Source organism: Lemur catta, chromosome 9 (genome assembly GCF_020740605.2).
Source record: "Lemur catta isolate mLemCat1 chromosome 9, mLemCat1.pri, whole genome shotgun sequence".
NCBI lineage: Eukaryota > Metazoa > Chordata > Mammalia > Primates > Lemuridae > Lemur > Lemur catta.
Window position 1 is genome coordinate 34,808,957 of NC_059136.1, and position 144,179 is coordinate 34,953,135.

Sequence of the window (144,179 nt, forward strand, 5' to 3'; positions counted from 1 at the left end):
TACTGAATATCTCTTCCATACTAAAAGCTGTATTGTGTGTCATATGTATTTGAGTATTTGTGTGTATATTTTTCTCTTTTGTTTGTGTTGCTAATGTCAAAAGGAGCCATCTAACATTGATATTCACTGAAGTCTGAATTTAGGCCATGCCAAAATATATTTGTATGCGTATCTGTGTATATATATTCTTGTGTGTAAATGTGCATGTAAAAATAGCAAGCTATTAATAAACATCCAAAATTTTAGAAAGAATGTCACACTAAACATTAAAAAAGTCATTTTAGTCTCATTTGTTCTTCGAGGGAGGGACAAACCTTACCAGACTTTGGGATTCTCCAAATGTCTTGAGCTATTTTTTCAAATGCTTTGGGTTTGGCAGGTCTCAAAGCCAATGTTTGCCAAGTCGTTTTTCCCTTAATTTTTAAACCCACATGTATTTCAAGGGAATTTTATGCATATGTATTTTATTCATTTACTCTTAACTCATCAAAAAATTTTAAGGACATTTGAAGTACAAGAAACCTTCAGAATCTCTGTTATTAAAATCCTGGAAATTATAATTAAATCTTAGATACTTAAGATTGGCATTTATTCCAAAATCAGGACTTCCAATCTTATTATACATGTACCTAACCAAATGCCTTTTCCTTTAATGAACAACTGGAATCATATTTTCATGTTCAATTCTCCATGTGGGAAGCTGATGCTACCATACTATCAATATTGCAACTGTTTCTAAGCAGTTGTGGGTTTTCATTGGACGATTGAACTGCTTCTTGGTTCTCTCTATTACCAAAGAAATACCTGTGTGAAATAGACAGAACAATTTTAACTAATAAGTTAAAACATGGGTATTCGAACCCAGGATCTTCATCTTATTACCATGGTAACTACCTTACTCAGTGGTAGAACTGTGGGTTGCGGAGTACCCTCAAGTGGACACTACATTAAATTCCTGATACCAAGAGCTGAACTTACGCGGGCAGAACATCAGCCAATGCTATACATTTGAATTTCTGACATCTGGCTGTTTTCCTCATGTGAGGATTCTTCCTCCATTGGCAACATTGAAAGAAGTGGATTTTTTTTTATTTCTCTGTTTCAGTTTTGATTAAAGGATAGAATGAATCTAGGGGTCTAGATTTCATTTTTGGATTAAAAAAAAAGTCAAATTTCTTACAGTTTTCACAACTATAAAATGAGTTGGTTCTCACTTTAGTGTTATTTGAGTCAAAATGTTCTATGTATTAATAGTTAGTAAGGTGGATGATCCATGAATCATGTGTCAATATTTCACAGAATATAAAAAAAAATGATTGTTGTTACTGCTCTAAAAAAATATTGACATTGTTGTGCATGTTTTAAATAATATAAAAGAAAAGTAATATAGTAGCTTTTAATAAGTGAAGATAGCTCATCAGAGTTTATTATTTTTTAAAGTGAAATATATATTATAAGGTAAATAAAGCTACTCATTGGTGGCAACAAATCAGAAACCATTAAGAACTGGTGACTTTTCAGAGACAAAACAGAGATTTTTCCAGTTGTAATGCTTTTGTTTTTTTTTAGAGGATCAGTAAAATTTTACTTAATAAAATCATGAATTTTCAAGTAGAAAGAGAGGCTAGATATATTGAAGCTCTAGATATAGGCTCATAATGGTTATTGACCTACCTACTCTATGGTATTTGCATGTTTACAAGTCACTTTCACATTCATTGTCTGTTTTTCTCCAGCTATAGAAAATGCATCACACAGAAGGTAAAGTGACTAGTCCAGATTCACAGAGCAAGATGAGGTTTGAGCTGGAACCGAACTCTCCAAGTTGGCATACTCCTTCCACTAAATTTTTTGATACCTCTCAAACACTAAACATAAATAATTATCTTGAATACTATCCCACCCCACCCCTCAAAGCACTCTGTTTTAGCTCTGTCATATTTTAGCAATTATGTTTCAAATTCTGTAGCCTTTATAGTTTGTTACACATATGCATTTGAATACCTACATATAAATACACTTATTTAATTTATTTATTTTACATACATATTCTTTACATAATTATTTACTTCTATTTGCCCATCTTCAACAATTTCATCAATTCATTGAGAGTGATACTTAAGCTTTCTCTATTTTTTGCAACCTATAAAGTGCTGGGGAGGTGAGCACATTGAGGCATTGCCACCTGTCTCCCCATGAATCACCAAAATTAATTCAGTTACTCTAGTGGCTAGGTGTGTCTCCCTTCTCCTCACTGCTCTATGCTGCATGGTCTGTTAAAGATAATTATTTTCTCATATATGAGGGGAGCTTTATTCAGACAAAGCTATGCAAGACTAGCGTATATTCTTGCTAGAGCTTTCTAAATTATAATCCCTGATACCAGACACAGAGTAGTTGATTAATAAATTTTCCTCTGCACTCTGGGTCAGCAAATCCCAATTCACCTGACGCTAAGACACCTGATTTCTTCCTAGCAAGGCCCTGGCTTCCTTCCATAATCTTGTTAACTATAATTCTAGATATAGTCAACCATCAAAAATATCAAAAATTTATTGCTGAGCAAGGGACCAACTAAGATTCAGGATTTAGTCCTGGGTCTAGAAGCAGAACTGCATAAATCAGGGTGCAGGATTCTTAGTGGGTGGATGCAAGGATGAAGCAAGTTCAAAAATTTGAGCCTCAAGGACCAAATCCAGGTAGAAGCCTAAGAAAGAAGCAGCAGAAAGCATTGGGAAATACCATATTCCAAAGCTCACATGCTGAAACAGGCTAAGACTGAAGAAAGAAGTTGACCCTAAGACAAAGGAGTCTTTCTGAGGAACTTAAACACCTAGTGGGTTTGTTTTTTCAAGAATAAAAATTTTTAACATCTACTATGCATTATCTTCCAGGTACCACTATAAGGCTCTTAAGTGTTTTATTTTAATATTCAGTATATACTTTTAAATACAAAGTTTCCATGTAGCAAACATTTCTTGAGGATCTTCCTAATTCATGTTTCCCTCTTCTCTGGAAGCTGCCCCTAATATACTGAAGTGGTTCATCCAGTAGTGGTGTCTGTTCTACAGAAATCCGCCCCTGCCCCCCGCCCCAACTCCTAGCCATAGCTGAGAGGTCCCTGTATTATCACCTGACCCCAGCTACATCAACTATATTCTCTCTTCAAATTGTGAACCAATAGAAACAGATATTAGGTGTTGTGAGAAGTATGAGTTACTGATAATACTCAGAGAGAATATTCTTAAATAGCCACTATTGAAGTCCTTCAAAATTCTCTTGAGTTCCCTCCTCACCAAGAGTGTTTTCTATTGCTGCATAATATATCACCACAAACTTAGTGACTTAAAACAGTGGAAATTTATTATCTCAAGTTTCCGTGTGTCAGGAGTCTGAGCATAGGTTAGTACCAAGTTCCCTGCTCCAAATCTCATACAGCTAAAATCAGCCTGTCAGCTGGAGATGCAGCGTCATCTGGGACTTGGGGTCCTCTTCCAAGATCACACAGGCTGTTGGCAGAATTTAGTTCTTTATGGTTGCAGGACTGTGGTTCCATTTTTCTTGCTGGCTATTGGCCAGAGGTTACTCTCCACCCTAGCAGCCTCACTGGGGTCCTAGCCATGTGACCCCAACAACTTACTTCTTTGAAGCCAGCCAGAGAGTTTCCCTTCAATCTGCTATGGCAGAGTCTTACGTAATGTAACGTCATCATGGAGTGGCTAGCCATCATATTCAAAGGACTGACCCACACTCAGTGGGAAGAAATTATACGGAGCATGACAGAAGTGGGTGGGAATCTTGGAAGCCATCTTAGAACCTGACTTTCACATTGAAGTCTGGTAGTTTAAGTCTTATTTAGATTTCTTGAAAAAGACTGAGCTGCTTTGAAAAAAAATTGTGTGTGTGTATGTCCTTACGTAGGTTTGGTTTGGTGTGGTTTGATTTTCCCACTTACAGCCAGTAGACTATTAATTGATATAGTATGTTTTGTTCTCCACATCAAACCCAAGATTCTTAGGGGATACCTAAACTACAGGGCTTATATTTTTACTGTGGAATCATATAAATTAATATAATTTGAAGACACATCAATAATTTGGTAACTGATGTATAAAGATGGTAAATTGAATTTCTTCTCCATGCCACCAAATTATTGCCCTTGTAAAATATTTAATAGTTCATTTAAGGAGGAGTGGTGTGTGGGACTGTTTCTAGTTGGCTTTCCTCAGCCAGGCAACATGTCTTCTTGATGTTTATTCTGTGAAAAACACGGAGTTTAGCTCTTTTAGAATACATAAAATCATCTACATTGGAAGTTCGTTCTTTTATCCAACTTCCACACAAGTGATTTAACAAATTAGTCAATGCTCTCCATTTTCTCTATAAATTACTGACTGATGCCATTGGCATCTCAACATCCATAGTAATAGGCTGCTCTCTGTTGCACATTAGCATGTTGCTTCCCCCAGTTGAGTTATATACTAATGAAGATTCACTTGTGTTTTTATCCAAACCTGGTTATGCAAGCTGTACTTGTAATTTTAATTATGTATTTTAGTTAAATATTATATAAAATGATAAAATATGAAAATAGACAAAGGATTATCCTTGGTATAATGCTAAGAAAACTAAGTAGAATGCTTTGGAAAGGATCAATAGGTACAATTTGCTATTTACAAACAACTGCATAATGTAATTAAATTAGGATTGAGTGAAATGATTTTAAAAAATTGAGAAGCCATAATGAAAGATCTGTGTCCAACTTATTTTCCAAGAATCATCAAGTTTGACTTTCACTTTAAATAAAGTAAAATACTAGATCATACATAATATTTCTATAAGAAATACAGGATAACACTCCAATTAATATATCCAACTTGAATAATAAAGAGTTGGGGTTAAATCAAGTTACTAATCAATAAGTATATCTTACTAACATTACATTAAAATGGATTAAGATATATAGGCATCATGTTTTATCATTTTTTTTTCATTTTTGCTAACTTGGTTATCCAGCCAACCATGATCTGCTAGTGTAGGACAAGAGAATTTCTACTGTAGTAGTTTTTATCCCCTTTTCCATGAGCCTGACTCATTATTAACCATTAAATTTATAAGAATGGCCCTCTCCTACCTTCCTTTGGATGTGCTTCTGGGTTTCTCCCTTTCCTTTTACAATAAGGCAGGTAGGTCATTTCCAGGCTCCTGGAGATATCTTTTCTTTTCCTAAGACACCCTCTAGTCTATTATTATCTTGTGTATTTTCTATTTCACTGTATCAGTATTTCTGCATCCTACTGGTTTATGATTGGAAAAGACTGCTATCAATCTTTAGTGAATCAAGAGTTAGAAACATAGGAATAGAAATGGTCCAATGAATGACCATTGTAAAATCAAATTAATAGTAAAGCATGATGCTAAAAGCAAAGCAAGAAAAATAATGGACCTAGATTCAGATCTGGTAATGCAACTGACTAGCTTTGTGGCCTTGCATGAATCATTTGCAATTCATGAGTCTATGTTTCTTTATTTCCAAATGGATTTAACATGTGGCTATAAACCCTCAAGAACCTCTCCAGAAAACAAACAAACAAAACATCTGTAGGGGTTTCCTTAACCATAATTCACCAGGATTTGTTCTATAGGAACCGTGTAACCTTGGCCACGGCAGACTAGACTTGAGATTAGGGTTCTCGTAGCTAGAACATCAGCTAGCCTAGACTATTAAATGTTCTATATGGAAACCTGAAAGGAAAACTCTATCCAATAGGGATACTTTTTCTTGGATAGTGACAAAGAGCTCAGTTAGATCCTCTTTCTTGGGAAGGATTAAACAAGAGGCTGCAGCAGAAGTGAGGAGCAACTGAGCCATAAGAACAGAAGATCAAAGGGTTTGATCTGGGGCTACTAGATCAATGATGATGTTCCTAATGTTTTCTTATGGCCCTGAGGATACCTGATTCTTCAACTGTTAGGATAACTTGGGTGCCTTCTTGTGTCTTCATGTGTCCTCACAATAAACCGCTATCACCTAGGGAAATCCAAATGTGCCTTTGTTCCTTGATCTGAAATCACTGTCTGCAAAGTACTAAATTGAGAATATGATCATGTGCATGGAAGACCTGGAGACAACTTGGAAAATTCTGGGAAAATGAAAGATAATTTTCACCAGGTATCCACCACAATTTAGGGCACAGGTGATGAACATGAGTTGCTATTGTTAGTACAATTCTTTTTCTGTATTAATAATACTTACAACACCTGTGGGAAATTGGAAAGTATTGATAAATTTTAGCTTCTTTAGGAGATAAAAGCAATTTCTAAATTTATCATAAAAGACTTCTCTTATGGAAGAAGCTTAAATCATCCCCCAGAGTCACCAGAAACTTCTTCCAGAAAAGAAACATATCCATTCAGTTCTCACCCCGTTCTCCCATTATCACGATCATTGCTAGTGCAGGAATAATTAGACTGTCCTACTCTATACTAAAAAAAGCTTGACTCATTTTCAGCCCAAGACACATCCTTAATAAACATAAAAATTAACCTGGCAAAGAAGTTGACTTCCCTGGGAGTCTCTGTTGGAAGAAGTCACCTTCTCCCTGGCCCCAGCATAAGGAGAGATATAAGGGAAGGAGCTGGTAGAACATGCAGACAGCTCAGTGGGAGAGCAGAATGCAAGCCACAGCTGAGAGCTCAAGTCACTTTCGAAGGACATCTTTTTCCAAATTGAGAACAGCCTCCCTGAGTACTGGTTCTGATTCCTCTGGCTGATTGGCACAATTTGTCCCTAGTAATAGGGATGCCAAGCTTGAAACTTATTGTTATGATAGGAAATTGAGGGTCGGTTTTTATTGCATTTGTAGTTTCCAAGAAATAAATCCTTTTCTGGAAACTAAAGAACAGTGCTTCAACCAGAGTCTGGCTGCGGGATATTTGGAAGGCACACTGCTTTGCTGGTTTATAATTTCATGCATATATTCTCTCTGACTGTCCACTCCTTCCATTTGCATCATCTTCTACATAGATACATAAACTTTGTTACACCCTAGACAAATTTACAATTTCTCTCTCACACACACATACACACAGATACACACACACACACCAAGATTATAGAGGTGCATTTCTGATATCAATGCATAAATACCCAGAGACAGATGTACCAAATTTGTCCCTTATGCTCAGCCCCAACAGTTGTGATATGAGGCAACGTGCTCTTTCTTTGGAATCCAGAAGATTCCTCTAAGAGCCAAACAAAGTCGTCATCTCTGCAGCACGTTTGCCAAGGATGGCATGCCAGTACAGGCAGCACAGAGCGCAGAGTGCGAGAGCTTGACTTACCTTGGCTCCAGGCCAACTCTCATCTCAGTGCTGACTTGACAAAATGGGACTGGGTCAAAAATCACCCAGTTGACTTGCCACTGATATCCTCCGCCTTCTTGACTTTTCTTAGAGCCTATTGTTTTTCTTAGGATGCACAAGCAGAAAGGATCTTTTTCCTCCTGATTCAAATTGGGCATAACGGCAGAGCAGATGGTGCTGGTGAGTTAAGTAATAACAGAACATAGAGTACAACTTGTTTTCAAAAACAAATGGCTCTTCTTGGAAGGTACAATCTAATAGGCCTGACAAATCAAAGTCAAATTCAGAGAAATTGTTTTTTAAGCAATCAGCAAGCTAGCCATTTCCCTAAACTATACTACATAGAATTTAGAGGCACTGTCCTATTAATATTTCTTCTGGTACTGAAGTTGATATGCCTCACAGGAGGGAGGACGTAGTAAATAACAATAATCAATCCCAACCTGTCCATATCACGTCTCACTATTTTTATATTTCCCATACCTGATCTCACAGAATCCTCTCAATCAAGCAACAGAGAAGCTGGAGAATTTGTTTTAATTTTTCTTTTGAAAAGAGTATGGTTTCAAGATTTTCAGTGATTTTTCCAAGGTCAAAGAAATAGTAAGCAGTATAGTCAAGACTCAGTCCTACTTATATGTATATACTTCATTTGCACATTGTGATCTATGCCTGGAGACCCTATGAGGACCAAGACCATCAGAATCCCTGCTTTTGCCAGGCTTATGATTTAGCAGATGGATACAGGCAATTAAATAGACAATGACAATAAAATACAAAAAAAGGGATACTCTACAAAAGTGATATGAGAACATCTAGGACCATGTAATCTAGTCTGGAAGTGAAGAAGAGGATGGATTTGAAAAAAGAACAGATCCTTAGATGTCATGACATTGAAGCACTATCAGAAAAATCAGTGGGAATTATGGTGGTAGAAAGTTGGGGGTTGGGGAGAGAAAACAGAGAAAGAGGAAAAGTATTCCAGGCAGGGAAGAAGGGAAGAGCAAGTATGTGAAGACCAGGAATTAAGTCTGATTATGGCAGATGTGAGGACTGGAAAGAAGCTTGGGATGGCTGGAACTAAGTGTGGGAAGGGGTGAGTGGTTGGAGGTGGTGGACACTGGTAAGCAGAGGCCGAAGTGCAGCACCTCGTGAGGCCCTTCAGTAGAAGAGTTTGGATTACACCCTAAGGATGATGGGGAACCACAGAAGGCTTTTCTGGAGTGCAATGGTTGGAAAATTACTTGGAAAGGATTAAAACTAGAGGCTACAGGTCCAGTTAGAATGTGGTAAAGTAGTCTAAGTGGGAAATAAACTAGATTTGGATTTAGGTAGTGGGGATTTGTGAGAACCAGGTGGATTCCAATGACATCTAGAAGTCAGATCTAACAGGATTGGTCGAGTGATGAATTAAATGGATTGGAGTAAACGAGATGGAACCAAGATGATTCTCATATATTTGTGGGGCTGTGTAGGTAATGGAGTGATGGCCTCAATATTTTCTCCACCCATTCAGTTTCTGTGGGCTATCACAGCCTCTCTCTGTGGTCACAATCCCCACCCCAGAGGCTCTCATGGCAAGAAACATCATACTAACTGAAAAGTGGCATCTAGGACATCATTCTAGGCAACCTTAAATTGCTTGGGGATTTAATTGAAGGGCAGATCACACAAAAGAAATATACTTCCCCTTGGAATAGTCTTTTGGTATATACTGAGGAGATTTTGGTCTCTATGTAAAAGAGTTAAGGTCCTTCTCCTTGTTGGTGTAATCACACCTCAGTCAACTCCCAAATCCAGGAAATTGAAAGGCCACTCTAAATACTTGATCTTGTTCAGAGCTAAGGAGGATCCTAAACTCATCTGATCCCATCTACTCATGCAAACAGAGAGTGACACCTAGAGAGATGAAACGAATTTCTCAGTGTCATTGGGGAGTAAATGAGAGAATCATCACTAAAACTGTTTTCTAACTTCTAGACCATTGTTGTTTCAGTCAACATCATAGCATATTTATTGTGTCCATTGTGCACTAAGTATATATTCAATGTTTAATGTAATTTCTCTCTAAAAGATAAGTACTGCTTTTTCCAATCATATTACAAAAGAGTAAAACGGAGGCTTGGAAAATCTAAGTGACTTGACAGGTGACAGCACAAAATGGCCCCAACCTTCAGCGGGACTCACATAACTCCAAATTCCATGTTCTTTCCGCTGTATCATGCTGCCTCTCACAAGCTTCATAATTAAGGAAAAGTCTCTAAGGAAGATGGTTGCAGATTAAAATACCGTCCGTGGCACAAGGATCATGTGACATCCGGGAGAAACATTAACCCTTTCTTCTCAGCCCTTCATAGAAATCTGACCACCCCTCAGCTGCTGCTGGTGACCTGGGTATTTATGACAAATGTAAAACACCAAACTTCTCACCAAGAGCTTTTTGCCCTGCCTAGTGGCCAGAGTGAGGTGAAGACGCAGCATGAATGTAAGTTGCCGTATCTTTATTTTTTTATGTGAACAAGTGGCAATTTATTTTGATCTTTTGTTAAGAGGAAAGATTATTGAAACAGGCTTCTCAGTTTGAGTGAACAGAGTCCAGCCTACCACAGTTTCCAGTCTGAGTGGCTTGAAGATTCATCCAAAAACTTCAGTAGCACTGTTGGCAGTCCAGCCCCATGAGGCCCCAAGAAGGATACAGCCATTTGGCACTGCCAAACTCTGTGACGTATTAGGGCTCCCTCTCAATGGCCATTATATTAGGAAAAAATTTACAGCTCATGATCAACAGCTGTTCTTCTAAATAAAACAATATAGTTCATTCTTTTCCTTTGAGCATGCCAAAGTCCTGTGCTGTGTGAGACCAAGACTTGCAGTTGACATTCAGTGGAAATTATTTAGCTCTTGAAAACACATGAGAAACCCAGTCATTCGTTCACTTGTTCATTTGTGTGTGTTCACCTGCCCCTCATCCTACTTATCCTTGCATTCATTCATTCGCTCATTTGTTTCTTCCTTGCTTTTTCTTTTTTCTTGTGATATTATTTATGTATATATAACATAAAATCCGCCATTTTAACCATTTTTAAATGTACAATTAAGTGGCATTAATTATGTTCACGCTGGTGTGCAAACATCACCAGTGTCTGCTTCCAACACTTTTCCATCAGCCCAAACAGAAACTCTGTAAACATTATCTTTGTTTTGTCTTTATTCTTTTATTCAGCAAATATTTATTAGGAAGCTACTATGGCCAAAGTGCTATGAGAGGAGCTGTGGGAGGATATAAACCTCACAGCTGACCTGATGTGAAGGAACTGAAACTCCGATTGGGATATATGTGCCCATCACGTAGTGCAGAAGCTGTACCTTTATGACCTTTTCAGGCCAGCTACCCTCAGCCAGTGCCTTGGACATCAGGTAACATACAAGAGGACATAGGACAACTTAAAAACTGATGAGGCTGGTTTGGTTCTCATGATTTGACCTTAACTCCTTTCCTAGTCCCAGCTCCCACCACTGCATTTTTTTGTTTTTTTTTTGCTTTGTAATTCAGTAAATACGAGAAGTGGGCAATTATTAATAATTGATCAAAAACAGAATCATCATCAACAACAATGACAACAACAAAAGCAACAATGAAGCCACTAACTATACCAGGCTACTGACCTTAATCTAGTAAATCCTCAGATTGTACCATTTTTATCTATTCACATTTCTACCCAGCTGTCCATTCTTCATCAAATCTAAGCATAAAAATGGACAATTTTCCCTGTATCTTTGGGTCTTCATTCTGAAGGCTCTAATGTCACATGAAACTATGATTAAATCAATCTGTGCTGCTTTTCTCTTATTAACCTTTCTTTTGCTATGGGGGTGTTGGGCACAACCTTTATGATAGGGAGGAAAGGGATCACTCCCTTTTCACCTTTGCACATCTATTAGAAAAATATCATGAAAACATCTAGCCAGGGATTGAGCAGATATTCTCTTTAGAAGGGAAGGTAGCCAGTGCTAAGAAAGTCATATACATAGGGACCACAGCATTGGTTGCTTGGTGACATATTAGATTGACAAAATGGTGAATATGGTACCTAATTGCCTGAAGTTTGGGAAACACTGATCCAGTGTAGCCTACCTAAATCTCAGTTATGTGTCTTCCCTCATGAGGCAGCGAGTGGCAGAGCTAGAAATGGAGACAGAAGAGACTTCCAGCTCCCAAGCTGATGTCCTTGAGACATCCTGTGTGTTTTAAATACTTCGTTTAGTTCCTGAGGAAATTGAAGATGAGAACAGGGAAATAAAAGCTACCTGAGAATGTTAACACAGGGAGGCTCAAAGAGACTGTAGGTCTGCATTAGTTTTCATGTTCAGAAAACTGTCTTTAAACAGATAAACACAGTATCCCCCACTGTAACAGAATCAAAAAGGTTACTAGTAACAGATTCATTAAATTCATGTCTAAATGCCTAAATCTTTCATATTTATTGGGACTGAGAAGTGTAAGCATTAAGAGTGTTTAATGACATTTTTGAATCCCACTGTGGTTTATTCTAATCATTTTGTTTAGCTCATTTTATTAATGTATTATTTCTTAGTAGAGTTATTTAAATTCAAGTGCCTTGAAGTCAGGGACCTTATCCTTAATCTCATCTTTATGTATTCTATGGTTTGGGGTGGATCTTGAACCCATGTGTGTTCAACCTATATGTTGAATCTTACCTGAATGTTTGTAAATCCTCCATTGTTCACAGATTATGTAATTCTTTCATTCATTCAACAAATATTTATTCTAGTCCACTTATATGTCAGATGTAGTCTAGCCTGTGTCTAGTTTGGCAGTGATTTTAAATCAATGCAATCCAAATAAATGACATCTCATCATGAAAGGATAAATGTGAAGGATAGAAAGTTATACCTACTCCAGAGACTAAGGAATAATTTTTAAAAAATTGATAATATAGGGATGCCTTATTTTGTTCTTTTTGCTTCTTTTCTCCCTAAGTTTTCCACAACAAATATGTATTACTTTCATCATGAATAAAACTAGATTGTATTGAAAACACATTTTCTGGTTTAATTGTAAAACGATTTGGTATTAATTTTACAAATTCAATATCTTTCCCCTCTGCCTTTCTTTGATGCTTTTCTCTTGGCAAAAATACTTCAAGTTCATAGATGTAATTTTATCATTTTTATTTCTGATGCTCATGTTCATCTGAGACTGGAAAAATTTCCTTTTTAAAACAATGTTTTTTTCATATAAGAGGTAGCATACTGCTAGAGGAAGGGCTGTTAAGTCAGAAAGACCAGAGCCCAAAGTATGCCTCTGTCTTCACTAACAATAACTTGGAGAAGTTATAAAGTCTTTCCCAGTCCTAGTTTCCTGATGAGTAAATATAGGGACAATAATACCTTTATGATAGATTACACAGGGGGTTAAATAAAATAAAACATAATAAAATGCCTATCACATATTAGGAATACTCTAGAAAATAGTTCCATTCCCACTCTACCTCCATGTTAGTGTTGGAAACTGAGGCCCAAACAAATTAAGATGTTTTGCCAAGGTCAGTGATTGAGCCAGGCTTGAACCTTTGCCTTCTAATACCAGCTCACTCCTCTGTAATCTATAGCACTTTGTAATGAAGGTCAGGTATGAGAAGCATCACAAATGACATTTCCACTTACTCTATGTTTCATAGCTCATATTTCTAGGCAGTTTAAATAGCACCAAGCAATTGAAACACTTATTTCCTGACATTCAATGACAATTCATTGTGGCAATAGCCTACAACCAAATGGCCTTTGAGCTGGCAAAGTTATTGCTTTATCTGCCTTTCCATTTTCCAAAGATCAGGTAACTGTTCTCGAGTGTTGAAAGAAGACAGCCCATAAATCACAGGGACAAGAGCTAACTCTGATCTAAGTTAAGCCACCTTGTAGAACAAAAGTGCTGGAGATCACGTAGCTCAGGGCCACTTAATTCTTGGGCTGCTCTTACGTCTTCTAGGACTAGTCATTTCCAGCACTACCTCTCTTTGAATAAGACTTAGAATTCAATAGTGACGCTATGTTAGGACATAAAGAAGCATGCAATACTGAGGCATGTTTCAAGCAGGAAGCCAACACCAACATACTTCCTTAGAATAAGTAGAAGTAATAAATAATTTTCCACAGATGTGTTTATCAGGAAGCACTATGGGCCCAAACTAAAAATAATAGGTTTATTTGAAATGACCATTAATTCTTTCAAAGTGCAAACACTTGGAAATTGTTATCAAATTAAGTTAGATTTCTATTATAGACCATTAATAAATGCTTAGCGCTAGAAGGGATCTCAAAAATTTCTTACCTGACCTTTCTATATTATTGGGAGGAAAATTTACAAGGGGAAACTGAGGCCGAAACAAATTAAGATGTTTCTCCTAGAATGGTGGTTGAGCGAGGTTTGAACTTGAGTCTTCTAACACTAGTTCAGCCCTCGATATCTGTATCACACTGATTTTCCTGATGCAAGCCAGGTATTAGAAGCATTTCAAATGGCATCTCTACATCCTGTGTGTCTCCTATCTCATATTTCTGGGCAGTTTAAATAGCATCAAACTATTAAAATACTCATTCCTTGACATTCATTTCTTCAACAAATGATCAATGATCTCTTATTATGTCATATACACTCAGCATGGAGACCCAGATTTAACTGTCGAATCAGACACCTTCCCATTGAGGAACTCATAGGATTTCTTAGCATATATTGTAGATTATGGACTTAGTCTTCATCTGTGCCTGAGCAAAAGAGCATTTTTAATCATGATTCAATAATAACAAAAAAAATGTCCCTGGCTCTGTCTACAAGAGAGTCTGTAAGTATTTTCAGGAAGTTAGTCATAGCACTTGACTACAGGTAAGAGGATCTTAAAAAAGACAACTTCCTTCCTAGATTTTTGTGTTTGTTTCAACATTCCAGAACCTTCTCAAACAAAAGTTTTGCTTTCCTTTGACTCAGCTTCCTGACTAGATAAAAGGAGAAACCCAATCACTTATCACATGGGAGTTATCTTAAATGGTCTAAGCAATGACTGCAGGGAATGAAAATGCATTTGAGAAACAGCAATGACCAGATAGAATTATATATAAACACTTAAGTGGGTGGAGGTAAAGGTAGATAACTTTCTAACTATTTGGAAGACTTGTCTTGTGTTACTTAATATTCTGCCTATGCTCTAGACAGATGAAAAGAGGCAAATCATAAAATATTATAGATTTGATAATCCAGACCACCAGGATCTACTTATAACCACCATCAAATTTCTGCTATTTATGATAGTCAAAATTCAACTTTTTCTTCTTCATCCAGAGCAGTATTTTATTTGGAATAATGGCATATTGTTTTGAAATGAGCAGGAGACTTACTTCCTTTCCACATACTTTCAATTTGGCCAATGCACTTTGTGTCTCTGGACCTCGGTTTTCTCTCCCTCTCTCTGTTTTTTTTTTTTTTTTTTTTTTCCAGTGAAATGAAAACAGAGATTTTATTGAGATAGTTGTGGGGGTGTGGTTCTCAGTAATCACCAAGCCACAGTAGGGGCAGGAGTGCAGCTGGACTTGAGCAACTGGCACTGGGTAGCCCTCAGTTTTTTCAGCTTTCAGATGGGAAAATGCTGAACTGCACCATCTTACAAAGCATAGAGATGTTGTGAGGATCAACTAAGCAAAGCAGGCTAGTAAATAAAATCTGAGCCTGTATAGACAATAGCTATTGCTATTATTACAGTCTTTAATCACTCTGCTAAATCATTTGCCATACAATGCTTTGTAGTGGAATTCATTATGTAAGTCTCAGACTTTCCGCTAGAATTTAAGCTCCTTGAAGTTATTCACCTTTAAATCCCACAACATCTAACAGGGTTCATGTAAATTTCTTTTATTTCCCTTCCACATGCACATCCTATTTAAGAGAATTTCTCTCTTCTTCCCTGCTTGGTAAAGGATGCTCCTCCATGATGGCTGAATGGGTTTTAGAAAAGGCTTGAGCTCATTCTTCACTGGGACTCTGCAATTTAATTTTAGCCACAAGTGCTGATGGAAGAGGTCACAGAGTTCAGGCCACTCTTCAGTGGAAATGAAACTGGAGAAGGGCACCAGGCCAAAAATAAGGCCCTTTCTAAGTAGTGTTTGGGGACATGGACTTCAGCACTTCAAGTGCCCACGAATCCTTCCCTTGCTACAGGCCCTTCCCAGCCCCTGCTCAAGCCCTTGCAGGGGCATGAGGGTCCTGCTATAGGAAAGCAGGTCTGCCTTTTCCTGACACCAAGCTCAGCAGAAAGGAATGCACCTCAAATAGCCCTTGTTCCCTCAGTGAATCGCTTGTAGGCCTCTTATTTCTTAGGGCCCTCCTCTCTTTGCAATTGACACACTGCAGAAAGCCAGCTGTTGATAGCAAAGGGACAATGATTTTGTTTGGAGGAAGGACTTATATAAAATGCTATTAATTGGACCCTCTCTGGAATGTCTCCTTGTCCCTATGAAGAAGGAGTACTCGGGTAGGAGGGGGGAGAAGAAATTATGTTTCGAGGGCAAGGATGTACATGCTAATGTATTCTGTATGGGGGAGATATTATAGTTCCTGAAATACTTTTTGGAATCTGTTTGTTAAAATCCTTAAGAACAAAGATAGTCATGACTGTCCTATTTGTAACAGTATACTTATTGCTAATAAAAATTGGTAGCCCATTATAGCTTGCAGCTTAAACATCCACATTTATGATTGACATATAATTCATGTTGCTACAAATCATTTTTTTCTGGTCTTTTTATGTCTGTGAGTATCCAAGAATCAGAACCTTCACTTTGAATTTTTCAAGTAACCTTGAAATGCTTGCATGAATTGGCAGTTCAATTTAAAATCCATGACTCCAAAAACTATGCAATTTGGTGATATGCTATTTTTCACTTCTATTTTTTTTTACATAGTACTGTGAATTTATGCACTTGTTCATTGTAATAATTGTAGTATGACAGTTGTATGTCATTAACCTCCACCAATGACCTGACCATACTGTGGTACACACTATTGTAGTAGGTGCTCAATAAGGATGTGGGAGAAGACTGAATAAAGTCCAAGCTTCCTAACATGATGAGACAGTGCCCTCTATATTCTGACTCCACCTAGGTCCCCAGCATTATCTTTTCCATTTTCCATGACTCCCACTACTTCATTAATGGTAACATTTTGCTTTCAATTGTATCCACACTTTGAGTTATTCCCTTTATTTGGGATGACCTTTCTTCATTTCTACACCTGACCCATTCCAGCTTATCTTCAGAATTCAGCTGACACATCATCATGGAAAGTCTGCCTAACAATCCCCTCAAGGATATCTACGTAAACACTCTTCTTATATTATTTTATACCAACCTGACCAAATCTCTAACATAGTATATTTTGCATAATGTTGCAATTATCTTCCCCCGCCCCCTGTGCCTGTGTCTCCCACTGTGAATTCCTAAAGGAGAGGGAGGTTGTTGTAGATTGAATTGTCCCAAACAACAACAACAAAAAAGTTGAAGTTCTAACCCCTGGTCTTTTTGGAAATAAAGTTTTTGAAGTGTAATTAAGATATAAATTAAGATAAAGTCATGCTTGAGTAGGATGGCCCTTAATCCAGTATGACTGGCATCCTTATAAGAAGAGGAGAGACACAGAAACAGACAGCTAGAGGAGAAAACCATGTGACAACAGAGGCAGAGATTGGAGTGATGCAGCTGCCGGCCAGGGAATGCCGAGGGTGGCCAAAACCTATCAGCAACCAGGAAGAGGCAAAGAAGGGTTCTCCCCTAGAGCCTTCAGAGAGAATGTGGCCTGCTGACATCTTAATTCCAGGCTTCTAGCCTATGGAATTACAAGAGAATAAATTGCTGTTGTTTTTACCCAGTGAGTTGGTGGTACTTTGTAAGAGTAGTCTCAGAAACTAACACAGAGCTTGCCTTATTTAATGTCAAATTTGAAGTGTCAAAATAATTATTGATACTTAGTAGACAAATGATTAATTGTTATTTAAACTAATCCGAAAACACCTATAATGTTCCACTGCTTTCCCTCCCCCATTCACCAGCCATCTAAATCCCACACAACCACATTAGCCCATACAACTGGGTCTCATCCTTGGGAAACATTCTGTAATCAATCCAGTTCTTTCTCCTTTGGATTCTGGAACCATTTTATTGTTTATTATAATTTTAATCCAAGATATTTCAGTGCACCATAATGCACACCTTGCCTTTTCCAAAGATTTTGCACATGTTGAGGTCTACAGAAAATTCTCGTAGTTATCTAGCATCACTTATGCATCATATTACATTCAGTGTATAATGTAACCAAAGCCACTGCTTGCATTGTCCACATTTTCAAATGGTGCTGAGAAAATCAGTCTCAGGTTGATAAAATCACTTGCCCAAGACATCAAGACAAGTGGCAGAATGAGGATTCCAACTTAGGCTTGTCTGTTTCCAGATTGTCCTCTTTCCATTTCTGCCTTTCAGTAAGACTTCAGAGTGGTAACCACTGGCCAAAGTCCTCAATTGCCCTTGCTGTCACTGAAGAAGAAATCTGAGACTTTTGACCAGCAACAACAGCTGAACATACAGATATGTGGGACATGTAGACCTGCCAACCCAGAGAGCTGGAAGCCAGAGCCAGCAGCAAACACGCAGAAAGCCCTCTTGTAGTCTCTTGTAATGAGATCCAGCATTTATCAGCTTCCCATAGGATGGTTCACTCTGATTCCATTGCCCAAAATAGCAATGCAACTTTTTGTAAGTGCAGGTTGGATTCCATCAGTAAAGGGTAGCAGAAAAGAACGACACTGGGGACGTTACCAATATGCGATCTTCTTCCTTATTTAGTTGTTATCCTTGGATTTCTTCTTTCCAGCATCTGCCTAACTGACTGGAGTGAGAGATTTTCTTTATGAAAACCTAGCATTCCTAAGCTATAAGGAAAATGTACAAACACTATCAATTCTACCCTTCCAAAGTAGGTCCATGTGCCAGAAAGCAGGTTTAAACTTCAAAGAATTACATCACAAGCTATTGTCATTGCTTTAAAAAATATGTACATGGCATTTCTTGATGATTTTTATAGAACCAAGAGTGGTTTTTTCCCATTATCTTAATCTAATTATTTTAAATCTATTTTTATTATGTCAATATTAATTTTGCTAAAATAGTGTCTTAGTCAGCTAGGGCTGCTATCACTAAATACCACAGATTGGATGGTTTAAACAACAGACATTTGTTTGTCACAGTTCTGCAGGCTTAAAGTCTAAGATCAAAGTGCCAGCAAATTCAGTTTCTGGTGAGGGCACTCTCCTTCTGGCTTGCAGACCACCACCTTCTCACTGTGACCTCACATAGCAAAGAGAGAAAGAGCGCTCTGATCTCTTTCTCTTGTTATAAGGACAATAATCTCATCTTGGGACTGCCACACTTATGACTTCATCTAAACCTAATTACCTCCCAAAGACCTTACCTCCAGATACCATCACATTGGGGGCTAGACCTTCAACATGGGGTGGGGGGAGGCATAAACATTCAGTCCAAAACAAGTAGTATGTGATTTGAGGCAATAGCTTTTGCTCATTTAACATAGTCCTAACTATTCTATAAATTAAAGATCAGATAATGCAGAATGGTTAACTCTGAATATTCACAGAAGCAGAAAACCTTTATTTTATTATTCTAAAAAGCCTATGTATTTTAGAAATCAGTGTGGTAAGAATCCTAGGTTTTATTCCTGGCCTCAGCACCTATTTACCGTGCACCTTTGGATAGATTTCCTTACCTCTTTGAAGGGTCTCATACCACTGAAATCTGGGATAATTTGCACATCAATATAAATGATGATATTAAAGATTATATTTCATTGAATAAAATAAGAGTTTGTGTGTCTTCAATAATATAAATGAATAAATAGATGAGAAGACAAGGCTCTATGTAAGAATAACATAAACAGGGATGAAATGATAAAGTTAAAAAATCATTTGACAACCATCATAGAAAGAATTAATTTGGGTAAGAAACATCAATGGATACAAGAAGACGAAAATGGGATATGCAACAGAACTTTGCCTAGTGTCAAAGAATCTTCTCATAAAATATCTGTTCATCATAAAGGGGAAAAAAGTAATTTTAGAATAGAAAAAACCTGGCTGATATCAAGTGATCAAAATTATTACCACCTATGACAGGGCAAGTCTGCATTGTGTGCCACCACAATAGGAAGCAATGAGAACATAGCATTACTGATGTGATATATTAGCCAAAAAGGCATAACCTGGATCTAATCATGGCTAAACATTGGCCACATCCAAATGGAGAGACATTCTTCAAAATAACTGGTCTATAATCTTCAAAAATATCAAAGCCATGAAAATTTAGGAGAGGCTGAGTAACCAGTCCAAGTTAAAGGAGATCAAGAAGACATGACATCTTGGAGCAACGTGTGGTACAGGATTGAATCCTTTTGTCATAAAGAATATTACTGGGATAATTGGTGAAACTTGAGTAGAGTCTTTGAGTAAGTGGTGATACAACAATTCTCTGTACTGATCTTATAACTTTGTTTTGACTTTCAAATAAAATGTAAAAAATTAAGAAAAGACAAAAAAACTATAATTTTGGAAACCATTTCATATCGTGACAAGGGAGAAACTAAGTGTGTAAAGAAGTTTGAACTAAAAATTGGATTTTATATGAATTTGGTGAAAATTTAGTTACCAAATTATTTTTCAGAATAATGAAAGATATTTCTGTTCTTGATAGATAAATGCAAGTGCTTTAAAAAAAAAACCTCAAAACTCAAAATGGCCTGTTGCTTTGATCTTTTAAATTCTGATGTTATTTGGAGAAAGCTGGAAAGTAAATGAAATTTTATTCAATCATGTATATGGTACATTTAATTGTAGGCATTATTTAGGGGGATACATGAAAGCATTCTAGTGATATCTTTTGTGTTTTATCCATGATAAGAACAATGGAATTGTTTTATATACGGAAGAGTGGATATATTTTTCCAGGGGATAATGTAATTTAGAGGCTTTTTGTGTTTTAAGTGTTTCTCAGGGCTGATTAAAGCCATGCACTTGGATTAGAAAGCTAATGCTCCTTTGTCTAATGAATGTTCTTTCATTGCATGAACTTAAGTAGAAGTTAGAGTCCTGACAGGATTACACAAAGACAGGTGGAACCCTGAGAAGGATTGGGGAAAAGTTAATAGGAAAGGCCTTGGCATTTAGACTTGTGGGACATTTCCAGAGTTATTGGAAATTAGATTTTCTTATGCCTTAATCTATGAAATTAAATATTTCTTTTTTGAAATGTATATATTTTACTCACCATTTTATCCCAGTTACCTAGAGTAGCATTATACATAATGGTAAAAGAATGAATGAATTGAAAACGTAATAAATAAATAACAAGGAATGATTGAAATGAATTATTGTCTCCTCTTAGTGCTTATTAATTCCAACCTCTCTTCTTACATTTCCAACTTTCTAGAGCAGAGGTCAGTAAACTAGGACTCATGGGCCAAGTCTAGCTTGCTGTCTGTTTTTGTAAATAAAGTCTTATTGGAACACATCCATGCCCACTTTTTTATGTATGGTCTATGGCTGCTGTCATGATATGGTAGCAGAGTTGAGTACTTCCAACAGAGATGGTATAACCCATCAAGTGTACAATCTTTACCACCTTTTGTACAGAAAATATTTGCTGATTCCTATTCTAGAGTATGATCAAATGCTTAGAATTTAAATGATGTTAAAGCCCAAAAGAAAGAAGCTGACTTGGGGGGTAGTGGAGACAGTAATATATTAACCTAAACTTCTGAGTCAGAAAGTTTAGGTTATATGACTCAGAAATTGTTCTCCTAGATATTTATATGAGAGAAATGAAAATATATGTCCACAAAAATATAGGAATATTCATAACATGCTTATTCGTAATGGTCCAAAACTTGAAATAACCTGTACATCTATGAACAGAAGAATGGATAAAAATTTTGGTATTTTCCTATAAACATACATAAAGACTCAAACACACACATGCATTCTGTATAATTCCATTTATATGAAGCCCAAGAACAGCAAAATATGACCTACTATGACAGAAATCAAAAAGTAGCTATCTCTGAGCAAAAACGAAAGATTAGTAAGGGGGCACTAGGAAATTTTCTCAGGTGACAGGATTTTGTCACATTTTATTGTTGTGGTGATGGCCAGGTGTGTTCAATTGAGTTAAATGGGTAAAAATCTTGTCAAACTCAACACCTAGGATTTGCACATTTTATATTATATAAATTATATACACTATAGTAAAAAAAAATCAGAAATAAGGTGATACAACAGTGGTATTTAAAAACAAATGTAAGAACCTGAAATAAGCCTGGGGAGACTTACAGACGTGGCTTCTATAACCCCATAAGAGATTATAACCAGATAAGCCTTGGCAGAGCCCCTTCATATGTCCCTGACGTAGGTACAAGAGGACCACATTTTGGGAAATACTAGTCCTCATGTTGCTGCCAAGATATATTTTTAGCACTATTTTTAGGGGGCTTCCCTTTGATTGCCAATTTTCTACTTCCATAATGTTGGGTAACTTTTTTCCACATCTCAGCATTGTTGTTAGTCTAAAGCAATCCTGTCCTGTAGTCTGAATATCTGCTTTGGTTTCTCTAGCCCACTAATTAGGTTTGATTATGTGAACTCTCATAAAATACTGAAAACCCTTAATTAAAACACTGGTTGGAATCAGCCTTCTCTTTGGTGGCAGATTTTTGCTTTAGGTCAGAAACCTACGTACCTGTCCTGCATAGCATATATTGTTTTTGTCATGGTTTCGCTTTCCAACTGGAAAACATGAATGAGAAAAAAATGCCTTGTAAGCACAAGACCTGCCAGAGAATGTTGCTCATAATAGATGTTTCACAAATAGAGTTAGCTTAAATCAGAGAGGATAGTTCAGAAAAAAGAAATAAATAAAACAGTACTTTGAGAGCATGAGCCTGGGAAGAGCTTCTTCATTTCAAATAAATGAAGACACAAGAGTTATTTTGAAGACACTTGAGACTTACTTTTTATACCATGTATCACGTGTCTGGCACAGTGCAGCTACTTTGTTTTCTCATCAAATCCCAATATTTACTTTATAAAGTAGATACATATTACCCCCATTTTACAGATGAGGAGACTTAGGCTTGAAGTGGTTAAGTGGCTAAGATCAAATAAATATTGCATTAGTCTGTTTTGTTTTTCAAGTTTTTGAGGCAGAATAAACAACCAAAGCTATTTCAGAAGCTTTTAACAACGCACATTTATTTTTTGTGGTCAGCCTTGGTTCTGTTTCATATATCGCATGTTGCAGAATGCAGGCTGAAAGAGGATGCTCTATCTAGGACATACTATCCTCATAGGGGAGGCCACTATCCAACCATGCAATGATGCTTAAGTCTCTGTTAGAACATCCCATTAGCTCTTCTCCCATTGGCGATGGATGACAACGTCTAATCCCTTTACAGGGAATGGTAGAGTGAACACTTAGGGAAAATAAAATATTAATGCAATCTACTGAAAAATGGTAACTGGCAAAGCCAAAAATTTATTTTTATTTTTTTATTTCAGCATATTATGGGGGTACAAATGTTTATGTTACCTATATTGCCTTTGCCCAGCCTGAGTCAGAGCTTCAAGGGTGTCCATCCCCCAGACGGTGCGCACTATATGTATTAGGTGCATATACACCCATCCCATCCTCCCCCCTCCTACCTGCCTGACACCTGATGAATGTTACTACTATATGTGCACATAAGTGCTGATCAGTTAATACCAATTTGATGGTGAGTACTTGTGGTGCTTGTTTTTCCATTCTTGTGATATTTCACTTAGTAGAATGGGCTCCAGCTCTCTCCAGGAGAATACAAGAGTTGAAAATTTTAAACATTTCTCCTGCAAATAATGACATGAGTACAAACTTCACTTGTGCAAGTGTGAGATCTTACATTCACAGGCCGGCCCACATGGATCCCAGAAGTTTCCTTTATTATTATGGCATTTTCTCTGGTTTCTATGGATCTCTAATTTTAGGATTCTGAAGATTGAGAATGTGTTAACTAAATAATTTTGGTAACAAATTTTATTTTGACACTTAAACATGTTAAACAAGCTACCATCTACAAGAACTACCATTGCACATCAAACACAAAACAGGTAAAGGATACATTTAAAATTCTTTGGAATGCAGAAAAAAAGTTAAAAATCAACATGAAGTATGTTTTATGTTTTTGCCATGCAAAATCATTTTCTTGTTGCATTGCAAGTTATTGAGCTGGGAATGCTTTCTTTTTTTTAATCACATTACCATATAAAGTATTCACAGAGGTATGATGATTAAGATTGAAAATTTAGGTTCTTAGTATAATTTCACTTAATCTGGAATATTGTAAGAAAACTTAGAGAAGTCTAAATGTGACATCTTTCTACCTAAACTTCTTCTATCTGCTTGTCCAGAAAGAAGACAGTTCAAATGCCTGGCTAGATCTCAAGAAAACTGTTTAGGACAGTGCTAGCTTCTGACCTGACTTCCCCAAAATAAGCAACCAGGAGTATGTATGACAAGGATGCTTGCCAGGACCTAAGAACACTTTGTTATGGAGTAAGATGATTTGAGACTAATGTTTTAGAAGTGTGTCTTACTAAACTCAAGAGCTAAAGAAGCCACTCACTGGTGATGATGGCTCAGGTTGTCCTTAGGTCTGATTAATTCAAAAAATTTTATTGAATGCCTATAATGTGCCATATGTTATTTCTAGGCTTGAAAATGTGACATTATGCAAGATAAGAATCCAGCCTTGTAGATTCTAGTGATGGGGCAATAGCCTTTGCTGAGCACCAGCATCCATTTGTGACTTCTAGACAGTTTTCTAATAATTCCATTGAAACCACGCAGCATACTGGAACAATGTTTGGTCAGCTTTCCTTTCCTTTTTCTTCATTCATTTAGCAAAGAAACTAACAGTAGTAGCACCACTAGACTACAACTACATGTTGCAATGAACTAGCAGTAGTAATACTACTAGACTGCAACCTGGTGTCCCTTGTTTAAACCTTGCACCATAACCTAATAGCATGTCATCGTGTATAAATCTGATCTTACCACTTTTCTGCTAATGGTCCTTCCTTTAATAATTCTATAACCTGGTGTTCAAGGCTCTGCAGGTCTTTTCCTTGACCAAACTCTTACAGTTCCACTTACCATGCATTAGTCTCTTAAGTTACTTTAATTGACCAAACTTTTCCATGCCTCAGGACCTTTGCCCATGTTCTTCCCTCTACCTGTGGGGCTCTTTCTTCCACTCTACACCTGGATACCTTCTAGCTATCCTTAGATCTAACCTTAAATGTCACTTCTTTAGAGTTGTCATCCCTGACCCAACCTAAAATAAGATCCCTCTTCCCAGTTGGTTATTTCTTATAGCATCCTCCACTAGTTTTCTTCACTGTACTTATCACTGTTTGAAAATAGATTTACTTATGCATTTTGTGTTTAATATGTCTCTATTTCTTTTTAAAAAGTTTGAAAAGAAGAAAAATTTTTAATTGTCTTATGACCTTATGCCCATGACACAGTGCCTAGAGCCTCTAGCCTCTCCCACATCTAGTTTGTATAGCATTATGTTCTCAATTTATTTTTTATATTGTTTGAAGAGTCTGACAATTTTAGTTATTAATCTTGAAAAGGTAAGTACTTGGATTTAAAGTCATGTAGTATGGATTTGTTAATAACTCACGAGCCAGCAATGTTTGAAAATGGAGGAGTCTTTGTTGATCTACCCAAAAGAATTAGGACCTTTTCTAATGAGATGAATGTAGAGGGGCAGGATTCACTCTTCTGGTGAATGAGGACTAGTAAGATCCTAGGACCTAGTGAAATAGAACTAAGGAGAGAGTGTGTCTTGCAGAGAGAGTCAGCACTGGGTTGAAGTTCACTGACTATAGGCAACAGTCATGACCTGAGTTCTTCTGCTGGAACATGGTTCCTAGGTCTGTTATGAATCAAGGAAAATTCAGTTTTAGATCATCATCATTAATTGCACTATCAGTATTATCATACTTATAATGACCAAAGCTAACATTACTGAAAGCTTTCTCCATGCCATAGACTGGGTCACACATATTAAACAGATTACGTCATTTAATTCCACAGTGATCTTACAAAGCAGACATTATCTTTATTCCCATTTTAAAGATAAGAAAACGGAGACCTGGAAAATTTAATTAAGTTATTCAATGCCATAAAGCAAGTAAAAGATGTGATGAGGAGTTGAAAACATAAATCTTATACCAGTGCCCATGTTCTTAACTACTATATTTCCTTTAAGACAAGTCTTGCTCAGAAGTCAGGGTCCAGGGCTAGCCTTGTGTTTTAATTCAAAACCCTCCTAGACAAGGAAATTGGGGGCTACTGACTTATGTCCTGACCTTCCCTGGATTGGCTCAGTAACGGAAGTAGACTTTAGTCCACAGTAGAGTTCATCGGTAAGAAAGCAGCATTGGCTTTCTGCAGCACAAGCAAAGTAGAGACTGACATTCTCAGGAGGCAAAAAGCAAATGCCCTGAGGAGGGAGAAAGCACTGCCTTCAAGACATCCCACTTCATCCTACTGCAGTTCTGACCCTTAGGAAATCACTTACTAGCTAGAACTGGAATTTGTCTTCTCACTTTGTAGCTATTGGCTGTGATAAGTGGTTTTCATCAGATTTCAGGGCAATCATTCTTATTTCTTAGTCCACTTTGAAGTTCCTATTGATGAAGAGAGAGTCCCTTTATCATTTCAGTGCTAATGCTATTTTACTAATGTTTCAGTTGTTCAAAGGGCTTTTCACCTGAGTTCATTTATTTGATTCTCACAGCAACACGCTTTTAGAGGGCAGGCATTATTATCACCTCTTTCTGGATGAGGCTACTGCAGACCTAAGATGGACAATGATTTGTACAAAGTAGTATACCTAGCAAGTGGCAGAGCTAAGGCTAGCTCTAATTCCAAAATAATCCAGGACTTCCAAAGTGATCACTTCAAAGCTATTCCATCCTCATCTCATCTCTCTGGTTGCTCGTGGGTACCTGGTGGGATGTGCCCTGAATCTGCCATGACATAGAGTCATTTGACTGTGAAGGGAGAGTTTCTTCCCATACACACAACACTTACTATATATAAAACTGGCAATTAGGGAGGTAAAACTCAGAGGAAATCAAGCAGGGGGCAGGGGGAGAGCAGGATGGGCGAAAACCTACCTAATGGGTACAATGAACACTATCCGGGTGATGGGCACAGTTATAACCATGACTCAAGCATTAAAGTGGTCCATGTAACCATAAAGATTTGTATGCCTGTAATACTTTGAAATTAAAAAAAAAAAACAAAAAAAAGAAAGCCTAGCCTGGTCAGGCTGACAGAGCCAGGGTCGTCATTTCTCAGGAAAATGGCAGTCTAATGCAAAAAAGGTCATAAATATCATCAAATACAAGGCCTGACATTTACCAAGGACAGTTATTTCATCATAAAAGTCTCAGGCTTTGTGGAGCCTTTCAATTAAACCTCCACAAGACATCCTGCCTCCTTATCAAGCAGGAGGAAAGGAAAGAATAACAAAGTGTGTATGTGTGCGTGGGGATGGGTGGGAGGTGGGGAGTAGAGGTGGCAGATGAGAAGAGGAAGACCAAAGGGACATTCCTGTGGTTTCAGGAGTAAATTGAGCTCCTAATTCTTTGTGACCACTAGTAGGATTAAAGGTTCAAAAGGGCAGGTCATACAAGGGCAGGGGGCCAGGCTGGGTCTTGCAGGGATGTGACCCAGGAAATGCTGGCAGGCTGGTCCCCTATACCTTCCCCAGCAGGCCTCCAATTAGGATTTAATGGCTAAATGTGGAATGCATTAGGACATCTGAGCAGAAAGTCTGTGTTCAAAAGAGCCGGATCTTTTTGGCTAAGTAGAAAAACATTCCTGCATGGTCAGTTTCCTCTTGAGCCTTCCTAATGCTGGGGGCCTCCCTGGCAGCAGTGCCTTACAAGGCATCATGTGCAAGTAGCCTAGGCAGAAATCCCCTGTTTTTCTTGAAGATGACACAAAGAGAGAGCATAGACCCACTGGCTCTATTCAGTATTTGGGACAATGTAGGGTATAGGAAGAAACAATTGACCCAGTATTCTTTGTGTTTGTGGATCTTGTGAATGTGTATCAAATTGAGAGAACATGATAGAAAATGCATATATATCAGTATACATGGATATATCCAAGACAGTGTTAAAATATGTGTGTGTCTTTGTGTGTGTGGGTGCCTGCTGTATTTGTTTATATTGCTTTCCTAAAGTTTGTCCTTATACCTTGACTTGTCACAGAGAGAAATTCCAACAGCTTGCCCAAGGTTTATTCTCTGTGCGAGAGTGTGTGTGTGCATACATTCATATGAGTGCATTTAGTTGTAAGTGTATAAAGGAGAGAAGTGTATAATATACAAATGTAAATATGCAAATATGTGGATCTGTATATATATTATATCTCTGAGTATTACTAAACATATGGATTTGGGATGATATATTGGCATCCATAAAAATGCTTCCAGCAGTGAGGATAACACAATGGTTAAAGGTCAGCTTTATGATGGAAAGCCTGTGCAGTTGAGTATTCCAAAAGTGTATATGCACATATGTATCAATGAATGTCTCTGTGGTGACATATTTTACTTAGCATTGTATTGCTTTGTGTGAACAAAAATGATAAATAACACCATGCATGTATGCATATATTTGTTAAAAGTGTGTATAGATAGGTGTATTAGTACTTTTGATATTTCTGTATTTGTATGCAAGTATGTGAAAGTGTGCAAATAATCTATGAATCAAACATAAACTTAGATATGCATATGGATGATTATGTCTAATGCATAAATATATGTAAGTCATGAATATGTGACTACATCAATACTTGTGTCTCTGGCAGGGCAAGAAGGAGCTGAGATTGTGGAAAATATGTACAGTTTAGGGAACACTAGACCATGTATGTATCTGTGCAGCAAGTTAAAGAATGTTCCCATGTCTGTGCTTGTGGGTTTTCCATCCTACAAGGATGACTATCTAAATATTAAATTAGAAGTGAAGCTGCTCCTGTTCTGGTGTGGGCCAGCTTCTCTTTTAGAATTTGAATAAATGACAGAAGATATTTACATGGAACCGAAAAAGAGCACGAATAGCCAAAGCAATCCTAAGCAAACTGAATGAATTTGGAGGCATCCCATTACCTGACTTCAAATTATACTACAAGGCTATAGTAACCCAAACAGCATGGTACTGGTATAAAAGTAGACACCTAGACCAATGGCACAGAATAGAGAACCCAGAAATAACTACAACCAGCTGATCTTTGAGAAAGCAGAGAAAAGCATATACTGGGGAAAAGAAGCCCTATTCAATAAATGGTGCTGGGAAAACTGGATAGCCACATGCAGAAGAATGAAACTGGATCCCTATCTGTTGCCAGATACAAAAAGTAACCCAAGATGGATTAAAGACTTAAATGTAAGACCTGAAACCATAAAAATTCTAAAATAAAACCTAGAAAAAACTATCTTGGAATTGGCCCAGGTAAAGAATTTATGATTAAGACCCCAGAAGCAAATACAACAAAAACAAAAATAAATAAGTGGGATTTAATTAAACTGAAAAGCTTCTGCACAGCAAAAGATATAATCAATAGAGTAAGTAGACAGCCTACAGAATGGGAGGAAATATTTGGAAGCTATACATCTGACAAAGACCAAATATCCAGAATCTACGAGGAACTCAAACAAATAAGCAATAATAATAATAATAATAATAATAATAATAATAACCATATTAAAAAGTCAGCAAAAGACATGAACAGACACTTTTCTAAAGAAGATATACAAATGGCTAACATACGGAAAAATGCTCAATATTACTAATCATCAGGAAAATGCAAATTAAAACCTCAATGAGATACCACCTTGACCATGTCAGAATGGCCATTATGGACCATTATTAAAAAGTCAAAAAACAATAGATGTCTGTGTGGATGCAGTGAGAAGAGAATGCTTATACACTGTTGATGGGAATTTAAATTAGTACAACCTCCATGGAAAACAGTATGGATGATTTCTCAAAGAACCAAAAGTAGATCTACCCAAAGGAAAGGAAGTCATTCTATAAAAAAGACACCTCCACTCATACGTTAATCATAGCACAATTCACAACTGCAAATATGGAATCAACCTAAGTGCCAACCAAGACTGTATAAAGAAAATGTGGTATGTACACACACACACACACACACACACACACACACACACACACACACCATGGAATACTATTGAGCCATAGAAAAGAATGAAATAATGTCTTATGCTGCAACTTGGAGGGAACTGGAGGCCATTATTCTAAGTGAAGTAACCCAGGAACAAAAACCAAATAACGTGTGTTCTTGCTTATAAGTGGGAGCTAAGCAATGGGTATGCACGGTCATACAGAGTGACTCAATGGACATGGAAGACTCAGAAGGGAGAGGGTGGGAGGGACTATGGGATGAAAAATAACTTATTGGGTACAATGTGCACTATTCAGGTAATGGGCATATTAAAAGTCTACCCTTCTCAACCATGCAATTCAGCCATGTAACAAAAAATTCACTTATAGCCCCTAAATCTATTTTTGAAAAATCAAAAATAAAACATCAATTATGAGGGTGAAAAAGAGAAAAAAAATTATACCCCATTTCCTCCTAACAATACTATTTGGTGTTTGAGCAAGTGAACATACACACACACATACTATACACTACATATTCTTTGGTATAAAGCAAGTGACCAGATGAATTTTATCTTGAGCATTTTAATGTTATTATATTAGCTATGAATTGAGGGCGAACAGCTTATCCTGGTTTGCCTGGGATTTTCCTGGTTTTAGCACAGACAATTTCACATTCCAGGAAACTCCCTAGTCTTTTACAAACTGGGTCAGTTTGATCCCATCCTACATTAGTTGGTGACAGATGGCAAAATAGGGAGACTGAGTCTAAGCCATAGTCAGGGAAGTGACAGAGCCATGATTTCTGTTTCTTTTCACAGAGGAAAATAAATTCTACTGAATCCTATCAGAAAATTATATTTTTCATTCATGAGGTTACTGGCCTCTTAAGCATAACACAGAGCATAAAAACATGGAAATTTGCAATTGCCTGGATCTATTCTGGAATTTCACTGTATCTCTTACCAGATATGTGACCATGGCTAATTTACTGAAACTTCCTGAGCCTTTGGTTTCTCATCTGTAAAGTGAATATAGTAACTACTTCACAGGGTTATTTTACAGATTAAAAGAGAACATAAAGATGCAAAGCTCTTAACTTACTGCCTTGCCTATGGTATACATTCAATAAATGATGCATAGTTATTATTCATGCATACTTGCAATATTTTCATTTAGCAATGATTACAGACAGGGTAACTGCTAGAGGCTGAAAATATAAAACTGCAGAAAACATGGTTCCTGCCCTGAGACATCTTCAGGATACTATGGAAGATATTAGTTAAAATGAATAAAAGCAACCATCTTTTTCTAATGGTGATGAACTTTAGAAAGTAAGGAATGCACCTGTATTACAAAGGATGACAGTTGTCTAGTCCCAGCAATTTTTAACAAGCAGCAGTCATCATTTTCCAAAAGCTACAGCTGTTCCTGAGTAATCACTGTGGGCCTGCCAGTGACACTTCACAGAGCAAAGCCACCCTTCCATGGAAAGACTGTCTCCAAAGAATGAGAAAGGACAGATGGCCACAGATTGTTCTGGAACATAACCCCAAGAGGCAGACGTGCAGGGGAAGGCTGAAGAGAAATTTGGAGGGTAGTAGTGGGGAATTTGCAGTCAGTGCAACCAGAACAATGCCTGATTCATGATGCAGAAAGTGAGGCTGTGTTCTTAAATCCTTTGGAGATGGTGCCTTGTTCTCTGCTTGGCACTGGGGATAGAGGAAGGTGGTCACAGTGGCCTTGGAGACACGTACATTTTCACAAATAATTATGTTACAAGGTGATGCATGCTCTAATCAAGGTAAAGTAAGTGGAACAAACTAACCTCTCGGGAGTTGTAAAAGTCTTGTCAGAGTCAAGAGGATAACAACTTGAATTTGCCTTACGGGATGGATTCACAAGGCAGAAAATTGAGGTGTGCTGGTGGTTGGCATCTGGGGGTAGGTGTGGGAGACATTCTAGAGAGTGGGAATAGCATGTCTACACATGGTGATGTAGAAAGGAGAAGATATTCTAGGAGGCAGCAGGAACCTCATTATGGCCAGAATTTAAAGCCCAGGATATCTGAAATCTCTTTCCAGACTAGAAAATCCTTGAGGACAGGACCCCGTCATGTGTATTTCCCCGGTGATAGTCACCAGGCCCAGAGGCCCTCAGGAAATGTCAGTTTAGCCAATGAAGTAGTAACTCGGGAAACAGGCAAGCTATGAACACCATAATTACCCTGCTTAGGAGTTTGCACTTTAACCTGGAGGTGATGAGAAACCGCCAAATAATTTTAAGGAGAGAAATGATGGCACTGAAATTTGTATTTCAGAAATGTCTCTCTGGTCTCAGCAGGGTGTAGCTAGGTTGGCAGAGATGAGCGAGGCCAGAAGACAACTCAGGAGATGTTTGCACTCTTTCTGATGCCACATGCTGGAGGCCAGGATGAAGAGAGTGGCAGGAACTGGAGGGGGTGAGCCCAATCAGGGTCACTCTGCAGAAGTGAATCTTGACAACCACTTGTTGTCTCCGATCTCCATTCACATATGAACATTACTCTCATTCCCTGCAAGATGAGAGCGTAGCCGGAGATCTTGGAAAGAACCACGAGCCAGTTGAGCACATTGGACTCAGTCACATGATCACACTAACAAACAAGCAGCATGAGGTCAGGGGGGAAAAATAAACAAATTAAAACTCTGAGGTTGACAGCAGCATATCTGGGTTCTATTCCCACCTCTTCTTAGTAGCAGCCTGCCTTTGCCCACGTCCCTTATTCTAGTTTCCTGTAGTAGTTGCATAAAATGAGAGTAGTAATAGCGGCATCATGGTACTGTGGGAATTTGCTGAAGAAAATATATGTGAGTCTCTTTAAAAATATTTGACCAACCATGCAAACACCAGGTATTAATTACGTAGAGACAATGGGCAGGGGTTGACATCGGCAGTTTCCAAGTGGATAAAAAACAAAAAGGCTTTCCTGATTTTGCGATCATCAGCTGGATAAGGAGGTATTCTCTTTAAACCTTTATCCTCAGGACTCCCGAATTCTCTCCCTGTCTGTCTTCCACAGGACAGTTTTATTCCTAAAGAAAACTCTTCCCCAGCATGGTGCCTTAAAATAGAGTTAAGTCAGAAGACTGACGGCTGATTTCTCCATGTCAGTACTGACTGGGTTCTTCCTTGAAGGGGCACATTCCAGAGGGGGCCTCTCTGGGCACCCTGAAGATTACAGCCTGCAAGCGCTCAGACTATAAAAGACCCAGGACAAAACCTCCCTATTTACTGCTCCTCCCATGTGTGTGACCCTACGTCCCGCACATGCTTTATTTCAATTAACATTTCACAATCCCTCTGTCCCTATTTTTCTCAGACTATCCAAGCACTGGCTTTCTCTCATCCCTGTAGCTCAGGGAGCACTAGAGGCCCCGTTAAAGTCAGTAGACATATGTCCTTGATTAACAAGAAAGACAAATGGTGGTGATGGTTGTGGACACTTTTTAGGTCCACAATCCTCACCCATCAAGCACCTTAAACTCTACTGAAAATAGAAAAGCTTTGTCCACGGTACCGGGTTTTGGTTTAATTGTCAGTAGATAGTATGGAGGGATAGCGTGGCATAGCCAACTCCCTGTTATCCAGAGAAGTGGGAGGCCAGAGACTCAGTGTCACAGAAATGTTTTGTTTGGGCAAAACGTGAAGATCATTCAGTACAACTGCTCCTGAATTGCATTCTTTCAACACACATTTGTAGACAGCATCCTGTTAAGTTTCAGGTACTTCACTGAGTGCTGGGCACATAAGAATGAAGGCCTGGTCCCCAGTCTCCAAGGGGGAATAGATAAGTTCATTCATTTGTTCCTTCATTCATTTACTCACTCAGTGAATACTCATTTAGTGTTTACTACGTAACACCTAACTAGACGATAGGGATATGATAATGAAATGTGGATGCCCTGTGCTCATGAAGCTAACAGACAAATGAGGGAGAGAGACAATTCCGAATATTAAGACAAATATATCTCCAAAATGACAAACAATGCTAAACGGATGAAGGAAAAGAGAGCTCTCATCTAGTCTTAAGGATCAAGAAAGCCTTTCTTAGAAAGTGAGATTTGGGCTAAGATACATGAGTGAAAATCAGTTGACCAAGAGACTGAGGGTCAGGAATGGAGTTCCAGGCAGAGGGAACAGAACAGTCAGAAGGAAATTAGAGGAGGCTGGTGTGGCTGGGCTTCAGGGAGTAAGAAGAACAGTGGAGAAGGACAAGTCTGGAGAAGGCTTAGAAGCCATACTAGGAATTTTGTTCTTTATCTCAAGTTCAGTGGGAAACCATTAAATGGTGGCAAGTAAGGGATTACGAAATGACATTTGCGATTTCAGACAATTACTCTGTCAGTAGTACAGACAGATCAGAAGGGGCATGGACGAAAGCAGGGAGAGGGATGTAGGGGGTTGATGTGGTTCAAGCCAGAGAGGACAATGGCTCAGACTGAGGTAGACCATGGATAGTGACAGAAGTGACCAAACTCGTGTAGCACCCAATATTGCATATCACATACAATATGGAGGTGAGCACCAATGCCAAAAGTGCCGCTGGAGGAAGGGATCTTTACAGATGAGGAAAACTGAGCTCAAGGAGCAGAGATTTGTCTAAGGCTACCCAGCCTATGGGTGGTAAAGGTCAGATTCCAGCCCTGTTCATCCGCCACACTGCCCTCTGTGAAATTTCACCACAGCTCTGCTGTTCCCTGACCTTCCAGCCTCAGCCCTCGGTCAAAGTGTTTCCTGACTTCTTTGACCACAAAAATGCACTTTTCTCTAAGCCCTGAGTGGCACTTAGGTTACTGACCTATAGAATCTTACACACACCTTTGTTTGAATCATGAGACCACTGGGCACTGTTTTGCAAAAATGAAGAGGATCACCCAGTTCTGGGATCCACCCATGTAAGTACTGAAAGGGAGGGGGAAAAAGAAAAAACACACCTCTCAGAACAAATAATAGAAATAAATAGCTGAGAAACAAATTTCAAGCAGTTACCTGGGATAACATGCACTGAGACTTCATTTCATCATTACTTAAAAGAACCATTTATTGCAAAGTCCCAGGCAACAGGCTTTGGATGTGCATGTTCATTGAATATTATTAAGCTTTCCTCTGGTGTAGGTATTAGTGGCCACAATTTTTTTTTCAGAGGCTAAAACTGAGTATTTTTTTATCTTTCTTCCACTAGATTATAAAGTTCATGAGGGCATGGATGTGATCTATGTGTTCATCCCAGAGAAATATTATCTCTAGCACAAAATATGTGACTGATTTATAGTTTTAAGTGGGGATAAGGAAGGAGAATGAGACACAATTCCCACCCAGGTCTGATTGGACATTGTTCTGGATGTTTTTGTGAGGGTGTTTTGGGATAAAATTAACATTTAAATAAAAATACTAAGTAAAGGATACATCCCCCCCCCCAATTTGGGAGAGCCTTGTCCCATCAGTTGAAGATCTGAATAGAACAAAGAGGCTGATGATTCCCTGAGAAATAGAGGAATATCCCTGCCTGACCACCCTTGAACTGGGATGCTGGCTTTTCTCCTGCCTTCTCACTTGAACTTAAACATCAGCTCTTCCTGGGCCTTGATCCTGCCAGCCTTTGGACTGGAAAAACAGCAGTTCTCCTAGGTCTCTAACTTGCTGACCCGCCTTGCAGATCTTGGGACTTGCTAGACTCCATAATTGCATGAGCCAATTCCTTATAGTAAATCTCTTTTTCTCTTTCTCTATGTATACACACCCTATTGTTTTTGTTTCTCTGTATTTTAATATTTTACATCTTTATAACAACTCTGTGAGGTAGGTATTATTATTCCCATTTCACAATTGAGAATATAGAGGCCAAGATGAGTTAAGTCACTTTTCTTTGGTCATATCAATAGTCAGTGACAGGCTCATAATGAATGCCTTAGTCTAACTTGAAGTTCTCTGCTTATGATAACTATGGTGTGCAGCCTCTTAAAAAAGAATGAAAACAACTCAAGACTGGGTGGGTCATGAAAAGCAGGTAACAACTGAGAAAACTTCACAAACTATAGGAGAATTGAGAGACATGAGAAATAAATATAACATGGCACCCTTGATTAGATCCTTGAATAGAAAAATGACATTAAAGGAAAAACTGGTGAAATTCAAATAAAATATAGAATTTCATTAAGAGAAGTGTACCAATGTCAGTTTCTTAGTTTCGACAAATGTATCTTGGTCAGGTAAGATGATGCTAATGGGAGAAACTAGGTGAGGGGTATAAGGGAACACACTGTAATCTCTTCACAATCTTTCCATAATTCTAAAACTATTCTAAAATAAAAATCCTATGAAAAAAAGAAGGACATCATTTTGGAATATGACAATATTTGGTGAGGTACTGTGCTCCAGAAATTTCATTTGTGTATAGCAATATATATATATTCTTATAATTATGTGCATTTTAAATGTAGATATTATATATGCAACATATATTTTTTGAAAGTGTGACAGATTAGGAAATGGAAACATATTTCTGACACGCATAACTGAGTTGTCATGTCTGAGCTGACATTGAAAAGCATGACTGGCACTGCAGAGCTATGTGCTCTTATGTCTGATGAGGGGTCATGCTTTGCTCTGTTCTATAGAGAGAACGTGTGTTTCTCCATATCAACCCATTTCTCAAGGTCACATTCAGAGTTCTTAGTTTCCATTAAGCTTTTTCCAACTGCTTTATTTAACATTGAATATTTTTTGTGTATATGTGGTTTCTGTGACTTTTATGGTCTCTGTTGGATTCAGGGGGAATCCAATAACTAGGCCTCTCTTCGGAATCCAAATCAAGGAAATTAAGATAAGAGAGGGAAGCAGATATAAGTCTAAATTATTACCTTTGTTCTTGATAAAGCTGATATTGGAGAGTGGGGTTGATATTTTTGAGCAAGGCAGCATTCCAACTCTGATTTCTAGAATTAAACCCACCCATGCAGGCCTACTCAGGCAAGGGTGGACAAAAACTGCAGGGCAGAGGTGCAGAGCATAATGCAGGCTCTCTGTGGGCAGGTTACATCCCGAAGAGAAAATGACTACTGGGCTGGGCCTTACTTCCCAATTTTTCCTCCCAAGGTCACCAATCAGATGTAAGAGGGTTGAGAGAGGCCAGGAGTGTTAAGCCAACCAGTCTCCCCACAAATGGAAGGAAATGAAGAGAAACATCTCTCCCCTAAAGTCTCAAATACACATTTTGAATACTTCAAGTGATCGTGTCTGCAACCTAATATTAGCCACATGTGTACAAACTGTTTTTCAACATGGATCATAAGCTACTAAAAGGCAGAAATTATTAATTGCTCACTGCATCTAGCTTGGTTCCCAACTGGCACATATTTTTATGTGCTGGAAAGCACTGGGCTGAGTCAGACTCAAAGGTTTCCATCCAATCTTTGCCATTTTTAGATTTGCAATCTTGATCAACATAATTTCTCCAATATTCAGGTCTCTTGCTTCTTGAATAATGCTATCTATTTTCTGAGCTGCTCTGAATATCAACTGACACTATATCTATAAAATATCTGAAACATATATTAATAATAGTAAGTGCTAGTTAAATGTTATTCCTTTTTGTCCTTATTCATCCATTTCAATAAACACTTTCTTTTAGACATTTTCATCTTTTAAACAGCTAAGCCTCAAAGTTTCCTCATCTACACAAAAGCTAATAATACTTAGTTCTAGGAATTATCAAGCTAGTTAAAAAGAGGCATGTGTAAAATGATTAGCTAAGTGCCTGCCACATCAATAGGGAGTGACAAAAGTCCTTGTAGAAATATTGGTTAGACACTTAGCTTTCCTTTTTGCCCTTGTTGTTCTAGCTATTGTTCTAGAGGATGAAGAGGGAAAGCTGTCTGCCTAGAAGAACTCAATGTTTGTAGTCCTTGACATTCAGTTAATCCAAAGAAGTATGCGTGATTTTGCCTGTGAAGTACAGAGTACACGTCTCTTTAATCAGATCTGCTTCTTAATGTCCTAATGGGCAGACTATCTGGGATCATTAATGTTTGCAATGCACTTCATGTTCATGTTAGCAGAGGTCAAATGTGAGTGCATTTTTAACAAACCTAATCAACAAATATAATCATATCCACTCTAGAAATGCCCAAGCCATTATCCTGCTAGGAAACCATAAAACAGAATATCATGCCTCATAGAGTCAGAACATAGAAATTTTGGCTGCTGTCTCTTTAGTGAAAGAGAAGATTGTTTATTTAAGTTCATAACTAGCAATGAAACATTCTGTCATTGAAACATGTAGCAAAAAAGTCACCTCAACTTCTGGAGCAATTGAAACATAAAGTGCAGGCCCATACTTTAATACATTTTTTGGGGATGGGGGAAGCCATAATGGAAAAGACTTGTTCCTTGAAGAGAAAGTTTCTGAAAGAGAAGAGGAATTTCTCATGAGAGAGTTTAGGCTGGTAATGGCTTTTCCAAATACCTTATAGCAAAGGCTGGCAATGTGTTTTACAGCAGTGGCTCTTTAAGAGATAAGGGTGATTTCTACTAAGAGTGACTGTCTTTGTTTCTTGAATCCTACAAAGAATATTTATATCACTTCTGAATGTAAAAGCCAGTATGAGAGATAAAGCTCAAGTATCTGAAATAATATTGATGATTTAAGGGAAAATATGTTTGACTCTTTGAAGTCAGAATTCTTCAGAAAATATTGGTTATAATTCTACTGAGTATAGCCAACTAACAATATTGATAATACAGGTACTAATCCCCCATCACAACTCAAAATCCAAATGATTCTAAAAACCCAAAGTATTTTTGTAGTTTGATGACTAAATCTGACCTAAATTCACTTGAAGCTATTTATAGTCTAAGTTTCATTTAGGGTGAATTTTCCTGTATTTCACTGCAGAAAAAAATAATATATTTCATTACAGAGAGATGCCTCACAACCCTTCTTGGATAGTTAATACATACACCCCCCCACCCCTCCAGCACCCCCCAATAGTTAAATTATATTCTCTTTTTACAAATTTAAGATCTCCGAGCTTAAGATACATCCATCTCTATGAGCTTCAGATAAGGAATTGGGGATCTGAAAAAAAATCTTTTCATATATGCCTATATGATATATGTTCAAGAAAAGTTTGGTATTGATCTTATGCACATTATCTTGTTTAATATACATAGCCATTTTTTGTGGTAGTTATTCAGCCTTAATTGATGTAGAAACTAGAACTCAGAGCTACCAAATAACTTATACTAAGAATTGATTCTTTTTTCCAAGTCCACATTCTTTACTTATAGATCCTAAATCAATAAATACCATTGAGTCACTATACTAAACCCAAGTTTACATATAATTCTCTTTCTTTTCTTTTTACCTGAATTGTTAGTCATTACATATATTTGATAGGTACTAAGATATTAAGGATCTGAATCCAGTAAGGGTTAGTTAAAAACTATAACTTAATTCTGGGACTTAGAGCTACGGAGGGATGTGATGGGAAATTGTCTTCCTGGAAAGGGGAAAGAAAGACCCCAATTTGTGGTGTTTGCCAGTTTCTGTGGTGTAAATGCTCTCTCCATGGTCAATTTCAAGCTTTCAGGTTTTTACAAGTGGCTAACAAAATTCCTTAAAATTTAACAATTGGCTCTTACTAGGCAATATGAATTCACTCCAGCCAGCCACTGAAACTAGGTCATTTTTCAAAAGTCTAAGATGACAGCAGGCAAGGCCTTTCTCTCTTGAAAGTATCCAGTGTACCCAAGGAAGCATCTGTTCGAGTTTCTGAGTTTCTACAGAAAACTCCCATGGGGAAATGGAGCCTGTCCTGCAGTTCAGCAACAGTTAAACAGGGACCTACTCAATATCAGGCACTGAGAAAAACACTGAAGTTAAAAAGACAAATCAATTACTTGGTCCTACATTTAAGCTTCTTACATTCTTATAGGCAAGATAGACAAGTAAGTTGATGAGTACAATACAATGTGAAGACTGGGCTTTGAGCAGCATTTGCTCAGTTAGTTTCTGCTTGTTCCCTCTTAACCATATAAGACTTCTTGGCATCTCAGGAATTATCCAAGTAGAACCCATGGAAGCCCCAAACTATCTACACCCTGTTTGATGACCAGCAGGGAGACTATCCTGAGGTTTCATGCCCATTTTCAAGTTCCCAGTCCATGCTTGTGGACAGATGGCATCACTCTGCATCCCCTCTGGGCTGTTGGGATTTAGTTCCTCTCTAGGTGAAAAGCAAGACAGCTGTTACCATCAGATGAGTTCTCTTAGTACTTGCCCTACCATTCCCAGATGAATTGCCCTCTCTACCTGTGTCCTCTGGAGAAATTTAGGAGACATTATAAAAGCAAGGCCAAGAATACTCATACGTTGCCCTCTTCTCCTCCCATTTATTTAGAAAGGATGTACTGAGTACCTATCACGTGCTAGACCCACACTGGGCTCTTAGGACACACAGATGAAGATTACTGTGTCTGTTTACTATGACAAGTAAGCAAATAATTGCAAAAGGGGATGATAAATGCCTTATTCGGGATATTTTCCAAGTTGGAGCATAGCAGTGTAGTGCTTAAGGAACACTGAAAGATTCATCAAAAAGAAGATGCTTGGCTTGGATTTTGAATAAAGAGATGAAATCCTTGAGATGGATGAAGCAGGTGCAGCATGGAGAGAGAGCACAGCCCATGCAGCAGGACAATGGGGGCCCAGAACTCAGAGAACTGAGGTCTTGTATAAATAGATGACATAAGAGCAGGAAAACTTAACATTTTATGTTTAAAAAGCCTATGTATTATACACAGACTAAGAAGACCTGGTGAACATTGGGGTTATTTGTGTCTTTAGTATCTGGCATGCTGCCTGGCATAGACTATTCAATCACTATCACATAGAATAAATGATTATAAAAAATAGAAATATAGTTCTGTGTCCCAACAAACTGGGGAAATTTAAAAAGGCAGATAGCATATGTAAAATCATCCTATCACAGATAGAACAACTCTGTATGGTTCTGAGAGGAAGCAGTATTCTACTACAAGATTAACTGTATGCCTGGAGTCTGAAAATTATACTGTAGATTCCCACACTCCTTATTTGAACAGAAATTGTTCTATTTCCTGGGAAGATCTTGATGAATTTATGGAAAATTTTGTGATCTCTTTAGAGAGAGGAAACAAATCTAAATAACAAAACAATTGCTAATATGTGCTAATTTTGGAAAAGTGACCGAAACATGGATAAAAATATATACCATTTCCCTGGGAAAATCTGGCTTAAGGCTATTGTCTGTCCTAGTATAAGTATTAGTATTATTATACCACCTTTCCCTTTCAGAAATGTCACATTTGGAACATTAAATTCCTCTCTGAAATTCCAATTAGTGGAACATTTAAAAGAAATGCACTATGCACATAAAAATAGAAGGATGCTCTTTGAAGTGTTAATTATAATATTTGCAAGTGAGAAGTGACATAAATGTTCAACAATGAAGAACTAGCTAAATTAATCATGGGCATCCCCAATGTAAATATCACATCATCATTTAAAATAATGATTTAGGTCTACATTTACTTTATAGGGAAAGATGCATATGATATATTGTTAAACATTGAGAAAGGTAGGTTTCATGATAGTATGTTTTACTAATTCATTTTCCTAAACATGAGAGAGAAAGAGAGAGAGAGAGAGAGAGAGAGAGAGAGAGAGAGAGACGGAGAGATACTGACTTGGAGGCAGTCACAACTGTGTTTAAATCTCTATTCTTCCATTTATTAATAATTGCTGAAGGAACAAGCGCAAGTTATTTAGTCTTTATGACCTTCAGTCTCCTTTTCTTTAAATGAGGTAAAAATACCAATTATTTCTTGGTGCTATTTCGATGAAATGGTGCCTTCAATACATTTTGACCCAGTGGTTCTTAACCAGGGTGATTTTGGCCCCCCAGGAGACATTTGGCAATGTCTAGAGACATTTTCAGTCATAACAACTGAGAGTGGGAGGTGATGCTACTGGCATCCAGTGGGTAGCTATCAGGGATGCTCTTAAATATCCTACCATTCACAGGACAGCTCCCATAACAAAGAGTTTCCTTGACCAAATTACCAGTAGTGCTGATGTTGAAAAACTAATTTAGACATAATAAGCACTCAAGAAATGTATATAGATACTATTAATTATTGATAAACTAACAATGATAGATGGTAGGATTCAGAGTGTGTGTGTGTGTGTGTGTGTGTGTGTGCATTTGTGTGCATGCACATGTGTTCATTATACTGATCTTTATTTTGTATTAGTGTCTGTGATGAATATGGATTATTTGAGTAATAAAAAGTAATGTTTTTGACATCAATATTATAAATTGCAAAAGCAATGGATAATATTACTGGAAGTCCCTTGAAATCAGAGATCAAATCTCATCTATAAAAGGCAGGAGTTAGCACATAATAGGTGTTTGACAGAGCCTATGGAATTGAGTTGAAATGCACAAAAGTAATGCCAATAATGGAGGAGGAAACTAGCTTGTTTTACTAGCCAGATTTTTGTTAGTTGTCTAACAAAGTGGATAGATTAATTTGTAATCCGTACATTACAAATATGTAAATTATGTTGCAAACATCCTGTCTGGAAATATTTGTCAGCTGAACATTTGTCTTCTATGACATGGTCTAACATTGCCACACCCATGTACCAAACAAATACACATGTAATATTTAAAGACTATAAAAATGTTTCTATATGCTTACCATCTTAAAACTATATTTTCCCTTTGTATTTATATCCCTTTATTCTATAGCTTGTGTCATAGTCTCTGGTTTAATAATATTACTCTATTTCCTTGCTGAATTGTCAGTCCCAGGATATCCAAAAAAGAGTCTCTGCTTATCCTTATCCTGGAGAGACCCTGAGAAAAAGCACTAACTTGTGAAAAGTTATGTGAGGCCTCTGAGGCCTCATGTCCTTTTCTGTAAAATAGGGGATTATAACACTTATGCTATAGGGTTGTTCTGACAATCAAGTAGACAATGTTGTATTAAATGCAATACACACCATTGGTATTCAAAGAGGTGCAGTATGGATTCTTCTTTGTCTTTCAAAAAGTTGATTACTTTGCAAAATGCCCCAGTTTCACTGAGAATCAAGTTTTCTTTTAGGCATCTTGTGGGAAGGAACCGTGAACTCATGTGTAATCTGATTTGCTGAGAGGCACTGTGGTGTCATGGCAAGAGCTTCGAGTCTACGGTCACCAAAGAGCAATGCCAAATTTTATCCACGTTATCAATCAATCAGCGTTCCTCATATTTTTAATATCCACCACCTCCTATAAAAGCAGAAATACTATCAAAGCCACATTTAGTATTAGTTAAAATTTGAAAATAATTTAAATGCAACAGCCAGTTTGGTGAGCCAAATCGCTCATATTCCTCTCTGCCTGTATCCCAGAGAATTTTCTGTGTTTCTTCCCATGTATTATTGACAACCATACTTTGAATAATGCTAGAATGCTTAGGCAGTCCCAAGGAATATCTTTTTGCCTAGTTTCACAACGTCAATCAAACAGACCCTTCATGGCTCCATAATTGAATGATCAATCAAATCAAAAACAATTGATCTGCTCCAGGCATGTCAGCAACATTGATTCACCCATTGAGCTCTGTTCAAATACAATGAAAGTGATGAAATGGCCAAATAAAGGACTCTGTGCAGATATCTTTCCTCTCTCTTTTTTTCAACTATTGCTCTTATTTTGTAAATTGATTTTAAGGTTGTTAATACATGAAATCTATATGTACCATGGTGTAATGGAAAGAATTGGATCAAACCTCCTTTGACCACTTGTTGTCTGTGTGAGCATAAAACCGACTCTTCATCTCTAGTGTTTTTATCTATAAAACAGTAATTGTATTGATCTCTCCAATGAGAGGCTAAAATGTGATAATGTGGAAGCCACTACAAGGCAATAATTAATATCAGAAGCTTTGGGATCAAATCACATCGATATAGATCTCAGCTCTGCAACGTCCTTGCTGTTAGACCTTGGGCAATTGACTTAACTTGCTTGTATCTTAATTTCCTTACCTGTAAACTTGCTGTGAAAACAGTAACTACTTCCACAGGGCCTTTGTGAGTGAGAGTTAGGATAAAAAAACCCATAGAGAATTTATTTTAGAGTGTCAGACTTTGGAAGCAGTCAGTGAGAATTAGCTTTACTATTCTTGCTTTTTGAAATGCCTTTCATTATTTATTTCTTGCCTATGTTTTCCATTTTATTTCACAAATGCTGAGCTTTCACACTGGATGAGGCAGCTACTCTTGGTTGTCCACCAAAATCCAATCTCCAAGACTCCCTCAGTTATAAAACTCTCCAACATTAGCTGGGCATATGATTTCCAAATTATGGGCTTCATTTCTGTCTTCCCTGTAGACAGATGTGGTCATGTGAGTAAGTGCCACCCAATAGACTGTAAGAAGTACTATAGGTAACTCCCAGGAAGTATCTGTAAGAGAAAGAGGTATGTTCTTTTCTGTCTCCTTCCTCCTTTATGTTGGATACAATGTGGATATTTGGAATAGAACTAAACCATGAGCTTGAAAATAAAGTTGAACAGCTTGAACTATAATTTGGAAAATAGGAGTGGAGGATGGAAGAGCAGAGCAGAAAAATATAAGGGTTCTGGAACTCTAATGATCATGGAGTCACTAAAGCAGTTGTGGATCATCTATCGGTATTTATATACAAGAATAAGGAACATACTCATGTCTTATTGAAATTGCCACTAATTGGGGTTGAGGAACTATCATGTGATCACACTAATATGTGTCACCTTGACACCCTAAAATCAAGTGATTTACACAGTGCTGGCTAAAAATGCCCATAGATAATAAATTGTGAGAAAAATAGTCTGTTTGTATAGGTACAATAATATCCTTATCTGTCTTTTTTAATTGTACCAAATAAATGAATAAATTAATAAAAAAGATTAGAAAAATAAGTGAATCAACTTATTGTCCTTCAATTCAATCTATTTTAGAACAGTTTCACTCTTCTCCCAGTAATCTTTAGAATTAAAATGTAAGTTATGTATATTTCAGCAATAAAAATTTTAGAAAAAAACACAGTGCCAAAAATTAAGGGACCCAGAGTCTGCCCTGCTCCTTTTTGAATGAAGTATGTGCCTTTGAAAATTCCCTGTTTATGAGCTTTAGTTTATTTCTCTGTGTGATGTACATGAGAACATCAATACTTGTGTCACATGAAAAATTGTTTATAAGGTAATAAATATGTACGTATCCTGAAAAGTTAAAATCTAGAACATTTTTAAGGTATTGCTATAACTAGTTTCACTTATGGTTAATGTTGACTCAGAGGTTCCATGGAAAAGAACAACCAAGGGGTGTTTCGGAAACCAAAAGGCTGCTGATGTGCCAGTTGGCAGTACCTCCTACTGGGATTGAGAATATGCAGTTAAGCACTTGGGTCTGCTCTTCACACCTGTCCCCAACCCAATCCCTGCCCTCTGTGAGGAGACACAGACTGCTATTCATTGTAGTCTTTGCATGCCATCAAGAATGTGCTGCTGCTCCTGTCCATTGGAATAGGCAGTTGGTTGGCAAAGCCATCAGACACCTGTCGAGCTTGAGTCATCCCTATTCACAGGATGTGCCTCACAGCCTGGGTGGATGGTGTTCAGTTAAGGATGAGAGGCCTGGCTAGCCCAATCTGGTGCAGCTGATGCTCTCATTCATTGGCAGCTTTGAGGGGAAACCAGAGAGCCATGGTCTAATTTCACTTACTCCTCATCTTCTCTTTGACAGATGGATGTTTGCAGTGGAGTGGTCATGCACATTCGTTCAGGCTCAGGAACCTTAGAAGGAATTTCTTGGGGGCTTGGAGGTAATCAGCTATTTCGCGGGAATTAGCATGAATGGTGGTGGTATTGATATGGTACCTCCTGTCATCACTGATACTTTCTTCCAGCACACCCAGCTTTGCTGTCACAGTTACTTAATTAAAACTGTGGGTCATTATGTCAATTCCAGAACTGGCCAATAGGCTTTGTAGATAAAAATTGGTTCCATAAGTCAAAAAACTCTTGATCTTAGCTGATACATTTTTATTTGTTAAACTGATCTATGAATACTGGAATTTTTATAGGAACCAAATGGTCATCAGTATTGCAGTTTCTAGGACAGTTTAAATAATTAACTCCTTATTTCAATTGTCTCTCCAGAACTTCTACCATAGAAGGGGTTTAGGAGCTGTGACACACATGGAAGGAGAGAGTTGGAGTTTTGAAAATTAATTTCTTACGGATTTTGCAAAATATTGAGAGATATGCATTTCTAAGAATTCTAAGTGGCTGATAGACACTCAAGTCCTTACTTTACAACTGATATTGTCTTTCTTTCTCTAGGTAGTGAATTAACTGAAACACAGGAGCAGAAATAAAATACAAAAAAAATAGCCTTTTTAATGACAAAGCAAGATTAGAGTACACAGTGTAGAACACTGGCCAGAATAAACCTTTCTTCTGTGTTTCTGCTAAATTAAACTCACCAGCCCAGTCACAGGCAAAGTAATGGTACTCAAGGGCTTTCCTCATGTAAATTTGGTCTAGGCTGGTCTACACTGCTGTCTACACTGGTCAGCTCAGCTCATGGAGGGGAGTTTCTGGTCTGCAGGCAGGCAGGTCCCATAAAAGACATCCAAAAGAAGGCACAAAGCAACTCTTTTCAAAATGTCTAATTTCTCTTCTGCAGCAAAATATATAAAAGATAAAGAGAAGGAAGAACATCTCAACTCAATATTTGTGAGAGGACAAAAGCTTCTATTTTATGGGTCAACAGTATTGCTGGCTCCTTCCTCTGGTGGCCAGACTTAAGGAGAATGGGGGGCATAGGATGGAAGAGTGAGAGAAACCCTGGATTTGGAGCCAGATGGAACTAACTTTGAATCGTAGGTCTACTATTCACTAGATTTGGAACAATCTCTTCATCTGCATGTGCCTCGGTTTTCTTTCCAGCAGAGTGAGAGTGCTAAGACTCCGAGATTTCCTTCAAAACAGGAGAGCGGGAGGCTGTGTGGCTGAGAGCCCTGGCAATGAAGATAGGAGTACCTATGCTTGTTCAATCGTGGCTCTAATGTTTTTCAAAAGCCAGGTTTGACATTTGTAAAATAAGGTTAATACCTTCTATCTTGCAGGCTAATTTCAGGTAGTTAATGAGAAGATACGCATGAAGAATTTATTGCATGGTAAATGCTAGATAAATGTTATTTTAAAAAACCAAAGAATTTAACTTGTTTAACTTCATTAAATCATTGTCAAGTTATAGAATTTAGTGGAGTTATATATCAGGGCAAATGCTACAACAAGATAAAATAGGGCTTGCTTATCTAATAATTTCTAGGGCTTTCTTTAAGTGTAACAAGGCCCATTTTCACCTATCATTTCGAGTACGTATCCCTCAAAGTAGCATTAGGTCTACCAAATCTGAAAACAAACTGAGTTATTTTATGAAATATCTGAGCATTACCTACAATCAAAGGCTGCTATGGCTCAAAAAGAATAATGACACTAGATCAGCCAGGAGTGATCAAGCCTTACTGAGAAATTTTATCCTTTTCTTCTATTGAATTCACTCCTTTCAAACAGGACTTGAGTTCATGCCTATGAATTGAAGGGGGATAATTGAATAAAGTCTTTGATTTTCTATGTTTCTAAGTAGAACCCTCGTGAGGAATATCAATGCATAAAACACTTAAAAGTAGGGCTGCTCTGTGGAAGCCTCTGGGCCTCCAATTTCCTCATGTTCTCCCTCCTCCAGCAGCTCCAAGAATCCCCTAAGCTGAATGAAACTGCTAGAGGAACATCCATAAGTTTGATGTTATACCATTTCAAAAGGGCACTTTATCCCTTAGGTGAGTGGATCCATCCAGAAGACCCTAGTCCTGAATTTAGTGGAGACATCCATGATATGTTTAAGATATATGGATCATTCTGCATATTAATAAAATGTAGACCTCTTTGTATACAAAAAGGTATAGAAACTAGAATGATTACTCAAGAGAGTCTATAGGTACCAAATTTATTATATAAAATTAATATTAAGTGAAACCAAAGTCTAAAGCAAACCTGACAAATGTACACTCCATATAGGCAGAACCATTCCTAAAACACAGTAGAGTTAATAATCTATAGAACGTCCTAAAATATGTATTGAAAAAAATAGAAATATCAGTGGCTCAATAAATCAATAATTGTTTGTTGGAATCAATGACATTATTTTCTTCTGAATGGACAGGCTGTCTTTTGATAAATGTATCCATCCCTGTGCATGTAAATATTATCTACATGTCAATAATGCCAAAATTTTCACTTGTAGATTGGACCCCTCCATCGAACTCCAGACATTTGTGTTCAATTGTTCACCTGAAATTTTTAAAGGATGTCTAATATGGATCTCAAACTTAACACAGCCGAGAGAGTTATCTTTCTGTGCCCTACCTTCTTTCCACAAGATATTCCTCCATATATCTTTTCTGCTTGTCTATTGTTGCATAAAAACACCACCAAGAGTTGGTGACTTAAGACAACAACTATTCACAAATATTTTCACAAATTTTTCACAAATCTGCAATTTGAGAAGAGTTTGACAAGAAAGGCTTGTCTCTGCCTTGTGCAGCATCAGGTGGGCAGCTGAACTGAAGGGTGGATGGTCTATTTCCAAGGTGGCTCAGTCACTTGGCAAGTTGGCGCTGGCTGTTACACTGAGCTGGTGCTGAGGGCCAGGGATCTTGGGTCTTCTCCAAGTGGGGATTTCCATGCTGTCTAGTCTTCTTCACAGCATGGTGGCTGAATTCCAAGGGGGATCATCCCAAGAGAAACAGAGAGAAACTGTATCCCCCCTTATGATCTAACCTCAGAAGTCATGTAGCATCATTTTGCAATGCCATTCCATACTCTATTAGCTAAGGAAATCAAAGAGACCTGGCCACGTTCAAGGTAGAGAATCATAGACTCTACCTGTAGGAGTGGAAATGTTCTGGAAGAGCATGGAAATATTATTGAAGCCATTTTTGGAAAATACACTGTGCCACACCTTTATATAACAGAAGACAAGGACACTGTTATTATTTCAGTCAATTATTCAATCCAAAAACTGAAATGTTGGTAGTATCCTGAATCTGTCTCCTTGTTTCACATTCATGTTCATTTAATCAGAAAATCTTGTCATCTCAAAACACATCACAAACATGAGGTTGTCATCATCTTTATGAAAACATCCTAGACCAGGATGCCATTCTTTCTTCTATTCATCACTCTCATCCTTTCTTTTGTTCCTATGTTCCATTCTCCATATGGCAATGGGGACAATCATTTTTAAATACAATATCCTTCCCTGCTGAACAAAATCTCCAAAGACAAAGTGGATCACAGCCTAGTGATAAAGAGAGCAATTCACTAGAAAGATATAAAAATTCTAAATGTCAATGAATCTAATATTATAAGCACAAAATATGAAAATCAAAAACTGACAAAATTGATTTGATAATTCCACCCTCGTAAACGGAGAATTTTTCATAACTTTCTCAGTAATTGATAGATCAGGAAGAGGAAAAATATTAATGCTAATGACAGAAGCCTTAATGGGTTACTAGTGGGCTGAAATACTCATCCTCTCAGCTGATGGGCTGTCTCCTGCCCCAAGTAGTCTAATCTGAATTGTTATGTTTATTTACATTTTTATGCATATTGGAAAAGACTGGAAATCACTGTACTTCTGGAACAATAAGACACAACAGAATATTCATTGTAATAGTGTATTGTGAAAGTGAACATTCAAAGAAATAAAATATCAATTGGTAGTGGAATAGAAAATAAAAGTGTTGTATATCTATGCAATGGTATATATGTATGTATCAACATGAATAAATCTCACAAATATAATATTGAGGAAAAAATATTTGTAAGAAACATGAAATATGATGTTATATATGTAAATGTTATCATACAAATTTTCCAAACAATATTATAATTATTTAAAGATGCTTACATATGGTCTAAAAATATGAAGACAAACATAGCAATGAAAGACACCAAATTCAGACTAGAGTTTGTCTTGGAAAGATCATGGGAGCAAAGAAGGGAGGAAGAGAAATAAAATAATGGGATCATGAGGGAAATATAATGTACTTAAGGTATTTTTTAATATTTCTCTTCTGTAAGAGGCAATAGAACATAGGTTATTAATATATTATTCCTTATATATTTTGTACATATCAAAAATAGAAAAGCAAAATTTCAGCTTAGAGTTTATAAAAGTGTACTCACACATGTGCAAAAAACACACACACACGTGTCTCTTGTGACTTCCCACCAGACTCCCTATTCTGGTTTACAAAACACGCATTCTATGACCTCTGCTTACCTCTCAGATCCAACATCATACCACTCTTCCCATTCAGATCCTCCAGTAGGGCAAGTTCATTTCTGCCTTTGAGCACGCTTTCCCCTGGTACCTGTTTGCCTGACTCCTTACCATTTAGAACTCAGCTTAAATGTCAAGCACCCTCCCCTAAACACCCAAGTTAAAGTAGTTGCTGCCGTTCTTCTCTCTTCACCCTTATTTACTTCTCCTTGTAGTCTATACATTGATTGGAATGTTTTTTACTTATTTGATTGCTTCATGCTCACCTCCCCACCCCTGTCTAGGACTTGAGCTCTGTGGGGAGCAGAGATCTTACCCGCTCATTTCCTACTGGACCCCCAGTTACATGAAGAGGTCTAACCCCCTGAAGGCACAAAATAAATATATGTTGAACTGCAATAGAAATGAACATAGGCTACAAAACTACTGGAATAAATACAACCTGCTAGTATTAAGTTGTTAGTCTTATCTTCATATTAAGAAAATTGAAATACCATTTTTTGTTTTAGAGTTTTAAAAGTTTATATTATAGTTGGCTATGTATTAGCACTAATGTCTTGCATAAATCACTTTACTTCTGTGAATTTTTATATATAAATTATAGAAGGGACTCAAATCTGGCTATCCTCAGTCCCCAGTTGAAATGTGTGCATGTTGTCTTCTCACTGCAGAAAGGTGAGAAATGCTCATTAGAAAACTATCTGATGTTCAGACCATCCACCCACTTTATCTTTGAGGGCCATATCTCTTGTTGCTTGTATTTCTCAATGTTTGACAAAGGTAACTTGTATATGAAATATAGAGGTGTTACCTTGATGAAGGATTCTATGCTGTAAAACTTCCAGGCCTTGGTCTGTATAAAATCACAGATATATAAGGCAGAAAGAAATGTGTTTTCCAACTGTACCTCTCTACCTCCAAGCTATACTAGTATCCCAGGCATACATGAAAGACAGTTAATTGCATCTTTAAAACTACATCTTCTGCAAAAGAGCATTAGATAGTCCTATATCCTGGAAAAATGAGAGCCACTATTCTATTAATACAATAACTTTTTAGTTAAGTAAGTTCTTCCTAAGAGCTAACCTCAGTCTCTCAAAGTTTAGTGCTGCATAATCTCTTTGACTAAACTTCCTAGTTTTAGTCATGGTCGTGCCCTGTCAGTCAGTAGCTGTGTGACCTTAGACAAGTTCTTTAATCTCTCTGTGCAAAATGGATGATTCACAACAGGATTGTTATGAAGATTAAAGAACTACTGCATGTAAAGCACTTAGATCAGTGCTCAGAATATAGTAAAACATTATGTAAGTGTCAGTAATAAACACTCTTCCACTATTAACTTTAGGCGATTGGCTTTGATCTTCGTGGTCACAAGAAAGAGTTGGTGAACTTCACTCATAGTTCACATGTATAAGACTAAATATATTCAAGACTAAATCTATTCTTGTATCTGTTTTTTCCCAGGCTTAGGATATTTCTTCATGATATCAACAGTAATACTTGAGGACAAATTTTGGTTGTGTACTTTGTGGTAAATAATTCCGTTTATAATTTTCCAGTGAATTTTCGATTACTTTGCCTGGGGTGGCTGAGGACACTACAAATCTGACCCTAAATTTTCTCTCTACTCTTCCCTCTCCTCACTTCTCCCCTTACACCCTTTTCAATTCAATTATCTTTGGAAAACGGTATTTCCAGATCATGGTAATTCCCCCAATACATCTGTATTGAACTGAATTGAAATGCTGAAATAATTGCCATATGATACAATTGAGTTTTGTTACATAAGCCCAATCAGTTCTAGACTTTGAAATTAGTGGTTATCTTCGCTATGTTTAATCATTTGTCCCATCTCTGAATCTTTATTAAGCTTTCCCTCTATTTCCAAGGCATTAGTATCTCTAAAACCAAGATGTGATCAGCAGTCAGATTAGACAGAAAAATTTGTATGACTGTGTACTATTATCGCATATCTGCAACTTTTTCAGTTTTATGTTATAATATTTACTCATCTAATAAACAGTGAAGATTTACTATGTGCCAGACTTCAGGTACACCAGCTTGGGGAACAATGACTTAGCTCTCCTTAAGGATTTCAAAATCTAGTGGGACAAGACAGACAAATGAAAAGAGAGAGATAAAGGGAGAGAGGAGAGAGAGGGGAAAAAAGGTGGGGGGAAGAGAGAATTTTAACATAGTGCTATAACAGAGATAAAGGTAGGGAGTTTATATGAGTTCAGAGGTTCAGAGGAAGGGAAACTTTGGGCTAAAGTAGGATTAGGGTGCCACAGAAAACAGAAACCTTCTCAGCAGAGCTGACGACACAAGTTGAGTGTTCAAGTATGTGGTAGGAGCTGTCCACACCGACAGGATAACATTGCAAGCAAGATGAATCACAACTGAGAGGGTGATTCCTTGGGACCTGCAGCTAGTTGAAGAGTTCTCACTCTACTTCCCTTTTCCATAGGAAGAAAAAGTAACTCATCGCCCATCATAGAAAAATAACAACATTTTTAGGATTCATCTGGTTCATATGCTTAGATCAACAGATGAAATATAGTGAGCTCCAGACATCCTTTCAAAGACTGATTTGCCTTTGAAAATGTTCCATTTAGTTCCCTAGCCCAGTCTCCTAAGCAGAAGTCATTGAATTTTCTTCAACAGAATCCATCCAGTGAGCTGGTCTGGCCTCCCTTCTTTTCTAGGGACAACTTCGGGACCTAGCATCAGAGTCAGCAACCTGCAATAAGTCAGCTTGCCTCATGGCCCTGTGTAGTAGTAACTAGATTATTACCTTAAACCCATGGCTCTGCCTCAGGATCAAGTGACAGTGCAAACTTTATTCATTCATTTGTTTATTCTATAAATATTTATTGTCACCTGCTATGTGCCAGCTGCCCTTCTAAGCATAAATGATATAGTGGTAACTAAGTTTTTTTCCCCTGTCATTTACAAAATCAGTCTCTGCTTTATTTCTGTGAGCCCAACACCTGTCTTCGTTTCTCAGGCAGCTTCTCTGTGGTTGGGACTTTTCCAGGCTGTGACGAGACCTTCATGAGGTCTCAAGGGCCATTCTAGAATTGTGGTTCTTGTGGCCGCATGTCTATTACTTTCTGCTAGGTTCTAAATTTGTTCTCTGTTCCAGTCCCCACTGCTACTGCATTTCACCCACTTACTGACAATCCTCTCTATGATCTAGCTGGATTTCCTCTTCCTACATTTATCCCAGAGGACCCATCTAGCTTCCAAGACATAGGCCCATTCAGAGTGTCCTATTCTACCATGAAGCAATACCTGGTCTTGGGACTCACGATCACCAGATGAGTTAATGGAGGTATGAGATAATTATTTCATTTAACATATATTTACTGAACAACTGATATGTGGCAGGCAGGTGTTCATTACGTAGCCTTGCAAAGTTATTTACTCGCCCTGAAATTCAGTTTCTCCAGCTGGAATAATAATACTTATCTCTTGGGTTATTAAAATTAAATGAGATTATATATAGTTCACTCTTAGGTTAGATTCCCTAAAGCAGAGCCTGAGACATGGATTCATGGATATGGGATTAGCTGAAGAAATACATTCTGGAGAAGCTGGTAAGAGAGTGAGAAGAGAAAAATGGATAAGGGAAAGGAGCTAAGTAGGAATGAAGTTTCAGATAAGGTCTACTTTAGCCTGGTCCTGTAGGGGGTTCTGGAACATAAATTGCACCACAGAATATGTCCTGACTTGAGGCGAGATTAGTGGTAGTGGAGGAGGTCACAGTGCATCATAGGCCAGGAACTCCAAGGAGAAGTGTCTTCAATGGACCAAGAGGAGAAAGTTGCAGGGGAAAGCCCTGAGCTGAAACACCCAGAGCAGTTGAGGAATAGGTACACCATTCAGATAAAAGGGATCTCAGGGGACTTGGATAGGGCACCAACATCATTTGTGATAATAATCATACAATGGAGACAGAGAAAGAAACAGGTAATTACCAAATAATGGAATTGATAGAAATGAGTATAAGTGTGGGGGCTCACAAGACCATGTGCTAACTGAGGGTGAAGAGAGGCTTCTAGGAGGATGATATAAATGAACGGGGCTCTGGAGGATAAGTAGGAGGTAGCATGGCATAATCTCATGCCAAACGTGGTTCTTGACAGAAGAATCTGACCAAAACCATCATCCAAAATAGACTGCCTTATTTCGCAGTTGTCCCTGACAGGGAGACAGTTGGTTGTTTCTCTTGGGAAAAATCAAGAACTCGCCTTCCAAGTGTCATTAGGATGTAGCATGACAAAACAAGGTTTGATGTGGTGAATGAAGCTCCAGGATGAAGCTCACTTCTTCCCAGGCAGTCATCCAAGCACTCTGATCATGTTAATACTCTTCCAGCAGGGCCCAAGAAGAGCATACCACAAATGTGTAGATTGATATCAGCATGTTCTGGGAATGGCTCCAAACCAAGCTTTCAGCAGTTTGTAAAGAAATATATGAGGCACAAAGCAAAAGATACAGATTGGACTGACCCTGGAAGAGGGAACAAACATACTGTCCTTGCAGAGTGTTGCCATTTGATTTTGTTTAGGGACCCTTCAGGCAAATGGGTGAGCTGAGAGCATCTGGTGGTTCAAAAAGTGGGAATCAGACTGAGGACAGGTTGCTAAAACCCCAGCTATCCTCTGCATGAAGTTATGACACTTAAAATGAGAGCAAGAGAGAGAGAGATTAACTTCAATGTCCGATGCTTCCAACTGGGAAAAAGGCATTGATTCTTCCATGAGATTGCTAATAACAGGTGTCTCCTGTGATTTATGCCAGCAAACAAAGTTGTGTTGAGGCTTAATCCTTTTCCACCTGCTCTGTAACAGGGAGTGGAAACAGCAGAAGTTGTGAATAATTCTAGAACTTCAAAATCCTTTTCCCTCTGGAATGTGGAAGCCATGCCTTCCCCTCACTTACTTGGTGAACTCTCAAAGATGGTGGAGTGTTCTGGAGAGGTGGGTTACTACCCAGATACAGAATCTGTCCTGTCTCTTATAATCTGTGCTGGGGAGCTTCTCAGACTTGAAATGAGCTGCGGGCATGATGAAGCATTTCTCCCAGTAGGGACATAATGAAAAATTCTTCTGTTCCAGTTAAAATCCATACAGTTAAAAAATATTTTGACTGCTTATACTGTGCCTGCCATTAGTCGAGAAGGATCTCTAGGATATTAGGTCTTCTTGGTCAGAAAGACTGACAAAGGTAGTAGGAAGAGCACCAAACACAAATGCACGGAGACTTGGTGCCCCTCCTCTGCCTGTGCTTTGCCTGTGGACTTAAACTGGCTGTAGGTCTTCTCGGGGAGTGGCTTAACTCCCTCATCACCACTTCCTTCACTTGCAGAATGAGGATGAATTTTCCAACCCTACAGGGTTGCTGTGAAGCTCACATTAGAGAACACTAAAAGTACTACATGAATGTTAGTTTTTCTTTTATTATTATTGTTAGGCAAAAAAAACCCATAAAGATACAAGAAGACATGTGGGACATAAAAAAACTATAAGTGACATTTGGTTCCTCAGCAGGTATGTTACTGTGAAGGGAGCTGCTGGGGGTATTGAGCTGGGCCTTGAAGAAGAGGTGGGCCTCCGTCAGGTAGAGCTAAGAGATAAGTACAGTCCACATGAGAGGAATGATCTGTTTTAGTTTCCTAAGGCTGCTGTGAAAAAATGATACCACAAACTAAGTGGCTTGAAACAATAGTGATTTATTCTCTTGTAGTTTAGGAGGCCAGAAGTCCAAAATTAAGGGGTTGGCAGAGCGATGCTCTCTCTGCAGGTTCTTAGGGAGGACCTTTCCTTGACTCTTCCTAACTTCCAGTGGATTTTGGCAATCCCTGATGATGCTCAGATTGCAGAGGTATCACTCCAATCTCTGCCTCTTCTGTCACATGATAGTCTCCTAATGTTTCTATGTCCAAATTTCTCTCATTTTATAAGAACATCAGTCATTGGGTTAGGACCCACCCTAATCCAGGATGACATTATTGTGACTAGATTACATCTGCAAAGATCCTGTTCCCAAATAAGGTCACATTCATAGGGATTGGAGGTCCTAATCAGTACATATTTTGGGTGGAACATAATTCAACACACACTATTATATAAGCAAAACTCAGAGGAGGGAGGCACACAGTATTTTCAGAGGAGAAGTTAGTAAATTAACATGAACGTAGTAGAAATTTGATGGAAGGGTAAAATCCAACAATGCCAGAATTGAATTATAGTCAATGAACAAGTACCAGGCAAGGGGCTGGGAGTATCAAGATGAATCAGACCACATCTCTGCATTAAAAACATTTTATGTAGTATGTGAAACCCTCCTGTATACAATAGGTGGTCAGTGTTCTCATAGACTATGTTATAGATGATATCTATGTTCTGGGATGTAGATTATGACTCTGTTCTCTGTTTTATTCATCACTAAATGTGCAGAACCCAGTGCAGTTTCTAACACACATAGAAAACAGTGTTGAATAAATTAGCACCTGCTTTTACAGATGTAGAAACCAAGTGAGAGAGTAACTTGTTGATGGAAACACAGATGATGAGTAGTAAAGCTGGTATGAACCTTGGCCTAATTTGACTCCAGAGTTCATACTCTCCTGAATACTTCATTGCCTCTTTGAATTCCTTCTTAACTCTGAGTAGTTTATTGTTCTGATCATTTTCTATTGTACATTAAGGTCAGACAATACTTGGAAGCTCGCATCTTGCCTTTCTGAGACCGTGACGCAAGGCTGCTATCAGGCATGCCATTTGACAAAGCAGTAGCCTTGTTCTGGCTCCACTCCCTCAAATGACATGCTCACTTTCTCCCACAGATGTTAGGCAGATCCTAGAGGACACAGTGACATTTGGCATCTGCAAAAGGCCATGGTAATTCCTCTGTCATAAGCATTGCTATCCATCCTTTCAATATCCATTAAAAATAGTGCCATATTCTAACCCTGTGCCCATGGAAATAAACAGTATTCAGCAGGGTAGGTTTGTACCCAGGCATTCATCACTGAGTTGGGATAGAAAATGGAATTAAGGTTCATTAAAGATAGACTCTCAGGATCAAAAGGAAACTTAAAGTTTATCTGATTTTAGCCCTTAGAAATAATGCTTGAAGTACCACACCCCATTATTCCTGCACACACACACACACACACACACACACACACACACACACACACACACAGAGTTATCTGTAAGACTTTTCCAAATCCTTAACCCATAGACATAACCACACACAAAGCCTTCTCCTTTGCCTTTTGAAGTCAAGGATAAAGCTTTCTTTGACCTAATTAGAATCATTCTTACAAAAAGAAAAATCTAATATTTGAAATATTGAAGGGAAAGTCTTACCACTGGATAAAAGAAAAATTCATATATTTACTCCTACATTTATGTGATATTTAGTGATAACTATTATATAATCTAATTGCTATTATTTTTCACACTTGAGTGTAGCAATGATCAGTGTTATAAATGATAGAAGCTAATATTGAAATTTCCTTGCTGCCAACAGCTAAGTTCACCACCTCTTTCTTGCTAACAGTGATTGGAAGAGCAATTATGCCAAAGTTTGGACTAACGAATGGCTATATTAAAAGGTAGTTTTCCAGTTCTGTAGAGAGCATGAAGCTGGCCAAAGAAAGAAATTAATTGGAATTATTTAAGTCAGCACTTAGAAAGTCACATTTCACCTTGTCCTCAAGAGCACTGGAATGTGCTAACCCTTTCGCAGCTCCACTTCAGAGCCAGCACCATCATGGGCAAAGGAGAGATGCTGCTCAGAGAGATTATGATTGGCTGTAGAGCCAGGCTGAGGCCTCATCTTCAGCTGGCATATGTAGCATTTGTGTTGTGCTAGTATGTTAATTCAATTAAAAATATAAATCTCTTGATATTTAAATGAGAGGGAGAGAACCATCACTTTGTTTTTAGAAAACGCACAAAAAGTAAAATTCTGTAGGGGGAAGAAAGAGTCAAAATGCAAAGGCCGGGTGTCAATCCCTTCAACCCCAGCTAAGAGTTAGCCTGAGATGCTTGTGCTCATACATAATACATCATGAAGAACCTTGAGTTTGAACTTGGTCCCCAAAACCAAGAGTCATTCAATAGTTTTGGGTAATGAAATGTCATGCTCAGACCTATGTCTCAAAAATGTCATTTTGACAATAGTGTGGAGGATATATAGGAAATGAACAATACTGGAAACAAGAGCATTGAAAAGTCTAGTAAGGCGGAAACAGCAAAAAGGGAAACAAGATATATTAACTATATTAAGAAAGTAGGGTCTGTAGGATTTTCTAGCTATTTAAATGTGGGGTATGGTAAGTGAGAAGGGGGAGCCTAGGATGATCCCAGGCTTCTAGCCAGGTGGCTGTCTTGGCAATCATGTCTTTTGCAAGGAGAAATAAAACAAGAGAAGAAGCATATTTACATAAGGAGTTTGATTACGAAAGTGTTTTGTTTGAGGTATCTATAGGACTTCTGGGACTAGATGTCCAAGCTACAATGGATTGGAGATAGAAATATATAAGAAAAGTCATGATAGTCAAACCTTATATGTGAATGAAGTCTCAGAACCACTTAGCAACTAGAGAAATATGGGTCAGAACACTTGTAAGTGGTAAGTAGAGCAAGAGGATCTGTGGAGACAGATTTAACAGAAGGAGCAGAGAAGTCACGCATAAAAAAACAGGAGAATGTGGTAGATATAGACAGTAAAAGAGACAACACAAGAAATAAATGGTCAGCAGTTTCTAACACTGCAGGGACATCAACTGAGATAGAAAAAGAAATTACATTTGATAAACCCTAACCCAGAGTTGCTTCTTTCTTGATGTACCCTGTCTTGGTAAATAGCAACTCCACTTAACTCTGAGCTCATGACCCAAACCAGGAAGTCATACTCATCTCTCTATTTCACTATCTGTCATGCAATCAATTAAAACATTCCATCTCTTCTAACTTCAATATGTACCCATAATCCGGCCACCTATCAGCACCCTCCCTGCTGCTATCCTGTCCACACTCCATCACGCCTCTCCTGGGCCACTGCAGTCATCTCCCAACTGGTCTCCAGGGTTCCATTCTGACTCTGATAGTCTGTTCTTTATATTGCATCCAGAGCCACCCTTGAAAATGAAAATGTTAACATGTAACGTCTTTTCTCAAAACTCCAATAAGTTTCCAACACAAACAGAATGAATTCCATTATTCTCCCTATGCCAACCAGGCTCTGTGATATACTCTGGCCCTGATAACCCCTCCACACTCCTTTCTTATTGCTCCACTCCTGGGTCCCTGCACTCCACCCACAGTGGCCTCTCTCCTTGAACACTCCACTTGCCTTCCTACATTGGATCTTTGAGCTTGCATGTTCCTATGCTAAATCACACTTCCCTCACATGTCCAAATGGACATACTCCCATTCTTTGTCAAGGTCGTACTCATTTGTCAAGCCCATTGCAGAAACCTTCCCTCAGCCACCAAGAAGAAAGACAAAGTCTTCCCCAAGTCATTCTCTATCCCCCTTAATTTACTTTATCTTTCTTCATAGCACTCATTGTACACACAAACACATACACACACAGGTTGAGTATCTCTTACTAGAAATGCCTGGGACTAGAAGTGTTTTAGATTTCATTTTTTTTTTCTGATTTTGAAATATTTTTATTAGTTTGCATTCATAATCTGAAAATCTAAAATTTGAAATGCTCCAGTGAGCATTTCCTTTGAGTATTACATTGGCCCTCAGCAATTTTGGGGTTTTGGAGCATTATAGATTTCAGATTTTTCAGGTTAGGGATACTCAGTCTTTCTCTCTCTCTGTCTCCTGTGTGTGTGTGTGTGTGTGTGTGTGTACAAAATCGTATACCACTAAGAACATTAATATATCAGTTTATGAAGACAGGAATGTTACCATTTTGTTCATTGTCAAAGCTCTATTGCCAAGAACAGTGCTTGGCAATTATTATTACTGAACCGTTGGTTGTTAAAAGAATATTGCATTTAGAAATTTATCTCTATTCAGTTCTTGGCTGTTTGTCTTCATTCTCAGGTGAGCTCTTCTGTCTTGATTATAAGAAAATCTCCAGTAGCTATAGGCTTACATCCTTCCTTTTCAGAAACTTCAATGGAAAAAAAATGTCCGTCACTCTTGTTTATTTGTTCCAACTGAAGTCCCACATTTGAGTATCATTGGATTGAGTTAGGTCATTTGCCTAATCTTGAAGTAATCCTTATGGCCAGAAAGATGAAATAAACTGATTGGCTATGCCAGAACATGTTTCTGCCACCGGAGTTGGGATTGGTCAATCCTCAAGCCACATGGAGTAAGAATGGGAATGCCTCATCTCCCAAAGAGAAAATTGAGATGCAGCTATTAAGGAGAGATGCTCATTTTGTGAGGTCTAAAACTGAAGCAATCTAGGGGAGTCATCCTTAAGAAAATGAGCATAAAACTGCAAATATTAATACAATATTGAGTATAGAGCACTGGAAGTGGTTTGTATGTGCAAGAAGCTCTGAAACTTTAACACTATAATATCACGACACATCTGTCTCTGGGAAAGAAAGAAGAAAAAAAGAAGAAAACAGATCCCAACAAGGGGACTGAGAAAGAAGAGCCTATCTGGACCAGCCCAGAGGAGCACAGGAAAGGAGGACTTAATTAGAAACACGGAGATGGACATCCATCAATTAGACTTGAGAAAGCTACCCTCTCTTCAGTCGAACACATTTCCTGCTCAACACAGGAATTTGCAGTGATTTTCAGCTAGGAAGAGAAGAATGAGGAATTTGGTCTCAAGCTTTCTGCTCTTACCATTGTCTGCAGCTTGCTCTGAAGAGACTTGTGGAAAGAACAGCTGTGTGTCCCCAGTACAGCTAATCCTTTTGGAAAAAAAAAAAGTTACATAACATAAATGTGTTCAGCTTTATCCTCTCCTCCTCCATAATTTAAAACATCCCACAGAATGCCAAGTCTGGGTGGGGTGTGAATATTAATGGCGGAGTCCTGCACTGTCCATCTGGCATCTCAACACGAGGGAAGAGCGAGTCTCCCCTCCTGTGCTGTGGAGGCCTAGCCAATGCCTCGGGGGATTGTGGGGCTAAATGTGTTCATAGTGCCGAAGACCCCTCGCAGGGTCTGAGCAGTTCTAGCTTGGTCAGTTCATAAACTGGTGCTGCAGTGCTGTGTGTGAAAGTCTGTGAAATTCATCCCATGGAGGTCAGGTGAGGCTGTAAGGGTATCCCTCACAGGGAGCGAGGGAGGGCGACAAAGAAAGGAACATGTGTGGGCCGAGTAGGACAGTGGTTCTGGGGACATTGGCCCCTGGCACTAATGCCTGGTAAAAAGTGTCTTTTGCATTTGCCATGTTTTTCTGAGCTCTCTGAGATTAAGGACTCTCGTATCACAGATTTATGAAAGAATAGAGCTCAGAGGTCATCTGGGCCAATGTCCTTGTGCAACCAAAGAACAAACTGACATGTTGTAATAATACACGTGCTTTTCATGAAATACGTCTAATCCACAAAGCCACCCTGTAGGCTGATATTATGACCCCACTTTATAGCAGAAAGACAAACAAAACAGAAGTTCAGAAGGTAGAATGAGAGTAAACAGCAGATATGACATTCAATCCCTTATCTATCTAAGCTCAAAGCTCATGATTTTCATGGATAAAAGATCCTTCCTAGTAATATATTTATATATATGTATATTTGTTCTTCTTCTTATTATTATCATTATTATTTACAATTAGTGAGCACTTCCTATGTCCAGATACTGGGTTATATACAGTGTGTGTGTCTTTACAGATGAAAAAACTGTCTTTCTGAAAGGATTGGTAATTTTTCCAGCATCCTTGATAGATATTTGATATTTGAACCCAGATCTTTCTTGTTCCAGTGGTTTATGCTAAATGCTTTCCTTATGCTCACCCAGGTGATGCTGGAGTTTGCAGTGCTCCCTAGGATTTGGTGATTTGGACAGCTGGCCCCTCTGTGGTCAGCAGCCTGGTAGCAGGGTTACAGAATTTATGACAAGGTAGCTAAATAGCAAAAGTCTCCTCAGAGGACAATTTTATCCTTGCCTGATGATTCCAAATTAGTTCACTGTGAAATGGACCAGTAGGACCCTAAAACACTCCGTGCCACAGCTACACGTCATGAACTCTGCTCACTGCACTGTTGCAAGTAACCACAGCCCTTGTGTGGCAGATCCCACGAGCTGGCTTCCTTCCCACCGTCCTGATTGTTGGCTCTTCGGCGGTGGCCAGAGAACCGACTGCCTCAGCACTTAGATTTGAAAGTGCACATTAGAGTCCCACGTGCCCTGGCTGAGGGACACCCAGTTTTGTACTTTATGTGCGTCCAATACAGGCCCGCAATGAGGGCAACACAGGGCTTCCTGGCTGTCCTGTATATGAGGAGCTGATACATAAAACCCCAGAAAGAAACGTGACATGGTTTGAAGTCTGAAATCTCGGCCAATGCATTTTTAGTAACCTCCTCAAAAGAGGTGGTTTGAGATAAAAGTGGTATCCCACTTGAGAAATCCTTGTGTTGGTCTGGTAAGGGCAAAAGTCCAGACATTCCAGAAGTCTGTGGAAGAAAAACTAGATTTTCAGTTCCTTGAGGCTTAGGTTTAAGTTCTCATTTCAAAAGAATCTAAGATGAAAGGACCCACCAACTAATTTTAGACCCACCAACTCTTTCATCCCTGATTGACTCAAACAGGGAAGAGGGAAAGGGAATTGAGACAAGAATTGAGGTCTTTACTTTAAAACCAACCAGGCTCCTGATGCCAGCCCATGCTATGATTTCATCCTTCACATTCAAGATAAAACACCTTATGATTGGTACTGAGCAGTCCTTTTGCTAACTCCTGTAAAAACAAAGATTCCCCCCGGATGTGCCCGGTAATTAATTAACCGGGAGAAGGTATAGAAATCCGTCCGTGCCTGTAGGCCTCAGCTTCCTCATCTTTAGAAGTGGAAGATGAATCAGAGAATGTAAGGGGGGAAAGATGTTGAAAAATCATCTAGCTCGCAATCTTTAGAAAGCAGAGGGATGTGAAGGTTACAGTATCTGTACAATGTCAGATCACTAGTCAGTGACAGAGGAAGGACTAGAGCTTTGGTGCACTGAACCCAAGTTCATTGCTCTTGCTTTTCTTTTTCTTTAGATAAAAAAACAGCTTCAACAAATATTTGTCGAATGTCTATAGCACTAATGGAAGAATATACTTAATAACATCAAAACCACAGAAGGTTTGAAAATCTGAATTCTGAAGTACTTTGCAGATGGAATCGGTATTTGCTACACACCAGGACAGTTGAGTGAGAATGCCTCCTTGGCCTTTAGGAAGGCTAGCTCTGGCAAGGCCAGCCACTGCCTGTGGAGAAACCAGGACAGAAAGTCCAGGCAACCAGTGTGAGAATGAACCATGGCAGATGTTCCTCTAATGCCTGACACTGCTATATCGAGGATGGAAAGAAACACAAGCCAACTCAGGCATCTCTGTATGAGAGATCCCTGCTTTGGATATCTTTATCTCTCTAGGGCCTCTAGAGATAAGTGAGGAAAAGATATTTGCAAAGGATTAGGGGACATGAAAACTAAAAACCACAGAAGGGAAGGTGTGTCTACTTTCGTTTCCCCCACTTCTCACCTTCCATTATAAAATGGAAATCCGATCAGCAAACTCCCTGCATAAAACTCCCCCAGTGCCTCCTGCACATGCCTTGTCCTGAGTCCTCCAGGCTTCCCTTCTGCCTTTTCTCCTGGTCCTTACAACAGCCCTACTGCACCTTATTCTAAGCTGCTCTTACTGATGCTGACGGGGGAGTTCTTGTTCCTTCCGTCGGAATACTCACCTTCCACCTATTCCTCCCTGGGACCACCACCACCATGCAACCATCTATGCACCACTCCTTCCAGAAAGCCTTCACAGCCCTGAATGGGCTCAGTGCTCCTCCTCTGATCCTCCTATGGTCACCTCTTATAGAACTTACACACTGTATTGCTGTTATCTAACTTACTTTCTCCTCAATATCCTATAAGCTCATGAGTTCAGGAAGCAATTTATGGTTGGTTCAATATTTTGTTTCCAGACCTTAGCACAATTCTTGACACAGCACAGGTCCTTGTTAGATATTTAGTGGATATATAACAATACCTAACATTTACTGAGCACTTACTATATGACCATCTCTGTTTAAGGGCTTTCAGGATATTATTGTTAATTCTTTCAGCAACCTTCAAGGAAGCCATTGGTGTCTCCATTTAATAAAGGACAAAATTTAGGCTTAGGGTTTTCAAAAGTTTACCTAAAGCTACGTTATTACCTAGCAGTGGAGAAAGGAATGGAAAGCATGAAGCTTGCCTTGGGAGCCTACGCTCTAACCCACTTTGTTGACTGTTAGAAACCCAAAGCTCCAACCCACCTTGTTTATTTTTCCTGTGAACTCTGTGACTTCCCTTGGATTTGTTAAAAAGGGAGTATTGCACTAGAAGAGTATCTTTTTCAGCACCAACATGCTGTCTTTGTATGATTTGGTGTTTGGGTGTGGGTTGAGGGGGCAGGGTGGGGTGGGGGCTAGAAGCGGATGCTTCTTAGGCATCTTCTCATTGACAGGTATGTGCCTGACATCTCAGCTCCCAGGCCCCTACTTTAGCAATGAATCTTCCCCATTCCAGTTCTGATGATTCCTGTAAAGAACAAAATGTTACTGAGGCAGGCCCAATGCATCCTTTGCCCAGCAATTTCTGGAAGTTAGCAACTCACCCTGTCTCCTATCATGTTCATGAGCATCCACCCCGAACAGTAATGCAATTGGTATTCCAATATTTGCTGGGGTAGTGATTTGGCTCAAATAGGAGTAATAGCACTTCCTAAGAGCAAATCAGATTTAGTCCTCTAAACACTGGCTTCATTTCCTTAAAGAATTGTTGAAACCTTTTCCCATTGCTTCCTATCCAACCACTTTTTCCCCATTCACCTGAAAAAGACTTTGACTGTTAAAAAGAGATTTTATAGAAGCCCAGAAACAACAGTTTTAAAGGGGATTGAAGCAATTAGCCCTGAGAAAGAACACATATGCCAGAAAGAAGTTAACTTCATGGAAGTCAAACGATCTGCTTGGGTGGATATGGTAACTTTTATTTTTACTATCCCCCACCCCAGAATACCTTCCCACTCCCATTCTTCTTGTTCAGCACACTTTAGGGGGATGAGCTAACTTCTTTTACACTTCCCAGTCTGGTTTCCATCAGTTTCTGGGTGCCACCAAAACCCTATGTACACAAGAGCTCATTCACTTACATATTTATGAGCACCAATTTTCCTAAGAATGGTGTCAGCCAAGTGGGATGATGGTGCATTTTAATCCTGAGGGTGGGGGTGGACCAATGCCCAATCATGAACATAATAACAAATGTGTGTCCAAGGATGAATTCCTACAATCAAGCTATGGATTCTACTTTCAGGATTTATATTGTTTCTTCTAATTACATGCCAACTCCGTGGCATGTGGGTGGGCCAGCTCAAATTGGGTCAGACACCAGGAAATGAATGGTTTTTTTCCATTGAAATATGATTTCTCAGTGTTGAGATAATTGATGTTTTAAAAACATTTTTAAAAGGAACAGTTAGTAATCATTTATATCTCAGCATATAAGCATATTTGATTATCTACAAATGGAAACAAGAAAAAAATCCTTTTTAAAAGGAGAGACAGAGATATCTTGAGCCTGGGACTCTAGACCCTGAAATAGAATTCAGAAAGAAATAACCCTGAGCATCCCTGTACTACCACAAAGAGTTATGGGGGTGGGGGGAAGAGATATTGAAAGAGATGAGTAAAGAGTGAAAGAGAATGTCAAAATTTTGCATCACATCCAGTGTCCCACTGTTGTACCATCAAACCAATCATACATAGTTAAACAAGAGTAAATATACTCCCCTAGGAGTCTGCTACAGACCAGAGAATCAACAGGTTCAGTATAACTTCCAGAGATAATTTTAAAAAAAAAATCCAGGAAACAGATATACCTCAGCCTAAGGAATCTTTCCAGGTATCAGATCTGCCCAAAGATAGAATAGACTGCCATGGAAGGTAATGAGTTTCCAGTCACTGAACATAGTCACACAGAAGTTGGTTGAGATATTGCAATGATTTCTGGCATTAGCCACTCTTTTAGGCCAAAATAATAAACCAAAAAAGAACCAACCAATCCTGTGTTATATACTTATGATTACATTTTATTTGACTATAAGTACCAGAATACCTAAGTAATAGTAATTTAGAAAAATAGAGGGTTATTTGTTTAATATTTCAAGAAGTAGTTAGATAGTTCAAGGTGGTAAATTGGCTCATCAGTGCTATCACAGACTCAAGAAATTTCTATTTTTTTTTACTCTACAACATGATATTTAGGCCTTATTCTCATGCTCATAATTATAAAGTTCATAATGATAATGATGATGATGATGATGACGACAATAATCCTAATATTGACACTTTGCAGAACTAACTATGTGCCAGGAATTTTTCTAATCACTTTCATGTGTTAATGTATTTACTCATGGTTACAAGATGGCTGCAGTATGGCAGACCTCACATCTATGTCATAGTAAACTAATAAAAGTATGTGTATGTGAGACAGGGGCACTAAAGAGGCTAAAGCCAGGTCCTTTTTATTAGCATAGTACAAATCTTTCTAGAAGCCCACCAAAGAGAAGTCTGCTTTTGTTTCTTTGGACAAAAGTGTATCACATGACCATCCATAGCTAAAACTGGCCAGGGTAAAAGGAATCATGAATGAGTGTTGGGTCAACCCACAAACAGGTTCTGGTATATCAGTGAATCCTTTTCACATCCATAATACGAATTGATCCTTTCAACAATCCTATATGCTAGATACCAAAAACAAACAAACAAACAAACAAAACCCAAAACATAAAAAAGAACAACATAAAAACCCGAGGAACACCCAGTTTTGAGTAACCAATCGTTTATTTAGGTATTCATTTCCAAAGCTGAGATATGAACCCACCTAGTGACCTCAGGAACTGACTTCCGTTCTTGACACTACTACACGAGGGTACCTCCTAGATTGGTTTTAGTGTCCCTCTTCCCATGAAATTTGATAACTGAGATGTGCTAGTCACCTTGAAATAGAAGAGAGGGTAAATTACGCAGTAGCAAGCCCAGAGCCAGTTCTTTTCCTGTAATGGCTTTCCATGAATTTGCTGGAAACAGTAAAGGTCTAATGAGGTGACTGCTCATTGCCACTTAACCAGGCACAAGTTCAGCCTGGCACCAGAATTAAGAGTACTGCTTCTGCCACTGCTAAGCAAAGCACAGATTCTCTGGATTGAAACTCATTTTCTGGAAACAGGTTTTTCAATAGCACATTGCACATAATATGTCACGAGAGTATCACTCGCATAGTTCCAGGTTGATGTCATCTGCAGCACTTCAGTGACCTGAAGAGGATGCTCTTTCCTAGGTTATTTTATCTGACCTCCCAAGAGTGACATAAGCACTAGGAAAATCCAGATGACTTTAAGATGGAGCCATTTCCTTTTTGGCAGAGGCAAAGGTATCAGCCAGGCTATTCCTGCAGGATTTGTAGGTTAAAAGACTAAAAAAAGACGTTGATGACTCTGCCTAAAATATCTGCTGTTGACCTAGAACTACCTCTGCCCGTGGAGAGGCAGCACAGCCCGGGCATGAGTGAAGCTGGCTCCCACCTGGATTCTAGTCCCCCACCCCCACACCTTAGCTGTGCTACCTAAATCTTCTAAACTTGTGTGGTTGTTTTGAGAATTAAATAAGCACTTGGCAAGGTGGTGGCTAACACAAAGGGAACAGTCAATGAATATTGGCTGCTGTTCATAATTATCACTGTTGCTCTTGCTCATGGTTGCATTATTATTATTATTATTATTCTTTTAGAGAATACTTCTTGAGTTTCTCACCATTTGGAGGACAAAACTTGGGAAAGATCCCAGATGTCTCCAAGGCAAACTTGAGGTCCATGTATATGGATTATAGAGTTCAGACATCTAAACGAGTACTCAGTCATTAAAAGTTGAAACTGGAAGTCTGTCTTTGGAAAAATTCAGAGCAGCCTGCTAGACTTGTGGATACTCATTCAGACTGTACAGGATCTTTAAAAATCAGTCATCTCTGTGCTAAGATGAACCAGTGGTGGGAGAAACGCTCAGCGACAGTTTCTAAAGTCTAACAAATAACCCCTGGGTCTTTCCTGTGTCTTTCTTGTGTAAAGCTCTCCTGCCCCTGCTGAGTTGAGTAACAATATCAATCACTAACATTTTTTGATAACACTTAGGCACTTACTACATGCACAGCTGATATTCGGAACCTACGTGTAGGAGCACACTTAAGCCTCATAGTTTCTTGAGGTAGATTCTATTATCCTCCCCATAATAAAGTTAAAAAGACTGAGGCAGACAGAAGTTGGACAACCAGTCTGATGGTACAAGACCTGCAAGGGGCAACTGTGGCCACTGGGCTTGGGTAGAGACACTGTAAATGGATCCCTTCTCTATGCTTTGTTGCCTTCTGGAGGGAGGAGAAGCAGGCCTGCAGGAGCTGCACGTGTCCATCAATCTCACCCTCACTTCTCTCCAGTCATGTTGGCCTCTCGTTTTTTTCCTGGGACACATCAAGTTTATTCCCACCACAGGGTCTTCACATTTTCTGTTTTCTGTCGCCTAGAATGCATTCAGAGGTCCCTTAGAAGAGAGACTGCCTCCCAAGAAGGTATCATTTACAGTAAAAGCCAAACTTTAAAAATATAACAAAAACAAAATAAAAAAAAATCCTTTATATACTAGTAGTGTAATACACTATATGCTAGTAGTGTATTTACATTGGAATAATTTTTCAGTTCTCAACCTTCTCCCTCATTTCCCAAAGAAAGACAAAAAACCCAGCCATCAGAGTCATTTAGGTTATCCATTCATCTTGGATTGCCGAGAGAGTTCCAGTTTATGCCTCTTTTCCTGGTATAATTATTAAGAGCACTCTTGTTCACTCTCTAAGGTGTTTTAGTTTTAAAAATAAAATTTTCAGTCACCTTGTTTCTAATAGGAATTTCTATCCTCAGTTATCTGCTTACAGATAGGGCATCTGTTTACTGTAGGGCATCTTACTTACTTGCAATTCTTTCCAGATAAGCATGGAACAAGAAGAATGTGCCTACTCAAATCCAAGCCTGGGCTTTTCAAAAGTGTAGTTGTCCCTCTCCTTAAATGATTAAAAAATCTTCCCAGCTCTGGCTCTTCTCCATTCACCCCCCACCAGGTACTCTCAACTGCTCTATCAGTTACTGCCTTTACTATAGAAGCAGTAACAAGTTTATTTGATCCCATTTTTTTGCATATATTTATTATTTTCACATGGAGACACAAGATTAAGAGCTAAGTTTTCTTCTTTTTATTGCCTGTGGTGTCTAGCACAAGGCTATGCATGAGCTAGGGACACCGAATGTTAATATGAAAGACAAAGTACAGGAAGAAGAGAGAGAGGGATGGATAAAATAAGGAAACAAGGAAAGGAAAGGAGAGGAGAAAGAGAAAGGAAGAAGGGGAGAAAAGAAGTGAAGGAAGGAAGAAAGGGAGGGAGGGAGAGAGGGAAGAAGGTAGAAAGAAAAACAAAAGGAAAAAGAAGGGAAGAGGGAGGGAAAACAAGTCCAATATATATTTCCTGCAACACCAAAACTAAATGGAAGCCAGCTGGTCCCTTATAACAATAACTTGTTTTCATCCAATGCAAATAGACGTCTCCTCCCTTGGCCATTCTCTGTGCTACTGTGAGCAACATGCATTTCTAGACTGAAAAGTTGCTGTCAGGCTGGGCTGTAATTAGATTCATCTCATATTAGCTATGTAAGAGAAGCAATGTTCCTTTCTACTTGGACAATTTTAGAAGCCTCCCAAATAAATAAAGGATAAAAGGCAATTTGTTTAAAAATAAGGAGTCCTTTCACCAAAGGCTGCTTTCTTCAAGAGTACTAAGTTTCTTCACAAACAACTAGCACAGAGGTTCCTTTCTAAACCAACAGCCTTATTACTGCCTGAGTCCACACCTATTTTTGACTAGTTTAACAGAAATCTAAAGATTTACCATCTCTTTATAAGTTTGATTTGCAAATAGAATGAGTACTTACCAGATAAAAAGTGTCGCTTCCATTATGATCTCAAGTTAAGCATCTTCTATTTAAAAAAATACTTCCTCAAATATTAATGCTTTGTATTTATTATAGGGTTCTATATTAAATTGACAAAACACAAGACTGTATTATTTCAATTCATTTCTCTATACTATGTGTGAAAAGTGAAGTAAGATTTAAGGAAGCATAATTACTTAAAGACAATCATCTATTTTTTCTCTTTACCTTGCAACCATTAATGAAATTACTTCTTCATTTAACTCTGATTTTATTTATCTATTCATGCATATATGAATGGCACTACAGAAGAGTTGTAAAAGTAAGAAAACAAAATTTAACATCTCTCTATAATGAAAACACTCAACAAAGCAGGAATAGAAGGGCACTTCCTCAACCTGATAAAAGCCTACAAAAAGCTCACAACAACATATATAATAGTGAAAGAATGGGTTCTTTACCTCTGAGAACAGGAAGAAGACAAGGTTATCTTCACTTACCACTTCAATTCAATGCTGTACTAGAGATTCTAATCAGAGCAATTAGGCAAGAAAATTAAATTAAAAAAATACAGACTTGACAAGAAGAAATAAAACTATCTCTATTTGTAGATGGCATGATCTTGTATATAGAAAGTCCCAAGGAATCCACTAAAAAACTATTAGAACTAATAAATGGGCTAAGCAAGTTTGCAAGATCAATATACAAAATTAAATTATATTTCTATATACTTGTAATAAATGGTCCAAAAATGAAATAAGAAAAAAAAAATCAATTTATGATAGCATGAAAAACAATCAAATACACAGAAAAAAATTTTTGAAAAAATACAAAACTTATTCCCCAAAAGCTAAAAACCATTTTTGAAAGAAATTTCAGAAAGTGTCAATAATTGGAAAGGCATCCTATGTTCATGGATTAGAAAGTTTAATATTAAGATGACAATACTCCCCCACATGGTCTACAGATTCAATGCAATTCCTATTAAAGCCCCAGATGATTTCTTTGCATAAATTGATTAGATTATAAAATCTCATATGGAATTTCAAGGAGCCTAGAATAGCCAAAAACAATCTTGAAAAAGAAAAACAAAATAGAAGGAAGCATACTTCCTGATCTTAAAATGTATTACAAAACAATGGTAACCAAGAAAGTGTGGTATTGGTACAAGTAAAGACATATGGATCAATGTAATTGAGTTGGGAATCCAGAAATAAAACCATGTGTCTATGGTTAATTGATTTTCAACAAGTGTTCCAAGACCATCAATGGGGATAGAATAGTCTCTTCTGCAGTTGTTGCTGGGACATCTCAATAGGCACATGTAAAAGAATAAAGTTGGACCCCTACACCATACCAATAATACTTTTTCTTTTCTTTTCTTTTTTTTTAAATATTTTTTATTTCAGCATATTATGGGGGTACAAATGTTTAGGTTACATATATTGCCTTTGCCCCACTCAAGTCAGAGCTTCAAGCATGTCCATCCCCTAGATGGTGTGCACCACACCCATTAGGTGTGTATATACTCATGCCCTCCTCCCCCTCCCATCTGCCTGACACCCAATGAATGTTATTACTATATATGCACTTAAGTGATGATCAGTTAATACCAATTTGATGGTGAGTACATGTGCTACTTGTTTTTCCATTCTTGTGATACTTCACTTAGTAAAATGGACTCCAGCTCTATCCAGGATAATACAAGAGGTGCTAGATCACTGCTGTTTTTTGTGGCTGAGTAGAACTCCATGGTATACATATACCACATTTTATCAATACATTCATGGATTGATGGGCACTTGGGTTGTTTCCTCATCTTTGAAATTGTGAATTGTGCTGTTATAAACATTCTAGTGCAGGTGTCTTTTTTTAGAACGTCTTTTGTTCTTTTGGGTAGATGCCCAGTAATGAGATTGCTGGATCAAATGGTAATTCTACTTGTAGCTCTTTGAGGTATCTCCATATTAGTTTCCACAGGGGTCATACTAGTTCGCAGTCCCACCAGCCGTGTTATGAGTGTTCCTATCTCTCTGCATCCATGCCAAATTTATTGTTTTGGGACTTTTTGATAAATGCCGTTCTCACTGGAGATGAACTACAAGGCTGTAGTAAGTAAAACAGCATGGTACTGGCACAAGAAGAGAGATGTAGACCAATGGAACAGAACTGAGAACTCAGATATAAAACTATCCTCATATAGCCATCTAATCTTTGACAAAGCAGACAAAAACATACATTGGGGAAAAGAATCCTTATTCAATAAATGGTGCTGGCAAAACTGGATAGTCACCTGTAGAAGACTGAAATAGGATCAGCACCTTTCACCTCTCACAAAAATTGACTCCATGTTGTAGATCCACTGTATTTTACCTATTCCCTCTTCAAGTGATGGATATGCAGGAGGCTTCTAATTTTCTGTCAACACAAATAAACTGCAGTGAAGACTTCAAGCAGAATCACTTATGGAGCTGTGTATATCTATCCTTTGGGATATGTATCTACAAGAGGAATTTTGGGGTTATTGTAATGTGTAAATCCATTAGTCAGCAGTACATGAAGTCTCCTTTATCTGAACATCCTTCCATGTCTGGTGGTAGATATTTTTCTACTTTTTCCCTTTTCACTTATATGCATAGTTGTATAAATTGAAAGAAGACATTAGCTAAATAAAACTAAATAAGCATTCAAAATAATACATCATGATCAAGTATAATGATCAGAAAATCTACCAGTGAAATTCACCACACATTAGCTAAAGTTATAAAGACTAGAGAAGAAAATCCAGTTGACACAATTAATTATGAAAAAGCATATGATAAGCCTCAGCACCATTGATGGTTAAACTAATAAACAACGACAACAAAAATAAACTAGAAATAAGTGGGAATGTTCTTTATTTGATGGGCATTATATAAGAAAAGAAACTCCAGCAAAGAAAATAATTGATTGAGAAACTTTGGCCACAAAGCTTTTCACATCTGTAGCAAGACATGCATGCCTACTGTCACCAGCAATAGCATTATAAGATAAGGAAATGAATAAAACAGGTAGTAACATTTGAAGGAAAGATATAATTCTTAAGGATGATATTTTTTCTACCTGGAAAAAGTAATGGAATCAATAGACAAACCAAAAAACTTAATAAGTGTTCAATAATGATGCCTGATACAATATTACCCTACAAAAATAAATGTTGTTTCTTTACACCAGAAATGACAACTAAAAATATTAAAAAATAAAATATTCCATAATGCAGCAGAATATCAAACAATCTACGAATTAAACTAATCAAAATCATGAGATCCCTTTGGATAAAACATTAAAACTCCAAACGGACATAGAAGATGATATCAATAAATCTTCCATGCTTTTAAACAGGATAACATTTTAAAGATATCAATTCTCTCCAGACTAATCTATAAATTTGATGCAAGCCCAATAAAAATTCTAGTTATATGGTTTTTATACACTTGGTAAGCCTATGCTAAATTTTAAATTGACTAAAATAGCTAAATTAACCTTAAAAATAGTAAAGAGCCACAGCTTACCAGATATCAAGATATATAGTAAGTCTACGGTAATAAAAATAGTGTTTTATTGGTGTAATAACAGGCAAATTGACTAATGGAAGATAATAAGTAGCTCCAAGACAGACTCATTAATATATGAGATTTAAATATATGGTAAAGTTGGCACATTGAATTAATGGGAAAAGGAAAAATTGTTTAGTAGATGGCATAAGCAATACTGGTTAATTTTAGTGTGAACAATGAATACAGATATTTATCTAACACCACACAAAAAATTGGAACTCTACAAGGATTAGAGTCATAAATGTAAAATATAAAACTATAAATTTAACAGGAGTTTTGCCTCTATGTTTGAAATAAATAAGGCATTGTTATCTAGAATATAAGTCAATCTCCTGCCAATCAAGAAAAACCTCCTCTCCCCCCCCCAAAAAAAAAAAAAAACTAGGGAAAAGATACAAACCGGCAAGTTATTGAAGAGAAAAATAAAGCAAACAAGTGCATAAAGAGATGATAAAAGTTATTCATAAACAGAGCTGTACAAATCAAAACAGAAAGAGATAGTACTAACAGAAAGAGTACCTAACTGTATCTTTCTAGACCGTATCATTCCTTATCCTTTCACAGCTACAGTTTTCTTGATTAAGGTCCACCATTAATAAACTGAATTTTAAGAATAGCTCAGAAGAAGCTCTTTAAGAATTTATTATAAAATTATTCCCTTATTAAAATAAGTTTCCCTTGTGAAATAGTTACTAAAGGTCTTGATAGAAAGGCGTTGATATGACCATTGGAGTTGGTAACAAGCGCTACTACTCTGCTCATCACAGTGATACAAAAGAAACTGCTGCTTGGCTGCATTTTATGCAAGAAGAAGTGAAGTTTTGCTTCATGACTCTATTATGTCTTCTTTATTGTCAGCAATGCATTAATCTCCATGAGCTCTGACCATTGAAGATTCATATTATGAGGGATAGCAAAATGAGTTTGATAATTGGAGCCATGCCAATCAATTATTTAATTAGTCACTGACTGATTCACTCAGTGTTTCATTAACAAATATTGAAATTCATTACTATTAAGCATGAGTTTAAATTTTATGAATTTGGTTAGATAGGAGACCAAAATAGTTCCTATCTCTAAATTTTATAATCCAACATGACACAAGACTTCGTTCCAATACCTACAAGTTGTATAATTGCTGGAAAGTCACTTAACCTGTTTGAAATAATAGCTTCCCATGTGTATAAATAAAATGAAAATTCCTACCTTACATGGTGATTGTGAGAATTAAACTATGCTGTGCACATGTAGTGCTTATTCTAAAACCAGAGTTTTCATTAATATCAGCTATCTTGTCTTCATTCTTTATATTATGTGTAGACAAAATGAATAGAAAGGAATAGTTTTCTCTTTTGCCTTAATAGAGTTTTAAAAAGCTCTGATTCCTTTTATGGAACTTGTGAGTTCAGTGCTGCTTTCAGATCTACTTTTTACTGTCCAAAACATTACCTGCAATGTAAGATTCTTCTTTACAAGTTGCCCATGAATAGTACAGAATTATGATAGTTAATTTTATATGTCTGTTTGACTGGGCTAAGGTATACTCAGATAACTTGTAAAGCATTATTTCTGGGTGTGTTTGTAAAAGTGTTTTCAGAAGAGATTAGCATGTGAATCAACATATCAAGAAAAGATCTGCCCTCACCAGTGTGGTTAGCTATCAACTAATTCACTGAGGACCTTCACAGAACAAAAAGACAGATGGAGGAAAGATGATTCTCGTTTTCTTTTCTTGAGCTGAGACATTTATCTTCTTCTTCCCTCAGACTTTGGAGTTCCTGCTTCTCAAGACTTCAGGCTCTGCCAATTTCCATAATAAATTTCCCATTATCTATAATTATGTATATTCTATTGGTTCTGTTTCTCTGGAGAAACCTGACTAATACAAGCATTAAAATTCTTCTTTATAAGTTGTCCACCAATGGTATAGGATTGTTCAACAACAGAATTCTACTTTATTTCAACAATCATTATCACTTATGGGATTTTTTATCTCTCTCAGATGTACAACAGCAACAACAACAAAACCTAATTTTGGCACTACAAAACCCATAAATCTAAAAATGATCTTTAGCAACATATGTATGAGGTTTGTAGCCTCTATAGGAAAGAATAACATTAAGCCTTTATTTGGCTGTCACCGAGGGAATAATGAATATGAACACTGGCCAGTCTACTGCTCCCCTCCACAGACCAATAGTCTTTCAGTAAATACTGGAAAAGGAATGTATAGGTGATTGAATACCAGGACTCATACACACACATGATCCTGAGCTCTTCTGTTGTGATTATTTTCCCAGAAGTCTCAGAAAACAGTTTTGAGTCACTTCTTTAATTTTACGGGTGACATTCCCACCGGTTGAATATACTAACTCCCATCCACTCAGCCAAATGGTTAGGCATCCAGATGGCTCTACATGGAGAAGAAACCCAAGATGTTATTGGACACACCACTTTCAACAGGAAGAACACCTTGGAAAGTATTACTGCAGATGACTTTTAGAGAAATGGGAAGAAGTAGGCCACTTAGCAAAGGCAATGGTTGAGGGAGATAAATCTAAAGGGTCTGGTGAGAGGAGGTGTCCTGATAAAATTAAGAATGATTCGATTAGAAAAGTGTTTATAAGGAATGAAGAAATGGAGTCACAGATGATATGAAAATCGTGCTATAATGCAACAGACCATTTATATAGTGATTGGGTGAACATACTTAAACAATCAACTGACTCTTCTATGCAATTGGTCTGCTAACTTCAGTTATGTGTACAGTTGACCCTTGAACAAGTTTCGTTTGTACTGCATGGGTACACTTAAATGTGGATTTTCTTATGCCTCTGCCACTTCTAAGACAACGTAGACCAACCTCTGCTCTTCCTCCTCTGCTTCCTCCTCCTCCTCCTCAGCCTTTTCAACATAAAGACAACAAAGATGAAGACCTTTATGATGATCTACTGTTAGTTAATGAATAATAAATATATTTTTCTTATGATTTTCTTAATAACATTTTCTTTTCTTTAGCTTACTTTATTGTAAGAATGCAGTATATAATACATGTAACATGCAAAATATGTATTAAATGACTATGTTATTAGTAAGCCTTCTTATGATTTTTCTTAATAACATTTTGCTTTCTCTAGCTTACTTTAGTATAAGAATACAGTGTATGATACATACAACATCCAAAATTCGTGTTAATTTACAGATTATGTTATTGGTAAGGCTTTCAGTCAACAGTAGTCTATTATTAGTTAAGTTTTGTTGGAGTCAAAAGTTATATGCCAATTTTTGACTGCACAGGGGGGAGTGCCCCTAAACTCTGTATTGTTCAAGGTCAACAGTATAGTTTTTCAGCCCTGACCCATCTACAAGGACAGAAACATCTGCAAACTGTGCAACTACAAAGGGAAGTATAAGTCTAGCAAAAGTTGAAATTCTTTTTGAACATCGATTGAACTTAAAAAAAGATGCAAGAGTATTAATAGATAATGTTTGTTTTAAAAATCATACCTAAGATGCTTAATCACTTTTGTTTTTAGTATATTGTAATACATGGAATAAAGGTCATTTCAAATATATTTTGAAATGGTTTGGTTTTTATATCACATCAATGTTTCTGTAAGAAAATTTTATCTTTCTGTTGTTTACTTTTAAGCTAAACTTCAAGTGTGAAGTGTTGAGCTAATCATCCTAAGAACAGTGGCATAATCTATCCCTGTAGGCAACAATGGGGCTTAATTCACCTTTTCCCTCAATTCTTTGGTGTTAAGTCCTATTCTCTACTCCACAGATAACAAATATAAAGCGCTCAATATATGCCCTTAAATATTAGTGTGTTCTTATAAGACACTGACTGTTGTTTCGTATCTGTGTATTCTAATTTACATAAATACTATCTTGTAACTCATCTTGTATTCTAACTCAGCACTTTTGGGGTGATCTCCCCATGTTGCTATGGACACCTAGTTTGTGTTCCTTGGTGATGCTCAGTCCCTGAGTGGACATCCATCACTTATTTATTTCCTTAGAGAATAGCCTTGGTTGACTTCACTTTCCTGACACCAGAATTACAATCTAAAAAACAGGCTTCCACATGATACCTTACGAACATTTGCAAGAATTATTCCGGACTATACACATAGAATTGGATTAGTTGGATCACAAAAAAAAAAAAATACCTATTTTAGCTAAATATTGCTTGATTACTTCCCAGAACAGTTGTCAGAGTTTACTTTCCATCAGCAGTGCGTAAAAATTTCTCTCAAAGTCTTGACAGCAATTGATAGTCCCAACATTTCTATTTTTTACCATTCTAATGAGTTTAACTTAATATCTCATTGTTTTAATGTTCCTTCTTGTGATTTCTGATGAGCTCAAGCATACCTTTTTATACTCTTGAGACATTTGGACTTCCATTTCTGTAAATTGCCTGGTAACTTTGCCTATTTTCCTACTACAGTTTCCTGATTCATCCTGTTAATTTTAAATTAAGGCATATTTCAGAAATTAATTTCTCTTTAGTTTTAAATATTAAATAATCTCCTCCCAACATGTCACTCATCTGTTAATATTGCTTAGGATATCACCTCAAATACAGAAGCATAAATGTATATAATTGCTCCATTTTATAGTTTGTGTGTTGGAGTCTTGGTTAACTTTTAAGTCATTAGGATATTCTTTTACAAGGTCTTTTATTATACAGGTACTGTTTTAAGTATTTCACTTGTTTTAGTATATTTGGGTCTCCAAACTACCCCCAAACACATGAGATAGCTGTTGTTATTGTTTCCATTTTACAGATGAGGAAACTGAGACATCAACAAATTCAATAGCTGGCCCAAAATTATACAGCTTAGAAGTGAAAGATTCTATATTTGAACCCAGGCTCTCTGGGCTCAAGAATCCATGTTCTTTTATAGTTAGATTTTTTATACCTGTGGAGTCTACCTTTTCAAGTTAAGAATACTGTTTCCTTTCCTGCCTCCCTTCCTATCCCTCCCTCCTTCCCTCCCTCCCTTCTCCCTCGCTTCCTTCCTTCCTTCCTTCCTTCCTTCCTTCCTTCCTTCCTTCCTTCCTTCCTTCCTTCCTCCCCTTTATCTTTCTACAAATATTTAAATCCCTTCTATATATGAGATATAAATTAGTGGTGAGCATATAGTTGTTATTTAAGCTGTAAGGCTGGATGAGATTACCAAGAGTGAGTCTAGACAGGTAAAGGAACACCAAGGACTGAGCCCTGGACTACTCAACATTAAGATGGGACCAAAGAGTAGATACCAGGAGAGGAGGCTGAGAAGAAACAACCAATAATGTACCAAAACAAAACAAAACAAAAAACAACAGTCTTAAATTTCATGGATGCCAAGTGAAGAAATGTTACCAGAGGAAGGAGAGATCAACTGTGTCAAATGTTGCAGAAGATTCTAGATGAGTTCTCAGAACAAACCACTGGGAAGTGTGGCTTGTGTGTGTATGTGTGTATATGCATGCACACACACGTACACATATGGGAGTGTCTGTGTGCCTATGCTGTATTAATTGGTTTCAAAGCATTACTTGAAGTCTTACAATTTCCAGTGATTCAATACTAGGTACTAATGACCTGTGCAAGAGCAGCCTGGCTGCACTGGTAGGGACAAAAGCGGTGGATTTATGAGAATGGGGAGGAGAGGAGTTGAAGTTAGGGAACAGGAAAAACCCTCTTTTAAGGAGTTCTATTGCAAAAGAGAGTAAAGAAAGGGAGTTAGGAGTCGTCCTAAGACAGAATTAGGAAAATTTCTTCTGTTAATATTTAACTGCTATGCATCTAATTGTACCACAATTTATTCAACCATTCCCTTGTTGATGGCTATTTACTTTGTTTATAGGTTTTTGCCACTACTAATAATGCTATAATTAAGATACTTATAAACTTATAGAATGTAGATCATAGTTTTCCTATGACCCAGTCATCTGGATACTTACACATATATAATCGTAGATAATAGTATTTTGTTATTTCTGTGGGCTAGAGTTGCACGGATGGGGTTTCTGAATAGAATTGCATAAGTATTTATGTATTGTACATTTAATAGGTATCAATCTACTGATATATATCTATTAATAGACAAAATAATTTACATATAATTTATATTTCCACCAGTGATATTTAAGTATATCCTTTTCTGGAATCCTCACTGGCAAGTGAAATACATTCATGGATTGTGATCTCTGGTGCAAAAGTATCAGTCATGATCAAGGAAACTTACAGCAAGTGCTTTATTTGGTCTTCAAAATGAATGGGTGATACTACCTATTCTATGACCCCTGGTTCACAGATCAGGAGAGATAAAGATGCTGACACAAGGGCGTATAGCTAAAAAGTGATGGAACCATCTTCAAACCCAGATTGTCTGACTTTAGATTCATTTCTCATTACTCTATTTTCTACTGTCTTCTTTGGTCCCTGGCTCTATTCACAGACCTTTCTCAGTCCCTCTCCCTGAGAATAGAGCTGACCCTTCCAGGCTGGGCTGATATGTGTAACACCTTCCGCATAAAGACCTGGCTGCACAGCCTGCTGCCTGTTCTTCTTCCCCACACTCAAGGTCCCCTTGGCCCTGAGTGTCCTCCTATCCTGAGGCCCCACAGAAGCTCAGCACATATTACACATTCCTTGAACCAAATGAGCCATTGGCAGGCACCCAGGAACACACATGAGGCTCTCCCAGCCTGCTGAACTTTCTCCAATTGTGGTCATAAGTAGCCGCAGAGACAGGCAAAAAAGCAGGTCCTGGAGACTGGACCAAAGGCACAGTGGGTCAGGTGGGTGGAACCATCTTGTACAGACACAACCAGTGACTTCTGCTCAAGCCATGCCAAGAAAAACAGAGCACAGTAAAAAGCAAAAAGAGTTCTTTCACCTCCCTACCTTATCTTCCTCTCCCTCGGAAATGCATTGCTGATACTCTTGAGTCTAAGCTTGTTACAGCTATAACTTATTTTGAAAACCAGCAAATAAAAAGTTAGTTACAGGAATCTCACATTCATTTTCTGCTGGCTACAGAAAACCTTTGAAATGTAGGTTTGATTATTTCTGATTCAGAAATGTTAAGTAATGTACTCAGGATTACAACACATGGCAAGGGACAGAATCAGCATTGAGACTCAGACTTCCCTGATGTTAACTCTCATGGTCTTTCTGCTTTAATTCATTGTCTGTAGTAATGTTAATAATGATAAAGGGTATTTGTATTTAATATGAGTTAGGTACAGTGTTGAGTAGTTTACATAAATTTTCTCAGTTATCTTGACAACAGTATTAATTTTATCAACTCATTTTTCCACTATGATTTTTTAAGAAACAGGTGAGAGAACTATGTCTTAGATATCTAAACAACTTCCCTGAGTTCCTAGAAATAGTATGACCCAGAGATGGAATTTGAGATCAGATATATGTGACCCTGGACCCCAGCTCTTGACTTTCTGGTCTCCCTAATATATCTATAATCTCTTCCACCTCTGTGGTTTTCTGGATTTCCAAACAGCAATTGTAAACAATGTCTTTTTCAAGGCTCAGACAATATGTAAGTTCTAATAAAAGACTGAATTATCAAATGAATAAATATGGTTGTTGCCATCAGGAAACTGTTACTAAGAATTATCTTTAAAACCGTAAGCTCCTCATTTCATTTCTCTTTGTATACCCCTAAGGTGCCTGGGTTAATAGAAGTTAATAAGTAGAAATTCTTATGGAGGAAAAGAAGGAGGAAATTAGTGAATTAAAATTCTCAACTCTTAAGAACAATGTCTAGTCATACTACAGAGGAGGAGGGACCTCCTGCTGCTTAATGAATGGCCTGCCCCTCTGTTCCTATTCTCCATCTTTAGTGATGACCACAGCCCTCAGTGAAGCAGAGCCAGTTAGAACGAGAGGATAAAACAATGCCCTCCACGATCTAAACCACCAACTCCACCCAGAAGCAATGACTTCCTAGAAAAGGAAGAAGAGTCCATAAAGCACTTCTTGTACGCCTCAACTAGAATCCTTGGAGCCAGGCCAATCCAATAAAAGATGGGCAGAAGAACACATGCTGCTTATAACACGGTCCATGTGGAAGCCTCATTTCCTAGAAGTGTGTATTGAATCCCTGGAAATTCTAAGACTTCAAGTAATTCTTTGAAACCAATTAATACAGCATAGATACACAGACACTCCCATGTGTGTACGTGTGTGTGCATACATGTACACACATACACACACAAGCCACACTTCCCATCAGAGAGATGAGTTCTTCACAGTTTCCCTTCTAGTATTATTAACCTTGTCTTTTATTTTCTGTATTCTGATGCTTTAACACCTGGGGACTTGCTGACCCTGGACAGACTGCCCCTCCCAGGGCTAGCCAATTTCGAGAGATAGTGAACAACATGTTCAGGAGCATGCCTTTCAAATGCAAACCAATCATTCCAGAGCCCATATCTCTAACCAGTTCCTTTACTGAACTCTTACACTCCCTGACTCTATCCACCTTCCCTAATCACTTGAGGGCCAAGTACCAGACAACTAGCCACAGCCCCAACACCCAGGGCCCACTCAAATCATTCAAACTAGCCTATCCTAAACCTCATTGCCCAGCTTTGTCTGTTTCTTCCTACAGAAATCATAGTAAAGGTTATTGTCTGGAGTTCCTTCTCTCCCTCTGCCTCCTGACTGCCCTTCGTACTTCCCGGTGTGACTTCCCTTGGAATGTCTTGCCCCATCTTGGGATCTATAAAGAACTATCTTTTCAATGGAGTCATCTCCTGGCCCATTGGCTTCAACATACCTAAATAATAATAAAACCTATATTAAAACAGCTGTGGACACATTCTTTTGGACCTTATTTTTCCAGCAAGAGTGCAAGGGCTGGCATTACTAAGAAGCACAAACTTTCCAAGGTATGCAAGAATGTCAGCAAAGGCAAGGGATAGCATTAACTCTTACTTTTGAGTGTTAAGATACTAAAAGGAGACACATATCAGTGGTGACTCCTGCTTAGGGAGGGAAAAGGTATAATAATGGCAAAGGCCACCCTACCATGGACCCTCTGAATGCAATTCCCTGTGAATCCAAGGTTTTTGGCACTCTCTGTGGCATTTATAACTACAATATTTATTTATGTTTGCAATACTGTAGGACGTGCCCAAAAGTTTCTTGGTTCGTTGCTTCAAGAACTAACTGGCTAAGCTTTCTTCAGGATGAATGGCCATATAGTAAGTCTTTTAGCTAATTATGCCTTTTCTATTAAAGATAATGTTTTGCCAACTTAGGAAACAATTTAATTTAGCTAGCCATGAATTGCTAAGTACCTATAGCAAAGTTTAAAGAAACACCAATACTTAGATACAAATTAAAAGCCTTCTTGACGACTATGCAATTATTGTCAGTAACTGCTTCATCCAATTGTAATGTTTCCAAGAGTCAATAAAAAAAACAGCCCTGACCCCTTTTCTTGAAATTAAAGGGTCACTAGGACTTTGCTTTCTGAATGGAGTGTCAAAATGTATTAACACTTGAGGTTGGTGATTAAGTCATGAGCTCTAGCATCACCTGGACATGGTCGTGACTGGTGGCACCACTACTTCCTCATTGTGTGAACTTGGGCAACATTATTAACCTTTCTTAGCCTCAAGTTCCTTATCTATAAAAGGGGATAAAAATTGTACCCATGTAAAAACATTGTTGTAAGTATTAAACAATTCAATATACATGCTTAGCGCATTGCCAGACTCTGTCATTGGCCCCATAAATGTTTGCTGTCAGTAGATATCACAAACAACCTGCTAGATACTCCAAATAAATGAGGAATGGATGAATCACAGGCTTTCTTAATTACTTTCAAGGTACTTTCTTTTCATTTGATCAGTTATTCTTAGCAGGACAAACTTTATTTTTCTATTCTCTACTCAAGAGAAGTTTGACTCAAGCAGCAAGATGTACTACAACCTCATGTATGTCAGCAGGAGAATTCATAACTTCCCCACATGTATTTAAAGTCCTATGAAGAGCTTTTAAAGGATAGAATTAAATTTGTCTACTGATTCAATTGCTTCTTAATGCCTCAATCCTCAATTTTTAATGTAATTTCATTTATACTGATTATTAACTTAATCCTAGCATTACTCAGGTCATTGGAAGCCAATTTATTAAATGGCTATGTCTCACCCCCACCTTTGGAACAGTACAAACCATTAAATAGAACAGTTTTTAAGCAGACATGCACTGTGGTTTTCTTACATCTTTCTCCAAAGCCTTCAAAAATTACTATTAGTGTCATTCAAGTTGGGAAACTTAGTCATATTTTCTAAACCTTATGGCTATGTACCAGAATGGGAAAGGACAGAGAATAAGTCTTTAACAGCTGGGAGAGGTTTTGTGGATTTCATAGTGGTTGGGAACTGCTAACAAGGAAATATTACACATGGCCTTTGGCAGGAACATATTATAAAATCCAGAGCCTTTTGTTACGGGCTGAGTAGGGTATTATTCATAATTGTTATTTAATTTGGTCTTCTTCCCGTCTCTTTTTAACAGAAGGCTTTTCCGCCTTGAAAAATTACACCATTTAAAGGTGCCCTATGTCTGTGATTATATGCTACATAACCTGGCAAATATTCCTCAAATAAAAGCCCACAAGGCCAGTAAAATCTGCAGTAGCAGATGGCATTTTCTGCAACTAACAGAGCCAGTTTTTCACAGAGGTAAAAGAGGGATCTACCCCCACGTGAGTAATACCAGGAAATGTCCATCATTCCCAGAATATCTCATTCATTCGACTGACTTCATTACTCCCTGGAGCATCCTGATAATGCTGGGGAAACATCCAGGTCTGTCTGCCTCCTGCCTGTGCCACCAGCCCCATCTCACACCATTTCTCTGTCCTACAAACCAGAAACTCCAGCCATTTGTACCTTTAATGCTTCAGATTCTACAGCTGACAAGTGCCCCCACGTAGCTGACGACATGGTAATGGCTAAATTTATTGATGCACTAATGTTAATCGCGCATGCTCCAGGCTGGTGAGCCCAAGGGAGTCATTAAACTGCTGAGTGAGACTAGCTGCCTGCCCAGCATCTGCTTTCCGGTAGCACTTTGCCATTCTTCTGTTCATTCCTGTATGTACTCTTTATGGGGTGTATTAGTTATTTATTGCCACAAAAATGCTGTGCTACAAACAACCACAAGCCTCAGTGGCGTACTACAATAAACGTTTATTTTGCTCCTCTGTCTGCAGGGTTCAGAGGACTGGGGGGGAGCATTGGTTGACCCTACCCAGGCTTGCCCATAAGTCTGTACTCAGCTATGAGTTGTCTGGTAGTTTGGATGCTCTTGTTTGGCTTGCTTAGAAGTCTGTGGTTGACAGGCTGACCTGATATGGCCTTAACCTGGACAGCCAAGGCAAGTGGTCCTGCTCCATTATCCTTCATTCTCCTGCAGGCTAGTCCAGGTGTGCTCTCACAACAATGGCAGAACTGCAAGGACAACCAAGAGCAACTGCAAAAACACTTTCAAACATGTGCTTGTATCACACATACGAATATCCCATGGCCCAAAACAAGTCAGATGGCCATGCCCAGAGTGAGAGTGTGAGGCACTGCAAAGTTATATGGCAGAGGGCAAGGACATAGGAAGGGTGAAGGATTAGGGTCATTTTTGCAATCGTCTACCCTACAGAAGAAATAGATGCCAGAGTGGGGTCTGAGAAGGCCCCCCCTTCTATTCCACTTGAATTCTGGAACAGATTATACTGTTTTTCACCCCCATGTCACTGCACTGGTGGCTCTGGTGGCTCCTTTCCCTACTCTTCACATTATCACTCTATCCCATCCAGCACTGTGCCAGCCCCTGGAGGTACAGAGACAGAAAAAATAAAACACAGTCAAAAATACAGATTATTATGGCAATTGACATACATAAGAATTGAATTGGGTAATAAAAATAAAGATAGGATGAGGAAACTGAGGCTCAGAGAGGTTATGTGATGTGTCCATGGTCAAACAGCTGGTAAGTAGAAAGCTGAGGTTTAAGCTCAGTTTAGTCTCATTCCGAAGTCCAAGCTCTCCCCACATGACAAGTTTGTAGACTACTTAGTGCTACATGAAGTACAGAGAGATGCTCTAGATTTTCCCAAATCCTATGGCAGAGCAGAAAATAAATGAAAAATGCCCAGACTCCCAGGCCTCCACAGCAAGCAGGAAATCACACTTTCCATGGGCTGGGCTTGCCAAAGAGGATTTTGTAGGGACCGGCCTGTGAGGGTCCATTTCACTGGTGTGTCCTCCAGGCCTCACCCATCCCCCATAGGAGCAAGATTTACTGAAGATCTGGCATTTGGTTCCTTTACATATATTATGTTTGGAATCCATAACAAGGAAAGGGGCCTCTCAAGTAAGATGCTGCCAGGAGCTTCCAGCCCCTGAGTCTACAATTCTGTCTTTGCAATATTTTTGAGTATTTCAATGGAAAATAACCCTAGCATAAGACATTGGCAGGTTACAGCCAAGAACCTCCAGCCCAGTGCCAGGGGTGGTGGCTTATATGTATGTATAACATTCACATTTCCACAGAAATTCAGAGTACTCAGTACTTCAATACCCCCTTGTAGCACCAAAGACATTGCAGGGGAGAGAGAGGGCGTATGTTTCCCTCCAGCCCGTGGCACTTCATATATGTTGCTTTGAAGACTGGAAAATGAATCACCTTTATGACTTAGGTCACTGATGCCAGAGCAGGAGCCTTCCTGAGAGAGGCCTTTCTCACTGAGAGGCAACATCCACACCCCCATCCAAATCCACAGTCCCTGTCAGAGGGAAAGGTAAGGGCATATGTCCCACCTTCAGATTACTAACTTCTGAGTCAGAGCTTCGTGATTAAGTTCATCTTTTATGGCTTCTAACTGGCTAGCAGACCAGGAGAGGGTGTTTCGACAACAGATTTCCAGCAACCCAGCTGGTTCCTGAAACGCTGGTGATCACACAGCCCCATCAGTGATTTCTCTTACAGTGGAAAGGGCTCACTTTTCACCAAGCATACACCAGGCACTTGATTTAATTCTCACAACCCTTTGAGATAATAGTATAAAAGCTTTTTTAGACGTAAGAAATTAAAGAAGCCTAGAGGTTACTTGACTAGTTAAAACTGAAGTTAAGAATAGTCCAAAAACATTCTGATTCACAGTTCAGTCTTCTTTTTGCTATGTCATGTAGACTTGACTCATTTATTTTCACTCAGTTACTCTTTTATGAACTCATTTAATAAATATTTTGAGTGTCTGTTACATGCTACGTACGGTGCTGAACCCCGGATCCTCACTGAAGTTACATAGTATTCAGAGGAGGAAAACAGTGAACAAAGAATTGTATAGAGTGCTGAGACAGTGCAATATTACATGCTTGTAAACATACAGCAAGAGCACAGATTAGTCTTGGGGAGATGGGTGTAGTCACAGAAGGATCCTCTGAATAGATAAGTCCTGAAGCAAGTCCAGTGCAATATTACATGCTTGTAAACATACAGCAAGAGCACAGATTAGTCTTGGGGAGATGGGTGTAGTCACAGAAGGATCCTCTGAATAGATAAGTCCTGAAGCAGTGTGGGAAAGGGAGACACTCCTAAGCAGAAGGAAAAACAGGTACAAAGGCCCAAAGGCATAAAAGGACTTGTGCTGTTTAAGGAACTGGAAATTTAATTTGATTGGAGTGTCTTCTGATTGCTCTAAATTACATCAATTTCTGAGTAAATGTAGGCCAACAGACCCCCTCACCTAATGAGAAAAAGAAGTTCATTTCACGAATGAGAGTGTGATTTTGCCTGGAGTAGCCTCCGTGTGAATAGCATCCAAGAGCAAGGACAGAAGGGACTTCACACTCAAGAACCACATGACAATTCCCATCAAATCCCTGGAAAGGGGATGAAAATAAAGGTAAGCTCTCCATGCCCACTCCTGTCTATCACCATTATTTTAGCCACCTCATTGGCCCAACTATTGTTCTCTCCTGAACTCCAGAACTAATGTCATTTAAAGGTTATTCTTTTATGATATATATATATATATATATATATATATATATATATATATTTTTTTTTTTTTTTTCAGTTAGGGATGCTAACTGAAGCCCAAAGGAAGCTAACTATTCTCATTCTCTAGCCTTCCAATATGGACTGATCTTTATCTGTCTCTCCTGGGTCCCAGCAAAATGGTAATGCATTTGACTTCACTTCTATTCTACTCTAAAGCTTTATTCTAGATGGGAACTGGTGGGAAGAAAATTAACATTTGAGCACCTACTATGTGACAGCCACATTTTACTTAATACCATGAGATAGATGTGATAATCCCATTTCCAGATGAGAAAAATGAGGGTTTGAAAATTACATTATTTGCATATGATGACACACAATAAAAACAAGAGTGAGGACTTAAACCTACGTTTTGTTCTAAAGCTGATGTTTGGCTTTAGGACAAAGAACTTTTGAAGGCACTTCCTGTTTGTGACTCTGCACAGCCTTGAAACGTGACCGTACGTGAGACTCATTTTCCTTCCCTGGAAATTTATCATCAGGTAAGTTGCCAGTACCAGGTCTGAAACATAAGTTTGTAAAATGGGTCCAGCAAGGTTTTAATAAATGATCCAGATAGAATGAATCTTAAATCTCAAAATAGGAGACCCACATATGATAAAAATTCCTTTAGTTGGGAAATTTGTCTTTCAGGGCAAGAAACCTTAGGAAATAGGGGAAAAGATTTTATTTTCAACAGTACAGTACTCCACAGGATAACTTCATTCATCATTTAATTGAAAGAAGAGAAGCAAAATGAGCATGATATGACCACATTCCATGGCGAGATAAATCTCCTTTGTTCTCATAAACCATCATGGTCAAATGCAAAGAAAGCTGGTCACTCTTGGCTTTGAATTCTGCCTGTGTTGTTTTCCAGAAGAGACATATGAGCATATTACTAAGCCTTCTCTGAACTTTTGTTTGCTCTTTTACACATTGGTGATAAAAATATCAAAATTAAGCAAGATAATTAAAAAAAATAACCCATAGCAGGCATTCAGCAAATATTAGTCCTGTCTTTCCACTTCCAGTGAACTCATTATATACCCAACTGTCTACATGGGTTTATTTTTACTGAGAAGATTCCCAGTACATCATAGCTACAATAATATCTAGCACTTACATGTTATCATTTGCAAAATATTTTCCAGCTTACTGTCTTAGTCAATCACTACAACAACCATTTGATTGTTACCTCAGTGGTACCAGTGTGGACAATAAGGCACAAAAGGCAACATGACCACACAAGAAGTTAAGAACAGGAGCCCTGGGACCCCAGGCCTAGGTTTGAATTCTGGCTCTTGCTTTGTGACCTTAGGTGAATCATATAATCTCTCCATGCCTCAGTTTACTCATCTTAAAAACTGAGAGGAACAATGGGATCTATTTCAAAATGTTGTGAGGATAAAATAAATTAATACAGTTATGTACTTAGAACACTATGTACTTAATTGAGTTAGTATTCAACTATTGTTATATATTATTTTTCCCTGCAAACCTCTTCTATGGTTGAGAAGATGAAATAAGACAATACATGAGTTAATACAAGTGTTTAGAGTCATTCTTGGCACACAGGGCTTAGCAAGTGTCGCCTGTCTATTACTGGCCAAGTTCACTCTAGTGGTAAGGGGGAAACCTAGTTTTTGAATAAGAGTCCTTGGAAATTAAAGCCATTTATGGGAGAGGAAGGAGGTGATTAAGGAAGCTAATAGTGGAGGTCCTGTCATGTGCCAAGCACAGTGCCAAAGGCTTGCTTATACTATTCTCTCAATAACCTCACGAGAAAGAGATATAGGCATCAACAGGGAGTTTGGAGGTTCAAATCCATTTTCTCTGCAGTTTCTAATCCTTAAATGTGAAAAAGACAGGTTGTCTCATTAACTTCCTGTAATAAAGACGCACAAGGGGAGGCTAGTGAATTATGGCCCCACCTGCCTCCCATACTCAGTACTTAACAGCTATTGAGTCTGCTACTGCCAGCTCTCTGCCTACTGCCTGCAATTGGGACAGAAAATCCTGAGCTGCTTTCCATGTAAATGCCAGCTTTCTCTCCCTGACTCCAGCACATTTGGAAGACAAACCTCATGCCCTTTTTAAGGAGCCTTCATTCAGGGTAAACTCTAATGAGAGGCTGGAAACCCTCTGAGTGAAAGGTGTTTTTGTCAGAGGGAGTCCATTGAAGCCAGGATTTTGTTGCTTTTGACAGAGCACTTAATTAGCCTTTAACTCTTTAACCGCAATGTGATCTTAAAGCACAGAGAGGAAATTAACCACCAGCGTTCTGAGCCACATGGAAGAAATTAATGTCCTCCTTCACTAATCCTCTCTCAAGGCACAATAGTAAATATGCATTATATTTAACAATCATGTTCCCCTGGAGCTAAGCATGGGTTTCACTGAAAATAAATACTCTCTAATGTGTCTCAGAATGCTACCCTGGAATCACAAACAAGAACTCCTGTGCCCTCAACCCCAGCAGAATGCCCTGCCTAATGACAAGGACAGGGAGAAATTAATACGGTTTGAGGGTCGATTTGATATCTAGGATTTATAATTCATCTTTGCTTGTAAAACGGAAGCTTGATTAGGTGTGACAATCACTTGCCAAGTCTGGCTCTTTTCCAGTCTTGATGCTGGTTATAGACAGAAGTGGGACTGGATTCCAAAGCATAGAGGAGATGATATTGATGAGTGTCCTGGCTGTATCACTTATCCTCTGCACATTTGATTTTTGTAATATGGCAACATGCATTCATCTTATAAATATATATTTCATTCTACATGTACTTATTCATATATAGTCATCATATATAGTTTATTCATATACATAAGTGTATAAATATAATACATATGAATATGTAAACTTTTACAATGAATATATTTATATACATAAATGTATAATATACATAAAATAATAAATATATAAATGTATATAACCTTATATATTTATAAATGTATATACAATTATATAAATATATCTTTATATAAATAAAGCATATATGTATATATTTCCTTGGTTGTGGGAAAGGGTTGTAGAGGTTAGTGGTTTATTTACATTCTCATGAAGTCATATTGTAAATATTTATCTCATTGCTGTGAGATAAATATTAGCATCTAAACTTGAATCCCAGCCATGATACTCACTAGCTTTGTGAGCTTGAGCAAGGTATCTATATAGTGGGGATAATAACAGTAACTACATTATAGGGATGTCATGAATCTTATATAAGTTGGTACATATAAAGCATTTAGCACAGAGCTACGAATATAGTAAGTGCTAAACAAATGTTCACTATTACTGTATATATCTCCATTTTTCTTTATATATAACCATAATTAAATGTCAACATCCTCTGAAGATTTTGCTTGAAAAAGGGTTCTACCATTTTTCTAAACGAGTTTGTAAACTTATTAATGTGGTCTAAATGCTCCATACATATGTAAGAAAGACGAAGTCCAGGGGAGGAGGGATATGACCATGTCAAGGTCACAGACTGGCTATGGTCTCTGGGGAAGAGGAGGGTCTCAGGTAAACTTTGGGATGATTGGTTTAAAAGAGGTTCAGTGGAACTGGTTAAGAGGTTATTGAATAAAGAGGAATTGAATTTAGTCCCTCTACGGACACTACTGCCCCCACTCTCTCCCAGCTCACATGTGGAAGCTCACACACACAAACCCCCCAAATACAAACTCACACGCACATATACACTTACACATACACACACAAACATGTACATGTTTGCTCACACATCACCTGAAAACACACATACACCCCTACACACATAGTCTCTTGGGTGCAAAGCCTTGGTAAACTGTTTTATTTTCCACTTCCACCTTGCACTCTATAAACTGAGTCATCAGGACCTACCTTGTTTTGGATGGTGGGTCAGTCCTACCAATACCCGGTGCTCCCTTCTCCCTCTCTTTGCCTGAGCTATCTGCTGCCCTTTCACTTCGTAAGCTGTTTACAAATACCATCTCCTTTAATAAACATAACCACCTGGTCAGGTAGATAGTAACCATTTATTACTTTTTCTTTAGGCAGCTCAAACTCATAGAAGTTAAGCAAATGATCTCAATCTCAAAACTTCTCAGTGGTTATACCAGGATTCAAAACCAGTTCTGTGCCATTCCAAAGCCCATGCTGTATTTCAGGGTTTCTTAAGCTGGGGTGGGGGTGGGGTATATCTCAATCCATTAACTGATTAAAGAAGCTCAGTTAAATGGGTTTCAAATGGCATCTAAAATAATTGAAACAGAATAAAAGCAAAAAAAAAAAAAAAAAAAAAAAAAAAAAAAAAACCATGAGTGCATTTCACACAGTAAGGGTAAGTATGGTTTTGTAAAACTTGCCTAAATATGCACCTGTTTCTGTGTTCAGGAGAGCTATGGAAAATGGATTTGGTATTGTAGCTCTCAATCAGAAAGATTGAAAACTACAACTCTGTTCTGTATAGCCAGGGTTAGTCCGTCATTCGGCACTAGAGAGAGCTTTACTGGAACCCTCCAGCCAGAATAAATTGCTTCCGCATGTGTGTTCCCTAAGCACAGTGAACATTCCTATCTTATAACCCTAATCAAATTGCACTTCAGTTTCCTCCTCAAGGGGTGTCGGTATATGTGGGTTCCTTCCTCCTGTGCCTTTCATCTCTGCCTCTCCCTGACTAGTGCTGCAACTGGGAGAAAATGAACACTCAATGAGTGATTATTGCTTTGGACTTGATAAAATTGAAAACCGGTTTATTTAAGAGCTGATTTCTCCAGTTTTTGCATCTACCAGATTTCTCTCTTTTACTGCCTAGCCTTAAATCACTTTACTTTTCTTTAGTATCTGTAGCAAGAACAGGCAGAAAAAGAAAAGAAAAAGAAAAAGAAAAAAAGAGACAGAAGAAAGAAAAAAAAAGAGAAGACAGAAGAAAGAAAAAAAGAGTAGTGCATGCAAAATTATTGAGTAAGACTCTGAAAAGAAGAGAAACTTAGCACTGCTTATTAAATGTAAGTTTTGATATATAAATATAAGAATTTAATTCATCCAAATGATCATAGCCCTACAAAGTATCAAAAGCTAATAATTAATAGCTGGGTGTAATTGGTTATATCCAAAGAAAGGACACTTGAACTACTAGCTGGGGAACAGAACAACAGAGGCGGAAAAATGAGAACTGTCCGCCCCCTCTTCCTGAACCATCCTGTAGCCAGAACACAAATCCACGCCCAGCATTGCCTCCTGAGGCCAGAAGGGGTTTGATTGTACTCTTTGGCTGTTTATGTTGTTTTATTGCTTTCCATTTTCACATGCCTTGGTGGAAGGGAAGCGGAAATGCTGAGAGTCCTGAGAGTTTGTTCTCATGAAGAGGAAGCCACAGCAGACCCGGTTAGAGCCAGAAACCCCAAGGGCCATATTTTCCCTTGCTCTGTTGTACGAGGAACGTGCTTGAGTTACCCAGAGTTTTTAATCTGAAATCAGTGTTGACCAACTAGGCTATTGGAAAACAAAGTGTTTTCTCACTCAGTTGCTGTCACAGAGAAAGTCACTGTGTAGGATCTTCTATTGTATATTTTTCTACTATTATCATTATCATTATTATTATTACTCTATTATCTTTTAATCTACTGTTATTTTTTAATGACCTCTTATCCTACTCTACAAAGTTAGACCTACAAGCCTTATCAAAACTTAAAGGGTAACATGGAGGCAGAACAGAGCACAAATTCAGGATGTACGTTTGAAAGGGGATAGAACTCATGACTTTTTGAGAAATATGATCAGAAATAGAGAAATTGGTATTTTGTAAAATATCATGGTAAAAGTTTAGAAAATTCACCCGACTAAAAAACATTAGATAACAAAATTACGCAAAAAGTATTTCCATTCAAGTCTCAAATCTTTCATTATCTTAACCTATGGACTGTGCTTAATAAGAAAAATACACTGGTCCAGGCTGGGTGCAGAAGCTCATGCCCGTAATCCTAGCACCCTGGGAGGCCAAGGTGGGAGGATTGCTTGACCTCAAAAGTTTGAGACCCGTCTGAACAACAGCAACACCCATCTCTACTAAAAATAGAAAAATTAGCCCGGCGTAGTGGCACCTACCTGTAGTCCCAGCAACTCAGAAGGATGAGGCAGGAGGATCGCTTGAGCCCAGGACTTTGAGGCTGCAGTGAGCTATGTTGACACAACTGCACTCTACACAGGGTGACAAAGTAAGACTCTGTCTCACAAAAAAAAAAAAAAAAGAAAGAAAGAAAAGAAAAGAAAAAGAAAAATATACTGGTCTAAGTTAAACCATTTCTTTGACAAGAAAAATATACTAATTAAATTAAATCTGTGGGGACCATGGGAAGATAATCATGTCCAAGCACATCCCTTCCTCCCCTCTCCCATTGCAATGAGTCGCTACTGCTTAATTCAGGTTGAGCCTTCTCCCTCTTTCCTTCTTGACCATTGCTTTCTTAATTCTGACTTTATTACCTACTCACAGGAACTCTTTAAAAAGCAGGGAGCTTTCTCTGACTGATGGCAGAAGGGGAAGTCAGAGACATTCAACCATGAGAAGGAATCCACATGTTGCTGCTGATGTTGAAGAAGGAAGGGCCAGATGCGAGGACCAGGGAGTGCCTCACAGAGCTGGTCGGACCTCCAGCTGATGGCCAACAAAGAGGACCTCAGTCCTACAACCACACGGAACTGAATTCTTCCGATAACAGAAATTGGAAGCACTGCCCGAGGTCCAGATGACAGTGCAAATAACTAACACTTTGATTTCAGGCTTGTGAGACCATAAATAGAGAACCCAGCTGCACCATCCAGGATTTCTGACCTAGAAAACTATGAGATAGTAAATGGGCACTGCTTTAAGTTGCTGAGTTTGCGGTGATTTTTTACACAACAATGAATAACTAATATACTAGGAGTCTGAGTATGGTAGTCATTTCTCTTCCAGGAACCAGAAAATTTTACTTAATCAAAGTTTTACCATCTAACCAAACTATGCAACTACTGGGTAAATAGTAAAATGCCAGATCATAGCAAACTTTGCTAATAATGTGCTTATACTTCTTAAAGCTGAAAAACCACATGCTAATTAGTAGAGGCCGGATTTTAGGCCAGGTCTGGGACTCCAAACAGAAGTCTCTTCACTCTCCCCTGTACCAGGAAACTTGGCTGCCAGCTTTACAGATCTGGAAGTTAGTCTCATGTTAGGATTGAACCATAATCTCTCACATCATCTATCACAAAAACATACACTAATAATAACAACAATAACCTCTTATAGAACTTCAGATTTTTCAGTCTTTTAATAATCCTCATGCTATTTGCTCACAATCCTCAGAGACAGGTATTCAACTTCCATATTTTAGATAAACTAGGAAAGTGGTTTCCCAAGGTCAAACAGAATAAACATTAAAAAAGAAAAAAAAGTGTTTTACTCCAAATTTTAAAAATGATGCTATTATGCTGCACAGTCTCCATATCATAATCAATGAAACTTGGACATACTGTATTGAGAGAGATCTATCTGTTTTTACATAATGAAGAAGAAAGAAAAAACAAGCAAAACTATATGACTAAAATTAATTTCAGGTATGAATCGCACTGAATCCCAGTGAAACCACTACTCACTATTGTAACCCTGGTCCCTATCTTAGTGCTTGGCAGGTGCTGAACTTTTGGTAACAACCTGCTGACTGAACAGGTGAATCCACTGACAGCCACATAACCTCACCGGAAAGAATTTTCAAATTATTTTACTAACAATGACTGGGTCGTTGAACTAAGCACAGGCTTTCGAACTGTGCCTGGCACAGAAGAGATCTTCATAAAATATTTGTTTACTGGATATCTTTTGGTATTTTTATTAGTCACCTTGAAGCCCAAAGGAAAGCAAAGTAAATAATGGCATATACTTTTTATATCTAAGTAACAACGACCGTAATAAAATTAATGTAGTAATCATGACAATAAAGATTGCTAGCTCTCTAGAATAAGCGGTGCTCTCACACGTGTAAGTTGTTACAATACTTTTGGAAAATACTTTATCACTAATTTTGAAGCCTACACTTTGCGTTGGAGAAATGAAAATAATCACACAGTTTTTAAGTTCCAGATTCAAACCCGCATCTCTCTGAACTCAAAAACTTTCTTATAAAGAATCTGCCAATTTTTTTTTAAACAGAAAAAGCATTTACAAAGTTCTCTATCATAACATCACTTATGATAAAATATTAAAATGTAGAAAACAATATAATTGTTTAATAATAATTTAATGAATGAATAATGGATGTTCCATTCTATCAAAAAGATAGTAAAATAATTTGAAAATTCTTTCCGGTGAGGTTATGTGGCTGTCAGTGGATTCACCTGTTCAGTCAGCAGGTTGTTACCAAAAGTTCAGCACCTGCCAAGCACTAAGATAGGGACCAGGGTTACAATAGTGAGTAGTGGTTTCACTGGGATTCAGTGCGATTCATACCTGAAATTAATTTTAGTCATATAGTTTTGCTTGTTTTTTCTTTCTTCTTCATTATGTAAAAACAGATAGATCTCTCTCAATACAGTATGTCCAAGTTTCATTGATTATGATATGGAGACTGTGCAGCATAATAGCATCATTTTTAAAATTTGGAGTAAAACACTTTTTTTTCTTTTTTAATGTTTATTCTGTTTGACCTTGGGAAACCACTTTCCTAGTTTATCTAAAATATGGAAGTTGAATACCTGTCTCTGAGGATTGTGAGCAAATAGCATGAGGATTATTAAAAGACTGAAAAATCTGAAGTTCTATAAGAGGTTATTGTTGTTATTATTAGTGTATGTTTTTGTGATAGATGATGTGAGAGATTATGGTTCAATCCTAACATGAGACTAACTTCCAGATCTGTAAAGCTGGCAGCCAAGTTTCCTGGTACAGGGGAGAGTGAAGAGACTTCTGTTTGGAGTCCCAGACCTGGCCTAAAATCCGGCCTCTGCTAATTAGCATGTGGTTTTTCAGCTTTAAGAAGTATAAGCACATTATTAGCAAAGTTTGCTATGATCTGGCATTTTACTATTTACCCAGTAGTTGCATAGTTTGGTTAGATGGTAAAACTTTGATTAAGTAAAATTTTCTGGTTCCTGGAAGAGAAATGACTACCATACTCAGACTCCTAGTATATTAGTTATTCATTGTTGTGTAAAAAATCACCACAAACTCAGCAACTTAAAGCAGTGCCCATTTACTATCTCATTAGAACTCTTAATAATGGTTTACAGTCTAGGATAAGAATCACCTAGAAGATGCCTGAGACACAACTCCAATTTTAAAAGTGGTATAAAATTAATTACATACTAATTTCAATTCAACATAAATATGTTTAGGAAGGAGACTAGAAATGTACAAACAAGATAATAATAGTTGTGCTAGAGTTGTAGAATCTGGATGTTACTTCTTTCCTCTATTTTCCTTTTTTTTAAATGTGGTTTTAGTGTTTTTATGATACATAGATAGGAAACAGAAATAGGTATACAATTAGAGAGAGATAACCACAGACATGCTTTTAACCTATCCAGCACTCAACTCACCAATTTGCAATACGAGGTAGTAGAATCAAAGATCTTGCTTCCATTTTCCTGGGTTATTCTTGACTCTGCAGATGACTTCAGCACATAGTAATTAATGTTAACTAGCCGATTCCACATTAGTTCTGTATTATACTAAATACCCACCTATCTATCAAGGGAGAAACGGGTCATGGGCATGCTCACTCACTGCTTTTAAGAGTGTAGGCTGGAAAAATTAAGGCATTTTAGAGAAACATTTTAGTTACGGTTAGCATATTCAGCAGTAGTTTTTAAAGAAATTTTGTGAAATGGATTAGGTTGTACTTGCTATAGATACAGAGGAAACCTAATTGTACTTGATTTACCTTTGTGGCAGACTATGATAACAACTCTAACATACACATGCAAATCAACATGTTGGTAACTGTTGGGAATTGATTGTAGAGCAATTACACCTTTGGAGTAATCTTTAGAAAGTGTGGATCTCATTATTTATTTATGTCTCCTGTTTGAACTCTCCCAGTAGCCTAAAGGAAAGTTTTACCAAAAATACGGCTCCCTGCTTTCCCTTATGACCTCAGGCCCTATTTGTCAATGACATGAACGTCAGAGTGAATTTTTCATAATTCCTCAAATGTGCCACGCCTTGTCTAGCCTCTGTGCTTCTGCATAGATTGCTCACTCAGTCCAGACTGCCTTTCACATTCTTTTTGTAACTGTCAAACGCCCACACTTTAATAACAGGCAGCATATAAAGCGGACAATCAAACTTCTACTTATCCTTGTGTGTTTGATGAAATGTAACCTAGTCTTTAAAAATCTTTCCTGTGCTCGTCTTTCCTTCCATCCCCCAAGTCCCTGCTTTACAGCTGTACAATTGGACACTTCGCTTTGTGCCTCTATTCTAGTATTTTGTTGCTGAAACATTATTGCCCATTTCCTCCACTCTACTGGGAGCTACTGGAGGAAAGAGAGGTTCTCTTTCTCCATTTTTCTGTTTGTGAATACTGCAGTGCGTAACACATACTAGACCCTGAAGAATATGCTTTCAGAAACATATCTATGCATCGATCTCTCACATATTTTACATAAACAAGTTACATACATATGTGATTCAATATTTTCATATATATATACATATGTCTATGTGAGTGCATAGTCCAAAGCCCACAGTAGCTGACTTTCTGCCCAAGAAGAACAGAGAAGGAGCTGGGATAAGCGTAGGTTTTGGAACAATGTTCTGCTTACTTGGCTTTAGTAAGAAGCCTCAAATTGGGGTGGATGATCTTAGGGTATGTGATGACTTTCCCTGCCTCATCACTCATCATTCCACAGTATGAAATAACTCGCAACCATCATGATTTCCTTACAGTTTAATGGGCTTTGGGGAAAAGTCTTTGTCATTAAGTCTCATCTCTACTATGCAAGATTTAAAGAAGAAAACAGGCTCTACTAGTGTCTTTGTGCCCATGACCTTAGTGTTCAGTGATGGGAGCCCCCCTGCCTACATCGTTAAAGCCCTTGTCCTCCTGCAGACCAAATCTGTGCCTCACCAGGAAAAGAAGAAAGAAAGGCTGCTCAGGGCCAGACTCAGCTCCCAAATCAGTAGCAAGACAAAATAAAAAACAAACAAACAAATAAAAAAACACCCTACATGGAATTTTGGCCTTTGCTGATAACTACTCAAAGTAGTCTTCCAAGGCATTCACAATTCACATTGGGAGCAAAATTATTTCACTTAAATGGAAGATAAGTAAGATCAGCCTCCTGACAGCAGGCCTGAAATTAAACTGCTAAAATATTTCCAAAATAAAAAGTATATTTTAAAAAATGAATAAATAAATAAAAATAAATAAAAAATTAAAAAAATAAAAAATAAACCCTATAGAGTGGGAGTACTCTCTTCTTAACTCAAAGATTAACAGAGAAGCTCAGGTAAGATTGCCAAACTTATCCATGCTTTGAGGAGAGGGAAAAAAAATCAATATTTTATTGTGATCATTGATTCCTTTTAATAATTTTTGCAAAATATATGTCACACCAAAAGCATGAAAGTACGTATATTCTCAATTCTTCTTTGTGGACATATATTTATGTATTTATATCTCAATTTGCTGTACAAAGGATTTGAAGAGGCTTATAAAATGTCTACAGTGACATGATATTAAAAATAAATGAATAAATAGGGCAAAGGGAGCCTGAGCAAGAGCGAGACCCTGTCTCTACAAAAAGTAGAAAAATTAGCCAGTTGTGGTGGCATACAACTGTAGTACCAGCTATCTGGGAGGCTGAGGCAGGAGGATCACTTGAGCCCAGGAGTTTGAGGTTGCAGTGAGCTACGATGACACCACTGCACTCCAGTCTGGGCAACCAAGTGAGACCCTGTCTCAAAATAAAAGAAAAGAAAAATAGGGCAAAGGAGAAATGAACAATGGCAAAAAAGAAATGAAGGCAGAAAAAATAAAATAAATCTTATGATTCACATACAAAACATACGCCTTATGGTTTCAAACATTTCAAAAAAGTAGATATCTCTGAGTCTTACTTTCCTAGGAATCCACAGAAAGATGCAAGTAGGTTAAGTGTGCAAATTATAGCTCTTATTAAAGTAAAACAATTGCCCAGAACCATAGCTATTTTAGATAGAGAAATTTGAGAGAAATTTCTCCCATAGGTCCTTATGGATGTGGCTGTCTACCTGAGTCAGATTTCTAGAATAACACCTTCATATTAAGTATAAAAAATATTTTTCACTGTTTTTTTTTTAATTTATGAAGAATATAAATTTATTTCTCACAGTTCTGGAAGCTGAGAAGTTCAAGATCAATATGCCAGCCTCTGGTGAGCTGGATCTTCACTTCTAAAATGATGCCTTGAATGCTTCATCCTCTGGAAGGCAGCAGTGCTGTTCCCACCTGGCAGAAGGGCAGAAGAGAGGGAACCCCCTCCCACAAGCTCTTTTTATAGCAGCATTAACCCATTCATAAGGGCAGAGCACTCATGGCACAAATACCTCCCATTAGGCCCCACCTCCCAACACTGATACTTTGAGGATTAAGTTTCAGCATTTGTAATTACCGTAATATATTGAAATAAAAATATATATACACATACTACATATTTTACATTAGCATATACATAAATATATGTATACTGTATGTTTTATACACACATATTAATATCTACAGAAATATATGCATATTAATATATACAGAAATATATGTATGTTGTATGTTGTACATTTGTATGTGTATATATGTATACACACACATATATACATGCTGTGGCTTAAATGTTTTTGCCCCTTCAAATTCACTGTTTCTTATAATACTCCACTCAGGACCAGAAAAAAGCAAAGTATGAAAAGGGCATTTCTCCTTGAGTAGTTTACTCGGACAGTGTCTGGTGCTTTTAATAATCTGTATATACTGCTGTCGCCACAGTCCTGTCCTATTTAGCTTTAAAAAAAAATGTAATGAAGGAAAATAGACATTCTTTTATTTATTCATTCACTCATTAGAATAGAAAAATACTTATGAACTTCTCTGTGGTTCACAATATTACACAAGTAAATTATTTTTAATGATCTCACTCATTCTGAAATTCAATTATCATAAGAATGTGAGGGCTATGACCAAACTTGGAAAACATCATTTTGCAAAATATAAAATGTAGCGGTTGGAATAGATGACCCTCAAAACCTCTTCCAATTTAAACATTCTGTGATGTCAAATATTAAAAAAATATAGCTGGCAAAAAACTGAGTAAGCAGAACAGAAAAATGTATCTTGAGAGAGTGGAATTGAACGGGATTCTCTTAGACAGTTTCATAGTTTACACAGTAGAGACAGAGAAAAATCTCATAGTCCCTCCTATTGACTAACCTATTCCACTGTTTTAAATCAGTCATCTTTATAAATTTTCAGATTATTTTGTCTCAGAAACTAAAACTGTGCCTAACATAACAGCCAGTGGAAAAGTATAAACCTTTAGAGTCAAAGATAGTTTTATTGAATTCTAGCCTTTTCATATAACAATCACATGACCTTGGGCAATTTATTTAAACTCGGTGTGTGACAATAATATGTACCTCAAATGATGCGAAGATTAAATAACACTGAAAGTGCCTAGTGATTAATACAAGGGACATTCTCAATACGTGTTTGTTTCCTTCCTCTTAGAGAAGTTTTATTCTTGTAAATAACAAAGTTGACCTATATTTAAGAGCTTCCTTGTCTAAATACATTCTCTAAAGTTCCTTATAAGAAGGTAGAGTGAAATGTAAAGTTTGGAATACCTATAAACAAAGGGAAACTCTGTGCTGTTTCAAAGCAAAGGCACTTCATTTCAGCTTCTGGGAGTATAGTCCAGGATAATTCCTTGAACAGTTTCCTGAGTCAGAAATATGCCATAGAGACATTTTGACCTGAGCAATATCGTTTTCAGCAGAACAAAGATGTTTATGTGCTGTATAGTATTTTGGTATTTGATGCTGGGAGCAAAGTTTAAAAGTTCTGAATATACATGAATATCCTAACTTCGTTTAGCAGCATCTCCTTTGAAAAGGTAAACTTGATATGCTTTTCAATTTCATGCCGTTGGGTCTAGTTAAGATGGCATCCCTGAATAGAACACATTAAAATCTCCTCCCTGGAGTGGAAAAGTTGGGCTTGAAGTTCCTCTTCTTCCTCTTCCTTCTTTTCTTTCTCATTCTTCTCTGCAGATAAAAATGTTTGCTAATGAAAAACACTTTAAGGAGATTCTTGCTTAAAGGGAAATAATTAAGAAAAAAGTAGTAAACAAGATGAAAATTAAAATTAAAGCAAGAAAAGAAACCTCGTTAGAAATCAAAGACTTCAAAATTAGAGTGACTTCTTTTACTAACATCAGTGAAATTAGTGAAATTAGTAACAAAAAATAACAGCCAATACTGTCCCTACTGTCATGAAACAAACATATACATTACTTATGTCATTGAAACTATTGACTCCGTAGGTAAACAGTGGGGCTATAAATAGTAAGAGTCAAAAAGCCATTCATACCTTTTGACACAATAATTATGAATTTAGGAATTATTTTTATTTATTTATTTTTTCATAAAGTACCAATTGTGGGCCCCAGTGGGCACTTGATCTGCAAAATTAATAAGGCAAAAACTCTGTTTGTAAAAGTTTAAAGTCTAGTGAGAAATTTACTTTAAAGAAACGATTGAACAGAACTAAATGACAAATCTAAGAGATTTTCACTGCAGTGCTACTTCCAGGAGCAAAAAAATGTCATGTCTACCAAATATTCAACAACAGGAGGAGGCTAATTAAATGCATCAGTTTACTAGAGAGTAAAATATACAGGTGTTAAACATGACAAAGGTGAACACTATACAATGTAGATATCATCATAAAAATATTAATCAGGATGTTATAAATGGTATTATTTCATTCATGTAAAACATGTATTTGAATGGAATAAAAGAGGGGAACATGCAAAAATCAAAACTGTGTATTTGCCATATCCTGATAGATTTTTTTAAAAATTCAGTATTATCTTACAAGTTACAATATTGTAAGGGAATAACGCTTTTTAATTTGAAAAAAAAAACCCTCACTTCTTCACTTCTTACCTAGTATTTTCTGATCAATAATAATTATATAGTGATACACAAAATTGGCACATTATATGGGAATATGGAATTTTCTTTTTGCATGCAGTTTTAGTCTATCTGCAAAATACTGTAAGTTCTTTTAGGGATTTAGTTTTCTAAATATATACTTTAGAAGCCATTTCAGAAATATAAGCTGAATACAGTTCAGAAGAATGCAGCGGGGCCAGAGAGAATAGGGACCAGGGACTCTGGGCAGGTCCCTTCATTTCTTTGTTTCCTCCTCTGGAAAATGGGGATAATTGTGTCCACCTGATTTTAAAAGGAAGGAAGGAAGGTAGGAGGGGAGAATGGGAGGGAGGGAAGGTGAAAGGAAGAGAGGAAAGAAGATGAGGGTGAAGAAAGAAGGAAGAGAGGAAGGGAGCAGGAATGGGAAAGATGGAAAGAGCAAGCCGGGAAGGGGCAAAAGTGGAGTTCTCCTGGATTCCGTGTACACAGAAAAAGAGGAAAAGCTGCATCAGGTCGTGGTGCAATAGGAGAAGGAAACTGAAATAGCACTGCTGGCCACAGACGGAGCAGATGCTTCAGGCTGGGTGGTCAATATTACACTGTAGGGAAAGCTTCAAAGATAAATGATCTAAATCCCTACAGTTCCTAAGTTCATGAAACTGTTTCTCAAAGTGGAAGTATACCGAGTGAGAGGGTTTATCATTGGAATAACTTTCCAGAGCATAAAATGAATCTCTTTTCCTACAACCAAGAAAACAGTCTGAACTCCTTTTATTTGTGCCCAACAGAATAACTCCACCCTTCCTTTGCAATTCCCTTTCAATTTACTTTCTAACATAAATTCTCCATTCAGCTCAAACCCTTTAATATATGGCTGAAAACTTACTCTTTCTATCATTTTGCAGTGCCCCCCACCCCAAACATCAACAAACCCTCATCACACCCACCCCGCACCAGCCTTCAACCTCCTCCTGAACTTTTCACGATCTCAAAAACACAGTATTTTGTCATCTATAATCATCCCAGGAACACTCCGCCTGGAATGCCAATCCTAATCACCTGTGTCTTTTGTACACTCAGTGAATTCCTTCTCCTTTATCAATACCATACTCAACCTGCATCTCCTCTGAGAAGACTTCTTTAATTTTCCAGGAAAACATCCCCCTTTCTCTTCTGAGTACCCATAAGCTTTGCTTAATAGATGTGCTTTTGAATAAATAAATAGAATGATGAATAAATGAGGAAATAAAGCAGAGGAAGAAACCCATATTTTGTGAGGTCAGAACCTTGGCCATTTTTTTTTTTTTTGGATAATGAACAACTTTATTAAAAGTTTTAATGAGACTATAAATATAGTGAATCCAAGTTTTTATTTTATTTATTTCTGATTTGGAAGGTACATGAACTGAAATGAGTAACAAACATTGAATGTAACTAAATGCTCAACAATGCATGAACCTAGAACACATCCATCTAGAAAATTCTAATCCCGAATATACCTCAAATAGGTTCTAGTTTCCCATTATTTCTGATTCTTCTTCCACTTGCATCACCAAAACATAATATTAATACTTTTGAAAATTTGGACAACCTACACTTTAGTTGAAGACGGGATGGCTGTGCTCTTCTCTCCATGGCTGCACAACTTTGTCATTTTCAGATTTATAAACACCAATTAGATCTGGACTTTGGATCTGAAGGGTCTGGATTTGAGTCATGGCTTCAAGCCATGTTACTTGGGTGGCCTTGGGCAGAATATTTGACCTCTCTGCAACCTCAATTTTCTCTTCTATAAAATGGGAGAAATAATACTATCTGTTTAAAAGGGCTTCTTTCTCTCCTCTTTTCTTTTTCTTTTTTTTTCTTTTTACTGTTAGAGATCTATGTACCAGGCACTGTCTTCAATGCTTTCCACATAGCAACTTATTTATCTTGGCCAACAGTCCTATGAGTTCAAAGTGAGAAAATGCATGGGCTGTGCTTAGCTTAGTAAGTAGCACATAAAGAGCGCTCCTTTGTAGTTGGAAATTATTAATTTTCATTGATTCTTCTTGATATAAACAGCAATCAGCGATGAAGGGACCTTAGAGGTTTTCTAGTTCATCTCTGTATTTCAAGAATAAAAAGGTGGCAGAGGGACAAATGATATTCTAATGGCAGGTCATAGTCTGGTGTCTTCATCGCCTGGTGTTGGTCTATCTCTATTTCCAATACACACTTTTCTTGTTATAAAGACATGGGGACTGTCTGGGAAGAGTGTCCCTGTTGAGTGTATATGTGGTCAGTATAAAAAACACACAGAATGAGGGGATATTTTATCATGGCTTTTAGAGAGTAAGAACATGGGTAATTCAGTATTTTTGGTAAATGTTGTCTCTTCTTCAGCCCACCATACATGCACATTCTAAAACATATTTTTAAAAATTATCCCAAACTATTAATAAAAGGTATGTAAATGTCTCATTACAAAAAGCCTATAAGGGATCTTTAGGAAATCCCTGCCTTGATATTTGTAACTTCAGATATTCTCATCTTATTTAATTGTTGCTTCTTATTTCCAATTCTACAGAAAATAGGGCAAGGGATAGAAATTAAGAGCTTCCAATCTCGTGACTTTGCCATCCCCATTCATATGTTATGTTTTTTCATTAAGATGGATTTTATATTAAAAATAAGTACAGTGACAATCTCTTGCTGAGACCAAGAGCCTGCTTCAGCAGTGATAAGTTTATCACAGATTGTAATAGAACAATATGAATACCTCAAGCCAGAGGGTAAATCTTGCCACCTGATATGTTCTGGGACAATGACTTTTACCAAGCAGAAATGTCACACCTGCTTCTATAACTTTGAGCCATCCCCATAATCCATGAATCATGTTACTGCTGAATTACTTTTAGAGGAAATAACTTAGGAAAGAGCATATGCTTTCTGAAAGTTGTTAAAAAGGAAACTGTTGACATAAATACATACAGGAGAAGATGAACATATGGAAATTTTCATGGTGAGTTTTCCTCCAGAGTAAATGAAAAGGAATGTCAAACCACAAAGAATCTTTTCCCTGAGCTTCAGAGAGTGATAGCAGAAGTCTTAAAAAGGCACTTAATGGAATCATATCTGGAAATGGTTGAACCATAAAAAGATGTAGCATCCAATTCTCTTTTTGAAGCACTTTGGAAAGTTTAGCTTTCTTTCCATGAAAATGGGTAAGACTGTGGCCTCCTTCGAGGTGAGGTGAGGCTATTTTGTGAGATATTTCTCATTTAATGGCTGCTTAAGGATGAGCATTGTCTTCTTTCACCTGTCTACACATCCAGATCCTGCTCACCCTTCACGGCTTAGGCACAAGGATTTCTTCCCTAAAAAATTCTCTGCTGGCTTCTGTTCCATTTGACTTCACTATTTCCTAAGACCTAAAGTACTAGATGTTTGATATACAATTTTACATTTACTTAAAAAATACCTTGCATTATGCTTGAAGCATATTCTACCAGACTACCAGTTTCCTAAAGGCAGAGATTAAATTCTACATTCCTAATGTCCAGCTCACTCTTGGGCCCTCTGCAGATCCTTAATAAATACTGATAATAATCCACTAAACAGTTTGGATGATTTAACTGTAATGTCTTTAGTCAATGGCAGAGACTTCTTACGCAAAATAGAAAGAATTGCCATGTATCCTGCTATCTATCAGATGTTAGGCCATTTAAAAAAAGTTGTGTTATGTATTCCTAATAACATTATTAATGTTGTGTCCTCATTTGATAGCTGAGAAATTGAGGCTCAAAGATGGTGAGCTTCTTGCTCATATGTAAACTGTTGTTAAGGACAAGGTTTCCTGGGACTTGGATTACCAACATGTATGTGGAACAAACAAAATTAACCACTAAAAGTCTTCCTTTATCTCAAAGAAAATCTCCCCATAGATCTACGGAGATAGCCAATAGGAAGTCTTTCCCGGTCCTTCTTGCAGATGGGGGACAAATTCTGTCTCTTTCGGGGTGGTAAGAACCTCCCTGCTTGCCCTTGGATTTCCTAGCAAGTGTAGGTTACCCAGGTGGGGGGAGTAGGGTGGCAGCAGTTTCCATTTTACTCAGCCCAGTGACTTCTTTGCCTACACTGGTTCCCCCAGCTTCCAGGGGACATAAATCTATGAAAATGAACAATGGTTTCTCTGCAATGATTGGTTCAAAGAACAGATTTTAGAAATTTTTGTGTATAATATTTGATTTTGGCCTGTAGAGTAGAAAATATTTGCTATCTGGCTCTTTCCAGAAGTTTGCTGAGCTCTTCCTGTGCTGATTCTTACTCCCTGCCTTCCTCTCTTCTAAGAGTCCAGGGCCTCTGTTTTTCCCAACCTTCATTGTCATTCCAAACACCAGAATTAGTGTTGCTCAGCCCAAATCACATGCCCTAATCTTTCATTGGCTCATCTGGGCTAGTTAAACGAAACAATCTATATTAACATGAACGGCTGTGCAGGGGTGCAAAGGGGGTGTTCCCCTTCCTTCCCATCATAAAGGTCATGGCCAACACCCCTATAATAAAAGATGGGGTAACAAGTAAAAAGCACAAGAAATTTATTTGATTATATCTTCATGTGACATGAGAGCCTTCAGATTGAAGACCCAAAGATACAGGGGAAGCTATCTGATTTTATGCTTAGGTTTGATGAAGCAAGGACAGTCAGGTAGAACTGTGATTGGACAAAAAGTCTATGACCTAATGGTAACAGATTGAGTGTGGAACCTGGCAAGGCCTGTGCAGGTTCTCCTTGGCCTCTCTCTGTTGTAGCATTTTTACCTTTCAGGCATGGGATAGGACCCCTCTGGAATAAGGGTTTCAGTTTCTTTATGGACAATTGATACACAGAATGGTGGGGGAAGGTTAGAGTAATATTTTTAGGTGTTATGGCTGGGTTTGGGGAAAAGGGATCCTGATTTCTATGACCCACCCTGGAACAGAGGAACTACAGTTTCTATTCCTCAAGGGAGTATAGAAGGTGAGAGACAGGATAACAGGAGAAATTCAGAGGGAAACTTTGCTTCTGAGACCTTCATTTTGGGGTATCATTTTTTACCTGAGCTTCAATACCTGATTGGCTGAGGGTGTCACTTTGGTACTCTTCTCATTTGTAAAAGAACAAATGCTCACCATTCACCACAAAGGTTTTGGGTGGCAGGGCAGTGCCAGAGTAAATCACTGCCAGGACCCGAGGCCCCTCCCTATATTCTCTAAGAGCTTTATATCAATTAACTCATTGATTTCTTGCAAAAGCTCTATGAGGTGTGTCAAATTATAGTCCTTAATTTTACAGAGAAGGCAACTGAGGCACAGAGAGGTTAAATAGCTTATGATCAAAAAGCTGGTAACAGGCATAGCTCAATTTCAAACCCAGGTAGCCTAGACTAGAAGAAGCTGGACACTCTTAACCACTATGCAATGCACACTGTCTCTAAGCATGTGGTCCTTAAGAATATGGGTTGTGAAATCACATAGCATTTTCCATTCTTGGGTGTGGCTTCAGGCAATTTACTAAATCTCCATTAGCTTCAGCACTTGATTTATTTGGTTCTTATGTGTAGTTAAGTAAGTAAAACCTGAAAAGCCAATGCATGATGCCTAAGGCATGGAAAGAGCACCCCAATCAATGTGATCAATGTTTGCTTATATTCTGATAGTTTCAGCAATGCCGAAGATGTCATTTTATGCAGAGTAGAAGGCCAATATGAGATCACGCTTGAAAAAGTATTTCTTGGTGTCCTTAAATTACTCTGCATAGAAAACCTACCAAGTTCATTCATGAAACCCACTCTGACAGCATACACACATACGTAATGTGCACACATGTCACCTCCTGAGGCAGAAGGCAGGAAGGGATCCTCCAGTTCTGCTCTGTGGCATATCTGTGCTCCTGAGTATAATCACTTTCTTCTGTGGTTTGGGATTTATACACACATTACAGCCACAGGCACGCAGGCATATATTTTTAGATCACTCTCCGAAAATGGAGCATCCACGTTTTTAAAAATAAACTTGTGCTGGGCTAAAGCTGGAATCAATGAGTAGGGGAAAAAACACAACCTACTCAGCCTTCTCCTTGTCTCCATTGCTAACAACCAAGTCCTGCTCTCCCAGCTCGGATTTCAGCTGATTCTTTCCTTTTCTGTCCTAGAATGAGCGGTGCAGATTTCAGCAACTGACAAGCGTGGAGTCTGCTGTTAAGTATAAATTTCCGACTCCTAGAAATTTGGCTCCTGAAAAATGTTCTTGAAAATGTCTAGGATATGGCTGTATATTTCAAGGACCCCCTTAGGAAAGCTCAAGTGAAATCGGGCTTCTCACAAAGGGTCCTCCGCAGGCTCTGAACTCACCAAGTACCCATCGCAGGGGGCTCGGAGCCAGTGAACACAATGAACGTAGCGTTATGCGCAGCCTCCTCAAAAGGCAGGGAGGACAAACTTCCACTCTCCATTTCCCCTCAATGTATCCAAACAGGCAGGAGAAATGTTTTCACGGCTGATTGCTGTTGCTGGGGCAATTCAATATTGATCCTTCATATGGTAATATCAGGAGATTCCCCTGGGGATTGGTGAGTGTGATTGGGTGACAGTTCTCTGGGTAGGAAATGAGGGCGTTTTTTTTATCATCAGCATCTGTTCCCAGCCCCTAAATGTCAAATTGGGAAGGCCTGATTTTCAGCTCTGGAGAAATAAAGGCTCAGCCTGATGATTGCTGGCAAACAGCAAAAGAAGCGAAAGATCTTCCTGGAAAAAGCTTAGCTTCCCAGAAGGGATGAGGGAAGGATTCAGGAAGAAAAGAAAAAGATAGGAAACAATTGTCCTTCAGTTTCTAAAGGGCCATAGACAGCCTCAGGGGCCAATCCTTCAATTTGCCATTGAGAAGATTTAGAAACTTTTGGGGGTTGGGGGAGGGCGGACAGACAGTAAGAAAATCATTTGGAGATCCCAACGATTTTAAAGAAAACTGAATTCTGCTCACCCAGAACATTAGGGAAAGCCTTAAGGCAGAAAAGATTGAGGAAAGGTATTAGTAACCCTATCCAGGAATTAATGGCATTGCCAGTGACACAGATTTGTAATCTTCCAGTTTAAACTCAGACATGATCAACCCCTTTTGGAAATGCAGTTTGTGCTTTCAGAATGAAAGCAGCCACTGTGATTTCTTTACTTATGTGCTATTTTGCTTCTAAAGGTCTTCAAAGTGTCTGCTTCTGTTACTTGAGCCTGCCTTCAAAAAAAGAAAAAAATATGGAGGGGAACAGATTGTGAAGCATTCCAGAGGGAAGAGATTTGGCAAGTAATGCTATTCCAAAAACATCTTATCAAAAACAGTCCTTTGTCTTTCACCTTATTCATTGTTTTCTGATGCATGCTGGTGCAAGGAGCTCCAGGTTTGCTTTCCGATTTGCCACGGGTGGGAACCCAGGCTTGGGTATCAACACTGTGACCGCACCATTGACTTAACCTCTCTGAGCCTGAGTTTTTGTCAGCTCTAAAACGGGAAGCATGGCAATATCTGGGGAGGCTTCCTCAGCATGTTGTAGCCACTTAGAAAACAGTACCTACTATTTCTGTCATATCTAGTGACTCCCAAACATAAAGCTAAACTGTTAATGTTAAGAGGACTTAACAAAAGGTTTATAACCATTTGAGAAAATTGATTCCATGTAGGCTTGGGAATTATTTTTAAAGTCAGAAGAGAAAATGTTATTTTATCAGCATCACTTAAACAGAGCTTAAATGGTATCACTGTTTCCTTTAAGAGGTGAATTGGATGGGGCTCGTGTTACATGTATATTTCATCTACAGTTGCCACATATGTGTGTTTTTCTCAGCAAGCAGCACATATGGAACAACTCTTTATGGAAAATAAGAGTGATGTCATCTGTCTAGCAATACCAGGATATGAACTCCAACTCCCACAGTGCCGCTGGATCTACACATCTACCAGTGTGCTCTGAGGAAAGGAGACTATTTTGAATGTTTCCGGAGCAGTATGCTTTGATTTTCTTCTGAGAAATCACTGGGAGGGTGTAATCTGATTTCCACAAAGAGAAATGGGTGTGTGGAGCCAGAAATAGTTTATTCTTAGGGATTCCTAAGGAACTCATTGAAAGTGTTTCTCATATTTCAGAACAGAAAAGTAGAAAATGGAGCAAATATGTTCCATTGCCTTTTATGTGGAGGAAAACAGTTCCTCAATCCTTTCAAGCGCTCCGGTCTCAGGGAATCTGCTCAGACTTGCTATTGTCTGCATTCTTCTGTGGCGTTGCTGAAAAGATTAGCTCTAAAGAAGAGTTTAGTGCTTCTCTGGTGATTTAAGTCATTTTAAACAAGGATTTCAGGAAGGAAGGAAGGAATGAAAGGAAGCCAGATGTTTGGGCATGTTGTCTCCTTGAGGAAAACCTGTTTGTTTTTCTTCTCTTAGAACAATTTTTAAAAATTAAAGTTTATTCGTGCAACTGTATTGTGATGCCTAAAACTCCATTCTTTGTGGCTATGTACAATGCCCTTCATTAGCATTGATCTCCCTGTAGAATGGGTCCTGGTGGTTACTTGGAATTCCTGCTCCAATTCAGGCTCTAGTCTATTAAGAACTAATCCCCATAAGCTTGTAGGAATTGCCACCCTGGGCCGCACTGAGAGGGCTGCCCGGTGTAGCCGGAGGGGTCAACTGGTGGGCCCAAGACTAATTTATTGCAGAAAGTGGGTTTGGTTTGGCCGAGTATTTGAGAAACATATAAATTGGAACTCCTTTAATCAGGGGCATGCACTCTCCTTTTCTCCTAAATGAAGTATCACAAGAATGGAAAAACGAGCACCACAAGCACTCACCATCAAATTTGTATTAACCAATCAACACTTAAGTGCACATGTAGTAATAACATTCATCGGGTGTCAGGCAGATAGGAGGGGGTATATTCACACCTAACAGGTGTGGTACGCACCATCTGGGGGATGGACATGCTTGAAGCTCTGACTCAGGTGGGCAAAGGCAATATATGTAACCTAAACATTTGTACCCCCATAATATGCTGAAATAAAAACAAACAAACAAATAATATAACAATTTTTAAAAGTGAATATTTGTTAGAGATAGACCATTAGACTGATGGAAGCAGGAAAAAAGAGTCAACAAATCGACCCACAAATATTCAGTCAGTAGATTCTCAACAATAATATGGATGCAATTCAATTGGAAAATGATGATGTTTTCAATAAATGATGTCAGAGCAATTGTATATCCATTTTTTAAAAGAAGAAATTTAACCTCTGTAGTGGGTTGATTGGTGGGCCACCAAAGGATATATCTACCTGAAACCTCTCAATGTGACCTTATTTGGAAAAGAGTTTTTTTTGTAGATGAAATTAAGGGTCGTGAGATAAGATCATCTTGGATGGCATGTGTCATTGTAAGAGCAGTCAAAGGGAGGACATGGAAGAGACAGCCAGGTATAGCGAGAGGCAGAAATTGTAGTTTGCCACCAGAAGCTGAAGAATACCTGGGGCCATTAGGAAACTCGAAAGGACAGTAAAGGATTTTTCCGTAGTGCCTAATAGTGTGATCCTGCCACACCTTGTTTGTGGACTTCTGGCTTCCAGAACTCTGAGAAAATAAATTTCTGTTGTTTGAAGACACTTAGTTTGTAGTAATTTGTGACTGCCACCCTAGGAAACTAATAAAATATCCTACCTTACGCCATCTACAATAATTAATTTGAAATGGATCATAGACTTAAATGTGAAAAGTAAAACCCTAAAGTTTCTAGAGTGAAATATAGACATTAGAGAATTATCTTCATAGTCTCACTATTGGCAAAGATTGCTTAAAGAGCACAAAATGCACTGACTATAAATTTTTAATATTGATAAATTGGACATAAAAATCATAAAGCAAAAAGTTATGTTCATTAACCTGAATATATATTTTTTAAAAACTACACATTAATAAGAACAATAAATAATTTTAACAAAATTTAACAAAATAGATAAAAGACTTAGTAGGCATATCTAAAAAGAGAATACCTTAATATCTAAAAAGAGAATACCTTAATAGCCCATGAAAGTATGAAATGGTGCTCAACATCATTATTCTTTTGAGTCTAAGGTTCTGATCTTTAAAATTGGGATAATCTCACTTTCTTCAGATAATGCCACATGCATCACTTGAGGCATAAATGTAAGAATGTATACAAAACACTGAGCACAGTGCCTGGCTCATAGTAAGAGACCAATAAATATGGTTCCAAGGACTGGGTTAATCTATGCAAGCTATTGCATAATAATTTGTGAAAAATTGCAGAAAATTTGGGACAGATTTTTTAAAAAACAGGATCTAATAGCAAAGACTTTTTAGTATAATTTCTTGAGCTGTTACAGTGTAAAATATTAAGTATACACATCTCCCAGATTGCAGCTGGCAGTAGGCAACAAATTTTGATTTAATTAAGAACTGCTGAATAACAGCACTGATTTCCAAAGGTACCCACAGACACCTTTGAGAAATCTGTATTTCTTCTTCCCTTGGCTCATCCACCTTATTTGCTCCTGCATAAATGCTGCACAAAGAATAGAGGTTTTTGGCTTTTGTTTTAACTTTATGCTGATTACAACTTTAGTTATTAATATTTCCTCCACAGGATGTGGCCGTTACTTTCCCTCCACCTTCATTCTTACTGGTGTCTTTTCCCACCTAAAATTTTAGCAACATTGAACTAAAAACTGCAAGAAGATCTCTGATCTTGTTGTGCTGTCTCATGTCCTGCTTGTATCTACATATGCTGTTCCCTCTCCTGAAACACCCTTCCCATTCAACTACTTCCTGTCAAGCTAGTCTAGCTCTGATAAATCCTTAAAATATCTGTCCACAGATCATCTTCTCCCAGTAGCTCTGGGAATCCTCTCCAAGTTTCCCCAGACCTCTATCAGAGCTCTTAAGATAATGTATTAGTCATAGCTCTTAATATTATCACTCCATCAACCAGTTTTACTCATTTGGATCTCATTTTGTGAGGGGCAAAATACCTCACAGCCCACTTCTTCCCCTGCTGCCATTTGATAATAGATTAAGAACTCTGTGATAACAAAGAATTGGATCCATTTCTGATATATCAGAATGATCCTTGATACCCACTAATGGACCACAGATTGTACACTGGAAATCACCAATTATACAAATAGTCTCAGAATCAGGGATTGGTATAGTGGTTCAGTGTGTGCAAGGCTCTAGGGTTTGAATTGTGGCCTATCCACTTACCAACTATGCCTCGTGCAATTCATCTAACCTCTCCCTCAGTTCGCTTATCTGTATAATGACAATAATAGCAGTGTGTTTCTCATCAGAATAAAGTCAATTAACTCATGCAAAATATTTACAAGAATGCTTAGTGAATAATACATACATTCTAGACAATAGCTATTATGATTAGTGGTGTTATTTCTATAGCATTAGCTCTTAGCACATTACCTGGAAGGCAGTATATGTTAAATAACTGTTTACTAAAGGAATGAATGAATGAGCTCATATGGACTGAAGGCTTGCTAACTGTCCAGCATGCTGACAGGTGCAGAGAAGAACATAAGACTCAGCTCCATCTCTACCCATTTTTATTATTACTTATGATTGCTTTTAAAATCATAAATAAGACAATACCATTGAAAGGCATCTGTAGAAAAGAACCAAGAACTCTCCCTGTCCGGGATGCACTTCAATCTAGTGAGTTGTGAGAAAACACAGAGATACTTGACTCTTTTGGATGCACAGAAGGAAGATGATCAGAAGAAGGAAAGAAAGACCTGAATGTTGTGTGTGTGTGTGAGTGTGTGTGTGTGTGTGTGTGTGTGTGTGTGTGTGTGAGTGTGTGTGTTTGTATGGGTGGGTAGGTCAGGGGGCAGAGAGAGAGAGAGAGAGAGAGAGAGACTGAGATTGGATTAGAAGCCAGGAAATTGGGGGTAATACTATCTGTGTGGCATTGGGCAAAGTCATTTAATACTATCATTTACTCCATCATACTGGAATTATTTGTGCTCTACGTATTCCCAATAGACGGTGAGCTCCTGGGGGAAGAATTCGTGTCTCATCCACTTCTAGTGTTCTGTGTTTCATGTAGGAGTGACACATAGCTGCCTTTGGTAAGAATCTTTCAAAGGGAACTGAACTCAAAGCCTCCATTATTTATGAAGATGCCTGCCCAGCCCATCTTTAGGAATTTAATTAATTAGCTAATAAATTAATGAGAGAGTATACTTTCAAGAACTTTAAATGTTCCAAGGGCTACAAAAATGCCTGCTATTATAATTTACTGTTTTATGAAAAATAGAAAGAAAAAAATACATGTAAAAAACACTTAATAGTTTACAAAGCATTTTTCATATCCATTGCCCAATTTAATCCTGGCTGACATCTTGATTTATAGAAAGGCAATATTATACAAGTTTCTCAGATGTTCCAGTTTGAATAAACATTTTGAAAATAAGAAATATGCTTTACATTCATTTAGAGATACTTGTTTTCAAAAGATTTTTTACAGTAATTATTGCCTAATAAAAAATAATTTTTTTTCTCATAAAATATGGATGTTTCATACCAAGGTTTCACTTTACCTAGATCTGAATAGAAACATTTTTTTTTTGCCTCAGCATGAGAAATTCTTCAGATGTAGTGCATTTTCTGGTTTAAATGTTTTGAACATTGATATATGCATTTGTTTTAAGAGTAGGAATGTTGAAAGTGAGTACAGATTAAGAATTAGACATACTTGTGTCCCATTTCTCATTTCTCTCCTGACTTTGTGCATGTAAGAATCCTTATCTGCAAAACAGACAAAAGTGCATCTAGCTCCTAGGGTTATTTTGAGGACCAAATGAAATAATGCTGGTAAAGTATTTAATACATTGGACATGGCAAATAGCAAATGGCTGACAAATGGCAGCTTTTTCTATTATTAATATTACTTTTTATAAATTAATCATAGTTAAATTATTAATAATAAAATATCTTCGAATTAGCAATAGTGAATGTAGAGGGTGGTTTTGTTGTTTGGGTCCTTGCTTAGGGAATCCACTGACCAAGCTTTGGTATGATTTCCAACTCAGTGAATAATTCATGAACGAGACCAGTTTAGGATGCAGTAAATTACAGCATCTTGCCCCAGTCTGTGGTCTTAGTGCATGTTTGTTTCCTACGGCTGCTGTAACAAATCATCAGAAAAATTAATGACTTAAAGCAACACTCTGTGTTATCTTACAGTTCTGGAAGTCAGAAGTATGAAATGAGTCTCACTGAGCTAAAATCAAGGAAGGCAGCAGTGGATTCCTTTCTGAAGGCTCTCAGGGAGAATCCAATTTCTTGCCTTTTCCCGCTTCTAGGCATTGCCTACATTCCTTGGCTTGTGGCCCCTTTACATCTTCCAAGTCAGCAACATCGCACCTGTCTGTGCCTTCCATAGTCACCTCACCCTCTGATTTTCTTTTCTGCTTCCCTCTCACACTTTTAAGCACTTTTGTGATTATGTTATGTTGGACATATTTATACAATCCAGGATAATCTTAAGGTCAGCTGATTGGTAACCTTAATTCCATCTGCATTTAATTTCTCTTTTCCATGTAACCTAACATATTCACAAGTTCCAGACACTATGACATGGACATCCTTGGAGCAGGGGAAGGGACATTATTTAGCCAACCACACAGCTCCAAATAATACCAGGTTAGAAGAAAATGATCTGCTCCAAATCTGAAATCAGGAAAAATACAGGTTTTGATTCTGATTTCAAGTTTTGAACTGACACCTCCTATGGCTCCAGGCCCTGTTTTCCTATGGCCCTGTTTTACTACCAGCACGCCACTTTAGATGTACCCATTTCACATGACAACTCTCGTTTCTGGGAGTGTCATCTGCTATCAGGAAATCCAGCTCAGTTTGAGACAACAGCAGGAACTGAGAATGGCTCAAAGTCCATGTCTTTTTAATTTTTTTCTGGCTTCCTGTAATTTCCTTCTTCTTTGAAAGCCACCTAAGAAGGTCCAGTGTTTGTAGGATCATTCAAAACCCACATCCAATTTCCTGGAAAGTCAGGAAATCTCAGTGGTGAAATAAAAATGTCAGAGGATTTAGTGGCTGTGAAGCTCCGCTTGACAGTGGAAGGAAGGAGCCGCACCCTGCGCAAGCCACGGCCAGCCCCGAGTCGTCCCATCTGGATGTGGAAGTACGAACAACTGTGCATCAGGTGGCTTCCTTGTGCCAGTGCTTTCTATGTGACATCTCTAAGTCTCATCACCACCACTCTGAAGCAAATAAAAATAAACTTTAAAGGGACTAAATAACTTGGTGAAGGACATTCAACTTGTAAAGTAGCCAAGTCGAGAGTCACATCACCATGATTCTGATTGTAAAGGCAAAGATTTTTCCAGTTCCTCCAAGCCTCCCCTGCACACCCTTATGCTCGTTCTATGTCACACTGCTTGGTTTACAATCTGTCCTGGAATGTGAGCTGTTGGAGGTCTGAGCCAGGTCTCTTTTAATCTGTCTCCTGCACCCAGTCTTGTGCTTGCTTTGTAGTCAGGGCTCAGCAACATTTGTGTATTTTATGAACATGGGGACACTTGTATGGGTGTCTTAACTGCACCAATCTACAGAAAAACCAATATTCGAAGAGGCAACATCAACTTAGCAACTGGTGGAAAATTGGCCAGGGAACATTTTTTTTCTCCATAAGCCATTACCATGGTATTTGGTTTGGCTTTCTTAGACATATTAATCAATCCTTAAAATTCCACTCTGGGAGTGACTCTCCTCATTGGTAATCAGCTAATGTTTATCTCCTGAGACACTTGGAAGGACAAAATGGAAAACACAGCCTTTTACTGAGTGCTTTAATTTAACCCACCCTCCCAATTTCATTTAAAACTCATTTCAATTGCAGAGGTGCACCACTCTGCCTAAAAGCAATACTCCTAAGGCAATTAATTCAACACACATTTTTTTGTTGTGGGGTATGTTTTTGGATATTAAAGGCTCAGCAAATGATCAATTTACATAATGCTACATTTACCTAAAATTCAAATATATCACGTGGATAGTGCTCCACAAACACAGGCTAAAGTCTCTTGAGAATTTTTTCAGTCTCCTTAAGGACCTTTCCCTTTTTTGGATGACTTTTGAATATCACAGAATATTTTTAGCCATTTAAGCCCAAAATGTCCATTGAAAAATTTGCTTGAGAATATCCTTAAAATATCCCCAAGATAGGCAGACTGGAAAAATATATAAATCCTATTAAGTGCTTAAAAAAGTATCTATCATAATACGTAAGAAATGTATCAGATATACTAAGCATTCAGTATTCAAAATACTTTTTTCACCTCCTCCAGAATGGCAAAAATTATACTGATAATATCAAATGTTGCCAAAGATATGGAGCAACTGGAATATTTATGCACTGAGAGTGAGATTATAAATATGTACAATCAGTTTGAAAATGTATTGGTAGTTTCTACTAAAGATAAACATGCATAAACCCTATGACTAGCTATTCAACTCCTTTGTGGTATGTGTCTGTGTATAGATGTGTGTGTGTGTTTCACTAAAAGATAAATTCATTTCTGCCAAACTAATTTTTGTACATTACTTTATTCCTAATAGTCCCAAAGTAGAAATAACTCATATTTCCATGAAAAGTAAAATGAATTAATGTGATGTGCACACACATACACACACACGTGAACAAAATGGAAAACTGTGTAAGAATAGAAAACAAGCTACTGTGATACCCAGAAGCATAATTGAATGTCACAGACATAAAACTATATTGCAAAATCTGACACAAAATGAAATTCAAAGATAATCTATGATGATTGAGGTCATAGTCCTTGGGAGGGGCTATGAAGTAGTTTTCTGGGTGCTGTAAATATTCTCTATCTATTCTGGTCAGTAGTTATATGAGGATACACACATGCAAAAATTCATTTATATAAACATTCATTGCACATTACAGTATGTAAACTATACCTCACTAAAAAGTGAATTAAAAAGATACATGCATAAATCATATATTTTAGATAAATATGTGGAAAACTGACTTTGAGGCATCCTGGCATTATAAAGAATGGCATGGAAGTTTTGAATGCAATTTTCTCTACAAATCCTTTATTAATACTGCTATTGAAAGGGGTCCCTTCTTTCTTAGAAACTTCATAGCACTGTGTCAGAGTCTTTTCTATGGGACCTATTTATTCTGCTGTCTTGATTGTGGGTGTTTTGGCATGCCCCCATGCTATCCAACAGCTTAGGGGCTCTTGGAATCTGAGATGCAGAGGCCACATCAGACTCATTTCTGTCCCTCTCTTCCCTCCGTAGAACTCCACCCGGAGTCCAGGCCACACTACATGGACAGCCCCTGTTGGAGTATTACATTTCATATCTAATCCATGCCTCCTAGCATTCTGAGAGAGTTAGTGTGTTAGTCTGCTCAGGCGACCATAACAGAATACCACAGACTGGGTAGCTTAAACAGCAGGATGTATTTTCTCAGTGTTCTGGAGGCTGGAAGTTTAAGACCAAGATGTCTTCAGAATGGGTTTCTGGTGAGGGCCCTCTTGCTGGCTTGCGGATGCCCACCTTATCCTACCCTCACATGGCCTTTCTTCTGTATGTTGTAGAGAAAGGGGTCTCTGGTGTGTCTTCCTTTCCTTACAAGGATGACAGTCCTGTAGGATCAAGGGCCCCACCCTTATGACTTCATTTAACCTTAATTATTTCTTAAAAGGCCTATCTCTAAATACAGTCATGTTAACAATTAGGGCTTCAACAAATAAATTTGGGGGGTGAGAGACACAATGCAGCTCATACTAGCTACACAGGCTGAGCCTCTTTGCCAAATCCCCTTGGCTCCTGGAATCCTCTACTCACATCAGCTTCATCATTGGTCCTTCATGGACTCCTGGCCCCATTATTGCTCCTGCTCCCAGGGCCTGGTCTAATTCTCTCTTCTTTTAATTTGTGCCTCAGCCTGGGCTTCTTAGTCACTAAGTGGGGAAGTCCTTGGAAGGAATTCTAATCATGTAGAACCGACAGAAGACACCAGCCCTTATGAAACTCTCTAACTAGAATGCTAATAAAAACAATAACTACCCTAATTGGAAACAAAGTACATGGTTAAATTTCTACTTAAATCTGCATTCTACATTATAGTCTAAATCTTTATAGCCTTAAATATGGGGCTTATGCCTCCTTCTGAGTGATGTAGGTCTTTCAAGGTCATTTGCTTCTAACAGAGAACACAAAGATCAAAATTAAAAGTCTGATCCAAGATGTAGCTTTCTCCATTCATTCATTGTTTCAATTCAGAAAGAAATGTCTTCACAGTTCTTTATCTGCACAAATGTCCTTCTCTGTTATGTCAACATAGTGTAAAGCTTGTAGTTCTGGAAGCCATTAAATTAGCTACCACTTGCATTCAACAAAGACCCCCCCCCATAGATTTTCAATTTTTACTTCTGATCTTTCTCTCCAATTGTGAGATAAGTGCCCTTAATTGTTTCGAAATATCCATCCACATATTGAAAAAATTACACATGGGCCAACACAATTTTTGCACTTTATTGACATCATTCCCCTGATCTGACCAATATGGGTAAGGTCAAATTATTCCTGCCGAAGAAATACACATTGTAGGTCAGGCATGGTAGCTCACATCTGTAATCTCAGTACTTTAAGAGGTCAATCTTAGAGGATGGCTTGAGACCAGGAGTTTGAGATCAGCCAGGACAACACAGTGAGACCCCATCTCTACAAAAAAAAATTAAAAAACTAGCCAGGTGTTGTGGCACATGTTTGTAGTCCCAGCTACTCTGGAGGCTGAGGCAAGAGGATCTCTCGAGCCCAGGAGTCTGAGGTTACAGTGAGCTATGATGATGCCACTGTACTGCAGCCTGTCTGGCCTGGATGACAGATCATACTCTTTCAAGATGCTCTTTGCCACCTTTTCCTAAATCTCAGTCACCAGGGCATGGAAGAGCAAAATATTAACCTCTCTCTTACTGATAGGCAATTAAGAAATGCATCAATTCCTAAACCTACAATCTGGGAAAAGGAATTTTAAGGCAGAAGTTAGGAGACAGTGTCTGAGACTCCAGCAAGGATTCATTAGCTCCTTTATTTACACATTTGTGTATTCAATAAGCATGTTTTGAGCATAAACTATTAGGTGATGAGCAAAGGAAACAGGCTCACAGGCTGTGTTTAACAATGTCACCTGTGTTACCTTCCTCAATTCTCACAGCAATCTGGTGAGGCAGATATTCTCCCTCATTCTCTTTGACAGATGTGGAAGCCGAGAACACAAATATGATGCAACCAGAGTAGAGGACTTTCAAAAAGTCATTGCTCAAAAGTCGTTGCTACAAAATTCTTAGGTTCAGGGCATTGTCGCAGGCTCTCTCTTTGCATTTCCTTTTGCTCTAACCAAGATTCCTTCTCTCTGACCTGTCTATGTCCTTTGAATGCAGATGAACTTTTTTAACCTTTCTGAGGTGTGATTCAGCTTTTCCCAAACATGGTGCTTCTATGATGGCCCTATCAGTTTGAAATACTATATCCAACATGCAATGACACCCCATCCCCTGGCCATGGTTGGGGTCCAGACAAATAGTGCTCAGCCTGGAACTGGTGCTTTGAGTCCACACTTTTCTAGACAGTGATATAGAGCATAGACACACAGTCACATAGTAGAGAATCTGCAAATGTTAGCTCTTTTTCTCACTTGCTCAAAATTGTGCAACAACAAGGCAGAACAATATTTGAGAACTTCTCTGTGTGAATCAAGATCACTTGTTCATTTAGCAAAAAGCCATTCTTCCCTTATTATACAATAAGAGAAAAAATATGCAAGATATGACTCCCATCCTTAAAACATCACAACAAATTGGTAGGGGAGGAGGGAGAGCCATATCCACGTCAAGTATTAGCACATAGCATAGAGCAATCTGCACTAAATACTCAATGAGAGGTACAGGTTCTTAGCGTGACTGGAGTCAGAGGAGCCAAGTGACACTCTGTGTTGAGTGGGTTAGAAATGTCTTCATGGAAGGACTCAGAGATTTAACTGGGCCCTGAAGAAATGGGATTTCTTCAGGTTACAAATAAGAAATTGAATAATTTAGACAATCATTCTTCTCTTTCCATTTCTACCACCATAGTTGCACATGATTTTTAAGTCCCCTTGTCCATGTTTCAAATTTTTCCTGTTTGAAACATAATCTCACAACCTCCGTCTAGCTATATCGTCTCTAACAACTCTTTTATTTCTATATAATATGGAAATAGTCATTCTTCCTGGACCAAAGAGTGGAATTACAACCAAGTGAAACTTGCTGTTCTTGGCCTTTTTCCCTGCTCCTGAATACATCATACATGACCCTGCTCTTAAAGCTTTCGCTGTACTCACTCATCCTTAGCCTTGAATAGCTGCAAAAACGTCTCTCTCTGAGTCAGCCGAGTGGTCTTGGAATCAGTGTTCCCACAGCCTAATCCCTGTGGGCACTTTCTAACATCCCTTTTGGTTTGTACAAGTAATGAATCATCTTTGAAACTTCTGGGATCTGACTTCTTCTTCTCCAAGGCTCCTTGCAGACTTTCCTTTCCATTTGCCAAAGCCTCTGATAACTTAGAAAACTCAGCAATGTACCCATTCATTTCAGGGAAAAGTTTTTCCTATTCATTTCCCTTTGGAGCTATGCTTTTCTTCTTTCTCCCATTTTGTGACATATATTTCTGCAATTCCGGGAAACACCTACACATAAGCATTATTTGAAGCTGTGAAGTTTCTCGGGTGAGTCACATGTTTTCAGTTCTCCCTTTCCTCTATAAAGTTATAGAGAGTTGGACTAAAGAGGTGGTATAGCATAGTAGTTAAAAGCCCAAACTAGAGTCACTTGGCCTTGATTTCAATCCTTTTCTAACATTAGCTATATGACCTTGACTGATTTACTTGTCCTATTTAAATTTCCATCGCTTGATCTGCAAAATGGAAAAATAACAATTTAAAGAATTAAATAAGAAACCACATGTGAAATGCTTAGCACCCTGCCTTTCCCATTGAACATACTCCCTAAGTGTTGACTACTCTTATGTTGATTCATGGGTTTATCAGGTATTTATTAAGGACTCTCTCCACATGTTTTATGCCAGGTACCATGCCAGGCACTAAATATGAAGTCATGGGCAAGACTGATATAGTCCCTGCTTGCTGGGTCATCATAGTTCCTTTAGTTGGTTAGTGACATGGACAAACCGCCACCTTCGTGTAAGTCTTGCTGGTGGTTCTACCTCCCTCATCTCTCTCTCTCTCTGTCTCTCAGTCCTATGGCTGCTGCCCACTGGTAAGGGGAGGAGGAAATTGAGGACACTGGTACATTTTTAAGGTACTTATTGCCTGGTGGGATATTTTCTTCAAAAGAATAAATGCAGTATGAAGTGACTGGGGGTAGGAAAGCAACCATATAGAGGCACACTCACCTGCTCACCTGCTCAGTGCCACTGGGTGACCCTCCTCAGGGTGCACACAGTCGGCCAGTGTTTCCACAGTATACATGTCTTATGGGGCTGTCACATTGCCCAACTACATAAACTGAGATAAGTGTGAGTGGAAGAGGAAAGTTGGGGGGGGGGCATTTGGGCATCGCCACACAACTCCAGCCTTGGGTCAGCAGGGAATGTGTACCAATAGGAATAAAGAGAGTAATGCTACAAATGTTAATACAACAATAATGAAGTAGCCTTACATTTGTGTAAGGTAATAGATATTACCCATAACTAGATGCAATGGGCATATCATATATTATCTCCATTTTATAGATGAGAAAATGGTCCTGAGAAGCTCCAGGAACGCTTCAGGGACACAATCACATTAAAATGTAATGGAGTGAGAACCTTTCCCCACTAGATTGCAGCACATGGAAGGCAGGGGCTGTGATCCTTCAGTTGAAGAGGTCAGCATTAGAGGATCTGGAGCCCAGCATATTCCAGTTGTACGTTTCAAATCCTGGCTCTCCACTCACTTGCTGGTTGACTTTGGACAATCACATAACCTCCCAGAGTCAAGTTCCTCCTTCACTCTTCACTGATAGGGATTCCAATGACTACTTCTCAGCACTCCTGTGAGGATTAAATGGGATTATGTATGTAAAGGGCTTAGCCCAGTGCATATAGAAAGTGCTCATGAAATGATAGTCAGAGCTTCTTTTTCTGGTCTTCTTCCTTCTCTTTCTCCTCCTTCTCCTTCTCATCTTCCCATTATCATTAATATTTTTATTGTTTCTATTATATTACTACTGTTACTGCTATATAGTGATATGGTGAAATACATGTTGGGTTTGAAATTCTCAGTCCAGCTCTACTACTTCCTAGCCTTCTTGATTTTGCTGAACTAGGAGTCACAAGATCTATATTTCTGGGCTATTTCCAATCATTACACTGTCTTGGAAGTGGCAGGGATGCTATACTAGACTGAGACAAATAGCTCATTTTCTCATTCATTAATTACTCTTGAATGCAACCAGCCTGCCTCTAATTCATATATCTCTAAATCTGTATTAGATGAGCAGGGCTCCCATTTAGTCATGATTAACATGAAGGGCTTGCTGTCTGGCTGGTTGATTTAGTGGGCAGTCTTGCCTATCAGTCACATCTTATTCACACAAGCAATATCAACCATTGGCTTATCCAGACCACTGTTTCATTTCCAGAGTTATAGGCCAAAGCAAACAGACTCTCTGACATCAAATTGTCTCATGAGCTCACTGGCATTCCTTTCTTGTACGCATGAAGCAATAACAGCCCTGGACCATAGAATCGGATCAAGAAGAACTAGGGCAGCCAGAAAATGTCTGTGAAGCATGGGGTATTTTCCCAAGCAGCCCATTTTCATCTTCCAGCTGCCATATCAGAGTGGAAAGGGTGAGAACTCAGGACACATTGGATCTGTATTTGAGTCCTAGCGATGTGATAGGTAGAGAGTTACATCTTCTCCCTTAGTTGTGGTTTCCTCATCTTTAAATTGGGGTTGGCAATATATGAATTGTTAGTTGTGAGAATTAGACGTGATTTATATGATATGTATGCCATGGTAATTGTCACAAGGTACATGCTCAATAAATCATAGTGTTTATTATTATGGTTAGATAAATAATTTGTTTTTCACAAAGGTGCAAAGGTAGCATTTGTCATTTAACAGATGCAGACAGTTCTGGCACCAGCATGTGAAGTGTGTGTTGTTGCTTTCTGCTGGCCTTTGGGATTCAGTATTGCCTTCACTTCTTAGACCCCTGATTCAGCATCCCTGCCATCCTCTGTTCCGAGGAGCTCACTTGGTTGATGACAGTATCAATGGATCTGCAGAAATTTCTACCCAAGCAGAAGCAGATTTCCATTTCTCATCTTGCCCTCTCTTCTTCTCATTCCCCACTCAGCCACTGTGCAGAGTGGAAAGGGACAAGCTCCTACCCTATGTTATGCTCACAGTATGTGTGTTACTCAAGGATTACTGCATTTAGTAGCATACCCTGTGTATTAGTCAGGGTTCTCCAGAGAAACAGAACCAATAGGAGATTATATATATACACATTTATTGTGAGGAATTAGCTCGTGTGATTATGGATGGTGAGAAGTCCAACAATTTGCTGTCTGCAAGCTGGAGACCCAGGAAAACCAGTGGTGTAATTCAGTCTGAGTCTGAAGGTATAAATGCAGGAGAGCTGATGGTATAAACGCAGTCTGGGGGGAGGAGGATATGACATGACATGACTGAGCTTGAGCGGTTCTTTGGTTCTATTCTGGCTCTCAAGGGTCTGCATGATGCTCACTCACATTGGAGAGGGGATTCACTTTACTCAATCTACCAATCCAAATGCTAGTCTCATTCTAAATGCCCTCACAGACACACCCAGAAATGATGTTTAATCTGGGGACCCCATGGGCCAACCAAGCTGATACATAAAATTAACTATCACACCTAGTTCTTTAACTACTTATGAACACCACTAGAGTAGCTGAGTCAATCCATATTGGAGTGCCAGCTGTCACACCCTGTGTGCGCCCTGTGTATGCCCTGCAGCACACCTCCTTTTGCTCTCTTCCAACCCTGAGGCCCTGGTGATGAATTTATGAAGATTTATCCGGCCCTATTTCTTTTATGATCTGCCTTCCTGGCCCTTTTAGCCCCAACCTTGAGGTTGGCAGACGTATTTATAAAAGTCTGAATCCCCAAAGTTGAATAGAGTGCAAGATGTTATCCCACATCCCCAACCTCAGGACACTCTCCACAACCAGTGGATGCCAATAGATGCATTGGGGGAGGCAGAATGTGGGATCAGCCATCACCAGACTCACTTTCTGGTCATACCAAAATCTGAGTTCTGACCCAGCCGGGATCCCTGTTGTATGAATTTTTAAAACCCTAGGGTTTGAACACCAGAGGTGGCTTATAGGACTGACGTCTTCTGATCTCTTAACCAATGACACATCATAGTCTCAATTAGAGGCTGAATTGCAATACCTACTGAATTATAAAGCTCTTACTATGTACCAGATGCTGTGAACAGCACTTCAGAAGCTTTGTCATATAACGTATGTACAATTAAGTCCTCCTCTTTAATAAGAAAGATGTCCAGAAAAGTTATGATATTTGCCTAAAATCTCCCATCTGCTATGAAGAAAAATTATGATTTGCCCTTTTACCAAACCAAAAGCAATCTCTCTGTTCTACTCACTGTGAATATAACAAATTTAATGTAGTGTTTAACACACAGTAAGCTTTTAAGAAATGATTACTATTTCATATAAGGCTAGTTTTATCTGAAAATTCCTTGAGGAAAAATGGGGCTTGTGTTTTTCTGCCTTTTATTCTTATCATTGTTTCTTAAACACCAGGAGGTGAAGTGCAAATACCTGTCTGTTTGATGAGATTTTTGAGCCTATCCACCTTTGAAATGGTCGCAAGTACATATTTAGTGTCACCTTTTTCAGTTCTGGAGTTGCCTTTGTCAATTCTGGAGTGGGTAACAGCCATTAAATTTTCTTAATAATATAATTCATAGCAAACAAGAGAAAACCTATGCTCAGGTTTGCTAGATCCAATCTCCATTAAGTTCTGTGGAACTCAGAGTTCAGGTATAATAAATGAGTAAATAAAATAAAAAAAGAATTACTGGCTGAATATTTCTGGAGTCTGAGATAGTTAATCTAGCAAGCCTGATCGACTGTGATGTAAGTCTTGCTTATAAAGATTAAATAAATGTATTAGTACATTGTGTTTCACATCAGTTTGCTGAGCTTGCACAAAAGGTCATAAATGAAAATAAGATCAAAAGTGACAACAAGACAATCTAAGTATAGTTCAGTGGGTTTGTTTGGCCTGTCAGCCTTCTTTCATAGGAGATATGGAGCCTTTCCCTAGCGTTAAATACTACAAGTTTTCCCCCTGGCCTTCCCTAAATATGCCAGACATAATTAACATGAAAAAGTGAGCCAGCTTAGAAAGAGAGAGGTTCAAGTTGAAAGATGTTCAGTTAGTTGGACCCCACATCTTCCATGGATTATTTGATCTTTGTTTGATCCCAGTTTTGAAAGAAAAAATGTGAACATCTTTTTTTCTGTTTTTTTGTTTTGCTTTTATTAGGGTGATCCAATAGCTTAATTCTCAAAGCAACTATTTTAGGGTGTTTTCACATAACACTTCTTTGTGCAGAAAAGAAACCTCTGTGCAGGGTGATTAAATGAAGCAATTATGTATTCAGATTTAGACTGGAGTAATCAGAACCATTTCTAGTGTGATGCTGAGTCATTACCACTGGGGAGTAGCAAAAGGAGCATGAGCTTCGGAACCATTGTGGACCTAAGACTTGATTCTGGCCCTGTCCCAAACCCACTATGTGACCTTAACAATTTTGTGTCACTTACCTGAGCCTTAGTTTCTGTTTTGGTAAAACAGAATAAATACTAGTCACCTAGCAGCTGTTGTGAGTGTTAGATGACATAACGTCCAGATCGTAGGTGCTCAACAAATAGCAGTAGTCATTATGCCTTTGCTCACTCATGTCTACAAATAGTTATGCTGTACTCTGTCCTGCATGCTGAAAAAAATGAATGGAACTGACCTACGGGAACTTACAAGTAAACATCATCAGCTCAGCAGCACATAGATTCCTGTCAGATATAGTTCCCTTTGCATTTTCTTCTCTCTCCACATCACACACCTCCTTGGAATTGATTCATACCCAATAGTTTATGGGTCACAGAATTTTCCAAGTTTTCCCCATCCTCCATGCCTTTCATCATGCCTAGAACACCCTTCCTTCCACAACTTTCTGTTGTGGGAGGAACAGCCCTCCTTTGTGTCTCAAGACCCCTCTTAAGCATCAGCTGTTCTTATGTTCTCCTGGAGAGAGTTGGAACCCATTCTACCAAGTGAAGTATCCCAAGAATGGAAAAATAAGCACCACGTATACTCACCAGCAAATTGGTTTCGCTGATCATCACCTAAGTGCACATTTGGGAATAACACCAATCGGGTGTCAGGCAGATGTGGGGGGGGTGCGGAGGGGATGGGTGTATACCTACATAATGAGTGCGATGCGCACTGTCTGGGGAATGGACATGCTTGAAGCTCTGACTTGGGGGGGTGAGGAGGCATGGGCAATATACATAACCTAAACTTTTGTACCCCCATAATAAGCTGAAATTTAAAAAAAAGAAAAAAATAACAAAAAAAAGAACACACAGCTCAATCCAAAATCTTAAAAAAAAAAAAGACAGAAAGAAAGAAAAGAAAATATCAGACCTTCATTTCTTCTGGACTGAATGGAGGGCTCCTCCTCCACATTCTGCCTCTGCTTTCCTGTATCTATAGGACTTACCTCTACATACCTCCATCAACTACTCTTGTTATTATTGATTTACTCATCTATGGAAAGAACAAACTGTGAGCTCCCAAGGATGGGAAGCAAGTCTTATTTTGGTATTCTTAGCACCCAAGTTTGAGCCTGACACCATAAGGTACAAAAGAAATGTTGAATGAATGAATCACTGAATAAATGAATCCTCTTGAAATAACTTTTATTAATATACTTCATACATAAATGTGGCCTCCGAAGACAAATACATAGAATAAAAATTACCTTAAAAATGTATGGCTTTCCAGACGCACTGTCTGGAGAATGGACACGCCTGAGGCTCTGACTCAGGGGCATGGGCGGGACATGGACAATGTATATAACCTGAACTTTTGTACCCCCATGAAGAGCTGAAATAAAAAAAAAAATGTATGGCTTTCTAAATATTTTGTGGCTGGATCTATCTATTTACCTATCTGTATATGTATCTACCTAACTACTTACCTTCAGTAAACAAAACAGCTTAATTTTTTTAATTTAAAAAATAAATTTGCTGTGAGACACAATTTTCTATTGCCTAAAAGAAAATGTGTTTAAGCATACATACTAATTCATTCAATTACTCATTCACACAGTCCACAAGTTTGTTGGAAACTAGTTCTATGCCTGAAACTGAACTAGGTGCTACAGAAATAGTGATGTATTAGAGAAACACAGTTCTTTTTCTCCCCCAGCCTGTAATCTTGGGGAAACAGATAAGGAACATTAATTACCAAATATAGCTATAATATAGAAATCAAACTGAAGTAAGTACTTTGAAGGAAAATGGGAGAGTCTCAAAGAAAGTTCTGTCTCACTAAAAAAGGGTCAGGGAGGCTTCCCCAGAGCAGTAACAGTTAAGAGGAGGATTGGATGAAAGAGACCCAGGCAGATGAACGAGGTTGAGGGGAATGAGTGACAATGAGAGATGCGGGACACATTATTACTTTACAGCAGGAAGCAGCCTTAGAGAGATCAAGGTGGCTTTCCCAACATTACCTTACTGAAAGCCAAACCCAAAGGAAACAAAACCAATTCATTTCTTTTAGAATGGTTTCCTGAGTTCCATTAGTTTCCTTGCCTGCTTTTCATTAGACAAACTACCTATATTTCATTGGATATAATCGGATTTATTTGGAGCTCTGGGCATTTATAGAAAATCTGCATTTAGTAGAGTCTGATCAAACAGAGAGAGTGCCTTTATATGCTAAACAGAAGAAGAGAAATTTCTGTAATATAACCGAGAAATCTGGCATTCTGACTTCTGCTGGGTTAATCTGTGAAGCCAGTCACACGTGTCCTTTGGGCTGTATTCAGAAACAGCAGAAACCAGCGAGCTGGCTGTATATTTAGGATAGAGGATGTTGCTGAAAGAGCCAAGTAATGGGAGCAGCATTGAATTTCAAGTGACATCAAAATTCTAGCCTCTGTTTCAACAATGGTCAGGAAGCAACTTCTTCCTGATTTTCTATTTCCTCAGGAAACATGGGATTGGATGACACACTTTCTCTGGGTCTCTTCTCCTTCTAAATATATGTGGATTATCCATCAACACTGGCAGGAAGTGGGACTGGGTCTCCACAGTGAGAACTGATTCAATCATGTCAGGTGCTCAAAGACCAATGCTTTAGTCGTCTGAGAAAATACAGCAGATCGGACTGCCGCAGGGCTGAATTTACACTCATGGCAGGTTCTCCTGTGCTGCTTTTCCTAATGGGGAACTCTCATTGCATTCCAGGCGCTTGGCTGGAAATCATGCTTTAAAGAGATGAAGTGCTATGACACTGGTAGGGTGTGATTGTTCAAATCGTTCTAGGGGACTTAACTGTAGCTAATTAATAGGATTCCTGCAAGGGTGGTATAAACTCTCTCTTCCTCAATTGTGGGCATTTGTTTCCTTTAATTGAATGCCCAGTTTACAGTAGTTTTGTGGTAGCAATATTACACTATTGGTGTACATGGAGCTTGGACTTCCCTAAGACCCTAAACTGGAAGATCTCATTGTTTCCTTTTTATAGTGGGCCCATTTTTTAAGGATGTTGAAGTCTTAGGGTTTCTGATTTTTTCATCCAGCATATGAATGGCCTAGCATTTTGCCATGTGCACATTGAGCATGTCCAGTTTTGTTCTTGGTTCCAAACCACTAATTAATGTCCTTAACCTATGGCATGTATGTGAGTTAACCTATGGATATGCACTCCCCCAGGGCTGTAAATTTCTTTAAGTTAGCCAGAGCCAGTTTCAGCTGGCTGCCACCCAAAGAACTCAGTCTTGTAATTCTACTGTATTGATTCCTTCTAATTTTTCTTGGTTTGACATCTCACTTTCCTGCCCCTGTCATTCACCAGCACAGTGCTTGTCCCTTAACATAGAACTGAATTCAGATGATTTTTGACCAGGGTAGACTGCCTTACAGTTAGTAGACAATAACTATAAAAAAAAATGGGTAACTGACCATCAGAATATTTTGGGACTTGGAGAAGATCTCTTTGATGGTCTGTGAATAAAAAGATGATTATAAGGGGAAAATTCTATAACAGAAAAACTTTTGTTTTTGACCAGTTCTGCCAACTTTTCTCTGTGTGCCATTAGCAAGTCACTTATACTCACCAAACCTCAGTTTCTTCAATCAAAAGAAAGTACTAATATTAATGTTAGTTTTGATTAGGGATTAGAGTGACAGGTTCTCTTTTCAACTGCTTCTCCCTCTGTTTTCTACTTTCTTGAAGAAAATTTTTTGTCTTCTCAGTCTTCTCTTTTTATGCTTTGTCTTGCCCTTTTGTTTTTATGGTGTTGTTTTTATTATCTCTCTTCATTACTTTTACTAAGTACAGTATATCTTCCACAGAATGGTTAGAATAGAATATGTTCTCTGTTCATGCCTAGAATCATTTCTCCCTTTTTCTTGTGAAATGCTCTGTGCACTGCTTGGGGCATTATCTCTACACCACAGTACCATGGAGAGACAGTCAATCAAATTGCTCAGACCTCTTCCAGAAAAGGTGTTGGCTGAGGGCCCATGATAGGCCAGTCAAATGCTTTCTTCTCCTTCACAGGAGTGGTGCAAACGCTGAAATCCCATTGAAGATTCCTCTCATCCAAAGCATCCTGAAGAAATTTTCCATTAGATCCTTCTAGCTAGATCCCTAGACCTATCTAGTGCTCCTCTCTCTTGATACTGAATTCTTCAGTTTTTCTTTTATTTCATTGAGTTACCCCATATTTTCAACAAATCCTCCTTTTCGCTTAAGTTAGACAGAGTATGTTTATGTAGCTCACCTTCAAAAATCCCTAAATAATTCCCCCTTCTTTTTTTTCCCAAAAGGTGTCTCCCCTACCCCAATTGCAGCTGCTCAACCCCAGTGCATACTAGAAAATATGCATACAGGGGCATGCTGTGCCAAATGAAAGTGGATGTCCAATGGTATCTGCAAGCCCCTAGCTGGTGTGAAATCCTGGATGCCTCACTTTTCCTGCCACAAAAGTGGGCTCTAGTGGCTAGAATAATGGAGAGAGTATGTTTAGGGGAATCTGGCCACTATTAAGCGCTCTTCTTGGAGGTACGACATGAGAGATTGGGTCCTGCTGGCTCATGGGCTGTGAAACTCCCCTACCTGATTTCTCTATTATATAGATTTACTTTTTCACAAAGGTAAATGGGAACAATTTTAGGGTTCCTTGAGATTCCTTCTCTTAGAGGTGTTAGTTACCACTTTTACCTTCTATTAAAGCTTCATTCTTTGGACTCTGTTCTTCCATTTACACACACACACACACACACACACACACACACACACACACGTGCACCCTAACACTGATTTTTCTCTTAACTCAAGAAAAATGCCAAGTACTTTGGGATAATGGAAGCCCTCACTGAAATTCAAACCCATGCAGATCTATATCATGGCACCCACATCTCCTTTTGGGTATAACCATGAACCCTATTTAACTTTAGCTTCTCTATGCAAGACTGGCTATCTCAGTGTATGGCAACATGGATTTTAGTCACTCTCACTTTTAATTTCACTGAGATGTAGTATATACCTATATACTTGTAAAAGAGGACTTAAATGGATTACACATCTAAAGAAGAGGTCGATTTGGGAAACTTTCCTCTACAAACTCAATAGCTTTTCATCTCTGTTGTTTCCTTTTTCCCATTTAAGGGAAATGACATTCTCTGGTGCAAAAGAATGAAACAGGATCTCTTTTTTTGGTGACAAGCATGTAAAAAACTTATGCTAGCCTATTGCATATAAGCAATAATGTGACTGCTCTGTAAGCTCATTGTCTGAAATGGTCTAGGAAAATTGAACAATAAATATATCATGGTGATGGCATTACCATCACATCAGGATTTTATTTATCTGGGAAAACTGTTAACAGCTCTTTGCTTAGGATGCAAGTTCAAAAGAATTTTCCTAGAAAAGACTCAGAGCTTTAAATATTCTCTCTGAAATGTGGGCTGCTAAAGCATATTGCAGCAGTCATTTGTCTGCTTATTAGTTTAGAGCATTTGTTGCACTGTAATTGCAGGGAGAAAAAGCTTGCAATCCATGAGGCTCATTCCACCAGCCACTGGTGGGTATATTTCTCTCCAGGGAACAAATCACTGTTTTTTGTTTTTTTTTTTTCCCTTCCCTCTTGGAAAAGCTTACAGTGTGATGGGCTATAACCCCTAATAGATACAATACATCTTCTCTGAAGAACTTAAAAAAGAAATCAATGGTTTGTTTTATACCCACTGTCTCCCCAAATTCCCTCATATGTTAGCCTTGCCTGGGTTGGGTAACTTAAGAACCACCACACTTCATAATAAAATGTTGTCTCATAAACATGGACTTCGGCTAGAATCTTTGGTGGGGCTTGTTTATTTATAGCATTAATTGTAATCTTAGCTCAAAGTAGGCTGGAAGAACATCCAAAAAAGGAAAGAAAAAGAAACAATAAAACTGATAAAGTATGCATCCACACACAGTGTTACTCTGTGAAAGGTGCACTGGAATCATTGAATCTGTTCCTAAGGAGTGGAGTGTAGACAAATGAGATTTAGGTACAGTAATAATGAGAAACTTTATAACAGTCCAAACAACCCAAGTGATAGAAACAGATGCTTTACAATATTCCAAGTAAGTTCTTTCTCAAAAGAAAAAAGCATGGCAGAAGACAAATATTCTTGAACTCAAAGATGGAAGGAACGAATGTGAGCATGGAATCAACATTTAGTAGCCCAGTAGACCTGAACAAATTACTTAGCCTCTTTTATTCTGCATTGCCTTCTACAAAGGATGATAATTAACAACAAGATTTTGAAGATTGAATGAACTTGTGTGTGCAAAGTGGCTGACATAATGCCTCAAATATATTTGGTATTCAATAAATGTTAGTTTCCTTTTTTTCCCAGTAAGATTGAATGCTTAGGCACTGCTCAGGATATGTCCAATTAGTGCTTAACATCCATTCCCACCATCTCCTAGTGTCTCAGCCCAGATTGCTGGGATCTATCTTTTCTAGAGTGTTTCAGAGTTCAAGGTCTGAATGCAACTAAGTCTCACTGATTCAATGCACTCATGCAAGTTTTGAAAGGCAAAATTTCATGGAAGGCACGTTCCCACAGCTTTGGAATATTTATTTCTAGGAAGCAAAGTTTTGGAGGAATCAGTGTCCATGTTCCAGCTTCATGGTGTTGAGAAACAGCCTCAGTGGCAACAGGGAAGGACTCTGAGCTCCTGCGTCAATGCAGACATGCTGGCATTGGCAGCGGCTTCCTGATTTTAATTTCTTGGTCTTGATCAGGGCCGTGGCAGTCTGTTCTTGAATTCAGTTGCAGTGGGCATATCCACCCCCCTGTCTTATTTGAGAAAAATGCTACCTTAGCAGCCACTGCTTCACTGTAGAGCCTGTTCCTCAGGTCCTTTCAGCAAGTTCATAAACAGCTATTTCTCTGTTTTAAATATTTTTCTCCTCAGAAACACCTATGGTGGTTTCTGTTTGCTACCCAGATCCCTGATAAAGGTGCAAAAAGTGTGCCCTAAGAGGGCACAATTTTAAGAGGAATAAAATTGTCTAAAGTTTACAAATAGGGGAATTTAAGAATAGGATGTTGCCTCTTAAATAGTTAAAAATTTTATAGATTAGCAAGAGGAAAATATTTTGTGATAATTGCAAACTTGTGACTATTTTGTTTTATAGGCAAACTTATAAAAATCTTACAAGGTGATTATTTAATTTATAAAAATAATTTCTTCAAACAAATTATGTATATCATAAATAATATTTGAGGAAGAGTTCAAGAACATAGAAAAGTTTATGTTGGAATAAGGAAGAATTAAGGAAAGTCCTTGTATAAAATATGGAGAAAAAGCTGTGTCACTCCTGATAGAGAACCGGCTGAGGGTTACAAAAAGACTGATTTGTTTCAAGGTGAGACTTTGTAATGCCCTGTTGTGAAAAGGTTGCATTTGAAGGGGATAAACATGTCATTTAAACGGTGAACAAACAGCCATTTTCTAGGGATAAATTACAGGGGATTCTTAAGGAGCTAAATTAGGTCATGATCTCTTCCAGTTTTAATATCCTATGATTCTATGATCATTTATATTGTGACCTTACCTTTTCCATTTAAAACTGATGTGTGACAGAAATGTAAGCTAAACTTTTCAGAAACATAATAATTACATAAATTGAAGTACAGAGTAGCTCCTTGGTACTACTATAATTAACACATTGTTTTTTGTATTCTACTTTTAAACATATGCTTATTTATGAATATAAATGTAAACATGCATGAATAAATATTATATGTATACAGGAATACTATGAACACAAGGGATATGTAGAAGTTTATTAGTCATTCTAACCATTTATTTACCTTATTGTTTAACTGATAAGTTAGATCTGTGTTATCTGGAAGACAACAATATACAGGTATGCTTACAACTATTCATTATATACAGAAGTAAAGGAACAGAGCAAATTGGACGAATGAGAGCAGAAATGTGTTCCATCAAGATGAATGTTCGAATACCTATAGAAAGATGATTCTTGGATGAGCTTCTTCTGAAACGCAAACTTTTTTTCTTAATCCTGTGACCCTTACCTTGATGTTTATATATTTCTCTGGTGCATGAAAAATAAAACAAGAAAATTATAATGTTATTTTAATGGTAGGGTGACATTTTACGGTCTCTAGATTTTTTTTTCCAAATACTCTTTTTCTTAGCCATGAAACTCTGGAATAATACTATCTTAACAGTTTACTTCATATCAAAAGAAAGTATTTAAAAATATAATTTTCAATTGGATAAACTATAACTTTCTGACTTGCAAATAGATCATTCAAGAAACTTTTATTGAGTGCCTTCTATGTGCAAGAAACCAAGCTAGGCAGAGGCCATTGAAGTAATAGACATAGTTAACATATGTTTTGATTTCTTCCTGACTAACTCACTGGTAGGTTCAATGAGATTGTGGATTGACAAGTGGTTTAAGAATTCTAACTTGCTACCCAAATATAAGTCACCATTTATATCATGATGTGGACTTGGATTTTAGTGATGTGGATATAAATTCTGATTCTGACCCTACTTAACTACAATTTGGAGCAATCTTTCTGAGTCATGCTTTAGTTTCCTTAGCAAAAACTAGGTGTTGTAAGACCAACCTCACAAAAACGACTGTAAAGATTAAGTAACGTGTTGAAAGTGTTTGGAAATAAGGGTTTATTATACATTTGTTGAATCTATTTGAATTATAGAAATATAGTAGCGTATGAGAAAGAAGAGGAACTAAAAAAAAAATTATGTTCACACCTGACTAGATTGAGTCTAGAACAAAGATCCCTCCCCCCTTCGTAAACAAAAGATCTAGTTTTAATTCTCCTGTCCTTTCATTCTTGCTATTCATTTTAGGTTCCATTCAATAAGAGTACTGCATAACTTTTCCTGTAGACCAACTCCTGTCCAGTACATGAGTCAATCACACCAAGCCTTGCTATATAATATCTACTATATATATAATAGCTATATAATAATTCTACCAGCCTCATATCTAGTAGCTCGGTAGGAATTGAGAATTAATCCTGTGGTGTTGTGCCATGTATCCAAGATACTATTACATCAATTTAATTGAAGAGTCTATTTGCAGAGTCCATTTTTCAAACCAGACGGATTCTCATGGAAGCATGAACCCTTCTATCTGTCTGAATATGTGTCTGCTGGAGACCCCTAACTATCAGCGCCAGCCCAGAACTAACCTTTTGAATGCCATGATTTGAATGACCGGCCATTTCCCTCAGGTACCAGAATCACATTAATTCTCTAGGATGTCTCTCACTATTTTCAGGGTCTAGAGGTCTTAATCATGTGTGTGGACAACATTTTATAGATTATAAAAATGAGATTTCTCCAGAGCTACCAAGTATAATATAGCCTTCCATAAGTGGGATGCAGAAAGGGGCTTTAAAAATTCTATGTTATTGTGCAAATGGACTGTTATTTTATCTGACTGTGTGTGCTTTCTGTATCCAGTACAGAAAGCAGATTGTGGGGAAAATGGATGGTAAGTACGGGTTCACTTTGCAGTGGCATAAATCATGTTTAGAACATTGTTAGAGTTCTGGGAGTCTCTGGGAAACTCCAGATCATTTACTCCCTGTAATTACATTTCATCATATTTGCTTTTGGGTTTGTCTGTTAATAGAGTCTCTTGATCTGCTTAACTGCCTCCTCTGTAATTAAACAGTCGACAAAAGCATATGGATAATACTGTGCTAATGGTACAGTTTTAAAATTCAGGATGATTTAAAAGGAAATTTTAATCTTCTACTAAGTTTGGCCTCAAACTGCTCTGGTCATAATGGTGATGTTTTCACACTTGTCACGCCCACGGAGGCTTCACATTTCACAGTGCTTGCTTTACAGGCAAGGAGTCTTAATTAACGTTTGTTAAGAATTAGAAGATACATCACAATTTTTACTTCTTATTCCTAACTCTTGCCCATAAATGAATAGGTTAACATTTTAAATAGGAGTGCAGAATGGTGGTGAGACTTTCCTACAGTCATATAACAAATTGGTATTTAAAAATATCTTATGTTTCACATTCATAATATAGTTTGAATGTCTGCTTGGTCTATAAGAAGTAGACTGTGTAAGACTGAAAGACTGTGTAGTTTTCTGCTTAACGACAAACCCAAAATCTCAATGGCTTATAACAACAAACCTTTTCTTAGAATCAGATTACATGTAGCTAACTGCTTCAGCTCTATTTGCTTATACCCCACATGTATTCACACTTCAGGGCTCTGCTTGAGGGGACAGCCCACAACTGGCACATGCCACACCAACAGCAGAACATATAACATCAAACACAGCTGCACAGTTACCTTTGAAACTCGGACATGGCAGGTACAAAGTCTGTTAACATCCTAATAGCCAAATCCAGTCAAACAGCCAAGCTCAGTATCAGTAGGTGGGAAATAGGTGACTAAAAATGATCATCTATCACATAGGGCCAAATGATAGTTACATTAATAGTCACATATGTGTCTAAATGCCCCATATAATCTTTCGAATCTCCTGAGACCTGTGATCTGGCTCCATTGCTTGTATTGGATGAAAACTCTTCTGTATGCCAGTTAGATACCTTCTTAGTAGCACAGGTCGCTCACACAAAGGCAGTGGAGACTAACAGAGAGAAGATGGAATTTCAAAATCTGATCAGAATATATGCATCGGAGCCTCAGCTCTATGAGAATCTAGCTGTTTGATTGTATTTAAATCACTTCAGCTCTTTAGACCTTGGATTCCTGGTCTATAATATTGTACCTGCTGCAAACATTGTTGTGTGGCTCCTCTGCGGTGCTGCACAGGAGAATAAACACAAGTATCACCAGCAGAGTACTTTACATGTGTAGGTACTGATAAGATCATTTTGGCAAGAGGTAGGAAAAAGGAAATGAGAGAGTCATGACTAGATCTTAGTGATGAGAATGGGGTGGGGGAAGTGTGGGAGCGGGGAAGAGAGTACTGTGCAGAACAGGAGAATGGAAATTACAAATATGGCCAGGTGCTGATAATGAATCACAGCCCTTCTCTGACTCAAGGCACACTGAGAATGGAAATGTATGCCCTCACATTTATGTTATTAAAAGATCTCAAGAGCTTCCTCAACTTTCTCTTTTTCTTCCTCTTGGACATTCGGAAGACAGGAGACACAGTAATTAATTATCTGCATAGTCTTTGATCCATCACATAATGCCTGCAAGCGTCAGTTTTCTTATCCACTAAATGGGGATGATCGATCTACCTAATGGGTTTTTCTGAGATAGTGATCATGAAAGTGCTTTGAACAGCAGGGGTATTGCATACGTGAAGTTATTCGGCCATCTGTAAGATAAGAGTCCAGAGGATCATTAAGAGCGTTTTCATCTCCAAAGTTTTATGATTCAGGTATTTATTTAGACTTGAAAAGGGTGTTAGAGACCAAATAACTCATGGACTTTATTTCACAGATGAACAAAACACTCTGAATTTCACAATCTCAGTTCTTAAAACACAGAGCAAAATACTTAGAATTCTTGCATTTTGGACTTTTTAGTTTTATTTTAGTTTTTATCTTAGTGCATATGAGAAATGCTTTATTGTAATGTTGAGATGGCTTGTTTTATTATAAATTCCTACTATAACTCATTATAGTTACCTTTAGTCTTCAAACCAATGAATATGCATGAACTCCATGAGTGTACATACAAACCAATGTTTCTCAATCCAACTAAAATTGGAATTATTCAGGGAACTTAAAATGTATCTATCCCTGTGCCTTACCCCTAGAAATTCTGAGTTATCTGGTCTCAGGTGGGTCTCAGGCATAGTTTTTGTGTGTTTGTCTGTTGATTGGTTGTTTTAAGATCTTCGGATGATTCTACTGTGAACCCAGGCTTGAGAACAACTGCTCTAGAGATAGCAACTTGAATAAAGCAAAGCTCCAGTGCATAAGAACACAAAGGTTTTTTGGTCAGACAGATGTGGAAAAAATGACTTGCAGATGCCCCGTAATAGAATTATCTTGACGATGGGTCCAGTCTGAGATATCAGAAAAGGCCTAGTAAAGGAAGTAGAGCTTGAACTTTGCTCCGAAGTAAGAGTAAGGAATTTCTAGCTGCCTGACCAAAGGAAAGGCCCCTTCCAGGGAAAGGAAAAAAAGGATCAGACACAATAATTGAAATAATCACATGTGTTTAAAGAATATGACCAACAGGACATGTTCAAACATAGAGTCTGAAGTGGAGAGTGTGGCAGGAGATAAAGAAGCAGGTAGGAATCAGAGGAGGAAGGGGTTTGCTCCAGTTTGAACTTCAGCCATTAGAAATACACCAAAAAGATTTCTAAGGCAACCAAACTATTTCTTCTGAGAAGTCTCCTCCAGTTAGTTAAATCTAACTACCTCTACTTAAGTCTTCATTCTACTTTTTGTTGATCTGCTTTGGATCACACTAATCTGGGTTTATATATACATGTTCATCACATACAAATCCTAGAGGATGCTTAAAAGTATACCTCATTTGAAAAATATGCTATCTCAAACTATTTTATCATGCTTATGCAAACATTTTGGTCTTGAATTTCCACAACCTTGTTTCCATGATTCTATGATGTCAGTGATTATAAGAAACCACTTTGATTTCATAAAAGCTATCTGTGGATAAAAATAAGGAAAACTACCACTGTTGCCACATTATATATATTCCTTATTTGTAGGAGGCAGCCTAATTGTTAGACACATTAAAATGGGGGAAAAATGCATGTCAGAATCAGGTAAAGAGGATAAATGGTAAGGTACTCAAAACTCCTATTTTGTTATCATAATAGGGGAAAAGAAAATTCTGAGTTTTTACTCTAACAACTTATGAATTTCATTAATCTTTTCCTTTTCATTTTTCTGAGTTTATGTTTATGATCCCTCTAGAAAAGATCAGAAAGTCCCAAATGGTGTCAAAAAGAAAAACATAAAAGTGATGCTTTCCTTTGTGTGTTCATGTGTGTGTATATAGTACATATATATATATATATATTTTAATCTAGACCAGAGATCAATACATCATCTGAAAAACTTACACTTATTGACTGCCTTCTATGTGCAAGGCAGCATGCAAAATATTTAAAGGTGATGCAAACTCAACCAGCCATTGACTCACTCATTCAAACCACTTATTCTGGGTACTTGTTATGTACCTGGCACCATGCTAGAGCCTGCAAATCCAAAAACAAATTAAACATCATTTCTATCTTTGGAGTGTTAATAGCAGCATCTTTCAGTGGAAACATACTGAGAGCCTAATACATAATTTTGAAGTTTCTAGTAGCCACATTAAAAAAGTAAAAGAAATAGTTAAAATTAATATTCATAAGATATTTTATTTAGCACAATATGTCCAAAGCCTTATCATTTAAACATGTCATCCATATGACAAATTAAGATTTTTTTGCATTCATTTTTTCTTACTAAGTCTGTGAAATCCTTGTGTATTTTATATTTACAGTACATCTCAGTTCAGATGCTCAGTTTTCAACAGTTAAAATTCAATGCCTAAGTTTTTAAGTTTAAACTTAAACTAATCAATACAGAATATAGAAAAGTAGGCACAATCCACTGTGATATTCCTTATATATGTTCAACTTAACATTCCCAACCCCTGCCATCAAAATGTGGGCAAGAAATGAACATTTTTAGTTGCAAGAGCTTTAACAACTTTATTTATTCAAAAATGGCCAAGATAAATTAAGTGACTTTACTTTAGACATACTGCTAGTTACTGGCACAGCTAAAACTAACACCCTGTTCTTCTGATTTTTTCATGATATGATATTATCCTTTATACCTAGTGGTGTGCAGTAAATATATAACACCTAGCTTTCTGAAAAAGAAATACACACACACATACATAAATAAATTCTACTAATATAGAGGATGTGGAACACACAATTTACAAATAATAATAAATATATGATACTTTTTATTATTTGATATAAACTCTATATTGTAAATTGATTCACACAGAATGTTTTGTTGATTCTTTTTGAAATTTTGTATCTGCAGCAAAATCATAATTGCAATTCAAACATGATTTGACAAAAAAAACTTAATCAAGAAATTTTAATAAATTTAAAATTCAGTTCCTCAGTTATACTAGCCATGTTGCAAGTACTTGAGAGCCATGTGTAGCTGTCTACTGCTGGATAATGTGGGCTAGAGACTGATCACAAAAGGAAGAGGGTTAAACAAATGATTGTAGCAATGTGATAGGGGAGTTAGAAGGCATGTAGGGAGCACAGGGGAACATGCACTTAATGCTTCTTGGTGAGTTTGAAGAATTTCAGAGCATGTCACCTCACTAAATGCTGCAGGAAAACCAAGCACACAAAAAGAGGGGAGAGATGGATTTATGGCAAAGGTATAGCAGGGAGAAAGAAAACTGGCAAAGATGGCACAGTCTCCATGAAACTGGGTGGACTGGTAAAACATAAATCAGATGTTGAAAAGCAGCATAAGATTTAAGTGTGAGTTGGAGAGAGGATCAAAACTATACAACAACACCTGTATTCATATCACACTTCTGCAATTCACTATCTGTGAAATACTGGGCAAGCATCTGGGCATTTCCTCTTCTCTAAAAACAGAAATAGTAATACTTAACTGATGGGGCTATTGTGAGCAAGAAATGAGTATTAAAGAGCCCAATTTGTGTTTGTGAAATCAGAAGCCAAATGGGAAAGGGCATGAGTGATTGACATGCACCCATACACAATGCGCAGGTAGGCACTCCCCCAAGACTTAGAGTAGGGGTAAAACTTTGGGCTCAGCAATACAGGGGAATTACCAATCAGAGGCAGGGGAAACTGGGTTTCTGTTACAGATAGGACCACAGATACTGGGAGAAGAGGAGGAGGAGTGCCTTCCAGGTATTGCTGTCATAATAACTTATTAATAACTGATGGTGGAGAATGGAGAGGGCAAGAAACTACTGCAAATCCCTGCCAAAGAAGGAGATAAGGAGAGAGGAAATGAGAGAGGGAAAGAAAATAAAACCAAAGTTTTACCTTGAGCAAGACTAAATAATATGAGGAAAGAGAAAGAAAAAAAAATGAGATGGAATGTCTCAGTGCAATTTTTACCACGGTCCGCCAGACCCCACGTAAGTTGCACTGCTCTACCACTCTGGTTCCTGTTGGTGCCAACTCCTCCTCACTTACCACACTGCAATCTACTTTTGTTGCTGGCTCTCCTTCAATGGTGCATATATGCATTTCTTTCTTTTTTTTTTTTATTGAGACAGAGTCTCACTCTGTTGCCCAGGCTAGAGTGCTGTGGCATCAGCCTAGCTCACAGCAACCTCAAACTCCTGGGCTCAAGCAATCCTTCTGCCTCAGCCTCCTGAGTAGCTAGGACTACAGGCATGAGCCACCATGCTCAGCTAATTTTTTCTATATATTTTTAGTTGTCCAGCTAATTTCTTTCTATTTTTAGTAAAGATAGGGTCTCACTCTTGCTCAGGCTGGTCTTCAACTCCTGAGTTCAAATGATCCACCCGCCTGGGCCTCCCATGCGTATATTCATTTCTGCCCCAAACACTTTGCACTTCTCCTTTGCTGGAGTGCTTTTACCCCTGCTGATTGCATCTGATTCTTTTTCGTCTTCCAGCTCTCTGCTCAAACGTCTCCACATCTGATCCACCCACCCAAAGCACTTCCAACCTTCACCCGCCATTCCCTGTCACTTTAATACCTGTTGCCTTCAGAGACCAGATCTCCATATGAGTAATTTTTTTCATTGTCTCTCATCTGTCACCATCCCTCTCCCAAAATGTCAGCCCCATGAAGGCAGGGATGTCATATCTCTGCTCATCAACATATGCTTAGGACCTAATAGGTGTTTATTGAATATATATTGAATGAATGAATAAAAAA